Source organism: Tachyglossus aculeatus, chromosome X1 (genome assembly GCF_015852505.1).
Source record: "Tachyglossus aculeatus isolate mTacAcu1 chromosome X1, mTacAcu1.pri, whole genome shotgun sequence".
In the NCBI taxonomy this organism is placed as follows: Eukaryota; Metazoa; Chordata; class Mammalia; order Monotremata; family Tachyglossidae; genus Tachyglossus; species Tachyglossus aculeatus.
Window position 1 is genome coordinate 41,647,494 of NC_052101.1, and position 144,179 is coordinate 41,791,672.

Consider the following 144,179-nt stretch of genomic DNA (forward strand, 5'->3'; position numbering starts at 1 on the left):
ACGGGGAAGACTTTGGCGTGCTATTTGCAATATGTTGCACCCCTCCCTACAACTTGCTACACTTGTGCCCCAGCAGGAATAAGCCTGGCTGGGATGAGGGAGCATGAGGACTTTTGTGCAAATCACTCTGCTATACTATGTTCACATATAAAGAGCTAACAGTCTAGAGCATGAGTTTAGAGTCTAAAGATAGATGCAAATATGTGCCTATACATGCATGTTAGTGGGCATATTTACTGATGAGAAAGGATAACCTTGAGGTGGTGGAAAGTTCGTTGGTCTGGGAAGACTGCCTGGAGGAGGTGGCCCTATGGAAAGGCTTTAAAGGAGAACAGGGATTGAGATACGGTGATGCTGAGGACTCAGGGAATTCCAGTTCACTCCTCCTTGATATTTGAGGATGATGAGATTTTCTCCATGCTTGTGAGTGAGGCAGAAAAGACTGTACGATCAGCACAGTAATCCCTTCCTGGCTGCTTGCAGAGAAAATTGTCCTTGGTTGTCGGTTGTGATGTTTAATTAGTGATTTTCAATGCCAGTTAAATGTTTTCATTCTGTCTCTTCCAGTCTTCCAGGCATCTCTACTCTGAAAGTGCTTCCTTGCTCCTGACAGCTAGCTACCAAATTTGTTCCATTACTGTGTCCCATAAATCTGATTTTGTTTTGTCGTTTGAGGTTTTAACGATAACAATTGTGGCATTTGTTAAGTTCTTACTATGTACCATGCACTGTGGTAGATACTATATAATCTAATCAGAGATTGTCTCTGACCCACACGGGGCTTCTAGTCTAAGAAGGAAAGAGAACAGATATTTAATCCCCATTGTCATTCATTCATTCAATTGTATTTATTGAGCACTTACTGTGAGCAGAGCCCTGTACTTGGAAAGTACAATCCGGCAACAAATAAAGACAATCAATCAATCAATCAATCAATCGTATTTATTGAGTGCTTACTGTGTGCAGAACACTGTACTAAGTGCTTGGGAAGTACAAGTTGGCAACATATAGAGACAGTCACTACCCAACAGTGGGCTCACAGTCTAAAAGGGGGAGACAGAGAACAAAACCAAACATACTAACAAAATAAAATAAATAGAATAGATATGTACAAGTAAAATGAATAAATAAATAGAGTGATAAATATGTACAAACATATATACATATATACAGGTGCTGTGGGGAAGAGAAGGAGGTAAGATGCGGGGATGGAGAGGGGGACGAGGAGGAGAAGAAGGAAGCGACAATCCCTTGTCCAGATGAGGAAAATAAAGCACAGAGAAGCTATGCGACTTGACCAAGGTCATACAGCGGGCAAATGGCAGAGCTGGAATTAGAACTCAGATAAATCGACTTGCAGACTCCTGCTCTTTTCTTTAGGCCACTCTGCAATGTCACTTTATGTCTAAGAGGTTTCTTTTGCCCTCCTTCTGGATGGTGTTTCATTGCTTCATTTCACTGCATTGTAGTCTGCTAATGCCCATTTACAATTTCACCAATGCATCTCACCCCACGATAAACCTCACAATTATTAAACGTGGTGTTCCTAGACCCAACTTCAAAACCACTCTTTTTAGTAGGCTTGGGAGCTGAGGGCTGATACCTTGGTTGGTCAAATAATAATAATAATAACAATAATAATAATAATAATAAGCGCTTACTATGTGCAAAGCACTGTTCTAAGCGCTGGGGAGGTTACAAGATGATCAGGTTGTCCCATGGGTGTTCACAGTCTTAATCCCCATTTTACAGATGGGGTAACTGAGGCACAGAGAAGTTAAGTGACTTGCCCAAAGTCACACAGCTGACAACTGGCCGAGCCAGGGTTTCCTGAACTTCTTGTGACATATCAGGATTAAGATGTAGAAGCTGCTTGCCCGAGTTTCTCATGGCCGTGTTGTAGCGGACGAGGTGATGGGTGGTGGCGAAGAGGAAAATTGGCTCCGGGCAACCTGCCACAGTGAAACTAACATGGCTCAGGGGAAAGAGCCGGGTTTTGGAGTCAGAAATCATGGGTTCAAATCCCGGCTCTGCCAATTGTCAGCTGTGTGACTTTGGGCAAGTCACTTAACTTCTCTATGCCTCAGTTACCTCATCTGTAAAATGGGGATTAAGACTGTGAGCCCCCCGTGGGACAATCTGATCACCTTGTAACCTCCCCAGCACTTAGAACAGTGCTTTGCACATAGTCAGTGCTTAATAAATGCCATTGTTATTATTATTAAACTAGATCAACTCCAAGCAGACTGTAAGCTTGTTGTGGGCAGGAAATGTGTCTGTTTACTGTTGTACTCTCCCAAGCACTTACTACACTGCTCTGCACAAAGTAAGTGCTCAATAAGTACGATTGAATGAACCGGTCCCTGTCACCCCCTGCCCCTTTGTTACCACTGTTCTGTCTGCATCCCAGGACCTCACTGCACCTGATCTTATCCTGTTGTTCCTTATTAAGTGAGAAGCAACATGACATAGTGGATAGCACACGGGCCTGGAAGTTAGAGGGTCATGGGTTCTAATTCCAGCTCCGCCGCTCATCTGCGGCATGACCTTGGGCAAGTCACTTCACTCTTTGTGCCTTAGTTACCTCATCTGTAAAATGGGGATTAAGATTGTGAGCATGATGTGAGTTCCTTTCTGATTTGCTTGTCCTCTCCCAGTCACTTAGTTAAGTGCCTGACACACAGAAAGTGTTTAACAAATACCAGAATTATTATTATTATTAATACATAGGTGCAGCAGGCAGTCAGTCAATCATATCTATTGAGCACTTACTGTGTGCAGACCGCTATGCTAATAATAATAATAATGACAGCATTTATTAAGCACTTACTATGTGCAAAGCACTGGTCTAAGTGCTGGAGAGGTTACAAGGTGATCAGGTTGTCCCACATGGGGCTCACAGTCTTAGTCCCCATTTTACAGATGAGGGAACTGAGGCACAGAGAAGTGAAGTGACTTGCCCAAAGTCACACAGCTGACAATTAGACGAGCCGGGATTTGAACCCATGACCTCTGACTCCAAAGCCTGGGCTCTTTCCACTGAGCCACGCTGCTTCTGGGAGAGTACAATATAACAATGTAACTGACACACTCCCTGTCTACAGTGAGCTTACCATCTAGAGGGAGGCAGGCATTAATAAAAAGCAAATAAAATCAGAAATATGTCCATTAGTGCTGTAGGGGTGGGAGAGGGGATGAATTGACTGTGAACCCACTGTTGGGTAGGGACCGTCTCTATATGTTGCCAACTTGTACTTCCCAAGCGCTTAGTACGGTGGTCTGCACACAGTAAGCGCTCAATAAATACGATTGAATGAATGAATGAATAAAGGGAGCAAGTCAGGGTGATGCAGAGGGGAGTGGGAGAACAGGAAAATGGGACTTGGTCAGGGAAGGCCTCTAGGAAGGAGATGTGCCTTCAGTAAGACTGGGAAGTGGGGAGAGTAATCGGCAGACAGTTATAAAGAGGGAGGACATTACAGGCCAGAGGCAGGACGTGGGCGAGGGGTCATCGGCAAGACGGACAAAATCGAGGTACAGTGAGACGGTTAACAATAGAGTGAAGTGTGAGGGCTGGGTTGTAGTTACAGAGTAGCGAGGTGAAGTAGAAAGGGGCAAGGCGATTGAGAGATTTGAAGCCGACGATAAGAAGTTTCTGTTTGATTCTGAGGTGGAAGCGAAAGCCGTTCCCTGACCGGGAATCGAAGCTGGGTCCTGACAGATCCTTACCCCTAGACCACGAGGGACTTCATTACCAGTAGAGACTAATTACCTACCAGACTGAGTATTTTCGTAGAGCCAGGTCAGCTGCACTCCTGGAAAGCAGTCGCGGACCACCCGCTTCGATCGGGGAATGGAAACTGATCCATTTGAGAGGCAATCTGGTCTGCGGCTTAAGGAGAAAAGTCGGTTACCGTTCTTGCGGCTGGTTCTGGGTTGTGAGTTATCAACAGCATCACATGAAGCTCAGGGAGGGGAAAAAATGTTGTGTTCCTTGGTATTTAAGCAGAGGATAAAACGACTGGTGCAAGCTGGTAAATATGTCAGCATTTCACGGCAAAAACCAACCCGAGATTTACCATTCAACGTTTTATAACGTGGTGGGATGTGAAGTCTAATCCGCTCAGGTAGGCTTTATTGTACCATAATTCTCAAACCAATAATTTGCATTTTCCCTTAGCCTAAGCAACTGTTTCCATCGCTTATTACTTTACAGTTGCTATGGGGGTATCGTTTTGCACAGATGGCTAGCAGGAGGGTGTCTGTTTTGTAGATATTTTCCTTGATTACAATACCCTCTGAATTTTCTCAGCTCTGATTCGCTCTCAGAATGGAGAATTTAGCAGGCCAAATATAGCTTTTTTTCTTCTACTTTTGAAATAGAAGGACATCGATATTTGAAGAGAAACTTCTGTCCCCAGGTGCACTTGGGTGAGAATACCAATGCTCCCTGCTAATTTACTCAGATGGCTAATATAATAGTTAAAATTCTTCTACTCATTGTGTTCACTTTGTGATAAAGGTTGCATCAGAATATTCAGGTGGGACAGAGCCCCTGCCCCAGACGAGGTATCACAATCTGAGAGGAAGGAAGACCAGGCCTCATTCCCCCATTTCAGAGATGAGGAGAGTGAGGCACCGAGTGACTTTTCCAGGGTCACACAGCAAGTCAGTTTGACTTGCAAGAAGCAAGAGAAGAGAAGCAGCATGGTTCAGTGGAAAGAGCACGGGCTTTGGAGTCAGAGGTCATGGGTTCAAATCCCGGCTCTGCCAATTGTCAGCTGTGTGACTTTGGGCAAGTCACTTCACTTCTCTGTGCCTCAGTTACCTCATCTGTAAAATGGGGATTAAAATTGTGAGCCCCCCGTGGGACAACCTGATCACCTTGTAACCTACCCAGAGCTTAGAACAGTGTTTTGCACATAGTAAGTGCTTAATAAATGACATAAAAAAAAGTCAGTAGCCGAGCTGGGACTAGAACCCAGGCCTTCTAACTTCCAGGTCTTGGCTTTTTCCCCACTGGGCCTTGTTGGTTATGCAAAAATCCTAAAATATTGCCAGTGCAATGAACGAAAAGAATGGTTTTGTATCACATTCCTAGAGGAGATATTTGCCTGTTCCTGTCCTTTCATTGGTCTCCTCTGGCCCTACTAAAGCCACTGTCCATCTGGGAGTTCCCTTAATGTGCCAAAAATTGAGAATGGGATTTTGGTCATGCACTGGTCTTTTCAGCTCGCTGAAGGTTGACTCTTACCCCTGGGAAATTTGTTGCTTAAAAGTCAAGGACCACTGTCTGTGTGTGTCTGCTGTAGGCCTAATAATAGGTAGATACACCTCTACCTCTAATCCTGGCTCCGCCATTTGTCTGCTTTGTGACTTCAAGAAAGTTACTTCACTTCTCTGTGCCTCTATTACCTCATCTGTAAAATGGGGATTAAGATCGTAAGCCCCATGCAGAACAGGGACTGTGTCCAACCCGATTATCTCTTATCTACCCCAGTATCTCTTCAGCTCCTTCCTGCATTGGACTCATCTTTGCCTTGGGTTGTGGGCATGCAGTCTGTCTCCAGTTGTTGTTTTTTTAAATTGCAATTGTATTTGCAGTGTACCAAGTGCTGAGGTAGATACAAGCTAATCAGGTTGGACACAGTCCATATCCCACTTGGGCTCATAATCTTAATCTTCATTATGCAGATGATGTAACTGAGGTACGGACAAGTTAAGTGATGTGCCCAAGGTCACACAGCAGACCAGTGGTGGAGCTGGGATTAGAACACAGGTCCTCTTTTTATGGTAGTTTTTAAGTGCTTACTGTGTGCCGGGCTCTGTATTAAATGCTGGGACAGATACAATGTTGGGCACAGTCCATGTCCCACATGGGACTCATACTCTTAATTTCCATTTAGCAGATGAGATAACTGAGGAACAGAGAAGATAAGTAACTTGCCCAAGGTCACACAGCAGACAAGTGGTGGGGCTAGGATTAGAACCCAGGTCCTTATGACTGCCAGGCCTGAGCTCTATCCAATAGGCCATGCTACTTCAGTTGGAGAAACAGCATGGCTCAGTGGAAAGAGCCCGGGCTTTGGAGTCAGAGGTCAGGGGTTCAAATCCCAGCTCTGCCAATTGTCAGCTGTGTGACTTTGGGCACGTCACTTAACTTCTCTGTGCTTCAGTTACCTCATCTGGAAAATGGGGATTAAGACTGTGAGCCCTCCATGGGACAACCTGATCACCTTGTAACCTCCCCAGTGCTTAGTACAGTGCTTTGCACATAGTAAGTGCTTAATAAATGCCATTATTATTATTATTATTATTATTATTATCATTATTATTATTATTATCTGCCCTCTGGTTTCACTTCAGGCTGGACTATATCCATGGCTTGGAGGCACTTCCTGGAAGTGTGGGCAGGGAACATGCCTACAACTCTATTATATTGTACTCTCCTAAGCACTTAGTACAGTAGTGTGGTTACAGTAAGCACTGAATAAATACCACCGATTAATGGATTGATTTCTTCTTTGCCTCTTCCCTGCAAGAGCTCTCCCTCCACACCTGCTCCCTTTCAAATAGGCCGAGCATTGGCCTTCCCTGGTTGCCCGCCGATGATCGGGCAGGGAGATTTGTGGCAACGCTGTAATATACGCTGATGGATTTTACAGCGAGGCTCCCGGTGATGGAGGACATGCGTTTGAGCAGGGAATGGCCTTTATAAATCCTTTCTTTACCAAGAGCCTCCGAAATTTGGCCCTCTCATCGGCTCTCATCGTAGCGTCCTCATATCGATAAACTCAGCGGTTATTTATAACGTGCCTCAGTCTCCCACGAATGGAGCCTGTGGGCCCAGCGTCTGCCTCAGCCAGGGGCTGTGACGTCTCCCCTAGAAGCTCCTTGAGTTATAACTGAAGATCGATGGCCACAGGAATAATTCAACGGGCGCCATTTCCAGAACAAAAAACCCTGCTGAGTTACTGCAGGTTGATCATGTGTCCTGTTCAACACCTTCCCCTCTTTCTATCCAGCAGCTAGAGAACTGGGACTGCTTTTAACCTCATCAGATTTTTTTTATAATTCGTTCCCTATACTCCGCTGTAACCACTCCCATTTTTGTTTCTTTCGTCTGCATTTCCTGTCCATAAAATCAATACTCTGTCCTGCTAGTCCAGTCAAAGGGGTTAGCTCCTCTGAGTAAGTGGTTATTAGCCAAAATGTCCTAATGGATGATAATCATAACAAAAATTGCAATATTTGTTAAGCACTTACGATGAACCAGGGTTGCGGAGTGCAAAATTCAGGTCCTGGATATCAGTTCTGCTCATTTTTCCATCATACTGCTGTAATGGGACCAGCCACTAAGTGCTGACCCTCACCCTTTACAGATGATTTACCTCATCTGTAAAATGGGGATTAAGATTGTAGAACAGGGACTGGGCCCATCCTGATTAACTTGCATTTACCTTAATGAGAACCCTCATCTAGATCTCCTAGAGCTTCACAAAAAAGCAAGACACCCTGTCACCTGTGACCTCTAGGAGCCAAAGATACCAGGTGTTTCTTCCCTATTTTGGTCACTCACAGGCATAGGCAACCCTACCTCATTCAGCTCGCTTCTGCAAAAGCAACAGGGTGGTGGCTGACAATGGGCTGGAGAGAAAGGGAGAATTGTTTAGTGATAAAAAACAATGGATTTTCAGGGACCGTTGGCTGTCCAGGTAATGTCTCCACATTTAAATGGTTTGGTTTTTTAGCATCTGCCCCGTCAGCTAGTCCACAGCCCTTGAAATGCTCCACCGTCCTGTCGGACACAAATCAGGGGAGCCGTCTCACCTAATTCCTAAATCTTTGGGAACAGTTGTTTCTTACTCTCGGTCCCTTGTCCGTAATTTAAAAGGAAGAAGAGTTCATTTCTTAGATAACTGCTTTGGCGATTTAATCCCGGCATGACTTTTCTAACCTTGTGGAGATGGCAGCGATGAAGGATTCATCGGCACTTTTCCATCGCATCTCTTTTGCCGAGTTGTTCCATCGGCGTCCTTTCACAGAGCGATGGAGGAGACCTCACGTTTTGACTACCAACTTCATTGTTCAAGAACTTCATTTGGTCCAGTGAGACACAAAATGGAGGACTCTGGCCCTGCCAAAGCTATATTTTTTCTGGGTCCCATCTTCTTCTGATTCAGCATACACATAGATCGTTAATTCTACCATACTTAATCAATCCATCAATTATATTTATCGAGTGCTTACTTTGTGCAGAGCACTGCACTAAGCACTTGGGCGAGTATGCTATGATAGGGTTGGTAGACATATTCCCTGCCCACAACAAGCTAACCTCCCTGCTTTCAGTTCTAGAGGAATTGGTTGTTATGGTAACCGTCATCCCTCTGCCCCTCCAAGAGAAGACGGCGATGTATTTTAGGAATCCCAAACTCTCTGAGTGCTGAATACTGAGATGCGAGCTCCTTTTCGCTCGGATTCAGAGTTGGAGACGAACCGTTTCGAAGATGGGGATGGAAGATTCCCCCTCCCGAGGTGAAGCTCTGCTCCAGAAGAGAAAATCATTCAGCCAATCAACCAGTGGTGTTAACTGAATGCATACTGTGTACAGAGCACTGTACAAAGTGCTGGGGGAGTACAATCATGCAGAGTTGGTAGACATGTTCCCTGCCCACAAGGAGCTTAGAGTCTAGGTAAAATTACAGCATAGAGATTCACTCACTCATTCGTTCGATTGTATTTATTGAGCGCTTACTGTTTGCAAATCAGTCAATCGCATTTATTGAGTGCTTACTGTGTGCAGAGCACTGTACTAAGCGCTTGGGAAGTAAAAGTTGGCAACATATAGAGACAGTCCCTACCCAACAGTGGACTAACAGTCTAGAAGGGGGAGACAGAGAACAAAACCAAACATATTAACAAAATAAAATAAATAGAATAGATATGTACAAGTAAAATAAATAGAGTAATAAATATGTACAAACATATATACATATATACAGGTGCTGTGGGGAAGGGAAGGAGGTAAGATGGGGGGGACGAGCACTGTGCTAAGCACTTGGAAGAGTACAATATAACAACAATTAGCGATGACAAATCGAATAGGTCACCTGGCCCAACTAGCATGCACAGAGAAGCCGCATGGCTTAATGGAGAGAGCACAGGGCTGGGCGTCAGAAGGACTTGGGTTCTGATTCTGGCTCCACCATATGTCTGCTGTGTAGCCTTGGGCAAGTCACTCAACTTCTCTGGGCCTCAGTTACCTCATCTATAAAATGGGGTTTAAGAGTGTGAACCCCATGTGGGACAGGGACTGATCTACTGATTAACTTTTATCTACCCCAGCACTTAGAAGAGTGCTTCACCCATAGTAAGCACTTAATAAATACCATTATTATTATTATGAGGATGAAAGGTTCCCACTACTGAGATGAAGGGCTACTCTGGAATACAAAATCAGTCAGTCAGTGGTATTTATCGAGGGTTTACTTTGTGCAGAGAACTCACTGTACTAAGCACTTGGGGGAGTACAATAATGCGGCATTGGTAGACATATTGTCTGTCCACAGGGAGCTCAGCGTCTAAAGAAAATTACAGCAATTAGAGATGATAGATGAACTAGATCACCTTGCCCAATGAGCATGCACAATGAGATTTGTCTTGCCCCCGACAGCTGGCCAGAATTGCTCCTGTGAAATTTCCCGGGGGATAAGGAGTTCACCCAATGGTTGCATCCCCTAGCTGGTTCTTCCGACCCTTCCCTTAAAGAGCCAGGGACAAGCCCTGGCTTTGCTAGCAAGTCAAATGCCTGCTACTTCCATCCTTCCTTCCTTCACTGTGCATTTAGAAGAGCTTAATTCCTTGCCAGTGAAGGGAAGAAGTGTCGTCCAGAAGAAGGAGCACAGGTTTGGAAGTCAGAGGACTTGGGTTCTAATCCCGGCTCTACTACTCACCCTCTGTCGGACCTTGGGCAAGTTACATAATGCTCTTTGCCTCAGCTTTGTCGTCTGTAAAATCGGGATTCAATATCTATTCTCCCTCCTACTTAGACTGTGAGCTCTACGTGGGACCTGGACTTTGTCTGACCTGATTATTTTGTATCTACCTCAGCGTGGAGTACCAGATAAGTGACTGACCACTTCCAGATTATGCTACTGTTGTTTCAAGAAAATGCCATTGGATTATAAACTCTTTGAACATAGGCATCCTGTCTTTAACTTTTGTTGTATGCTCCAGAAAGTGCTTACTGCAATATTCTACACACCTTAAGTGCTCAGTAAATGTGATCAAGTGCTTGACTGATTCAATTCCCCAGGGAATTGTCATTGCAAGACTCCCTAGAAGAGAAATGTCACTATCACTGTGTCTTGTATTTCTGGAGGCTTCACAGCGCAGGGAATTGTTGATCCTCTTAATTGGGTAAGATCTTGTCTCTATGCAAACCTACCTACAACATGGCTCCGTGGAAATAGCGTGGGCTTGGGAGTCAGAAGTCATGGGTTCAAATCCCAGCTCCGCCACTTGTCAGCTGTGTGACCTTGGGCAAGCCACTTAATTTCTCTGTGCCTCAGTTACCTCATCTGTAAAGTGGGGATTAAGACTGTGAGCCCCACGTAGGACAACCTGATCACCTTGCATCCCCCGAGTGCTTAGAACAGTGCCTCGCACATAGTAAGTGCTTAACACCACCATTATTATTATTATTATTACAACAGGCTAACTACGGCCTTTCCAAGACCATGTGTCATGTGGATGCCCAGAGGATAGAAACAGAATTTATCTGAGTGCCCGAGAAATGGTTTCCCCTTCTGCTTTTCTAAATTGATTCCCTCAACAATAATTGTGATATTTGTTAATATACCAAACGCTGTACTAAACACTACAGTGTTCTGCACACATTAGGCACTCAATAAATATGATTGAATGAATGAATATAAGCTAATCAGGTCGGACACAGTCCCTGTCCATTGGGAGGCTCACAATCTTAATCCCCATTTTACAGATGAGATAGATGAGACACAGAGAAGTTAAGTGACTTGTCCAAGGTCACAAAGCATACAACTGGTGGAGCTGGGATTGGAACCCAGGTCCTTCTGGCTCCCAAGCCCAGGCTCTTAGCTCTGGTTCACCCTCCACTTACAGCCTCTGCCAGGAGTTGACATCTCCTGTGTGAGGCAGTGGACAGACACTAAAATCATTTTTTTTAGTGCCAACTGACATTTGGACCCAGGAGCACATCATCGACATGAGATGCTAGAAAAAAACTCTCCCATTGATGTCCGGATTTTGGAAAATTTGCCATTCAGTATAATAAAGTATTTCTTCCAAAGGTGATTTCCTGCCAATCCTTCTTATTGGAGAGACACAGAAAATGCCATTCCTGGAAGTTGATAGTAAAGAAGAAACATGTTGGGATTGAGTGGAGTCTCCAGTGCCTTCTCTGCGATAGGTTGGATAATAAGCATGGCATTTGTTAAGTGTTTACTATGTGACAGGCACTGCCAATTGTCAGCTGCGTGACCTTGGGCAAGTCATTTAACTTCTCTGTGCATCAGTTACCTCATCTGTAAAATGGGGATTTAGACTGTGAGCCCCACGTGGGACAACTTGATCACTCAGCGCTTAGTGCTTAACTAATGTCATCATCATTATTATTATTATTATTACTGAGCGCTGGGGAGAGTACAAGCAAATTGGGTTGGACACAGTCCCTGTCCTACGTGGGGCTCACAGTCTCAATGCCCATTTTACAAATGAAGTAACTGAAGCACAGAGAAATGAAGTGACTTGCTTATTAAGGTCACACAGCCGACAAGTGGCAGAGTCGGGATTAGAACCCACAACCTTCTGAGTCTCAGGTCCGTGACTGAGCCAATACACCAGGATGCTCCAGGAAGAGAGAGGAAGAGATACTGTATAACTGTTGGCGGGGGAATAATGATGAATCCCCAGGCCCAAATGAGGTGGTTGGATTATCTGTGGAATTTAATTATCCACTCAGTCCCCTTCCCCCTAGCGTAGCTAATTGTGAGTTAGCTGTAAATTCCTGCCACTTTGGATACTGATTTTGGAGACTTCAGTATAGGTTTGTGAAAACGCGTTGACAAATCCATCATGAAAACAGCCCCGATTATCACTGAACCTTAATTAACTCTGCAATTAAAGCCTCGTGTTTTAACGTTTTCTACGAATCCTTTTTGATGCTAATTGAACAAGGCAGCCCTTGCAATATCCAGTTTGAATCTGCTTCACAATATTTCATTATATATCAAATTAAATTATTAAGCCCTCCTATCAAACGGGAACTTCACCTATGCTCTAATTGGGGTGAGTGGATTTTGGGGGGACTGCTTCTTCCTCTATTTCTCAGGATGGATGATGGAAGAAGCGTTAGGCATCTAACCATAATAATAATACTGATTGTGCATTCCTTAAGTGCTTACTTTATGCCAAGCATTGATTCATTCAGTTGTATTTACTGAGTGCTTACTATGTGAAAAGTGCTTGGGGGAATACAATATAACAATAAATAGACACATTTCCCGTTCAGAGCGAGCTCTGTTCTAAGTGCCGGGATAGACACAAGATGAGCAGATCCGCTAATGTTCCTGCTCCCTAAGGGGCTCACAGTTCAAGGGCAAGAGAGAACCAGCATTGAATCCCCAATTTACAGAAGAGGAAACTGAGGCATGGAGAAATGAAGTGATGCATCCAAGGTCACAGGGCAGGCAAGTGATAGAGCTGGATTAGAACTCAGGTCTCCTGACTTCCAGGGCCTGCTCTATTCACTTGGCCAAGCTGCTTCTCCACAATAATTGCGATATTTGTTAAGCAGTTCTTCTAGACTGTAAGCCCGTTTTGGGTATGGAACATGTCTACCAATTCTGTTATATTGTACACTCCCAAGTGCTTAGTACGGTGTGCTGCACTCAGTAAGCTCTCAATAATGTGATTGATTGCTTACTATTTCATTCATTCATTCATTCAATCGTATTTATTATAATAATAATATAATAATAATGGCATTTATTAAGTGCTTACTATGTGCAAAGCACTGTTCTAAGCACTGGGGAGGTCACCAGGTGATCAGGTTGTCCCACGGGGGGCTCACAGTCTTAACCCTCATTTTACAGATGAGGGAATTGAGGCACAGAGAAGTGAAGTGACTTGCCCAAGGTCCACATAGTTGACAATTTATTGAGTGCTTACTGTGTGCAGAGCACTGGACTGAGCACTTGGGTAGTCCAAGTTGGCAACATAGAGACGGTCCCTACCCAACAGCGGGCTCGCAGTCTAGAAGGGGGAGACAGACAACAAAACAAAACATATTAACAAAATAAAATAAATAGAATAAATATGTACAAATAAAACAGAGTAATAAATATGTACAAAGATATATACAGGTGCTGTGGGGAGGGGAAGGAGGTGAGGCGGGGGGGATGGGGAGAGGGAAGAGGGGGAGAGGAAGGAGGGGGCTCAATCTTGGAAGGCCTCCTGGAGGAGGTGAGCTCTCAGTAGGGCTTTGAAGGGAGGAAGAGAGCTAGCTTGGCGGATGGGCGGAGGGAGGGCATTCCAGGCCAGGGGGATGACGTGGGCCGGGGGTCAACGGCGGGACAGGCGAGAATGAGGCACGGTGAGGAGATTTAGTGGCAGAGGAGCGGAGGGTGCGGGCTGGGCTGGAGAAGGAAAGAGGAGGTGAGGTAGGAGGGGGCGAGGGGATAGACAGCCTTGAAGCCCAGGGTGAGGAGTTTTTGCCCGATGATGCCCAGCACTGTTCCAAGCACTGAAAATAGTTGCATTACATTCAGATTGGGCACAGTCTGAAACTGTAGCATGAAATAAGAGGGAGATGGGAATATATCTGCCAGCTCTGTTGTACTCTCCCATTCATTTTTATCATCATTCATTCATTCATTCAATCGTATTTATTGAGCGCTTACTGTGTGCAGAGCGCTGTACTAAGTGCTTGGTAAGTACAAATTGGTAACATATAGAGACGGTCCCTACCCAATAGCGGGCTTACAGTCTAGAAGGGGGAGACCGACAACAAAACAACATATATTAACAAAATAAATAGAATAGTAAATACGTACAAGTAAAATAGAGTAATAAATCTGTACAGACATATATGCAGGTGCTGTGGGGAGGGGAAGGAGGTAGGGTTGGGGGAGGATGGGGAGGGGGAGGAGGGGGAGAGGAAGGAGCAGTGCTCTGCACATAGAAAGTGCTCCATAAATACCACTGATGATGACAGCCACTGATGAAAAATTCACCCTGACCATGAAAGGATTTTGAGAATTTTTTTTCCTGTTTCTTCCTGTAAATGTGTATTTAGGTTATCTTGGCCACCATGTAGAACAGAACAGGATTTAGAGTCTCTGGAGTTCTCCTCTGCATGCACCCAAGAGCGCTTGACTAGGAACAAATGGAGAGCAATGCATTTTCCTTGTGACATGAGCTTGGTAAGGGTGAAATGAAAAACCCCTAAGAGAACATACCCCTATAATCGCTACAGCCTTCTCTCACTGTTCTGGTGATAGGGAAGGAAATAGGTCCCATGTTAAAGTAATGGCCTTTTGCCTCAATAATAGTTTTCAACAGACGGTCAATCAATCATAACAACAATTTATTAGGCACTTTCTGCGTGTCAAGTCCTGTAATCACTGCTGGGACGTTGCTTCTAAAATAAAAACGGTGATAGTAATAAGAAGAATAGAAATAACAATAATAATAATCTGGGTTATGTTGTATTGTACTCTCCCAAGTGCTTAGTACAGTGCTCTGCACGCAGAAAGTGCTCAATAACTACAAATGCTTGATTTACAATAGCATTTTTTATGGTATTTATTAAGTGCTTACTAAGCAAAAAGCACTGTTCTTTGTACTGGGGTAGGTACAAGTTAAACTGGACACAGAGCACAGGTCTGGGAGTTGGAAGGCCTTGGGTTCTAATCCCGGCTCCTCTACTTAATAATAATAATAATGATGGCATTTATTAATTACTATGTGCAAAGCACTGTTCTAAGCACTGGAGAGGTTACAACGTGATCAGGTTGTCCCACGGGGGGCTCACAGTCTTAATCCCCATTTTACAGATGAGGTAACTGAGGCACAGAAAAGTTAAGTGACTTGCCCACAGTCACACAGCTGACAGTTGGTGGAGCTGGGATTTGAACCCATGACCTCTGATTCCAAAGCCCATGATCTTTCCACTGAGCCATGCTGCTTCTCGTCCGTTGGGTGGCCTTGGGCAAGTCACTTCAATTCTCTGTGCCTCAGTTCCCTCATTGTAAAATCGGGATTGGGACTGTGTCCAACCTGATTAGCTTGCGTCTACCCCAGTGCTTAATGCAGTGTCTGGCACCTAGTGTTGCACATAATTAGTTCCTTCCGCCTCTGAAGCTGGGTCTAGTTAACAACTTCCGACTACGCAGATATTCACACAAAGACAAATACACGCACCCATTCACCCCATAGCACTTTATATACATAGCTTTAAATGATATATTATAAATTTAGTCATATTAATAGCTGTTTCCCCCTCTAGACTGTAAGCACATTGTGAGCAGGGAACATGTCTGCTAAATCCGTTGTGTTCTGCCAAGCGCTTAGTACAGCATGCTGCATGTAATAAGCACTCAATAAATAGCACTGATTAATTGATTCACACATACATACTCACAGACACCGGTCCAGTTCATTCATTTGGTTGTATTTGTTGAGCGCTTACAGCACACAGAGCACTGTACTAAATACTTGGAAATTACAATTCAGTTCTCGGTTTTGTCCTCTCCTCTCCATCTCCCACTCACCCTCTCTCTTGTTTCAAAGTAGGCCTCATTCAACATAAATGAAAAAAGATCATGGACATCAAAGTCAGCCCTATAAAAATGGATTGTAGGGAGAGAGTAGGATTTTAGGGAGCCCCAGAAAGCCTGGGATGTAGAGTAAGAGACCAGTGAATTTTCTACTCTGTTCTGGGCCAGACATTGAGAAACATCTTTTTTAAATCAGAGCAGGTATCAGCTGTTGCTTATTAGCTAGTGCCATTCCAGGCCTGTTTTCATCACAAGGGAAGGGGTGAATGAAATTCAGTTCATCTTACCATCTCTAGATTGGGTTGGAAGAGAAAAGGCAATTGGTCCATGGGTGTTATTTCTTGGGTGTGTTTTTCTGATTGGTGCGGTCTTGATGTCCGGAGGCAGTGAAAGATGGTAATAGAGCACAGGATTAGGAGGTAGTTTCTGTGGAAAGAGCACAGGAGTGGAATCAAAAGAGTTGATTTCTGACCCTAGCTCTGTCACTTACTTATTGTGTGAACTTGGGCAAGTCACTTAACCTTTCAGTGTGTCAGTTTCATCATCTGTAAAATGGGGATTAATTATCCATTCCTCTCTTTCTCTCTGACTGTGAGCCCCATGTGGAACGGGACTGTGTCTGATCTGGTTATATTTTATCTAGTACTGTGCTTGGCACATAGTAAGTGCTTAACACAGAACATTATTATTATTATTTTATCACATCACTAGTATTTCATCAAGTTATGTTGCTTCTACTACACAAAAGGGCAGAGTCAAGAGCCTGAGATGTTGAGTTTTCACTGGACAGATAGACTGATATCAGAGTTCTTGGGGGTAGCAAAGAGGTGGAATTTGAGCTGGGTTACAATAATAATGGCACTTGTAAAGGGCACTTGTTATGTGCCAATCAGTGTGGTAAACTCTAGGTTAAAAGGTAATCAGGTTGGACAGAATAAGTGTTTAACAAATACCATTTTTTTTTTTCCTCTGTCTTAGTTACCTCATCTTTAAAATGGGGATTAAGACTGTGTGTCCCATATGGGGCAGGGACTGTGTCCAACCTGATCAGCTTGTATTTATTCAGTCATTCACTCATTCATATTTATTGAGTGCTTTCTGTGTGTACAGCACTGTACTAAGTGCTTGGAGGAGTACAATATAGCAGATAATAATAATAATAATGATGGTATTTGTTAAGCACTTACTATGTGCAAAGCACTGTTCTAAGTGCTGGGGAGGTTACAACGTGATCAGGTTGTCCCCCGTGGGGCTCACAGTTTTAATCCCCATTTTATGGATGAGGTAACTGAGGCCCAGAGAAGTGAAGTGACTTGCCCAAAGTCACACAGCTGACAGTTGGCGGAGTCAGAATTTGAACCCATGACCTCTGACTCCAAAGCCCATGCTCTTTCCACTGAGCCACGCTGTTTCTCTTTAGATACATTCCTCCTCTAAGAAGCCTTCCATGACTAAGCCCTCTTCTCTTCTTCTCTCACTCCCTCTGTCACCTTGACTTGCCCCTTTCATTCATCCTCCCTTCCATCCCCAAAGCACATATGCATATATCTGTAATTTATTTATTTATTCATTTATATATGTATATTAATGTCTGTCTCCCTCTCTGGACTGTGAGCTCCTTGTGGGCAGGGAATGTGTCTGCTGTTGCACTGTACTCTTCCAAGTGCTTAGAACAGTTTCTGGCACATAGTAAGCACCTAACAGATACCATAAAATAAAAAAAGGCAACGGTGCCGAGGGGGAAATCTTTCCAGTACAAATGTTTTCTAACACTGTGGGCAGGGAATATGTCTACCAACTCTATTATATTGAACTCTTCCAAGCACGTAGTACACTGATGTGCATATAGTAAGTGCTTAATTCATTCATTCAGTCTTTATTGAGCACTTGCTGTGTGCAGAGCACTGTACTAAGTGCTTGGGAAGTACAAACTTAACATATATAATTGATCGATTGATTAAAAACTAAGTAATTAGGAGACCCCCCCCCCCCCCCCACACACACACATACCGGCCAACTGTTTCAAATCCTGACCTGATACTCCAGTTGCTCAGAAACTCTGCAACTTCTTCACTTTCTAGCCCTGATCCGTCTAATAAGCCCAGAGCACAGAGAATAAAATCTCAAGGTGCACGAGCCTGATTTGAAAATATGGAATATACCTTAATGACTTCTACAATCATTTCATTGGCTACATTTCCATTGTAATTTCAGACTAATTCATCAGGGCAGAGGCTAATCTAGTCTCCTGCTTTAGATTTTTTTTTTTTTGGTTAAATAAGAAATAAATCAATCACGGAATGGTTCAGTGCTTCCAATTAATTTTAATGGTCTGCTAGTTCCAACAGCACTGGATCAGAGCTGGAGCATTCAGGAGAACTGTGTTTGAGCTCTATAATAAACCCTTAAGCATCTTGCTTCGGATTGATCAGACATTTGCTGAAGAAGGTTGTTCTCACTTTATTTATCCTGACAGCAGGGGTCTGGAAGACTTCATTTTGTTACAGTCTCCCTGGAATTCAGCCAACCTTTGCTGGCCTGGGGTGGGGATTGAGGGATTTTTTTTTAATGATATTTGCTAAACACTTACTTCATGCCAGTCGCTGTACTCAGCTTAGGGGAAGATACAAACTAATAAAGTTAGACACAGTCCGTGTCCCACGAGGCTCACAGTCTTAACTCATTTTATAGATGAGGTAACTGAGGCCCAGAGAAGTTCAGTGACTCACCCAAGGTCACACAGCAGACAAGTGGCAGAGCAGGGACTAGAACCTAGGTCCTTTAGACTCCCAAGCCTGTGCTCTAACCATTAGGCTATGCTGCTTCGTGCAAATTCAAGGTCCTTCTGAGAGGGCCAGGGGTAATGTCCATCTGGGAGCAGTGAACAAGCCTCATTTGGTGAGCATCTGCAGGGTTCTCCCGCCAGCCAGCCGTTCTTGGAGAACTACCATCCGGCACCATTCAGCCACCAAAAACTGACCCCTCCCTGCCTCCTGGGACTGGCTGGGGCTCCCCAGAAGCATTTATAGCTGTGCCCAAATACAATCAAACACTTGCTGCAGGGAGGGTGCTGGCTAATCTCAGATGAGCGTCAGATTGGCTTCTGGTGGTGGGGAGGGTTGGGCCTTTTCAATCCTGAGGTCTTGCAGCCGTTAGTGCTCTGGGAAGGCTGGCTTCTGATTTGGGGATCCCCAGGGGGGTAAGGTGTGGTCTCAGGGGGCACATCTGCACCTTCCCATGGCCACCTGTGCTCACCGGAGCCCTCTCAGATGCCACAGAACCAACCCAGGTCACCAGCTTAACTTTACCTCCAGGAAAATCAGCAGGTATTCATTTTTTAAAATAGTAATAATAGTAACTGTGGTATTTATTAAGAGCTTATTATATACCTAGTAGGCAATGGGGTAGATACAAGCAAATCAGTTGGACGCAAGCCCTAACCCACTTGGGGCTCACAGTCTTAATCCCCATTTTGCAGATAAGGAAACTGAGGCACAGGGAAGTGAAGTGACTTTCCCAAGGCCACACAGCAGGCAAGTGGTGGCAGGGTCAGGGTCAGCACTCATGATGTTCTGACTTCCTGAAGGCCCGTGCTCTACCCATTATGCCATACTTTTAGACTGTGAGCCCACTGTTGGGTAGGGACTGTCTCTATATGTTGCCAATTTGTACTTCCCAAGCGCTTAGTACAGTGCTCTGCACATAGTAAGCGCTCAATAAATACGATTGATGATGATGATGATACTTCTTCTTTTACAGACATGGTCCATCCCTGCTGTTAAAGGCTAAGGGGACACACTTATATGAACCACTGAGAATGGTGGACATATGCAATGGGGAAAATATCCTTTATAAAACCCAATCCCTTGTTGTTGTTTTTTTGCAACAAGTCTTCCTGGGTCTCTTCCTGAAGATTTGAGGAAGGGGGCATAGGAGCAGAGTGAACAAGAAAGAGGCTAAAGCATGAAGAGGAGGAAGGTCAAGTTTCAGAGGATGAGTTTTGAACAAGAGGTCTTGGGTAGCAGCTAGGGAGGGAGTAAAGGAGGAGACAATTGAGCTGGGGGCTTTCAGGAATGCACAGATTGGGGGAAAGGCAGGCTCACAGGGTACATTTCCATGGCAGCAGGCCCCCTCATCCCCCACCCCGCAGTCTCTAATCCCACCTTCACCTGAGTTTCTTCCTTCTTCTAGAATGTAAATTCACTGTGGGCAGGGAAAGCATCTGTTTATTGTTGTATTGCACTTTCCCAAGCACTTAGTACAGTGCTCTGCACACAGCAGGCACTAAGTACGTATGATGGTCTCATCTCATGTTGTCGAGTCGTCTCCGATCCATAACAAAGCCACGGACACAGCTCTCCCTGAATGCACCACCTCCATCTGCAATAATTCTGGTAGTGCACCCAAAGAGTTTTCTTGGTAAAATTATGGAAGTGGTTTACCATCGCTTCCTTCCATGCAGTCAACTTGAGTCTTCCCCCCAACTCTCTCTCTATGCTGCTGCTGGCCAGGACAGGTGAGTTTTGACTTGTAGCCATTTGTCTTCCTCTCTCTAGCCACTGCCCAAGCTAGGAATGGAGTGGCTATGCTTGACTCTCCCCTCCCGTAGTCGAGACTGGTAGAGTATTGGAAATTCTCCAGGTGCGACTCTGAGAGGGGAAATACAATTGACTGACCTTATTTACCGCTCTTTGTCCTCCTCTAGGTAGAAAATGAACATCTGAGGAGCATGTGGTCCTTTACTGCCAGATTGAACCTCACTGGTGTGGTGATGAGTCTGTGAACTGTATTGTGTATGGAGCCTTTCTTGTTTAAACTTAAAACTGTACTCGGGGGCAGAGTGCGTGTCTACCAACTCAGTTGTATTGTGCTCTCCCAAGCTCTTAGAATGGTGCTCTGAACAAAGTAAGTGCTCAATAATTACCATTGATTGATTGAAACAGTCCATTTCCTGTGATGACCCATTCCTTCCCAGGCCTCGGTTGAAGTCTGGGAACATTTCTTTGTCCAGTTCTAGTTTGCTGCTATTTGAATCGTCTTTAAAAAAAAAAAGTAATCATATTGGGAGCACTGTTTGTTAGGAGTTGTCTGTGATCTCGCCAGCCACACTTCCATATGCAGGTAAAAATATCAGCATCAGAAAAGTCATCTTAGAACCTGTCGCTCACTCTCTTTTTCCCTTCTATAGCTATATATTTTCTTGCATTGTGTGTATATATGTATTATATATACATATGGCACAATAAACCTCACTCGATCCTAAATCTTGGTCAGAAACTACTTCATCTTTGCATATCTGCTTATAAGGATCCTGAATGGTAAATGTGTGAGATTCTGCTAGCTTGCATACATTTTTTTCTCCTCTATTTTTCTAGGCTATTGGGGCATATTTAAACCATATCCTGATAACTCTCCATAGCATCCTAATTGTCATCGTCCAGGGAGGTTGTATGGTAATTTTACTTACAGTATTTAATGACATCTGTTGACAACATGTTAAGTATTTCACTACTGACAGTATGTGTCTTGCTTTTGTAATCTGGATGTTTTAACCAATGGTCCACCTTCTAACTGTAACATTAGAAGCCTGTTTACATTTTCACTGTCATCAGCTCTGCCTTCTTAGAGCTGAACCTTGAAGAGCCAGAAAAATAAGCGATGATATCATTTCTCTAAAGCAGTATGTGCTATTTGCATTTCCTTTTTATGGACATCAGCTATCTGAGAAAGTACATTAACACCTTTCTTTTTCACAATCATGTTTGATTATATTCGCTTGCTGAATTTCTGACTTTTCATGGACTTGAAATCTCTCTATGGCTCACTTCCAATTCCAGAATCTTCTATTGTAAAAACAGAGCTGGCATTCAGAATGAGTTAAGGAGCGTGTATGACAAGTGGAGGATTGCCAAAGATGAAGAGGTCCAGAACCTGTAAGACAAAACCAAACAAGAGCTTCTTTGCATCTTTGAAGATGCAGTATCACAGAAAAGGAGCCCCTGTTGCTATGTATGTAGTATTTGTTAAGCACTAACTATGTGCCAGGTACTGTATTAAGCGTCGGGGTAGATATAGTACACATCCCAAACAGGGATCACAGTCTGAATCTCCATTTTACAGATGAGGTCAGTCAGTCAGTCAATTGCATTTATTCAGTGCTTACTATGTGCAGAGCACTGTACTAAATGTTTGGGAGAGTACACTGCAATAATAGACATATTCTCTGCCTAAAATGAGCTTATGGTCTAGAGGGGATAACAGGTACAGAAAAATAAAGTGACTTTCCCAAGATTATACAGCAAACAATTGATGGAGCTGGGATTAGAAACCAGGTCTCCTGAATTTTAGGCCCCTCCTTTTTCCACTAGGCAACACTGTTTCCTAATCAACCTGATTATCTTGTATCTACTACAGTGCTTAGTACAGTCCCTGGCAAATAGCACTTTACAAGTACCATTAAAAAAAAATCAACTATTCTAGGCAGCTAGGCTTCTGTTCTTGAAGATTCAACAAGGAATTTGAAAGTTGATATCAGAATACAATTCCAATCCTCTGGGAAACTCTTCCTACTTAACAAGTTAAGAACATTGTTGAAAGTCCTTGATCAATTCATTTGGAGGTTATTACACACTGATGACTGTGCTCTTGAAGCCCATACTAGAGAGGTTTCCACAGGGGGTCGATTTTTCATTTAGAATATGAGGGCTGAACATTGAAGGGGTGAGGGATTTGAAAACTTGGCGGAGGAAAAAGGTGCAAGAGGAAAGGGAGAGGGAAATGGGAAGAAAAGAGGAGGAGAGGGAGAAAGAGGAAAAGAAGGGGAGAAGGAAGAGAGAGAAAGCGGTGAGGGAAGGGAGCGGGAAGTAAAGGCAAAGGTTCTCAGTTCCAGGTTGTTTATTTTCTTGCTGCCATTTTTCATGACCTCACCAGGCCTGAGAAAAGAGAAGTTTCTATCTTAATCCAGGAGTCTAGTAAAGGCATGAAAAACAGTAAAAGTTGTGGTCATTTGTCAAAGAAGGCAAGTCTCCAGTCTGTTTCTGGATCCAAGGGGAAAGCAAGCAAGCTAATGCAGCTTGCCCTGCCCAGATAGTTGTGGGCCTAAGGGTCAACCCCATAGGGGGGAGATTTGACCCCCTTGACCGTGTAGAGGTGTAGAGAGTATCCTTGATACTCCCCTCTCTCAGTCAATGTGATTCTTGCATTCAGATGACCACAGGCAAACTCAGATAATAAAAGTCCTGATTCTGCTTTCACAAACAAACATGGCCTGGTGGATAGAGCACGGGCCTGGGTGTCAGAAGGATCTGGGTTCTAACTCTGGCTCCACCACTTGTCGGCTGTGTGATCCTGGTCAATTCACTTCACTTCTCTGGGCCTCAGTTACCTCATCTGTAAAATGGGGATTAAGACTGTGAGCCCTCTATGGGACAGGGACTGGGTCCAACCTGATTAACTTGTATCTACCCCAGTGCTTAGTTCAGTGCCTGGCTCATAGTAAGTGCTTAACAAAAGCCATTAAAAAAAAATGAAGTGTTTCAGAAGAGATATCTTTAATTATTTCACCCCTTCTGGGCCTCGACTTCATTCAGGTGTCTCTGTCAATACACAGTGCCACCAGAGACCTGTGCTTTGATCTTTACTTTCTCCCCGCCTCAGTTTCCCCACTGTGAAAATGTGGAGAGAATTAATAAGATAACATCCACAAAGTGCTGAGCTTCTGGGCAGATAGGCAGACTAACAACATCAGCGACTGCGGGAGTATAATAATACCCATAAAACAGGCTTATTAAAACAGAGCCAGTGAATCAATCCTGCTCCGTTTTCAAAATGTGGCATGTTATTGGAGGTTGGTGGAAAAATCACCATATCACTTAGGATTAATTTACAGACTGCATCCTTACACCTGAGGGACGGCACTGGGGTTTCGGAGGTGAACGCAGGAGAAGCGACTGAAAATCAATCAGCTCAGATAGCTGTAAACAGGCCGTCAGGGAAATGCAGCCTGGCAAATTCTAGCCCCAACTACTTCCACCGTGACAAAAGCAGCCTATTTTTCCACTAATTCAATTGTCTCTGGGGCATTTGTGGTAAGCAGGTCTGGGAAGCAGAATTGTAGCAGTGCCTGTGTGCAGCGAGCTCTCTTTCGCGATTAGACGCTAGGTAATTGCAACACTCGGCAGAGGTTGAACTTACAGACGAGGACTTGAACGTTTCTAAATCCCTGGCAGCTTTATTCAAAACCTCACCAAACCCGCCTTGTCCGGGAAGTCTGCCACTTGTCAGCTCTGTGACTTTGGGCAAGTCACTTAAATTCTCTCTGCCTCAGTTACCTCATCTGCAAAATGGGGATTAAGACTGTGAGCCCCCCCTTGGGACAACCCGATCACCTTGTAACCTCCCCAGTGCTTAGAACAGTGCTTTGCACATAGTAATCACTTATTAAATGCCATTATTATTATTACCCCAATTATTATTAATAATTATAATGATCGTAATTATGGAATTTGTACAGTGCTTACTATGTCAATCTTATGTATTCATTCATTCACTCAGTTATATTTATTGAGCACTTACTGTGTGCAGACCACTGTACTAAGCATTTGGGAAGTATTTAATAGAGTACTAGATTGTGAGCCCGTTTTTGGGTAGGGACCGTCTCTGTATGTTCATTCATTCATTCAGTCGCATTTATTGAGTGCTTACTTGTGCAGATTACTAAGCGCTTGGGAAGTACAAGTCGGCAACATCTAAAGACCATCCCTACCCAACAACGGGCTCACAGTCTAGAAGGGGGAGACAGATAACAAAACAAAACATGTAGACAGGTGTCAAAATTGTCAGAACAAATAGAATTAAAGCTATAAGCACATTAACAGAATAAATAGAACAGTAAATATGTACAAGTAAAATAAATAGAGTAATAAATCTGTACAAATATATGCAAGTTCTGGGGAGGGGAAGGAGATAGGGTGGAGGGGGGGATGGGGAGAAGGACTCCCGACTTGTTGCTGACTTGTACTTCCCAAGTGCTTAGTACAGTGCTCTGCACACAGTAAGCGCTCAATAAATATGATTGAATGAGTGAATAAAGAGCACTGTACTAAGTCAGAGCTTGGGAGAATAGAATATAACAATAAGCAGACACATTCCCTGCCCATATCGAGTTTACAGCCTAAAATGGGAGATAGATATTAATAAAAAATAAATGAAATGACAGATATATACATTAGTGCTATGGGATTGTGGTTTAATGGAGGGAGCAAGTCAGGGTGATACAGAAGGGAGATGGTGAAGAGGAAAGGAGGGCTTAGTCAGGGAAGGCCTCTTGGAGGAGATATATCTCCAATAGGACTTTGAGGGTGGGGAGAATAATTGTCTGTTGGATATGAGGGAACGCGCTCCAAGTCAGAGGAAGGAAGTGAGAGAGAGGTCGGGGGTGAGATAGCATTAGAAAAGGTTACCATTACAGTAATGAAATGTGTGGGCTGGGTTGTAATAGGAGAATAGTGAGGTAAGGTAAGTGGGGGGAAGGTAATGGAGTGTTTTAAAGCCAATGGTGAGGAGTTTTCGTTTGATGCGGATGTGGTTGGACAACCACTGGAGTTTCTTGAGGAGTGGGGAAACATGGCCTGAATGTTTTTGTAGAAAAATGATCCAGGCAACAGAGTGGAATATGGATTGGAGTGGGGCGACAAAGGAGGCAGGAAGGTCAGCTAGGAGGCTGATACAGTAATTAAGGTGGGATAGGATAAGTGACTGGATTAACATGGTAGCAGTTTGGATGGAGAGGAAAGGGCAGATTGACAGGATTTGAAGATGGGTTAAATATGTGTTTTAAATGAGAGAGAGGAGTCAAGGATAAAGCCAAGTTTACGGACTTGTGAGACGGGAAGGATGGTGGTGCCATCTACAGTGATAGGAAAGTCGGGGGGAGGACAGGGTTTGGGTAGCAATTTGCTCTACTACTTATTTAATCCTTTAATCCCACTATTCATAAATAGTTTTGTACGTCTGCCTCCATGGAGAAATTGCAAACTCCCTATGGGCAGGGAACTTGTGGGGATCGGGACTGGGAGCCCCATGTGGGACCTTGATTACCTTGTATCCTCCCAGCTCTTGGAGCGGTGCTTGGCACATAGTAAGTGCTTAAGAAGTACCAACATTATAATTATTATTATTATTCATTCTGATGGTATTGACACCTGTCTACTTGTTTTGTTGTCTGTCTCCCCACTTCTAGACTGTGAGCCTGTCGTTGGGTAGGGGCCGTCTCTATCTGTTGCCGAATTGTACTTCCCAAGCGCTTAGTACAGTGCTCTGCACACAGTAAGTGCTCAATAAATACGATTGAGTGAGTGTTTTGCTATAGGTATACTTTCCTGTTTTCAGGGCTTGGCATGCACAAAGTGCTCAATGAATACCCCTGACTAATGGACTGGGGAGAGCAGGAGCATTCTTTAATCAGCTCCCCAAATGCCCAGCTCTATGTCATGTTAATACGGAGTGAGGTTTAGGGGGGTTATATAACCTCTGCACTCCTGCTGCACCTAAAACAAGGAAATGAAATGGAAGAAATCTAAAACTGTAAAACTGGGAGCCTGGTCCTCTGGGACCTGGGAGGGGTTTCAGGAGGCTGTGGAGGTCAGAGAGGCAGAACTATGAATAGCTGTTTGATGCCACCCTACTCCAAATTCAGGGCTGTCTTCCTGCATAAGCATCAGTCAGCCAGTCAATTGTATTTATTGAGCGCTTCCTGTGTTCGGAGCACAGTACTAAGTGCTTGGGAGAGAACAATATAACAATATAACAGACACACTCTCTGCCCACAAAGAGCTTTCAGTCTAGAGGGGGAGGCAGACATTAATAGAAATAAATAAAATTACAGATATGTACATGAACGCTGTGGGGCTGGAAGAGGGGAATGAATGAAGGGAGCAAGTAAGGGCCACAAAGGAAAGAGTTGAAGAAAAGGAAAAGAGGGTATAATAATAGTAGTGATAATAATAATAATACTAGTGTTTGTTAAGTACTTACTATGCTCCAAGAACTGTGATATATACAGGATAATCAGGTCACATTCGGAGAAGCAGATGGTCTACTGCAGAAAGCATGGATCTGGGTGTTCAAAGGAGCTGAATTCTAAACTCAGCTTTGCCAATTTCTTGCTGTGTGACCTTAGGTAAGTCACTTCACTTCTCTGGGCCTCAGTTTCTTTAACTGTAAAATGGGGGTGCCTGTTCTCCCTTCGACTTAGAATGTGAGCCTCAGGCAGAACAGGGTCTGTATCCAACCTAATTAACTTGTACTTACCCCAAAGCTTAGAAGAGTGTTTGACACACAGTAAACGCCTAACAAATACCATTTTAAAAAAATAAAGGAAAGCGGGAGGGAGAACAGGTGTTGAGTCTCCATTTTGCAGGTGAGGGAACTGAAGCACAGAGAAATTAAATGACTCGACCAAGGTTATACATACAGCCTGCAAGTGGCAGTTAGGACTAGGACTCAGATACGGCTCCCAGGCCATGATCTTTTCATTAGGCCGTGAGGCTTTTCGCAAATGCACTCCATTTTGGCTCCTTCTCCGCCTCCCAGCGAGCAGGGCTTTTGGGGATACTGGGAGGGAAACCTAATCTCTGGGGGAACCTTCCACCCACCTCTGAATGAGCTCCTGAGCCTGAATCTGGAAGCATCTCATCTTCAATGGGCAGGGCTGCTAAATGCTGGAAGCCAGGAAGGGAATTCAAAGTGACCTTGATAAATTAGTAAAATGGCTCAGCGAAAACAGAATGAAATTCAATAGAGACAAGTGTGAAATGGTGCCCTTAGGGTCGAAGAACAAACAACACAAATTGAAGTTGGAGGAAGATCGGCTAGAAGCAAGTACAGAGAAAGAATAACCGGGGATCAGAGTGGATCGGAGGGCAGTGTGGCTACTTGTGGGCGGGGAATGTGTCTATGAACTCTGTACCCATCATCGATCGTATTTATTGAGCGCTTACTGTGTGCAGAGCACTGTACTAAGCGCTTGGGAAGTACAAGTTGGCAACATATAGAGACAGTCCCTACCCAACAGTGGGCTCTGCTTAGTGCAGTGCTCTGCACATAGTAAGTGCTCAATACATACCATTGATTACTAAGACTATTAGCTGCTCTTTGTCCCCACACAATTTTGTATTTCCTTTGAGTGAGTGTAGGGGAAAACAGGAGAGCTGTTTGGCTCGATGAAGCAGCGTGGTTCAGTGGAAAGAGCACGGGCTTGGGAGTGAAAGGTCGTGGGATCAAATCCCAGCTCCGCCACTTGTCAGCTGTGTGACTTTGGGCAAGTCACTTCATTCACTCATTCAATCATATTTATTGAGCACTTACTGTGTGCAGAGCACCATACTAAGTGCTTGGGAAGTACAAGTTGGCAACATATAGAGACGGTCCCTACCCAACAGTGGGCTCACAGTCTAGAAGGGGGCTCCTTCTCTATGCCTCAGTTCCCTCATCTGTATAATGGGGATTAAGACTATGAGCCTCACTTGGGACAACCTGATCACCTTGTATCCTCCCCAGCGCTTAGAACAGTGCTTTGCACATAGTAAGCGCTGAACAAATGCCATTATTATGAAGATGAGCTGCTACAAGCCCCTCCAGACTGTAAGCTTGCTGTGGGCAGGGAATGTATGATTTTTGTTATATTGTACTCTACCAAACACTTAATACAGTGTTCTGCACACATTAGGTGCTCAGTAAATACAATTTACTACTACTACTATCATTATTTAAAGAAAAAATGAACTTGGGCCAGAGATTTATACTATGCAGAAGACAGGCAGTAATCCTCCCCATTGCACTGCCCTGGTCAGATGTTATATCATGTGTTCAGTTTCTGTCACTGCACTTTACAAAGCATGAGGAAAAATGAGAAAAGCATCAAGCAATGTGAGTGGGGGGAAAGAACTGGGCTTGTCTAATAATAATAATAATGGCATTTGTTAAGCGCTTACTATGTGCAAAACACTGTTCTAAGCACTGGATAGCTCAGGTAAGAGCAGGCTGAGAAAACTAAAGTCTTTTCAAGGGATTTTATGAGGAGGAAGCTGACCAGCTTGAGAAGCAGCCTGAACTAGTGAAAAAAGCATGGAACTGGGAGTTTGGAGATCTGAATTTTATAGTCCCAACTCCTTAACTGGCCTGTTTATAGGATCTTGGACAAACCACTTAACATCCCGGTGCCTCAGTTTTCTCATCTCTAAAGTGGGAATAAAACACCTCCTTTCCCCTAAATCTTAAACTGTGGAGCTGGATCTGAGCTGGTTTTATTTATGCCAGCTCTTAGATTGGTACCTATTAGCCCTTAATAAGCAGCATCATAATAATAGCTATTATTGCTGAGGATCAAACAAGGTGAAATGGGTTGGAATAATAATAGGAGATATTTCATTGTGTTACAAGCAGGACTTCCTGATTGTCAATCAATCAATCAAAAAAGTGTTGTTATTGAACACTTACTGTGTGCTGAGCGCTGTATTAAGCACTTAAGGAGGAGATAATACAGCAGAATTAGCACTGGAATGGGCTACCCCTGAGAGGTAGTAAAATCTCACCCTTGGAGATTTTGGGAAAGGGAAGCAGCATGGCCTAGTGGATAGAGCATGGGCCTGGAAGGAAGAAGGACCTGGGTTTCTCTTCTGGCTCTGCCACTCGTCTGCTGTGTGACCTTGGGCAAGTCACTTCACTTCTCTGTGCCTTAGTTACTTCATCTGTAAAAATGGGGATTAAGGCTGTGAACCCCTCATGGGACAGGCACTGTGTCCAACCTGATTATCTCTTTTCTACCCCAGGGCTTAGTACAGTGCCCAGCACATAGTAAGTGCCTAACAAATAGTTGTCAATTGGTCCGCTATAAGCTAGTTACTTTCTTGGCTGGGGACAGGGAGTTTAGCCCCTTATTGGGGTTCCTTTGCAGTTAGAGGATTCTTTAATCCCCATGGCTGGACTGCCCTGGGGTGGAGGAAGGGGGAAGATGGCTATTGCCAACCCAGTCATCCCCAAACCAGGGGGCAGAAGGTATTCACTCAGAGCTGGGACAGGCCTCACAAACTGCTGAGGAGAAGTGATAATAGTTAAGGTATGTATTGAACACCCACTATCCCACACTTGCCGCCTTCTACTTCACCTGGCTTCTCTTCTTCTACAATCTAGCCCAAACATTTCACTCCTCTAGTGCTAACCCTCTCACTGTGCCTCAATCTTGCCTGTCTCACTGCCAACCCCTGGACCACGTCCTACCTCTCTCCAGGAATGCACTCCCTCCTCAAATCGGACAATTATTCTCTCCCGCTTTGAATCCTATTGAAGGCATATCTCCTCCAAGAGACCTTCCCAGTCTACGTCCCACTTTTCCTCATCTCCCACTCCCTTCTGCATCGGCCTGACTTGTTCCCTTTGCACTTCCCCCACCTCCTAGCACCACAGCGCTTATGTCCATATCGCTAATTTCATTTATTTGTGTTGAAATCTGTCTCCCCCACTCTAGACTGTAAGCTCATTTTGGGTAGGAATGCCAATATTGTATTGTACTTTCTCAGGTGTTTAGTAAAGTGCTCAATAAGTGTGCAATAAATACTACTGAATGAATGAACAGTTTTAGTAGACACGTTCCATGCCCCTAAGCAGCTTACAGTCCAGAGGGAGATTCAGAAATTACTACCAATAAATAAATAATTACAGATATGTACATAAGTGCTGTGGGGCTGAGGATGGGGTGAATATCAAGTGCTTAAAGAGTACAGATCTAAGTGTCTAGATGATGCAGATGGGAGAGGAAGTGGGGGAAAAGAAGGCTTAATCAGGGAAGGCCTCTTGAAGGAGGTGTGATTTGAATAAGGTTTGGGAGGGTAGTGGTCTGCCTTATGTGGAGAGGAAGGGAGTTCTCTGTCAGAGGCAGGATGAAAGAAAGGGGTTGCCGGGGAGCAAGCTAATCTATCTCACTGCTGATCTATTTCCCAGTCCTCCCTGTGATCTGGAACTACTTAGAGCACTGTTCTTGGCCCCTACTATGTGCTGAACACCATATTAAGCCCCTACCGTGTGCAAAAGAACATTGTAATGATGATGATGATGGTATTTGTTAAGCGCTTACTATGTGCAAAGCACTGTTCTAAGCATTGGGGAGGTTACAAGGTGATCAGGTTGTCCCACGGGGGGCTCACAGTTTTCACCCCCATTTTACAGATGAGAAACTGAAGCACAGAGAATAATAACAATGACAATGATGGCATTTTTTAAGCACTTACTAGGTGCAAAGCACTGTTCTAAGTGCTGGGGAGGTTACAAGGTGATCAGGTTGTCCCACAGGGGGCTCACAGTTTTCATCCCCATTTTACAGATGAGATAACTGAGGCACAGAGAAGTGAAGTGACTTGCCCAAAGTCACACAGCTGACAGTTGGCAGAGCCGGGATTTGAACCCATAACCTCTGACTCCAAAGCCCGGACTCTTTTCCACTGCCATGCTGCTTCTAGGCCCCAACTGTGTGCAGAGCACTGTATTAGCCCCTACTGTGGGTAAAGCACTCTGCTAAAACCCTGTTGTTTGGAGAACACTGTACTAGGTCCCTACTTCGTACAGGACACTGTTTGAAGCAGCGTGGCTCGGTGGAAAGAGCCCGGGTTTTGGAGTCAGAGGTCACGGGTTCAAATCCTGGATCCGCCAACTGTCAGCTGTGTGACTTTGGGCAAGTCACTTAACTTTTCTGTGCCTCAGTTACCTCATCTGTAAAATGGGGATGAAGACTGTGAGCCCCCCGTGGGACAACCACTCACCTTGTAACCTCCCCAGTGCTTAGAACAGTGCTTTGCACATAGTAAGCACTTAATAAATGCCATCATTATTATTATTATTATAGTAAGCACTTAACAAACACTATTATTATTATTATTATTATTATTATTATTATTATTATTATTATCATTATTCAGGCCCCACTGTGGGTCAGCAGCATGGCCTAGTGGATACAGCACGGGCCTACGAGTCAGACGGTTGTGGGTTCTAATTCCGGCTCCACCGCTTATCAGCTGTGTGACCTTGGGCAAGTCACTTTACTTCTCTGTGCCTCAGTTACCTCATCTGTAAAATGAGGATTGAGACTGTGAGCCCCAAGTAGGACAAGGACTGTGTCCAACCTGATTTGCTTGTATCCACCCAGTGCTTAGTACAGTTCCTGGCACAGAGTAAGCACTCAACAAATGCCATAATTATTATTATTAGATCACTGTAATAGCCCTAATTCTGTGCAGAACACTGTACTAGCCCCTACTGTGTACAGAACACTGTACTAGGTCCCTACTGTGAGCAGAGCACTGTACAGAGAAGCGGCGTGGCTCAATGCAAAGAGCCCGGGCTTTGGAGTCAGAGATCATGGGTTCAAATCCTGGCTCCACCAATTGTCAGCTGTGCAACCTTGGGCAAGTCACTTAACTTCTCTGTGCTTCAGTTACTTCATCTGTAAAATGGGGATTAAGACTGTAAGCCCCCCGTGGAACAACCTGATCACCTAGAGAAGCAGCGTGGCTCAATGGAAAGAGCCCGGGTTTTGGAGTCAGAGGTCACGGGTTCAAACCCCGGCTCCGCCAATTGTCAGCTGTGTGACTTTGGACAAGTCACTTAACTTCTCTGGGCCTCAGTTACCTCATCTGCAAAAGGGGGATTAAGACTGTGAGCCCCACATGGGACAACCTGATCACCTTATATCCCCCCAGTGCTTAGAACAGTGCTTTGCACATAGTAAGCGCTTAACAAATACCATCATTATCATCATCACTGTAATCACCCCAGTGCTTAGAACAGTGCTTTGCACGTAGCAAGCACTTAATAAATGCCATCATTGTTATTATTATTATTATTACTAGGCCTCTACAGTGTGCAGAGAACTGTACTAAGTCCCTGCGTTGAGTAGAGCACTGTACTAGGCCTCTACTGTGTGCAGAGAACCATACCAGGCTCCTACTTTGGACAGAGCATGATTTTAAGCACTTAGGAAAACACCGTAGGAGGAAAAAACACGGTCCTTGCTACAAACGAGCACGTAATGTGGTAAGCACACTGTGCTAGACACCTAACAGTATATGATAAAAGTCAATGACCCGGTCGATCCCCACCCTCGAAGAGCTCACAGGTTAAGGGTGACAAGTTGTCCCTTGACATAAAGGAAGATTGCAGCGTGGTGAGCTGCTGTCGTGGTCTATATTCTTGTCTTTGCCACCCAGCTTTGCCCGGCTCCCCACTCTGAATGCCCAGCCATCCTGTAAAGACTCATTTCACTCACTGCCAGTCATCCTGCCTCTGCTTAAGTCACTGCCAGGGGCAAGGAATTTAAGCCTCATTAAAAAAAAAGCAAGCGAGAACAACAAAAAAATCCAAGTTGGAGCTCATGAATCTTCAAATTTCCTTTCAAGGACAGAGATCAAATCGGGTCCCCCGCTTCTAGTAATCTGACCGACTTTTAGGCAGGGGCAAATTCATTTGAAAGTCCTATTAATAACATTTGCACAGGACACCGTTTAAACTGTTGGGGAACTGGGGTTCCAAAATAATCAGGCCAAGTTAATGCAAAAACATTTGTTCTGTTGCCTGGGGCATTTTAGCACACAACCAGTTGGTGGACAATGAGGTTTTATCCCTTATTAGATGGCACACGGCCATCCTAAAGGTTCATTCTGCCCCGATTTCCAATTTGGATGTTTAGAAGGGGAGGAAGATAATGGGACTCAAGCGGGCCAACTGCCATTCTCCTCCTGGTCCCCGGCTAACCACTCCACAGTTTCCAAGATAACGGTGCAAGCCTACTGCTGTCTGGTAGTGATTTGGGCTTCTAAACAGAGTTAGGATTTCTGGCAAGTCAGTGGAACTTCTCTTTTGGACATCTCCATCCTCCAGGTGGTAGGCCCAAGATTAAAGAGATGCCTTGGGGTCTCGGATTTTTGGGCTTCCAGATCTTGGAGGAATGAAGCCGGTCAAAGACAAGATCGCCACTGTCTAGCAAAAGCACAGAATGGGGAGCGGGTTTCAGGGTCTTTCTGCTATCGCTACTTCAGTGAAGCAGTTGTATTTACTGAGTGCTTACTGTGTGTAGAACACCGTACTGAGCTCATGGGAGAGTACACTATGACAGAGTTGGAGACACTTTCATTCATTCAATCATATTTATTGAGCGCTTACTGTGTGCAGAGCACTGTACTAAGCGTTTGGGAAGTACAAGTTGGCAACATAAGAGATGGTCCCTACCCAACAGTGGGCTCACAGTCTAGAAGGGGGAGACAGAGAACAAAACCAAACATATTAACAAAATAAAATAAACAGAATAAACATGTACAAATAAAATAAATAGAGTAATAAATACATACAAACATATATACAGGTGCTGTGGGGAGGTGACGGAGGTAAGGCAGTGGGGAGGGGGAGGAGGGGGAGAGGAAGGAGGGGGCTCAGACACCTTACTTACAAGTGAAGCAGCGTGGCCTAGTGGGTAGAGCAATGGCTTGGGAATTAGCAGGTCATGGGTTCTGCCACTTGTCTGCTGTGTGACCTTGGGCAAGTCACTTTGCTTCTCTGGGCCTCAGTTCCCTCATATGTAACATGGTAATTGAGATGTTGAGCCCCATGCGGGACAGGGACTGTGTCCAACCCGATTTACTAGTCTCCACCCCAGTGCTTAGTGCAGTGCCTGGCACATAGCGCTTAACAAATATCATTATTATTATTATTATTATTATTATTATTATTATTACCTCATCTGCACAGAGACCTGAGAGACTGATCAGTATAAGCATCTTGCTTTTCCAGCCTTAGCAGGAAACTGGATCGTATGACGGGGGCACAGGGAAAACTAGCGGTAGTGTCAAGATTAAAGCAGGAGAGTCCCTCTTTGAACTGGGCACTAAAACACTGGGGCGTCTGAAATTCCCCCTACTTTGTTCTTGGACCAAGTGCAGATTGCTTTCTGGAGTTCACTTCCCGGGTGCCTGACCTTTGTTTGGTCCTGATGACATATTCACTGCTCCATTTTCTAATGTTGGGTCAGTGGTGTTTGAAAGATATCTTTGGGATTGCTCACTTCAACACCACAGAGTTATGATGACATCGTTAAAAGAATTCCCTGAGAAGGCACTCATGTCCGACAGACACACCTCCTCTATGAAGCCTTCCCTGACTAAGCCCTCTTTTGCTCCCTTCTGCATCTTACTGAGTTGATCACCCTTCCAGCCCCACACCACTTGTGTATGTATTTGTAATTTATAATTTATAGTAATGTCTGTCACCCGCTCTAGACTATATGCTCGCTGTGGGCAGGGAATGTGTCTGTTCATTGTTTTATTGTACTCTGCCAAGCACTCAGTACAGTGTTCTGCAGACAGTAAGCGCTCAATAAATATGACTGAATGACTTTGACTCATCTACTTCACCTGATACCTAACCCATGTCCTGCCTCTGGCCTGGAACTTTCTTCCTCTTCACATCTGCCAGTGCTTAGAACAGCGCTTTGCACATAGTAAGCACTTAATAACTGCCATTATTATTATTATTATTATTATTATTATTATCTGACCTACCCTCATTCTCTCCATCTTCAAAGCCTTATTAAAATAACATCTCCAAGAGGCTTTCCCAAGTAAGCTCTTTAAGCTCTTAAGCAGCAGCATGGCTCAGTGGAAAGAACCCAGGCTTTGGAGTCAGAGGTCATGGGTTCAAATCCTGGCTCCACCGGTTGTCAGCTGTGTGACTTTGGGCCAGTCTCTTAACTTCTCTGGGCCTCAGTTACCACATCTGTAAAATGGGGATTAAGACTGTGAGTCTCCTGCGGGACAACCTGATCATGTTGTAACCTCCCCAGTGCTTAGAACGGTGCTTTGAATAGAATAGTAAGTGCTTAATAAATGCTAAAAAAAAAAAAATGCAACTGATTGACTGACCGACAGGCTCACTGAGTCCTAGCCTCTCTGGGATTGAAGCATCTCCCCAGATTTGAGCCAGACAGTGGCCAGGGTGAGGAGTGGAGCCTGGAATCCCTAGGGGATCACTTGGAGTTGAAGCTATCCATTGGGAGCATAGCGGGTCAGAGATCATGGGTTCTAATCCCACTTCCACCACTTGCCTGTTGTGTGACCTTGGACAAATCACTTCACTTCTCTGGGCCTCAGTTACCTCATCTGTAAAATGGGGATTGAGACTGTGAGCCCCATGTGGGACAGGGACTGTGTCCAACCTGATTTACTTATTTCCACCCCAGCACTTAGTTCAGTGCCTGACACACCCACCCCTCCGAAAAGAAACAAAATTAACATTTGTGTCAAGCCCTGTTCTAAGAATTGAGGTAGATACAAGTTCAACCGGTTGGACACAGGCCCCCATTGGACTCGCAGTCTACGCAAGAGGCAGAACAGTACTGAATCCCCATTTTACAGTTAAGGGAAAATAGGCAGAGATGGGAAAATTTCTCTACTGCCAGGCCATGAGTCAGGATTAGAACCCAAGTCCTTCTGATTCCCAGGCTCATGCTCCCTCCACGAGGCCACTCTACTTATCATAGTAAGTGCTTAATACCATTTAAAAAAAAGGCTGAAGGGGGAATTTTTCACCCCCCAGGATGAATCTATATGGCCTCCCACTTCTGCTCAGCAGCCTTCGGCTGCCTCCCTGGGCTTTTCCTCTGCTTCCTAGGAGCAGAGTGCTACATCCAAATGCAGTTTAGACTATTTCTTCTTCTGTTATGCTGGGAACCTCTGGATGAGTTAGCAGGAAAGATTTAAAGCCCATCCAATCCTAATCCTCTAACGAGGTGTACCCACAAAGCCTCCATCGCTAGAAATAAATCTTCACACCTATTAGTCATTTCTGTTTGCCTGGAGACTGGCTAGTATTCAAGGGAATCTATTCATTCATTCATTCATTCAATAAATTTATTGAGCGCTTACTGTGTGCAGAGCACTGAACTAAGCACTTGGGAAGTACAAGTTGGCAACATATAGAGATGGTCCAGGCTCACAGTCTAGAAGGGGGAGACAGACAACAAAACAAAACATGCGGACAGCTGTCAAGCCATCAGACTAAATAGAAATAAAGCTAGATACACATCATTAACAAAATAACTAGAATAGTAAACATGTACAAGTAAAATAGAGTAATAAATCTATACAAACATATATACAGGTGCTGTGGGGAGGGGAAGGAGGTAGGGTGGGGGGATGGGGAAGAGGAGAGAATAAAGGGGGTTCAGTCTGGGAAGGCTTCCTGGAGGAGTTGAGCTCTTAGTAGGGCTTTGAAGGGAGAAAGAGAGCTAGCTTGGCGGATGTGTGGAGGGAGGGCATTCCAGACCAGGGGGAAGACGTGGGCCGGGGGTCGATGGTGGGACAGGGGAGAACGAGATACAGTGAGGAGGTTAGCAGCAGAGGGTGCGGGCTGGGCTGGAGAAGGAGAGAAGGGAGGTGAGGTATTCCTATTCACCTGGGCCTCACAGATGCACACTATTTAAGGGCCTTTGGTACCCACATTTTTGTCAACCTATTGATTAAAGGGGAGGAATGGGGGATGGTGTTTTTCAGGGAGAACTGTTCTGATGGCAGCTGTTCAGAATAGTCCTTGGCCTCCTAGCCAGCTTAGCCTACCCTTGCTCTGGTGATGAGAATTGTGGTTATTTGTTGAGCACTTACTAAGTGCTAAGAACTCTACTAAGTGTTGGGGTAGATACAAGATAATTGGGGATCATAATTTAAGTAGGAGGGAGAACAGGTATTGAATCCCCATTTTGCAGATGAGGAAACTGAGGCACAGAGGCATTAAGTGACTTGCCCATGGTCATACTGCAAACAGGTGGTGGAGCTGGAATTAGAAACCAAGTCCTCTGATTGCCAGGCCTGTGTTCTTTCCAGTAGGCCCACTCATTCTCTACAAGTTGCAGAGGGCTTGTGCCAATTGTATTCTGCCTGAAGTGCTTTCTAGGGAATTCTGGGAAGTGACTGGGTTAAGCTGGAATCCCCAAACCTGAACAGTTAAAACTAGCGGAGGAGATCTCTAATGGTACTTACTTAGATTGGGCTCCCCATGTCAGGCAGAAACTGTATCCACCCTGTCTAATGTCTTTCCCACTGTTTAGAAGAGTGCTTTGCCACGTAGAAAGCAATTAACAAATACCATAGTAATACCAAGATTGCTGCCAGATGGATGCATCATACGGTATTATGCATAGAGTGTATGCCTAATAATTACTACTACTACAGAGGCACAGCATCAGCTCTCTAGTATGGGACTATAAATGGGCCCTGCACATATAAAACCTAGGAGTGCAAAGTACTTTGACCCTGCCAACCTACTCTACTGTTGCAAACTGAGCCTTATTGGGAATGTGATTAGCAGTGATGAGAGAGCCCATTGTTGGGTAGGGACTGTCTCTACATGTTGCCGACTTGTACTTCCCAAGCGCTTAGTACAGTGCTCCACACACAGTAAGCGCTCTATAAATGCTATTGAATGAATGGCCCTGTGCAAACCATCATCGATATAACCAATTTCTTTGCTCAGGTTCTGAGTCCTGACATCTCACGATCGAGAATCCTGTGATACTCTCCGTGAAAAACTCCATCAGTCTGTTGGAGCAGCAGTGAAATGAAAGGTGGAAGAGATTCACCAGGTATCTTTACTCTTTAAAGTTTTACCCTGACTTGTTTCAAATTCCCCTGAATCTTCACTCCCTCTTGGGAAAATATTTCACGGCAAATCATCCAGATTTCACAGGATGGGAACTTTCCATGACTGCCGACCCAAATTTCCATTTCCTTAATTACATTTTTTCTAATTAGACTTTTCTGCTAAGCTAATTGCTTCCTTGTTCCCTCTAAGGTGTTTAGCCTATTTACAAGCGTGCAACTTATTCCCCCAGATACATCTCTGCCACGCGCCTCTCCCAAGCATGAAGATCCCTTGGTTTTGGGGACTTGTTTACCAGAAGAGACATTAATCCTGGACTCTGCGTCTGGGCAATCTAATGATTACTGGAAGAAAACCCTATCAGGAAACTTTGTTTCGGAGTGTCAGAAAAGCTTGTGACCTTTTCTTGAGGATAGGCTGTTGGGTTGCATTTTGAAGCATTTTGCACCTACACATCAAGCCAAAACTACTCACTCTCGGCTTCCAGGCTGTCCATCACCTCACCCCCTCCTACCTCACCTCCCTTCTCTCCTTCTCCAGCCCAGCCCTCACCCTCCTCTCCTCTGTTGCTGCTAACCTCCTCACTGTACCTTGTTCTCACCCGTCCTGCCGTCGACCCCCGGCCCACATCCTCCCCCTGGCCTGGAATGCCCTCCCTCCACACATCCGCCAAGCTAGTTCTCTTCCTCCCTTCAAAGCCCTACTGAGAGCTCACCTCCTCCAAGAGGCCTTCCCAGACTGAGCCCCCTTTTTCCTCTCCTCCTCCCCATTCCCCCCACCCTACCTCCTCCCCCTCCCCACAGAACATGTATATATGTCTGTACAGATTTATCACTCTATTTGTTTTACTTGTACATATTTACTATTCTATTTATTTTGTTAATGGTGTGCATTTAGCTTTAATTCTATTTGTTCTGACGACTTGACACCTGTCTACATGTTTTGTTTTGTTGTCTGTCTCCCCCTTCTAGACTGTGAGCCCGGACCATCTCTATATGTTGCCGACTTGTACTTCCCAAGCGCTTAGTACAGTGCTCTGCACACAGTAAGCGCTCAATAAATACGATTGAATGAAGGAATGAAGCATAGGTTGTATCCACTTTGCCTGTGTAGATAAGGTTGTTGGGCCTGTGTTTGCAGTGAGGAAGGGTGGGACAAAATTTATTTGACTAGACTGTAAACTCCTTGAGAGCAGTCTACCAATAATGTGCTCTGCACACAGGAAGTGCTTGATGATTAATTGATCGATTGACTTAGTAATAGAGTGAGCTGTGTACAGCTTTGTATTGCCACATTTGCCTTACCCAGGCTTTTGAACTGGTAAACTCAGTTCAAGGCTACCCACCATTCCAACTTGCCCCACATGGGTTGAATGATTAAGAATCCTATGGATCACCTGGCTATTTATTTTTTGGGAGCTCCTTGTGACATCATTACATCATGTTGCACACGTCTTTTATTTAAGGTAATTGTTAAGTACTTATTATGTGTCGGACACTGTACTAAGTGCTGGGATAGATCCAAGTTAATCAGGTGGGACACATTCCCTGTACTACTACTAATAATAATGATGATGGGATTTGTTAAGCGCTTACTATGTGTCAAGCACTGGGGTAGATGCACACAAACCAGGTTGGACACAGTCCATGCCCCACATGGGGCTCACAGTCTTAGTCCCCATTTTACAGATGAGATAACCGAGGCACAGAGAAGCAAAGGGATTTGCCCCAAGTCACACAGCAGACAGGTGTCAGAGCTGGGATTAGGACCCAGGCCACTGCTCTATCCACTAGGCCACACTGCTTCCCTGTTCCACATAGGATTCACAGTCTCAATCCCCATTTTACAGATGAGTACAATATAGCAATATAACAGATACATTCCCTGCCCACAACGAGCTTATGGTCTAGGGGGAGCAAATTAGGTTGGACACAGTTCCTGTCCCACATAGGATTCATAGTCAGAATCCCCCATTTTACAGATGTGGTAAATGACGCACAGAGAAGGTAAGTGATTTACGCCAGGTCACACAGCAGACAAACGGTAGAGCTGGGATTAGACCCTGAGTCCTTCTGATTTCCAGGTCTGTGCTCTATCCACTAGACCATGCTTCATCTGGTGGGCTTTTATACCCACCCTAAAATCCTAATTCCCCGCTGTCATCCCCACCCTGGGAAACTCTGAGAAACAAAGGCCTGGAGAGGGCCTGTCTGCTGTTAATCCCATTCAGAAGATGGGAATTTCTCCCATCAGGGGAGGAAAAATGAGCTCAAATAAGATTTAACAGCATTGCCAAGCCCAGAGGGTTGCAGGCCAATCAGAGCCAGATCTGAGGATGCAAACTCACCCTAAGAGGTGTCTAATAAAAATGATAGCATTTATTAAGCACTTACTATGTGCAAAGCACTGTTCTAAGCACTAGCGAGGTTACAAGTGATCAGGTTGTCCCATGGGGGGCTCACAGTCTTCATCCCCATTTTATAGATGAGGTAACTGAGGCCCAGAGAAGTGAAGTGACTTGCCCAAAGTCACACAGCTAGTGTGTTAGTTTGATGAAACTCCATTTATCCAGTTCACTGCGGGTGCAGGAGAAGCCAGGTATTGAAAAGTTCCAGTTACTGAGGATCACACCTTCACAGAAAGTCTTTTTTTTTCCTTTTTTTTCTTTAAATGGTACTTGTTAAGCCCTTACTATGTGCCAGGAAGTTTTAAGATGCTGTTTTAAGACAGTGTAAACAGGTTGGAAATAGTTCACGTCCCACATGGGGCTCACAGTCATAATCCTCTATTGAGGGTAACTGAGGTAACTGAAGCCCAGAGAAGTGAAGTTCATTCATTCAATTGTATTTATTGAGCGCTTCTGTGTGCAGAGCACTGTACTAAGCGCTTGGGAAGTACAAGTTGGCAACATATAGAAACGGTCCCTACTCAACAGTGGGCTCACAGTCTAGAAGAAGCGACTTGTCCAAGGTCACACAGCAGACCATTGGTGGAGTCAGGACTAGAACCCAGGTTCTTTTGATTCCCAGGCCTACACTTAATCCACTAGACCATGCTGCTTCTCAAGTCGAACAGTGTTTTGCACATAGTAAGCACTTAACAAATGCCATCATTATTAAGTCTTCCATCTGCCTTTTCCACTTGGCTAAGGGGGTAACTTCCATGCTCCTGGGGGCGAGTTAAAGCCGCAAGCTCCAGTTTGGCTGCCTGCAGTTTGATTTTTCTTAAAACTCTCAGGGAAAATTCTCTTAGTCCAGTGCTCTGCACACAGTAAGCGCTCAATAAATACGATTGGATGAATGAATGAACCCTAACCCTTGGCGGAGACTTTCCCAGGCAAATCTCACTTTTCTCATCCTGGGCCTTCATTTCAAACTTGCCACTTGCCTGAGGGAGGCAGTGTGGCCTAGGGAAAAAAAGCAAGGGATTAGGTATTCTCTGGACTGTAATCACCCTTTTTTCAGTGATATTTCTTTGGCTAAGTGGAAAGAGCCAGAGATTCAGAGTCAGAGACCCTTGGGAGTCAGAGGACATGGGTTCTAATCCTGACTCCACCACTTGTCTGCTGTGTGACCTTGGGCAAGCCACTTCGCTTCTCTGTGCCTCAACTACCTCTTCAGTAAAATGAGGATTAAGACCATAAACTCCAGGTGGGACAACCTGATTACCTTGTATCTACCCCAGCACATAGAACAGTGCTTGACACATAGTAAGCACTTAAGAAATACCATAATTATAATTCAGCACTTAGAACAGTGCTTGACACATAGTAAGTGCTTAACAAATACAAACAGTGCTTGACACATAGTAAGTGCTTAACAAATGCAAACAGTGCTTGACACATAGTAAGTGCTTAACAAATACCATGATTACTATTATTATCATTATTATTATTATTAAGTGCTTACTATATGCCAGGCACTGTATTAAGCACTGGGGTAGGTAAAAGCTAATCCTTGGTTCTAATCCTGGTTCCACTACCTGCTTGTAGTATGACCTTGGGCAAATGCCTGTGCCTCAGCTTCCTCAAATGTAAAATGTTTGTTTTTAATGGCATTTATTAACCACTTACTATGTGCAAAGTACTGTTCTAAGCGCTGGGGAGGTTACAGGGTGATCAGGTTGTCCCATGGGGGACTCACAGTCTTAATCCCCATTTTACAGATGAGGGAACTGAGGCCCAGAGAAGTTAAGTGACTTGCCCAAAGTCACACAGCTGACAGTTGGCAGAGCTGGGATTTGAACCCATGACCTCTGACTCCAAAGCCCATGCTCTTTCCACTGAGCAACACTGTTTCTCTGGGGTTCCAATACTGTTCTCTCTCCTTAGACTTTGAGCCCTTATGGGACAGGGTAACGTGTATCTACCCCAGAACTTAGACTAGGGCTTTGTACATATTAAATGTTTAACAAATCCCATAAAAAAGTCTTGTGCACACAAAAGACTGACAGTCGTTGACCTGTCCTGTTTATTGTTTGCAGCACTTAGCACTGTCTTTGTTTCTTCTCCTTTTCTCAAGATCCTTAAGAAGCTTCTGCATGTAAAGAGCGTCTCCTCTCTTGACTGCAGGGCCCCATCTTGGTCTATCTACAACCATTGACTCCCAGTTTTCATCTTAGACGCTGCTAATAATGATCAGTCGATCAACCGTATTTATCGAGTGCTTACTCTGTGCAGAGCACTGTTTTAAGCTCTTGGGAGAGTAAAACATAACAGAATTGGTAGAACATGTTCTCTGCCCTCAAGGAGATTACAGTCCAGAGGATAATAACAATAACTAGTAATGATAAAGGACTATATGAGATGGTCCTTGCTCTCGTCAGTGACTGTAAATTCACCCTCTCACGTTGAGTTTCCTCTCTTATTCCAACTAATCAACTTCTTGCTAATAGTAGGTCCGGGCTTGACCCCTGTGAACCAGCATTAATTCACCTTGCTCCACCTAGTTACGGTCTACCACTTGTCATTAACATTCACAGAGAAGCAGTGTGGCTCAGTGCAAAGAGCACAGGCTTTGGAGTCAGAGGTCATGGGTTCAAATCCCAGCTCCACCATTTATAAGCTGTGTGACTTTGGGCAAGTCACTTAACTTCTCTGGGCCTCATTTACCTCATCTGGAAAATGGGGATTAAGACTGTGAGCCCCTGTGGGATAACCTGATCACCTTGTAACCTCCCCAGCGCTTGGAACAGTGCTTTGCACATAGTAAGCGCTTAATAAATGCCCTTATTATTATTTTTGTTATTATTATTATTATTATCTGGAATTTACCACAGACCTCTCCAGCTTTCAGTCCCCTGGTATAGTTTTAATCCTCTGCCTCTCAAGCCCAAACAGAAACCCTTTTGCTTTCCTCTCAGCTTCAGATTTCACGAGTCCAACTCAACTTTCTGAATTCGTGTTTCAGTTCTACTGGCCTTTGAGATATTTTTCTTCTTTGTCTTTGTAAATTGCTTAAACATTCAGTTCAAGGGAATTCACTGATCATCTACTGCATGAAGAGGGTTGAGTAGGGGCTTCTTCTTAAAATGCCATCGACATTACAGACCCATAGCAACTCCATGGCCAAACCCTCTTCAGAACATCCCATCTTCTGTCATAAAGTCATTCTGGTACGTGTATCCATAGAGTTTTCTTGTAAAGATACAAAAGAGGTTTACCATTGTCTTTTTACATGCAGAAAAAGCTTGAGTCTCGGCTGTTGTCTTTGATAAACGTTTTGATTACTTGATCATCCAACTCTCTTTCCCGTGTCCTGGCTGTCCAGCACAGATGGTAGGGTCTAAAGGGGAGTATAATACAAGAAAAAAAATATAGTTTCTGCCCTCGAGGAACTTACAATAAAATCAGAACTCTGATGTGGTGTACTCATCATAATGCTTGGCACACAGTAAGAGCTTAGTAAATTTGTACTTCCCAAGAGCTTAGTAGAGTGCTCTGCACACAGTAAGTGCTCAATAAATATGATTGAATGAATGAGACAGGCAGGCATGGCATGTATACATACTGTGGAAAAGGAGAAACATCATGGCCTAATGGTTAAAGCAACGGCCTAGGAGTCAAAGGCCCTGGGTTCCAATCCCAGGTCTGCTGCTTGCCTATTGTGTGACTTTGGGAAAGTCAATCTCTTCACCTATATAATGAATCCATCAATCATTTAGTGAGCACTTACTGTGTGCCGAGTATTGTACTAAGTGCTTGAGAGACTACAATATAAGAATTGGTAGACATGTTCCCTGTTTACAAAGAGTTTGTAGTCTAGAAAAGGATTTTATAATCTAGAGGGGATCGAGTTCCTGTTCTCCCTCCTATTTAGAGTGTGACCCTCCTGTGAGACAGGGATTCTGTCCAACGTGATCATCTTGTGTTTATCCCTGCATTTTTTAATACAACGCTTGGCATATAGTAAGTGCTAAGTGTGTCTGTTGGGATGACACAACCAAGAATGATAGGAATTAATCTGGGAATGACCCCTGGGGGGGATGTGTTTAAAGAAGGGGAGGGAGGCTCTGGTCTCACAGATTTGAAGAGGGGGAGAAGTTCCTGGTCAGGAGTGGGACATGGGGAGAGTTGCAGGTTTAAAATTCCAAAAATATACCTGCTTTTGCCTTTTGTTTTTTGTTTTTCTCTTTAACCGTGTCTGTTCTAGGGCTCAAAGTTGTGTTAACTTAGGTCTGTGAAATGCTGGGCCAGTGGACTCACACTTCCAATTAATATTATAGTCAGTCAGTAAATCATATTTATTGAGTGTTTACTGTGTGCCGATCACTGGTACTAAGTGCTTGGGGGAGTACAATATAACAGACACAGCCCCTGCTCACAATGAGTTTACTAGAGGGAATTATAGTACATAGAGAAGATAATCCATATTATCTCACAATGGATATGTACTGGTCTGTCTTGACAAATGAGGATTATGTATAAGGATTTTTTTCTTTTTAACCAAATAGGAGGTTCCCTGAGTCGATTTGGATATGAGTGTTTTCTGGTACCTGAGGGAGATTGATCAGAAATGTTTTTTAATAGATTGGAAACTTGCTATGGGTAAAAATGAAAAAAAAATCAAAACAAAAATCGGAGTTAAAGAGAGCAAGGATAGAAATGAAATTTCTGACAGAAGTGGCTTTATAGACAATGTCAGGCTGGTTTTCCGGTCCAATGTACTAAAAGAGTGGGAATTGTTATAAAAAAGATAAAGATTTCCATTGTATTTGCTGGGAGGCACTTCAGGTGGGACAGCTTGGAGGTGACATTTGAAGACTTCAAACAAATGCTTCACTTAGCGAAGCTATATCAAATTCACATAAAATTAGATTATTGAGTAGCAAGCTTTGATGTCATTGAAAGACTGCACAAAGAGCCTCCTACACAAAGATAGTCAATTAAGATTTTTGATTAAGATGGTCATTTAAAAAAATAGTGCCTTGTAGAGAGATAGGATTAATAGTGATGTGCTCTGTGGAAAGACTTTTTCTAAGATGAAACAGGTCAGTGGATTTCTTCCTGTCATCATAACCTGGTGATGACCAGCCCCGACTATTGACTTTAGTGTTGGGAGGATTTGAAGTGTGTGGATTATTATTATTTCTGTGTTTATTAAGTATTTCTGTGACAAGCACTGTGTAAATCTTTAGTGTAGAAACAAGGATATTCTGATGGCTTCAGTCTGTCTTACCTGAGGTTCTCATTCTCAAAGGTAGAGAGAATAGGGATCATAACCCCCTTTTACAGATGAGAAAACTGAGGCACAAAAAGTTTTAAATAACTATCCCAAGGTCAAAGTCAGCCAGTGGCAGAGCTGTGATAAGACCTCCAGTCTCCTATCCCTCATCCCTGCTGTGTGACCTTGGACAGGTCACTTAACTTCTTTGTCCCTTAGTTTCCGCAGCAAAATGGAGATGAACTACCTGTTTTCCTTCCCCCTTAGACTGAGAACTCTAGTGGGACAGAGACTGCGCTCAACTTGATGATCTTGTATCTACCCCAGCACCTAGTATGACACTTCAGGACATAATAAGGACTTAACAAATACTCCAAATATTATTAGCCTCGATACTTCCATATTAGCAGTGTGATGCAGAGGAAAGTTAATCTCATCGGGACTCTTCAGCTATCTCAGAATCAGTAGCTTTCTTCTCTCCTCATATGACCCACCTCTAAAATTGTTTCTTTTTAATTAAAAAGAATAATAATGTCACATATTAATAATTAATACAAATAATTAAATGTCATATTTAATAATAATTGATATTATTAATAATTACTATACTATTAATATATTATTACTTGTTAATATATAATAATTTTCTCAAATTTGCCCATACCTCTCCATCCTTATCACAGTTGCTTACATCACTAAATTGGAACTCCTCAGGGACAGGGATCATGTCTCCTTATTCTACTCTACTCACCTAAGCCTGCAATACAGTGTTCTGAATATGTGTATTCAGTAAATACTATTAAGTTAATCAGTAATTTAAGGAGGACTATCTCCTCCTCCATGATCTTCTCCACTGTCAAATTTGTCTGGTGCACCATTTAGGAAAATAACTTCTTTGTTGTGTAGCATTTCCCAAAGTGTTTTCCCATCAGCTATTTCATCTTATAGTCACAAAAGCCATGTGAGGTAGAAAGAGGCGGGCATTATCATTCCCATTTTATGGGTGAGAAAGCTGAGGCACAGAGAAATTAAGTGACTTACCCAAGTTCACACAGCCAGCAACTGGTTGAGCGGGGATTAGAACCCAGGTCCTCTGACTCCTAGACCAAGGCTCTTTCTACTAAGGCACTCTGCTTCTCAACTCCTTGTGGGCAGAAAACCTGTCTGCCAACTCTGTTATACTGTACTTGGTACATTGCTCTGCAAACAGTAAGTGCTCAATGAATACTACTGATTGATATTAAGGACTTATTTTATGCCGAAACTTTATGCTAAGCATGGGGATAGGTGCAATATAATTAGATCTTATTAAGGTCCCTACCCCACAAGAGGTAGAGAGAGCAGAATTTATCCCCATTTTACAGATAAGGAAACCTGAGGCACAGAGAGGTTAGGTAACTTGTCTAAAATCACACGGCATTCACTCATTCCTTCAATTGTGTTTCATTCATTCCCCCTCGTCCCCCTCTCCATCCCCCCATCTTACCTCTTTCCCTTCCCCACAGCACCTGTATATATGTATATATGTTTGTACATATTTATTACTCTATTTATTTATTTATTTTACTTGTACATATCTATTCTATTTATTTTATTTTATTAGTATGTTTGGTTTTGTTCTCTGTCTCCCCCTTTTAGACTGTGAGCCCACTGTTGGGTAGGGACTGTCTCTATATGTTGCCAATTTGTACTTCCCAAGCGCTTAGTACAGTGCTCTGCACATATTAAGCGCTCAATAAATACGATTGATGATGATGATGATGATGGTTCATTCAATCATATTTATTGAGCATTTACTGTGTGCAAAGCACTGAACTAAGTGCATGGGAGAGTATATTATAACAACAGTCAGACACATTGCTGATCACAACGAGCTCACAGCCTAGAGGGGGAGACAGACATTATTATAAATAAATAGGTAAATATGACAGATATATACAGATATATTCTTATGTGCTGTGGGGATGTGAGGGAGGATGAAAGAAGGTGCAAGTAAGAGTGGTGCAGAAGGGAGTGGGAGTAGAGAAGAGGGCTTATTTAGGGAAGGCTTCTTGGAAGAGATTTAGAAGTGGGGGAGAGCAATTATCTGCCTGATATGAAGAAGGAGGGCATTCCAGGTCAGAGGTAGGATGTGGGTGAGAGGTTGGCAGTGAGATAAGATCGTGGCAGAGTGAGAAGGTTAGCATTAGAGGAAAAAAGTGTGTGAGCTGGGTTGTAGTAGGAGAGTAGTGAGTTGAGGTTGGAGGGGCAAGGTGATTAAGTGGTTTAAAGCCAGTGGCTAGGAGTTTTTGTTTGATGCGGAAGTGGATGGGCAACCGCTGGAGCTTCTTGAGGAGTGGGGATAAATGGTCTGAACGTTTTTGAAGGAAAATGATTTGGACAGCAGAATGGAGTGTGGACTGGAGTGGGCAGGGAGGAGACAGGGAGGTCAGCAAGGAGGCTGATACAATAATCAAGGCGGGATAGGATAAGGGCTTGCATTATGGCAGGTCAGTGTCAGAGCTGGAACTAGAACTTGGGTCTCCCGACTCTCAGTCCCAAGCTGTTTCCAGTAGGCCAAGCTTCACACAGTCCTGGATGCAAAGGAAAAGGAGCAAGAGTGGAGAAGGAGAAGCAGGAGATCAATTAATCAGTAGTATTTATTGAGCACTTACTGTGTGCAGAGCACTGTACTGAGGGCCGGAGAGTACAATATAACAGAGTTGGCAGACATGTTCTCTGCCCACAGTGACCTTGCAGTCTAGAGGGAGATATGAATATTAATATAAATGAATAAATTATGGCTATGTACATAAGTGTTGTGGGGATGAGGGAGGGATGAATCAAGAGTGCAAATCCAAGTGTAGGGATGACACACAAGGGAGTGGGTGGAGAGGAAAGGAGGGCTTAGTCGGGGAAGGCCCGTTGGAGGAGATGTGCTTTTGATGAGGTTTTGAGAATGGGGGGGAACGATGGTCCGTCGGATATGACGGCAGAGGGGAGAGGCAGGACGTGGGTGAGGGGAGATGGCTATGGAGATTCACTGTAAGCTCACTGTGGGCAGCGTGGCTTAGTGGAAAGAGCACAGGCTTGGGAGTCAGAGGTCGTGGGTTCCAATGCCGGCTCCCCCACTTGTCTGCTGTGTGACTTGGGCAAGTCACTTCACTTCTCTGTGCTTCAGTTACCTCATCTGGAAAATGGCGATTAAGACTGCTAGCCCCACGTGGGACAACCTGATTACCTTGTATCTACCCCAGTGCTTAGAACAGTGCTCAGCACATAGTAAGTGCTTAACAAATACCATCATCATCACCATCAGTGTGTCTGTTTATTGTATGGTACTCTCTCAAGCCCATAGTACAGTGCTCTGCACACAATGTGCTCAATAAATACAAATGAATGAATTCCTGCAGCCATTAGGAGGTGAATCAAAAAGGAACCTCTGAGGCAGTGGCTGCAGAAAGACATGCAGTTAATGCATTCCCCCATTTATTAATGCCCAGGACAGAAGCAGGGGCCAGAGTTGGTGGGTAAAACTCTGAGATTGGCAGATCCTATTCACTCCTCTCCTCCCTGCCTCCTCCACATCTGTCTTCATTTCCCAAACCCAGTCTAAACGCCAAGAGTAAGCTCCCTGTCTCTGGCTCCTCCATCCATGTGTCCTGTGAAGTCTTTCTAAACTGTCTTGTAAGTGGTCAAAGTGCTCTTCCAGGGTAACATTAAAATGCCAACTTCTCGAAGGCAGGAGCTCTGCACATGGTGCTCCATAAAATCATGGATTGATTTGACTAAACTGGGGTTTGAGATCAGGACAAAGCTCTTCCTGGAAAAGTCCCATCCCAGGAACATGTTCTTTCACTGTAAGAGCTGAAGCAAAATATCATTATTGTTTTTCTTGATGGATATTAACAGCTTCTTCGGTCTCTGTGCCAAAAAGTGATTGGAAAGGAGGAATTAGTTTGCCCTGAAAGCTTTCAAATAGCCTCCCTAGTGCTACAATAACATTTAGACCTTAGAGAGGCAGCAAGAGATGGGAAAAGCAGATTATCCTTCCTGGGTCCAGAGCCACTTGGTTACAGGGACAGTGACCTTATCTGCCAATGCTAACCAAAAATGCCAAATCCACCTCTTGGCCCCAGTTAGGGCTGCCATCAATCACCTCCGAAGATACCAGACAGCCAGTCTCACATGACATCATTCATTCAATCGCATTTATTGAGCACTTACTATGTGTAGAGCACTGTACTAAGCACTTGGGAGAGTAGACTATAATAATAATAATAATAATGGGATTTGTTAAGCGCCGACTATGTGCCATCACTGTTCTAAGCGCTGGGGGGGATACAAGGTAATCAGGTTGTCCCACATGGGGCTCACAGTCTTAATCCCCATTTTCCAGATGAGGTAAGTGAGGCACAAAGAAGTGAAGTGACATGCCCAAAGTCACACAATTGACAAGTGTGACACCCAAATGTGTGTTCTTTCCACTAAGCCACGCTGTTTCTCTGGGGTTCTGATGGGGGTGCAATTTGCATAAGAGGTGATTGATTGAATTATGACTGTGTCTGAACATCCTATGAAATCTACGAATCCCTAGTATGAGGGGTTGAACTCTGACCCCAGTATGGAGCTGTGTCCCCCGTGATTGTGTCATATGATGGTAGATGTCAATATGATGCCAGCTGGCATCCTCCTTATCCACCCCAACAAATGGTCCACTCCCCAGCCAGGCATTGGGGAAGGCAGACATTCCTTCAACAGCCTTTCCACACTGCCGCTCCTCTCCAAATCAATCCATCAATGGTATTTATTGAGCACTTGCTGTACTGTACTGTATTGAGCAAAGAGCACCGTACTAAGTGCTTAGGAGGGTACCGTCCAACAGAGTTAGTAGACACATTCCCTGTCCACAGTGAGCTCTCAATCTAGAGGGAGACAGTAGCATTAATAAATTATGGCTATGTACATAAGTGATGTGAGACTGAATAAAGGGAGTAAATTGGGGTGATGCAGAAAGAAGTGGGAAAAGAGGAAGTGAGGGCTTAGTCACTCATTTATTTAATCATTCATTTAGTTAGCTCAGTTAGTGGGAGCTGTCCAAAGGTTGCACTGGCTTCTATCCCAGCCTTCCTGCTATTCTGGATTTTTTTGATTGGTCAGGAACTCCTGACTCATAAGCAGGGTATCTCATAACCAATCACAGTCTCATAGAAGATGATGAAGGTGATCCTGGCTGGGATAGTTTTAAAAAGGAGTTGTCGCGGTTAGTCTCTATTGAGCTTGGGTGAAAAGAGAAAAGAATTTATAAAGGAGTTTGGAAAACTTTTAACTTGGAAGAAAAATATCCAACGAAGTGATCTGTAAGCTTGTTAAGCAGAGAATTAGTCTGCTAATTTTGTTGTATTGCACTCTCCCAAGAGCTTAGTACAATGCTCCGCACAAAGTGAGTGGTCAGTAAATACCAATGATTGGTATGAAAAAGTCACCAATGAATTATGATGATGACCCAGTCAAATTGTAGAAGACATGGACCGATAATTGTTGTTTTTGAAATAGTTAAATAATTCTCTGATTAATATATTTTATTTCTTCCAATAAGTCATTAGATGCTTAGGCAAAGTTGCTCATGCCAGTTTTCCTTTTCATTAAATATTCATATTTCTAATGGAAATGGTTTTGACAAATTGGGCAGATTGAGCAATTTACAAATTTATGCTGCAAAAAGAGGAGTTTTGGAATTCCCAGCCAGCCAAGCTAATGCCTAAATCATTAACACTTCATTGATTTTATAATTAAAAAGCTAGAATGTAACTATAGGATGCATTTTAAATGAGGTGATAGTTGTTTATCTCGAGACTGAAACACAATTTTAATGCAAATATTCATTAGCCACTGAGTGCCACCATTGTTCTTTTTTCGGAGCGGGTCATCGGCTTTTCATTTTGGGGGTGAAAGAGGGGTGAACCTTTCAATAGATGGGCCTTTCAAAGAGGAGAGAGTGGTGAATAAAAGCAGGAAAGAGAAACAGCCCCAGTCATGGTCAGAGTCTGAAGAAGAACCAAGCAAAGCCAAAGAACCAGAGACACTGTCAGAGTAGCAGAGACACAATTAGAGCCCCCGGGAGTAGGACGGTAGCCAGAACAGATGAAGCCCCAAAGTCTCAAGCTAAGTGCCAATAGTGCCAAGAAAAACTACAGGTCCAAGTTCACCAAAACATTTAAGGGACCAGGCCCAGACTGCTGTGTTTTCAGCAGCGGTTTTAGGGCCTTCAGCTCAGGGCATCAGGTTAAGGAGGGCTCTCATAGGTGAAATCCATAATTATATGCCTTTAAAAAGGCAAAGAATAGTAATAGTAAGAATAATAATAATGATTGTTGTGGTTGTCGCTAGTGTCAAGCACTGTTCTAAAACTTGAGGCACTTGCAAGCTAATTTAGTTGGACAAAGTCCTTGTCCCATATGGGGTTCACAGTCTAAGCGTGAGGAAGAACAAATATTTCAATCACCATTTTATAGGTGAGGAAACAGAAGCACTGAGATGTTAACTGATTAGCCCAAGGTCACACAGCAGGAAATGGCTGGCTGGAATTAGAACCCGGGTCCTCTGACTCCTGTGCTCTATCCCCAACTCACCAAAGAGCGTGCTCTCCCATTCTTTGCCTAATTCATTCAGTCGTATTTATTGAGTGCTTACTGTGTGCAGAGCACTGTACTAAGTGCTTGGGAAGTACAAGTTGGCAACATATAGAGACAGTCCCTACCCAACAACGGGCTCACAGCCTAATGATGGAGAGTGCTTGCCTGATGAATAGAAATCGTTCATTCCCTCCCCATCCCTCGCCACTTCTTTCCCCTTCTGGCTCTTCCTACCACTGAAATGCGACGGGTGGCTGCAGAGCTTGGCGCTCTTGGCTCGCCCAGTCCCTCTATGGGAATGCCTCTCAGAACTCATGAATATGTAGTTCTGCCTCAAACTTAATGAGCAAGGAGACAGTGAGTAGAGCCAGAATATGGGAACGCAACAGGGCATTAACCAGAACCCCAGGTCTGATGTTTAAAGAAACAACAGAAATCTGCAGGCTCGTCAATGAGGGAGCGATATATAGCTGTCGTAAATATTCCAGATGGAGGACGCGTCTCTTAAATGTTATTCCTACATTAACGCACTGGCAACGTGTTGTTAAACATGAGGCAGTTTCGGATTAGAAGTGACTATGCAATTGGCTGAATGCCCTTGCTTGTGTGTGTGTGTGTGTATGTGTGTGTTGTGTCGTGTATATACGTGCATGCGTGGAGGAGATTGGTGAGAGATGCTCCAAATTGCAGTGTGACCTAGTGGGCAGAACACTGTTCTGGGACTCAGAAGGACCTGAGTTCTAATTCCGGCTCTGCCACGTGTCTGCCGTGTGACCTTGGGCAAGTCACTTCACTTCTTTGACCTCAGCTCTTTGGCCATCTGTAAAATGGGGATTTAGGGAGTGAGCCTGAGTGTGAGCCTGACTCTGTCCAATATGATTAACTTGTATCCACCCCAGTGCTTGGGATATAGTAAGTGTTTAACAAGTACTATTATTATTATTATTGTCCATGATCTATCCTAGAGTCACTTTCAGTTAAAAAGTGTGTTGCGATCCTGGCTGAGTCACTGCTTAAAGATCTGCTGGCTAAGGGGAGCCCAGGTGATTGCCAATGTACCCTCTCTCATACGAGATAATGAACCCCATGAGAATGTAAGCCATTAGAAGGTAAGCCCCCATCAGAGTCACACCTGGAGAGTTTTCAATCCTCTACAAGCAGAGAAGCAGAGTGGCTCAATGGAATGGCTCAATGGAAAGAGCACGGGCTTTGGAGTCAGAAGTTGTGGTTTCAAACCCCAGCTCTGCCAATTGTCAGTTATGTGACTTTGGGCAAGTCATTAACTTCTCTGGGCCTCAGTTACCTCATCTGTAAAATGGGGATGAAGACTGTGAGCCCCCGTGGGACAACCTGATCACCTTGTAACCTCTCCAGTGCTTAGAACAGTGCTGTGCACATAGTAAGCGCTTAACAAATGCAATTATTATTATTATTATTATTACAAGTCTCGACTACCAGAGAGAGAGTCAAGCAGGGGCCTACCCATTCCATTCCTACCTTGGGCAGTGGCTAGTAAGTGGAAGGTGATTTGCTACAAGTCAAAACTCGCCTGTGCTGGGCTGCAGCCACACGGGAGAGAGTCGAGGGTAGAGACTCAAGTTGACTGCGGGGAAGGAAGCAATGGCAAATCACTTTTGTATTCTGAGAAAACTCTGAGGAGACATTACCAGAATGATTGCAGATGGAGGTGGGGACTTCTGGGAGAGATGTGTCCATGGCATAGCTTAAGGTTGGAGACGACTCGACAGCATCAGACAATAAGGTTTTGGCAATAATGTAAACTCCTTGCGGGCAGGAATCATGTCTACCAACTCTGTTGTATTGTTCTCTCTTAGGGACTTAGTACATACGGTAGTTGTTCAATAAATATCATTGATTGATTGATGGAATAGACTGGACTCCCTGTCCATTCACAGTCCAGGATGTTTGGTATCATCAAACTGCCGAATGGCTGTCGTCTCTCCCAGCCTCAGCCTCCCCTCTGGAGTCACTGACCATCCGTGAGTCCAAGGACTGGCTAGTAAAATGGGTTAAGATTGATCGGGTCGGTAAAGTCTATAAAAGTATTTCACCTTCTGCCAGTTTGGCCAGTTGCCCCAGGGTAAAGGCTACTGAAGCAGCTGCAAGAGGAACACTGGGAGTGCCATCGCCTCAGCTGCTATCTCCTCAGTCACCTTTTCAGAACTTAGTGAAGGATGGGGGTGGGAGACACCTTTGCTCTCTTCCACACTTAGGGTTAGGAGAAGTTTCGGGACATTAGAGTAGCTTCTGCCATGGAAGTCTGTAAATGAGTAATAACAAAAATAATTATCATTATTATTATTAATAACAAAAGACTGTAGCCTAACCGTAATTATTATTAATAAGATACTGACACTTCTTAAACACTTAATATGTGCCAAGCACCGGATTGATACAAGTTAATCACATCAGACACAGTCCTCGTCCCTCGCTGGGCTCACAGTCTCAGCAGGAAGGAACTCAGGTATTTAAGCCCTGTTTTTCCAATGATTCCAATATTTGCTGTGCTTGCTATATGCCAAGATGAGTAAACTGAAGTTTTTTTTCGGTAGGGCATGCTGTTTCTCAACTTCACTTTTCTGTTCTTCCATTTCCTCATCTGTAAAATGGGGATAAAATATCCATTGTAAGTCCCCGCTTAGTCTGTGAGCCCCTTGAAGTATAGGGACTGTGTTTGATCTGATTATTTTGTATCCCCTCCCATGGTTAGCACAACGCTAGGCATATATGAAGCACTTAAAGAAGCACTATGGCCTACTGGAAAGAGGACAGGCGTGGGAGTCAGTGGACCTGGGTTCTAATTCCAAGTCTGCCCCTTACCTGCTGTTTGACCTTGGACAAGTCACTTAACTTCTCTCTGCATGTTTAGTCAACTGTAAAATGGGAACCCAATATCTGTTCTCCCTTTTAGACACTGAGCCCCATGTGGGACAAAGACTGTGTTTGACCTGATACCTCAGTGCTTATAACAGTGCTTTACACAGAGTAAGGGCTTACTAAATACCATAAATGAGTTGTTTTTAAAAGCTGACGTTATTTTTTCTGGAGTGGGATTACAAGATAATTTCACTTCCAGCAAGCAGGCTCAATCAGTAGATTTGGGTCTTAATCTTGGCAGTTTCTGCTGCCTCCTTCCTAAAATAAATCACATTCTGGAAAAGGAAAATATTTAATCCAATTGGAATTAGTGGGCCACAGCTCTAAAGCTGTAATTCCTCTTGCTCTTCAATCAGTAAGTATTATTGATTATGTGCCTACTGTATACAGAGCATTGTGCTAAGTGCTTGGGAGAGTACAATAGAGTTTGAATTCACCATTTCTGCCCTCAAGAAATCTGCCGTGGGAGGCAGACACAGAGTCATTTTAAAGATAGTAGGAAAAGAGAATGGGAAGATTGGTATGTGCATGAGAAAGGTCTTAAATAGTGGCATATATAAGTTGACGTATTCAGAAGTATTGTGGGCGGTTGTGAGTGTATCAGTTTTGAGGTGGTGCAAAAATACTGGGATGGATTTGACTTGGGGAGAAGAAAAATGAATCATCTTGGAGGATTTGAGATTTTAAAGGGCTTTGAAAACAGGTGAAAGTAATTGTCTGGAAGATCTGAGAAGGAAAGGATGTCCAGATTGGAGGAGGGGCATGAGCAACAATGTGGAAAATTGAGAGTGAGTAGGTTGGATTGGGAGGAGGAAAAAGTTCCTCAGTTTCCACAACTCTAAAATGAGGATCAGATAGATCGTGAGCTTTATGAAGGGCAGGGATTGTGTCTGATCTGATAACTTGGTATTTACCCCAGGATTCAGCAAATAGTGATCACTGAATAGATACCAATGCCACAATGAGATGACTCTTGCACTCCTTTCTTCTTAGCCTTTTCAGTCTTAACTGAATAGTATGCTTCTCCAGCCTCCTGGAATGGCCATTCAGTCAATCAATCATATTTATTGAGCGCTTACTGTGTACAATAAAATATTATAACAGACACATTCCCTGCCCACAGAGAGCTTATAGCCTAGAGGGGGACACAGGCATTAGTATAAATGATAAATTACAGATATGTACATAAGTTCTGTGGGGCTGGGAAAGGGGATGAATAAAGGGAGCAAGTCAGGGTGATGCAGGAGGGAATGGGAGAAGAGGAAAGGAGGGCTTAATCAGGGAAGGGCTCTTGGAGAAGTGTCTTCATTAAGGCTTTGAAGTGGGGAGAGTCTGTTGGATATGAGTAGGGAGGGCATTCCAGGCTAGGGGAAGGATGTGGGCGAGAGGTTGGTGGAAAGATAGATGAGATAGAGGTCCAGTGAGTAGGTTGGCAGTAGAGGAGCAAAGTGTGCAGGTTGGGTTGTGTAGCAGGAGAGTAGCAAGGTGAGTTGGATTTGTGGGTGTGGTGGGGTGGTGGGGAGGGGGCACCAAGGTGATTCACAATACAGCTGGTCATCTCTGCACGATTAATCGTGAATTTGGTCTGGGGAAAATCCAAAGAAGCAGAACGGATTGGCGAGTTATCCAGTTCAGTGCAGCGTTACCAAATGAACTGAGTGGACGGCTGGAGGAAGATTACGAGCAAAACCTGGGGCCTGCCAAAGTTATTCAGAAGGTGCAGCTAACGGATGGTTATCCTTGAGAAAGTTTTTTTTATAGTTTCCTTTTGCTGCTGAAAAATTAGGCAGGAACGGGGAGAAGGGGAGGTGGGGAAGGCATGAAAGGCGACAAGGGCTATCAATTTGGATTATTATCAATCTGAAATTGATTAAGCAGATGGTTGCTAGGTGTGTTCTTTCATTCATCACTGAAACATGTAATATGGAGTTGATGGATTTAATAAATAGATTAATTGGATGATCATTTTCTCAGTTTAATCTTCATGACTGCACAAACAGAGCAGTAAATTTGCTTCCCGGGGTTAGGAATCAGTAGCCGTGACACTTGAAACACAAAAACAGACATGGGATACTTGGGGAGAGATTTTGAGTTGATTTATATAAAAGGGAAGATAATGCTCTTAACATGACATTTCCAACCATCCGTTAGCCTCTCCTGCAGAGGCAACTTAAATTGGAAGATCCCTGATGGGTACTTGAAAAGAGTACATGCTAAATGCAAGTGTCTTTATTAAATTTGCTTCTTTAGTCAGTGAAAATTGGACAGGTGTTTCCAGAATCATTAGAAATGCCAGTACGGGGCCAGACTGTCAGCTCCTTTGGGTAGGGAACCTTTCAGTCAACTCTGCTGTATTATACTCTCCCAAACGCTATCATAGTGTAAGTGCTCAATAACCATCTTTCTTTGAATTGATTGATCCAGTCCAGAATTCTGTCTCCAACAGTGGCAATGGATATCCAGCCTCATGGTTAGGGAAGGACCTAACCAGGATGGTTACCCAGGATGGACCTCTTGTCAAGGATTTTTTTCCAAATTCCTCTAGACTGTGAGCTCCTTAATAATAATAATAATAATGGCATTTGTTAAGTACTTACTATGTGCAAAGCACTGTTCTAAGCGCTGGGAAGGATACAAGATGATCAGGTGAGGTTGTCCCACATGGGGTTCACAGTCTTAATCCCCATTTTACAGATGACGGAACTGAGACACAGAGAAGTGAAGTGACTTGCCCAAAGTCACACAGCTGACAAGTGGCAGAGCCGGGATTTGAACCCATGACCTTTGACTCCCAAGCCCGTGCTCTTTCCATTGAGCCACGCTGCTTCTCCTTGTGGGCAGGGAGTGTGCCCACCAATTCTAATGTGTTATATTCTCCTAAGGTCTTAGTACCATGCTCTGTGCACAGTAAATGTTCAATAAATATGATTGATTGCTGATATTTTAGACCTCATTACTAATTAGAGAGGCAGGATGCCATAGTGGATAGAGCACAGGCCTGGGAGCGAGAAGGCCATGGGTTTTACTCCTGACTGTCACTTGTCTGCTTCGTGATCTTGGGCATGTCAATTCATTTCTCTTGCGGCTCAGCTACCTCTTCCATACAATGGGGATTGAGACTGTGAGCCCCAAGTGCATGACAAATACCATCATCACTATTATAACAAATTCTGTATGTTTACCATAATCACTGTGTGTATGTGTATGTGCGTTTCCTTTTGTTTGATTGACTCTACCCCCTTCACACTTCAGCGGATGATCTGTCCTCGTGGCCTTGTGGGATTTCGAATACACATCTGTCCTGTATCTCCCACTTCTATTTGTGTATTTAGTTGTGGTTCAGCACAGAAAGATTTAAAGTATTAGATTGGGGTCATGCTGGAGGAAACTATCTTTCTTCATTTCAGTACTTTTGTGAATCTGGGCTCAGGGTTCCTGTAGACAAAATTTGATTTTCTTCACTCTTCTGTTGATATCAGTGTCAGCCAGCATCAGTAGACTTGATTGAGTGCCAACTGTGTGCAACGCACTTTGGGAAACTCACAAAATAAATAAAAGATGCAGTATCTGTCCTTAGGGAGTTTATAATCTAACAAGGGAGATGGTAGGTGTGGATAGGCAGCTGTATGGCCTGATGGCCTAGCAAGGAGCAGTGTGGCCTAGTGGAAAGATCATGGGCTTGGGAGTCAGAAGGACCTGGGTTCTTATCCTGACTCTGCCACTTGTGTGCTGTGTGACCTTGGGCAAGTCACTTAACTTCTCTGGGCCTCAGTTACCTCATCCTTAAAGTGAAGATTAAGACTTTGAGCCCTATGTGGGACAGGGACTGTGTCCAACCTGATTATTTTGTATCTACCCCAGCACTTAGAACAGTACCTGGCACATAGTAAGTGCTTAACAAATACCATTAAAAATGATAAATGTGCTGAAGTTGAATGAAAGAATTATAAGTAAAAAAATAAATCAATGAGTAGTCAATTAATGAATAGATATGTTCAGTGTGCTAGAGAAGCAGCATGGCTCATTGGAAAGAGCATGGGCTTTGGAGTCAGAGGTCATGGGTTTAAATCCTGGCTCTGCCAGTTGTCAGCTGTGTGACTTTGGGCAAATCACTTAACTTCTCTGGGCTTCAGTTCCCTCATCTGTAAAATGGGGATTAAAACTGTGAGCGCCCCATGGGACAACCTGATCTCCTTGTAATCTCCCCAGTGCTTTTTACAGTACTTTCCACATAGTAAGTGCTTAATAAATGCCATTGTTATTATTATTATTGCCTGGTGGGATGGCATTATTGGGAAATAATAATAATTATGGTACTTGTTAAGCACTTACTATATGCCTAGCACTTAGTACAGTGCCTTCAGCACATAGCACAGTGCCTGGCACATAGTGAGTGCTTAACAAATACCATAATTATTATTATCTACCCCAGCACTTAGAACAGTGCTGTTTATGGACACTAAAGGCATAAAATAGGCAAACATCTACAGACCTGTTCTAGTTCTCACTGCTCCAGAGAAATTTTTGTGTGTGTGTTTTTTTGCTATGGGGCAGTCTTGTTTTTAATAATAATAATGATGGCATTTATTAAGCGCTTAGTATGTGCAAAGCACTGTTCTAAGTGCTGGGGAGGTTACAAGGTGATCAGATTGTCCCACAGAGGGCTCACAGTCTTAATCCCAATTTTACAGATGAGGGAACTGAGGGCCAGAGAAGTTAAGTGACTTGCCCAAAGTCACACGGCTGACAAGTGGCAGAGCTGGGATTTGAACCCATGACCTCTGACTCCAAAGCCCGTGCTCTTTTCACTGAGCCACTGCTTTTTTTTTTTCCATACTCTGTTAGAGACTGGAACTTTGGTTCTAGAATCATGGGGGCAGGGGTTGGTTTCACACACTCAGAAGCAGACTCATTGTCCCGGGCAAAATTTCCCAACACAGGCTTCATCAAAACTAGGTATGGTATGAAACTGTCAGGCCTAATGCCCTCAAATAGAATTTGTGAGCAATTAGCCAGTTTGATGCCAGAGTTACACTCTCTGCCACTGAGGGGAATTAACACTCTACCAGACAACGGTAAATCCTTGGTTTCTGTCCATTACCCAGAGTCCCAAGCTTGGATTCTGTTTCCACCTTTCTGTCTCACATTGGAACCCAAGACTCAGTGGCATGAATAGAATCATTAAACCAAACGATAATTATCCGTTTGGATAATCACATCTGTTGTTCGTAAAATCTCCTTTGTGCTCCAGCAAAGAGAAAAATCATCATTTAACCAGCCGCCATTCCGTTCCTCGCAGCGATAGAGAGGCATTAAGGGAGAAATTAGAGAGTTCAGCAGTGGGACCTAATCACCTTTTCCTCCTCCGGCATCAGGGTGAGAGGGGTTCTACTTACCTGGCAGTTGCAGGATTGGAGCCAGAGGATAAAACAGTGAAAGGATTCCAAGGCCTGCTCTCCGAAAACCGCTGCATAGGAAGTCGCGCAGATTTCAGTAGCTTCAAAGGCATGACAGAGCCTCGCAGATCAATAATCATCATTTTCATAATCAGCAAATGGCTTTGAGTAAGGAGGGCCTGAGGCTAGACACTAGACGAGGCAAATTCAATACATCTTAGCTCTGCCCTCTAGGAACTGACAGATTGAAATAGGCAAGCAGGTGTCCAGAGAACGGAGCCAACTTGGAAAGAGGAGGGACAGGGAGGAAGGAACGAACCTGGAGCTCTTGTCTCTCTTTTAGAGAAGTCTCCGGTATTTGGGGGCTGGAATTTGCATGGAGGGAGAAAATTGAACCAATTGGAAAGGAGCAGATTACAGTTATGACTTCTAGACTGTGAGCCAGTTGTGGGCGGGGATTGTCTCTACTTATTGCTGAATTGTGCTTTCCAAGTACTTAGTACAGTACCCTGCACATAGTAAGCACTCATTAAATACGACTGAATGAATGAAGCTCCTCCACTAGACCATTAACTCCTTAAGACCGCAGATCCTGTTTACTAACTCTATTGTACTTAGTATAGTGCTGTGCATAAAATAAGTTCCCAATAAATGTCACTGACTGACTGGCCGGGCTACGTGTTTCTCCAGGATCTGCACTAGACTGCAAGTGCCTTGTGAGCATGGAACAGGCCTACCAGCTCTGTTCCATTATTATTATTATTATTATTATTATTAATTATTAATTAATAATAATAATAATAATAATAATGACATTTATTGAGCGCTTACTATGTGCAAAGCACTGTTCTAAGCACAGGGGAGGTTACAAGGTGATCAGGTTGTCCCATGGGGGGCTCACAGTCTTACTCCTCATTTTACAGATGAGGTAACTGAGGCCCAGAGAAGTTAAGTGACTTGCCCAAAGTCACACAGCTGGCAATTGGCAGAGCCGGGATTTGAACCCATGACTTCTGACTCCAAAATCTATGCTCTTTCCACTGAACCACGCTGCTTCTATACTCTCTCAGGCACTTAATTCAGTCCTCTGCATATGGCTTAGTGGAAAGAGCACGGGCTTGGGAGTCAGAGGACATGGGCTCTAATCCTGATTCTGCCACTTGTCTGCTGTGTGACCTTGGGCAAGGCACTTAACTTCTCTGTGCCTCAGTTACCTCATCTGCAAAGTGGAGATTAAGACTGTGAGCCCCACGTGGGACAACCTGATTACCATGTATCTACCCCAGTGTTTAGAACAGTGCCTGGCACATAGTAAGCACTTAACAAATACCATCATTATTATTATTATTGTCCCAGTCTTCACTATCGACCCAGGGATCACTTACCATCAGTTGGGGGAAAAATGAATATAGAATGTACCATATCCTTAAGGTACTTTTAGGTTTTGAGTCATCAGCCGACAAACCAAGGAGGATGATTTCAGGATACTGTGTTGCCCTTTACAAGGAAATTAAGGCATCGTCTGTGTAGAGTACTGAACATGCCTCAGTACTGAGACTTCAAGACCTAGAATCTATGCGAAGGAATTGAATCTATGTGTTAATGATTTGCACGGCGCAACTCAAACTCCTTCAACTGTCACTGTCAGTCACGTTTCCTCTCAAACACAGAGAACGGGCCGGGGGGCAATGAGTACGACACCACATGTAAATCTTTGTAGAGAAGCAGCATGGGTTCAAATCCCGGCTCCTCCAGTTGTCAGCTGTGTGACTTTGGGCAAGTCACTTCACTTCTCTGGCCCTGTTACCTCATCTGTAAAATGGAGATTAAGACTGTGAGCCCCCCATGGGTCAACCTGATCACCTTGTAAGCTCCCCAGAGCTTAGAACAGTGCTTTTCACATAATAATCAGTTAATGAATGCCATCATTATTATTATTATTATATAGCAGAGCCATCAGTGGCTACTGAACTACAGTAGCTTGAACTAACCAATAGTAATAGTAGTAGAAATGGGACTTATTGTTGTTATTATTGTTATTATTAATACTTAATTATTAATTAACAATAATACTTGTTATTATTAGGTGCCATTGAGTCATTTCCTATTCATAGTGACTCTACGGATATACTTTCTCCAGAACAACCTGTCCTCTGCCATAATCCACAACCTAATGGTTCTTCCGTTATCATTATTATGGTCTCTCTCCATCCAGCTGCTGGTCTGCCTCTTTCACATTTTCCAGGGACTTTTCCTAGCATTTTTGTCTTCTCCAGAGAATTAGTCCTCCTGATTATGTGTCTGAAATATGCCAATCTCAGATGAGTCATTTGGCTTTCCAAAGACCACTTTGGTTTAATTTATTCTAAAATCCATTTGTTTGTCCTTTGGGCAGTGCACGATATTCACAAGTTACTACTACTACTAATCATAATAGTGGTATTTGTTAAATGCTTACTATCGGCCAAGCACTTGGGTAAGTACATTATAGAGAAGGAGCATGGCTCAGCTGAAAGAGCATGGGCTTTGGAGTCAGGGGTCATGTGTTCGAATCCCGGCTCTGCCAATTGTTAGCTGTGTGACTTTGGGCAAGTCACTTAACTTCTCTGTGCCTCAGTTCCCTCATCTGTAAAATGGTTGCCCCCCATGGGACAACTTGATCTCCTTGTAACCTCCCCAGTGCTTAGAACAGTCCTTTGCACATAGTAAGTGCTTAATAAATGCCATCATTATTATTATTATATTCATTATAAGTGATTGGACTCAGTCCTGGACCCATATGGGTCTAACAGGGAGGGAGAGTAGGTATCTTATCCCCATTTTTACAGATGAGGAAACTGAGACATCAAGAAAAGTAGCTAGTCAAAGCTTTTTTCTCTCATATACGCACATGAAGCACCTACTGAGTGAAGAGCACTGTATTTTAGACTGTAAGTTTGTTGTGGGCAGGAAACATGTCTGCCAACTCTGTTGTACTCCCTCCAATGATTAGTATAGTGCTCGGCACATAGTAAATGTTCAATAAATACCACTGATGATCATGATGCTGTACTACGTTTTTGAAAAAATACAGTAGAAGCAAAACTCACATTCCCTATCCATGAGTAGTTTACACGCTAACCTAATCAAGGAATGTGGACTATTCTTCATTCTTATGTATACAGGTTTGCCCGTGACACCTTTATTACACATACTCAGCAGTAGGTTTCTCAAAGGGAGTTTTGGCTTCTAAGCACAGCCTGCAATGCTCTTTGCAATCAATCAATAGATGGTATATATTGAGTCCTTGCCATATGCAGAAACGAAACCTACTTTAAAGTCTCCTCCAAGCCATTGTCAGGCTCTGGGCCTCCTTGCATCTCACTGGTTCTCCTTTCTTTTTTCTAAATGTGCTGAACATTGCTTTGATTCCATGAATCCAGGGGGATTCCATGTCTCCCCCTTTTAGACTGTGAGCCCACTGTTGGGTAGGGACTGTCTCTATATGTTGCCAGCTTGTACTTCCCAAGTGCTTAGTACAGTGCTCTGCACACAGTAAGCACTCAATAAATACGATTGATTGATTAATTGACAAAATAATTCTACTAATGGCGGGAGAGAGAGGGAAGGAGAGGCGGAGAAGAAAGAGTAGAAAAGAAGAGAAAATCCATCCTTAAGGTCATCCTGATGGATAACATTGGGGCCTTTGCGATTCTGTTGTCTCTTCCTACCTCTGCTCGGGATAGCCTGCTGCAAACGGCTTCCTGAAAGAGAGAGAAAGTCCTCCAGATCAATATAGTCCAACCTCCTGACATTCGATTTTCACTTTGTCAGAGGGAGGCAGAGTGTTTCTCCGAGGAAGCAGAAGTTCCATGTGATAGACAGGAATATAGGGCTGGCACTCAGAGGGGACCAGTGGAGAGAGTTTAGCAGCAAGGCACATAGTCGGGCAGATACGTTTGCAGCTCCCGCGGGAATTGCCGAGATGGTCAGAAAGGGCAGCAGGATTCAGGAGGACAAGGAGAAGCCTCTTAGAGGGTTCCATTAGACAGGGATCTTTGTGGGTTTGGGACGGTGACAGAGACAGGTGTCTCCTTTCCCCCCAAGTTTTTGCTAAGCTTTTGCAGCTTGGTGGTTGAATTCATATGTGCGCACATCATAATTGTGCTAGGTAGAAGGCTGCTCTGACCTACTTTAAAATCAATTTAGATGTACCCCATGGACCCTTTCAGCCTCTTTACAAACACAATTCCATTTTCTGTGAAATAAATCTAATTGTCCCCTGTGTGATAACAGATTACTGTTTCTCCAGCAAAGAGATTACGGATTTGAAGTGTTCTGAGTTACGTTATTTGACTAGAAAGTCCTCTTGCAGTTTTAACACGGTTCAAATGACATAATAATAATAATAGACTGTGAGCCCACTGTTGAGTAGGGACCGTCTCTATATGTTGCCAACTTGTACTTCCCAAGCGCTTAGAACAGTGCTCTGCGCACAGTAAGCACTCAATAAATACGATTGAATGAATGAATGAATAATAATAATGGTATTTGTTAAGCACTTACTATGTGCAAAGCACTGTTCTAAGAGCTGGGGGGGAATACAAGGTGATCAGGTTGTCCCACAGGGGTGCTCACAGTCTTAATCCCCATTTTACAGATAACTGAGGCACAGAGAAGTTAAGTGACTTGCCCAAAGTGACACAGCTGACAATTGGCAGAGCCGTGATTTGATCCTATGATGTCTGACTCCAAAGTCCGGGCTCTTTCCACTGAGCCATACTGATCAGGCCCAGTAACTCTGGCTGTGTAGAAATCCTAATACCTGATTTTAGCAGTCGATCAGTAGTATTTATTGAGCATGTTTTGTGTGCAGAGCCCTTTACTACATACTTGGGTGTCTAATATAGAGGGACTGAGGTCATGATTTCTGCTCTAAAGCCTGTAAGCTCTTGGTGGGCAGGGAATGGGCCTGCCAATTATGCTGTGTTGTACTCTCCCTTGTACTTAGTAAAGTGCTCTGTAAATAGAAAGTACAAGTAGGAAGCAGCAAGGTTTAGAGGATAGAGCATGGGCCTGGGAATGAGGTGGTCATGAGTTCTAATCCCACCTCTACCTCTTGTCTGCTGTGTGGTCTTAGGCAAGTCACTTATATTCTCTTGCGCCTCAGTTACCTCATCTGTAAAATGGGGAATAAGACTGTGAGCTGCATGGGGGATAGGGACTGTAACCACCCCAGTGCTTAAAACAGTGCCTGTGACACAGTAAGTGCTTAACAAATACCATAATTATTATTATTATAAATTCATTCATTAATTCAGTTGTATTTATTGAGCACTTACTCTGTGCTCAATAACACTGATTGATCTCAAGGATTTAACAATCTGATGGAGGAGACAGAAACAAAGTAATTTACAGGTAAATACAAGCAGTGTGGCTCAGTGGAAAGAGCACGGGCTTTGGAGTCAGAGGTCATGGGTTCAAATCCCGGCTCTGCCAATTGTCAGCTGTGTGACTTTGGGCAAGTCACTTAACTTCTCTGGGCCTCAGTTCCCTCATCTGTAAAATGGGGATTAAGACTGTGAGCCCCACGTGGGACAACCTGATCACCTTGTAACCCCCCAGCGCTTAGAACAGTGCTTTGCACATAGTAAGTGCTTAACAAATACTATTATTATTATTATTATTATTATTATCATAAAAGGAATGATAATAAAAATAATAATTGTGGTATTTAAGTGCTTACTATGTGCCAGGCACTGTATTAAACTCTGGGGTGGATATGAGAAAATCGGGTTGGACACAGTCCCTGCCCCACTTGGGGCTCACAGTCTTAATTCCCCTTTTACAGATGAGGGAACTGAGGCCCAGAGAAGTAAAGTAACTTACCCAAGGTCACACGACAGACAGGTGGTGGAGCCGAGATTAGAACCCATAACCTTCTGACCCCCAGGCCCTGGCTCTATCCACTATACCAGAAGAGAGTGGAAAGATGGTTATGTGGATGAGCAAGTGTTTAGATAATAACAATATAAATCATTATGCCATTTGTGAAGCATTTACTATGTGCCAGGCACTGTATACTAAACCCTGGGGTAGATACAAGGTGATTAGGTGGTCCCACATGGGGCTCATAGTATTAATCCCCATTTTACAGATGAGGGAACTGAGGCTCAGAGAAGTGAAGTGACTTCCCCAAAGTCACACAGCTGAGAAGTGGTGGAGCCAGGATTAGAACCCACAACCTCTGACTCCCAAAGCCCGGGCTCTTTCCTCTGAGCCCTGCTGCTGCTCTGTCCCCTTTGCCCCGACTCACTCCCTTAGCTCTACCCCCATCCCCACCACACAGCACTTGTGTATATATGTACATATTTATAATTCTATTTATTTACGTTAATGCCTATTTACTTGTTTTGATGTATATATATCTATAATTCTATTTATTTATATTGAACTTGTACATATTTACTATTCTATTTGTTTTATCAATATTCTACTTATTTTATTTTGTTAATATGTTTTGTTTTGTTGTCTGTCTCCCCCTTCTAGACTGTGAGCCCGCTGTTGGGTAGGGACCATCTCTAGATGTTGCCAATTTGTACTTCCCAAGCGCTTAGTACAGTGCTCTGCACACAGTAAGCGCTCAATAAATACGATTGAATGAATAAATGAATGATGCTATTGATGCCTGTTTACTTGTTTTGATGACCTTCTCCCCCCTTCTAAACTGTGAACCCATTGTGGGCAGGGATTGTCTCTCTTTATTGCTGAATTATACTTTCCAAGCGCTTAGTACAGTGCTCTGCACACAGTAAGCACTCAATAAATGTAATTGAATGAATAAATGAATGATGCTATTGATGCCTGTTTACTTGTTTTGATGACCTTCTCCCCCCTCCTAAACTGTGAACCCATTGTGGGCAGGGATTGTCTCTCTTTATTGCTGAATTATACTTTCCAAGTGCTTAGTACAGTGCTCTGCACACAGTAAGTGCTTAATAAATATGATTGAGTGAATTAATAAATAAACATTCAAATATGATTGACTGATTGACTGCAAGGTGGTCTGTCATGCTGTCTGCTTATTGAACTGTCCACCATAAAATAACAGAAAATAATGGAACTTTCAAACTTCCCTTGAGTTAAAAATGGAATTCTTATCTGCTTTTGAATTATTTTGTTAGTTTAAAGCCTATTCCTGAGGTATATTTTGAGAGAAACACCCTCTGTCAGTTTTGCACAGCTTCATTTAAAGTTTCCTTTCCATTTTTCCACAAGGTCTAAATTGTTGTTTTGAATAGTCACTAATTATCCTTTCCTTTGGCTCTTTGGGCTTTCCCAGTTGAGGATTATCAGTAATCATCCCCCCAGAGCTTCCAGAAACGCTTTGAATTTGGAGGGCTTAAGTCTTCTGATTTCAGCAGCCCAGGCAACCAGCAGGGAGATGCTCATTAATAAAGAAATCCTAAATTGTTTCAGAAAGCTCGGGGCCGGGGGACTACGTACCTGCAATAACTCCGATAACTCCCGCTTAAACCAAGTCTCAATATTTATCGTTGGCAGAGGTCCATGACTGCCCAGGGACAAATAGTCAGGCACCAGATCCTCCGGATTCATGCGCGCCCCAAGCAGCGTGGCTCAATGGAAAGAGCCTGGGCTTGGGAGTCAGAGGTCACGGGTTCAAATTCCAGCTCCTCCAATTGTCAGCTTTGTGACTTGGGGCAAGTCACTTCACTTCTCTGCTCCTCAGTTACCTTATCTGTAAAATGGGGATTAAGAATGTGAGCCCCACACGGGACAACCTGATCACCTTGTATCCTCCCCAGTGCTCAGAAAAGTGCTTTGCACATAGTAAGCACTTAAATGCTATCATCATTATTATTATTATCAAGGAAATGAGGCAGCGTGGCCTAGAACAATATGGGCTTGGACTTGGTTCTAATCCTGGCTTTATTCATTCAATCCTATTAATCGAGGGCATTATAATAAATTTATCAAATTTATTAGAGACTGTAAAGCTTGTTTCCAGACTGTAAGCTCATTGTGGGCAGGGAATGGGTCTGTTTATTGTTGTATTGTACACTCCCAAGCATTTAGTACAGTGCTCTACACAGAGTAAGCGCTCAATAAATACGATTGAATGAATGAATGTGTGCAAAGGACTGTAATAAGTGCTTGGGGGAGTATAACAATAAACAGACACATTCCCTGTCCACAGCTAGCTAACTTACTGTCTAGAGGGGGAGACAGACATTAATAGAAATAAAATAAATAAATAAATACCGGCTCTGTCCCTTCCTTGCTTGCTGGCTAACCTGAGGGAAATCAGTTAATTTCTCTGTGACTCAGTTTCCCAGTCTGTATAATGGAAGTTTAAATACCCATACTTCTCTCCTCCCTAGACTTTGAGCGCCATGTAGGATAAAGACCAGTCTATCTGATTGTATATATGCCACAGCTCAGCACTGTTCTTGACACAGAGTAAATGCTTAACAAATATCACAGTAATTATAATTAGAAGGATGGCAACTTTACTTCATAAGTGTTATCCATTTGGGTGGCATACTTATTTTTGAAGTTTTAGGTGTGAAAAACAATTTAAAGAGCTATCTTTCTGCTTGCTGCGGTAACAAGCTTTTAAATGGGCCACAGAAACTTCCTAACGGGGAAAGAAAGCAACCTCAACTCAGATTATTCGGAATTGATCAGATCAACTATCCAAGATCGGGGGTTGATTAACAAGTCCCATCTAAGCGAACCAACTGCACATCCCAGTTCTCTACAAATTGCCATCTTGGCTAGTTGGGGAGGACAGGAAAGGGGTAAGTTCTGTATGTTCAGAGATAGGAACCCACTGTCTGCATGGTGAGTTCCACAGAGACGTTTCTGCCAACTATTTGAATATTCGTATAACTCACTGTCAATAGAGAGAAGGCCTGACAACTTCCTGAAGGGCAGGGGGCTTTGATCAGTTTGGGAGGGGAGGATTATAGAAGGGAGTCTCAGCAGCAATTGACCAAAAATCAGTGGCAGCTCCTGCAGTTTCCAATTCTTTGGGCGGTAGCGTGGCAACCTCATTATGGGCTGGGAACGTGTCTGCTAATTCTATTGTATTGCATTCTCCCAAATGCTTAGTACAGTGCTCTGCACATAATAAATGCTCAATGAATAAAATTGATTGATTGATTGACTGGGAGTCTGGAAATCTGGGTTCTAACCCTGGCTCTTTTCCTGGCCTGCTGCATGATTTTGGAGAGGTCTTTTTACTTCTCTCTGCCTCAGTTTCTTCAGCTGTAAAATGGAGACTGACTGTCTGTTCTCCCTCCTTCTTAGACTGAGAGCCCCAGATAGGACAGAGGCAGCGTCTGATCTGGTCATCTTGGGTCGACTTCAGTGCTGAACACAGGGCTGGGCACATAGCAAGCGTTTAACAAATGCCACAATTACTGTTATTCTTATTATTTCTAGGCCCCCCCCACCTTTGATACCTCCGGGGAGCAAGAGTTGAGCAGGAGAATCCTGACGATCTTCATAATCACATTCACATATGGTTACCTTATGACTGGGGACACCATCTTTAAATACAAAGACTATGTCTTAGCATTTTACTGAATTTACCTTATTTCTTTTTCCCGTATATCTGTCCCCATGATACATGGGGACAAGCACGTGTATCTGTGCTTGTTTCCACCCCAGCACTTAGTATAGAGCCTGGCACGTAGTAAGCGCTTAACAAATACCATTATTATTATTACCCCAACATTTAAGACTGTGAGCCCCTTGAGGGCTAGAGACTGGGACAAATTCAACACACTAAGGATTTGCCCCAGAGTTGAATACAGTGGCACAAAAGCATAGGCCTAACTAAAGCCCAGATATGGTCATTAAAATCAAAATCAGGCACCCTTCTGGGTTAGATTAAGTCACCCTTCCGCAGACCTGCGGGAGTTCTAGAATGACTTGTCCAGATTTTCCAGCCCCGTGACTTCAAACTGAGATAGAGCTTCTTTCGTTCCAACTGTATCATTGCTGCAGGGAGAGAGCTCCTTGCTGCTTCAAGGATGGATTTAGCTAAAGTGCTCTCTGGGAACTCCTGGAGAAAAGACTTTTCATGTCGGGCCAATATGCTTCACGTAAGGAAAAGATATCCTTCACCAGACTCTGAGGCAACTGTTTCTGCCTTGCAGATTGATTTACCTTTATTCCGTTGCGCTACAGCAGGCGGGTGTAATACTTATGTGAGGATGAATGCTTCACCGAATTCAGATCCCACCGTTGTTCTTCAAGTTTTCCACTCCTGCGGTCCGGGCCCTCGTTCTGCCCACAGGAATAAGGTGTCAGGAATCCCCTGCAATTGAGATGGGGAGAAGTGGACTAGATCACTTACTCTGTTAAGCCCAAGAGAGGAGAATTATATATATATATATATTGTGTATATATATATTCACACACAGGTAGGACTGGTTTCAGGGGTTGAGCAGGGGAAGTCATTCAGCAGGCAAGTGGCAGAATCAGGATTAGACCCAGATTTTCTTACACCCAGGCCTGGGCTTTTTCCATTAGGCCTCTCTACTATTCAATTCTTTTGCTCTCTAGTACTGAATCACCAGCCTGCCTTGCAATTGGATTTTTAGTTGAGGAGGTGAGACTTCTCTCTTAATCCACAAGGTCTATTATTTCCCCAGTGAACTGAGATCAGCTGCACAGTCCTGAGAAACAGAATGATAAAAATGCCAGCAACAATGTTACTGAGTCAGAACAATGGTGCATCCAGTCCAGAATTCTGTCTTTCAGAGAATCTCTGGGACTGTTGAAGAAACAAGATGATCGGCTTCTGCCTGAACACCCTTATGATTAGAGATGTACCATCTTTAATTTTTCTTCTCTACATGGCAAATACCAGTGTGACTCTGTGGAAAGAGCATGGGCTCGGGAGTCAGAGGACATGGGTTCTGATCCCAGCTTTGCCACCTGTGTGCTGTGTGACCTTGGGCAAGTCATTTCACTTTTCTGTGCCTCAGTCATTTCATCTGTAAAACGGAGATTAAAAGTGTGAGCCCCATGTGGGACAACCTGATTACCCTGTAACTACCCCAGTGCATAGAACAGTGCTTTTGGCACATAGTAAGTGCTTAACAAATACCATTATTATTATTATTATTATTATTAATATCTCTAGTAACCCTAAAAGTAAATCTCCTTCAGGCATTTTATAGATCTTTTTCTTAAAGCTTAGATATTTTCTGTCTGCATCAGGCTAGTGAAGGAGCCTTTCCTTTTGTTTGAAAATCGAACATTCAAAACCATGGAGGGTTTTTATGGTACTTGTTAAGCACTTACTATGTGCCAGGCGCTGTTCTAAACACTGGGGTAGATACAAGCTAATCAGTTTGGACACAGTGTCCCATATTCATTCAATTGTATTTCATTCAATTGTATTTATTGAGCACTTACTCTGTGCCGAGCACTGTACTAAGCGCTGGGGTACACAGACTTAATCCCCATTTTACAGATGAGGTGGCTGAGGCCCAGAGAAATGAAGTGACTTGCCCAAGATCACACAGCAGACAAGTGGCAGGGCCGGGATTAGAATTTAAATCTTTCTGACTCTCAGGACTGGGTTCTATCCACTAGGCCATGCTGGTTCTCACCATGGTGAGGGTGTCCCCTCATCCAGGTTGGTGGGATTTCATGAAGAACTGCACCTGTACCGTGATTACATCCTTCATAATTTCATACACTTTGATCATGCTGCATCTTTCTAAACTACAGATTCCTAATGCTTTCATTCTGTCTTCCTAAGAAAACTTTGTAACAATAGTAACAGCAGCAGCCTGTATTAAGCACCCAGTTGATACTGTGCACCGTAATGAGTGTTTGGAAAGTTCAGAAATGCTGGCCAACATTCTCATTCCAACAGAAAGGAGAAAACAATGCAGGAGATAGAACTTACAGTCATTTTTGGGAAAACTGTGCATTTTTCTCTCACATTCTCTTGGGTCAGCCCCAAAGCAGTTCAAGGTGCTTTACAAGCTGAGCCCAGATAAGTACCGAGACATTTCATGGGGTATCATATATTTTCCATCCCCTCCACAATGCAAGATATGGAGCTCAATCTATCATTGCCCATGTATGCAGACCACCAGACCAAACCACCATTCTCACCCTCTTCAAAGCCTTATAAAGGTCACTTCTCTTCTAAGGGGCCTTCTATGATTAAACCCTCTTTTCCCTGGCTCCCTCTACTTTCTGTATTGTTTCTGCACTTGAATCCTTGAAGTCACAGACTTCAAGTCACAGACTTAAGTCGCAGACTTCTGGGCATTTTAAGTCTTCCCTGATTAAACCTTCTTTCCTTTTTCTTCTACTCCCTTCTTCATCACCCTAACTTGCTCCTTTTATTCATTGCCCCTGACCCCAGACCCACAGCAGTAATGTACATATCCATAATTTATTCATATTAATTCTTTCTCCCCCTCTAGACTGTATTCACTCAATTGTATTTGAGTGCTTACTGTGTGCAAAGCACTGTACTAAGTGCTTGGGAGAGTACAATATAACAACAGGCACATTCCTGCCCGCAACTAGTTCACAGTCTAAAGGGGGAGACCAACAGAATATAAAAAAAATACACAAATAAATGAACTGTAAGATTGCTGTGGGCAGGGAATGTGTCTGTTACATTGTACTCTCCCAAGCCTCCCTTCTCAGGATGACACCTGGAGAGTTTTCAGTCCTCTACCAGTCTCAGCTATGGGAGGGAGAGCCAAGCAGAGGGATACCTATTCCATTCCTAGCTTGGGCAGTGGGCAGCAAGTGGAAGACAATCTGCTACAAGTCAAAACTCAACTGTGCAGGGCAGCAGCAGCATGGTGGAGTGTCGAAGGTGGAGACCCCAAGTTTTCTGCGTGCAAGAAGGCAATGGTAAGCCACTTCCATATTTTTAGTAAGAAAACTCTGTGGTTACGTTACTATAATGAATGCAGACAGAGGTGGGATGTTTTGGAAGAGATGTGCCCATGAAGTCACTATGGTTCAGAAACAACTCAACAGCATAAGACAAAACAGTGCTCTGCACACAGTGAGCACGCAAAAAATACCAGTGATTGATTGATTTTGCAGGGCAAGATGGAATTGTGTGGAAGATTCCAATTTGGAGCTATTTAAATGAGACTTTTACATGGATGTGGAGCATCGATAGAAACTAATTTAAAGAAAGTGATTGGTACCAATTCAGCCTGCAGACATAGTTTTCCTCATTCCACCAAACAAATCTGTCCTCATTCGTTTTTAATGTTAGCAATTTAGCAAATCAAATAAAACGTAGTGCGTGCTATGCTGCAAATCGTCCTGGCCCACACTCAGAAAGGCTAGTTGCAAGCAGCTTATTATTATTATTATTATTTGAGATTTGGTATTTATTAAGCACTTGCTCTAAGCCAAGCACTGTCCTAAATTCTGGTGGATGCAGTTTAATCAGATTGGATACAGTCCCCATCCTACAAGGAGCTCACGGTGTAAGGAAAGGGGAGAATAGGAATTGAATCCTCATTTTGCAAATGAAGCCTAAATAAGTGATTTGCTCAAGGTGGACCAACCAGGCAATTGGTAGAGCCAGGATTAGAACCCATGTCTTCTGAGTCCCAAGGCCCTTGTTCTTTCCACTGCAGATGGAGGTGGCTATAGTGGGAACTGATTTAAAAATAAATGTCATGTAGAGTAGGTTCAGGATTAGAGTGTGTGGAGCCAGGATTGGCTGGGGTGACAGGCAGGGAAAACATGGCATGGGAAATGGGGCAGTTTTGAGGTGCGGGTCACATATAGAGGAATTGCAGTGGAGATGTGGGGAGGGGATTTTAAGAGAAACAGGGTATACCGAGAAACAGTGTGATCTATTGATTAGAGCACAGGTCTGGTTGTCAGAAGGACCTGGATTCTAATCCTGACTCCTTCACTTGACTGCTGTGTGACCTTAGACAAGTCCCTTAATTCTCTGGACTTCAATTCCCTCATCTGTAAAATACGGATTAAGACTGTGAGCCCCATGTGGAACATGGACTAGGTTCAACCTAATTAGCTTGCATCTACCCCGGAACTTAGAACAGTGCCTGGCACATAGTAAGCGCTTAACACGTACCCTAAAAAAAGGGGTAGGGAAGTGGGAATGCTGGTTAGGAAGAAGTGAGCATTGAAGTGGGAGGAAAGTGGGTGATTAAAGAGATATAAATAGATGAAATGTCTCATCACACTGTAAAAGGTGGGACAGAGGTGGGAATGATACTTCAGACTTATGCCCAACTTGCTGACAAGCAATCAACAGCTTTCCTCTAATGCACACCTCCCCTTTCCTCAAGGGTAGAAGCATGGCTTTTCTCACTTTGGATAGATTTGTCCTTAAACAGGGTCTGATTTCTCAAAAACTACTGATTGCAAGTTTGGAAGCTGAAGTGATTTTAAGCAGTCACATTGTGAGGGCTCTTCTGGGACAGTAAAACAGAAGCTAGACACTCGCTCCATGCCCCATCCTTGAGTCTCTTACAATTTAATGGAAGGTGAAAAGATTACTTTCCAAGGTGAACGACTGATCCTTTCACTTTCCATTAGATTGTAAACCCTCTGAAGTGAGGAACATAGTGTCTGGCTACTGGTGGAGTCTTTCACACCCTCAGTATAGTGCTTGGGACTCATTGGAGCTCACTAAATAGTACTAGCTGACTTTAGCTTGCAAAACTGAATTACTGATTTCTATTCTTGGCCCATTCTTCTGTTGTTCAAATGGCTTTATGCCAATGACAGTATATTAATTTTCTGGTGGGGGTGGGGAGAGAATGTACCAGAAAATGGTCATCAACTGTTGAGACTATACAAGAATTCTGAATAAAAACGAATGACTGTCACTACCATCCTTCCCATCTCACAAGCCCGCAACCTTGGTGTCATCCTCGACGCCGCTCTCTTGTTCACCCCACATGTCCAGTCCATCACCAAAACCTGCCAGTCTCACCTCCACAACATCGCCAAGATCCACCCTTTCCTCTCCATCCAAACCACTACCTTGCTGGTTCAAGCTCCCATCCTATCCCGACTGGATTACTGCATCAACCTCCTCTCTGATCTCCCATCCTCCTGTCTCTCCCTACTTCCATTTATACTTCATGCTGCTGCCCAGATCATCTTTGTGTAGAAACGCTCTGGGCATGTTACTCCCCTTCTCAAAAATCTCCAGTGGCTGCCAGTCAACTTACGCATCAAGCAAAAACTCCTCATTCTCGGCTTCAGGGCTGTCCATCCCCTCGCCCCCTCCTACCTCACCTCCCTTCTCTCCTTCTCCAGCCCAGCCCGCACCTTCCGATCCTCTGCTGCTAACCTTCTCACTGTGCCTCGTTCTCACTTGTCCCGCCATCCACCCCCGGCCCACATCCTCCCCCTGGCCTGGAATGCCCTCCCTCCACACATCCACCAAGCTGGCTCTCTTCCTCCCTTCAAAGCCCTACTGAAAGCTCACCTCCTCCAAGAGGCCTTCCCAGACTGAGGCTCCTTTTTCCTCTCCTCCTCCCCATCCCCCTTACCCTACCTCCTTCCCCTCCCCACAGCACTTGTATATATATTTGAGCAGATTTATTATTCTATTTATTTTACTTGTACATATTTACTATTCTATTTTGTTAATGATGTGCATATAGCTTTAATTCTATTTGTTCTGACGACTTTGACACCTGTCTACATGTTTTGTTTTGTTGTCTGTCTCCCCCTTCTAGACTGTGAGCCCGTTGTTGGGTAGGGGCCATCTTTGTATGTTGCCAACTTGTACTTCCCAAGCGCTTAGTACAGTGCTCTGCACACAGTAAGCGCTCAATAAATATGATTGAATGAATGACTGTCAAACATTTTTCATTCATTCATTCATTCATTCAATTGGATTTATTGAGCACTTACTGTGTGCAGAGCACTGTACTAAGCGCTTGGGAAGTACAAGTTGGCAACATAGAGAGACGGTCCCTACCCATAGTGGGCTCACAGTCTAGAAGAGGGAGACAGACAACAAAGCAAAACATGTTAACAAAATAAAATAAACAGAATAAATATGTACAAGTAAAATAGAGTAATAAATATGTACAAACATATATACAGGTGCTGTGGGGAGGGGAAGGAGGTAAGGCAGGGGAGATGGGGAGGGGGAGGAGGGGGAGAGGAAGGAGGGGGCTTAGTCTGTCAATCAATCGTATTTATTGAGCGCCTACTGTGTGCAGAGCACTGTACTAAGCAGCTAATCGTCAGCTGTGTGACTTTGGGCAAGTCACTTAACTTCTCTATGCCTCAGTTCCCTCATCTGTAAAATGGGGATGAGGACTGTGAGCCCCACATGGGGCAACCTGATCACCTTTGTAACCTCCCCAGCGTTTAGAACAGTGCTTTGCACATAGTAAGTGCTTAATAAATGCTATTATTATTATTATTATTATTATTTTATTATTACTAAGTGCTTGGGAAGTACAAGATGGCAACATATAGAGACTCTCCATTTATATTAATGTCCGTTCCCCCTCTAGACTGTAAGCTCCTTGCGTGCAGGGAATGTCTGTTATACTGTACTCTCCCAAGAGCTCAGTACAGTGGTCTGCACACAGTGAGTTATCCATTTATATTATTCATTCATTCATTCATCCAATCGTATTTATTGAGCGCTTACCGTGTGCAGAGCACTGTATTAAGCGCTTGGGAAGTACAAGTTGGCAACGTACAGAGACGGTCCCCACCCATAGTGGGCTCATAGTCTAGAAGGGGGAGACAGAGAACAAAACACAACATATTAACAAATTAAGACAGAATAAATATGTACAAATAAAATAAATAAGTAAATAAATAATTAGAGTAATATTAATGTTCGTAATTCTAAAGGGGCAGAGAGCAGGTACTCAGTGGGTGGAGGGACATGAAGGGAGCAAGGCACTGGTTACATGGGAGCAACAGGCATAATACTAATAATAATTGTGGTATTTGTTAAATGCTTACTCTGGCCCGGGCACTGTGCTAAACACTGGGGCGGATACAAACAAATCAGGTTGGACACAGTCCCAGTCCCACATTCATTCGATCGTATTTATTGAGTACTTACTGCTTGCAAATCACTGTAATACCATTATTATTATTATTGTTATTATTACTTGGAGCCAACATGGGGCTCAGTCTCAATCCCCATTTTAGAGATGAGGTAACTGAGGTCCAGAGACGTGAAGTGATTTGCCCAAGGTCACACAGCAGACAAGTGGCAGAGCAACTCCACATTTGGGCACCTGATATTTTAAGCAAGGGGGTGGGGGTGTTTGTGGCAGTCATGGGGATCACGGGGCCCCCAGGATTCTTAGCATTGCTGCCTCACTGTGATGGTTACTTCTATTTATGGACGTCAAAATATTTTTACACACTTTGGAGACCGGAACAATTTTAGTATGATTTGTACAACCTGTTCATGAATCCAAGGAGGGTTGATCCTTCCCCTTGAGGGATTGAAAAGCAATGAATGAGCATATTAATGATCTATGCATTTATGACGTACTCAATGGGTGATCCATTCTCTTTCCATTAGGCTGGGATTTACTGCAGACACCTTGGATGAATTTGGGGTGAAGTGAGAGGGACAGAGGAAGAAATGATTTGTTTCCCACTGGGATGCCCACCCCTCCCAGTTAAAGTGATTTCCACTCCCTCCCACCCCAGAACTTGGCCCCCAGGAAATGGCTCTGGGAGAAGACTTTGGCTCATCAGGAAGCAGCTGGGAGTCCTCATGCATTTCTCATTTTGTTCTTCTCTAGTGCACTTAAATACTATGAAAATCTCTCTACTCTCAATTCTCTGGTGTTTCCCTCCAAGCTCTGTATGTTTTATTGCCACCTGGGGGAAGAACCTGAGGGATGGAGTATATGTAGCCTATTAGAAAGAGCACAAAATTGGGAATTATGACACCTGGGCTCTAATTCTTTTTTTATGGTATTTAAGTGCTTACTATGTGTCAAACACTGTTCTAAGCGCTGTCATGGGTACAAGTTAAGTCAGACACAGTCCCTGTCCCATATGGGGTTCACAGTCTTGAGAAGCAGTGTGGCTTCCTGGAAAGAGCACGGGCTTGAGAGTCAGGGGTTGTGTGTTTTTATCTCAGCTCTACCACTTGTCAGCTGTGTGACTTTGGGCAAGTCACTTAACATCTCTGTGCCTCAGTTAATTCATCTGCAAACTGGGGATTAAGACTGTGAGCCCCACATGGGACAACCTGATTATCTGGTATATACACCAGGATTTAGAACAGTGCTTGGCACGTAGTAAGCCCTTAACAAGTACCACTGTTTTGATTTTATTTTGTCTATGTGACCGTGGTCAAGTCACTTAAGCTTTCTGGGCTGGGGTTTTCTCATTTGTAAATTGGGGATAAATAATCTGTTATCGCTACCTCTTTGATTGTGAGACCATGTGGGATGGGGCAGGGAAGATAAGGTAATCTTGTATCTGTCCCAGCTTTTGACAGCTAATAAACAATTAATAAATGCCCCAGTTATTACTGCAGCTCTGAGGCAGGATTTTCAGCAGTGTTTTAGGTCTTGAAACCTGAACACTTGTCGTGGGCAGGGAATGTGACTGTTTATTGTTGTATTTTACTCTCTCAATTGCTTAGTACAGTGCTCTGCACACAGTAAGAGCTCAGTAAATGTGGTGGAATGAATGAATGAATTTCCACTCTGAGACCGAGACCTTAGTCATCAGCGTACAGAGGGGAAATTGGGCAAACCCTCAAACTCTCACAAAACTCTTAACGGAATAAATCTTCTCATCTCCACTCATCAAGCTGACTGTTTCCTCATTGGGGAAGCAATGATAAGGAAAGGGGAATGAAACAGCAACTTTCAAATAAGGGGAGAATGAAAGGAGACAGGATTGAAGCCGACTAAATTATGGAATGTGTGGACCAGGCAAACCTGGGATTTTTGTACACTGGTGTTTTTCATGCGCTGATTAGAGAATGGAAGAACAGAGCTAGGCGTTAGAACTGCAGGTTGTATGGAAACTCTCTCATGGTAGAAGGCTGCTGTGGTATTTTATATAAAATAATGAATCCCACAGCATCAAGTTGATGAGAGCACCAAAGGAGAGAGGCTCAACACAGAATTGTTGAATTGCTACGGTCAACAGCACATGGAAGATTCATTCCCACAGGAAGTTAGACAGATTTAAAACATCTGCAGGTTCAAGACAGGTTTGGAAACTACCAGTTTATAATGGGTTACCCAAGTGGGCATGTGGGGCTCAGTGGAAAGAGCCTGGGCTTTGGTGTCAAAGGTCATGGGTTCAAATCCCAGCTCCACCACTTAGCTGTGTGACTTTGGGCAAGTCACTTAACTTCTCTGTGCCTCAGTTCCCTTATCGGTAAAATGGGGATTAAGATTGTGAGCCCCCCATGGGACAACCTGATTGTCTTGCATCTCCCCCAGTGCTTAGAACAGTGCTTTGCACATAGTAAGTGCTTAATAAAGGCCATTATTATTATTATTAGGCTGAAAGTAGGGGGTGTTAGGTGATGCAACCCAAACCATGAAGATAGATGTCCAAGCCCACCAAATCTCCAAGCAACCTGTGCTACCGTTGGGGACAAAACTCTCTGCTGAACAGAAAAAGAGTGGGCCTGGAAGCCAAAGAAGCTGGGTTCTAATCCTGGCTCTGCCCCTTGCTACTTGTGTAACCTTGGGCAAGTCAATTATTTTCTCTGGGCTTTAGTTTTCTCATCTGTAAAATGGGTATTAAATACCTATTTAGAATGTGAGCCCTATGTAGGACAGAGAGGGTACCTGACCTGATTAACTTATATCTACCACAGCGCTTAGAAAAATGCCTGACCCAGATTAAGTGCTTAACAAATATTGCTTGTTTTACGTACTTCTTAAATACTTACTATGTGTCAAACACTGTTCTAAGCACTGGGGAAGGTACAAATCAATAATAATAATTATTATTATTATTATTAACCCTCTAGACGTAAGCTCATTATGGGCAGGAAATGTGTCTGCCAAATCTACCATACTGTACTCTCAATCATTCAATCGTATTTATTGAGTGCTTACTGTGCGCAGAGCACTGTACTAAGCGCTTACCCAAGTGCTTAATACAGTGTTCTGCACACAGTAAGTGCTCAATAAATATGATCACTGATTGATTCTTATTATTAGTTTGTCCTAGTAGTGATATCCCTGATGTTCCTATGAGTCTTTCTGAAAATCTCTGTCCATTTCATAGAATGTTGGGAGAACAAAAAAAGCTAAAGGATCTAGGAATTGACAGACTTGATATCAAGCTTGCAGTAAAAATCAGGGAGGCCTGTATAATAATAATTATGATATTTGTTAAGCGCTTACTGTGTGCCAAACACTGTTCTAAGCACTGGGGTAGATACAAGGTATTCAAGTTGTCCCATGTGGGGCTCACAGTCGCAAGCCCCATTTTACAGATGAGGGAACTGAGGCACAGAGAAGTTAAGTGACTTGCCCAAAGTCACACAGCAGACAAGTGGTGGAGCCGGGATTAGAACCCACATCCTCTGACTCCCTAACCTGTGCTCTGGCCACTAGGCCATGCTGCTTCTCTTGAAATGCAAAGCTAAAATGTGAGGATGAACTACCAATAGGAATTCCTGGGGAATCCTCCAGGAAAACATTCACAGGTTTGATAATGGAACAACAGAGCTTATCTAGAGCTTATCTTTTAGACTGTGAGCCCACTGTTGGGTAGGGACTGTCTCTATATGTTGCCAACTTGTACTTCCCAAGCGCTTAGTACAGTGCTCTGCACACAGTAAGCGCTCAATAATTATGATTGATTGATTGATCTGGAGGGTTAGAATATTAGATTTTAGAGGAACTCCTTCAAGGTAGAAGGATGCCGCAGTATTTTATATAAAACAATGAATTTAATGAATTGAGAGCACCTTATTAACTGAGGCAGGAGCTTGATGTCTGTCAGCAGCATAACTGATTAGTGCCTTTCATGTCCTTTTGGGAAGTATATGTTGTATATCCTGCAGTATTGATACCCTCTATGTAATAAACTTGACATTTCAGATATCAACAAATAGCTAGAAAATTGGCCTCTCGACAGTCATAACCAGCAGCATTTACATGTAATTATTCTGCCCAAGAATTTCATCTGTTGGTCATAAAAGTTATGCTGACTGAAAGAACACTGAATGGAGATATGTAAGCTGGAGAAAAATAAATTAGACTGGAGCCGGCCTCTCCGCGGATAAAGAGAAGTTCCAACTTGGACTTCTACAACAAATTCAGCCAGTGTTTCACTCTGGATAGAGCCAAGTGTCCTCACCAATTTCTCTGCCATACTAAGTTTGTGTCCAACAGTGTCCTTCTGCTATAAAGACATCTAATAACCCAGCAGTCAAGGGAGATCTTACAGGACAGGAAGATCTTACAGAGAAGCAGCGTGGCTCAATGGAAAAAGCCCGGGCTTGGGAGTCAAAGGTCATGGGTTCTAATCCCAACTCCACCGCTTGTCAACTGCGTGACTTTGGGCAAGTCACTTAACTTCTCTGTGCCTTAGTTACCTCATCTGTAAAATGGGGATTAAGATCGTGAGCCCCACGTGGGACAACCCCATCACCTACAGTGCTTTGCACATAGTAAGCACTTAAGAAATACCATTATTATCGTTATTAGAACGGGCCTGGATCTCACTCTTTCCTGAAGCTCAGAGGACTCGATGAGCAATTAATCACTCCTACCCTTGCTATTTGATTGAGCAGGAAAAGGGGTCACCAGCTCTTTTGCTCACGATCCTCATGGCTGCAAAGTCCAAGGAGAGCCGGAGAAGAAGATGCTACTCAAGATTTGTTTATTAGGAACTATAGTTGTTTCTTTTTGTGCTTTAGAGCCAGAAGTTCTCGAGCTGCCTCATTCTGTCTCCCCCGCTTCTAGACTGTCAGCCTACTGTGGACAGGGATTGTCTTTCTTTGTTGCTGAATTGTACATAGTAAGCGCTCAATAAATATGATTGAATAAATTAATTAATCCAAAACTCTCCTCTATAGACCCCGCAACCAACCCACAATTAACTATGCCCTAAATGACCTTCCATTAAATTCCTAAGGTCCCACAGTCTGACTCTCTCCTGAAAGATCTTAAACGCTGGGAGGGGAGTCTGGTGAGAAGGGTAATGCTACCATATGTGAGGCCTCGTCCTCCTCTCATTTAATTAGGATACTCATTGTAATGGATCTGCATAACTTCTCAACATCAGCTAGTCTTTCGCCTTTGTCCTTGATGTACTTGGGCAAGATCAAGAGTGCCTACCCTTACCCCTTCCCAGTTTCTCTTTCTCTTGGGTAATTTTGGATGTTCCCTCATGAAAACAGTTTTCTAAATAATGGTACATGTCCAAAACAGAGCTCCTTATCTTCCCACCCAAAACCTGTCCTCCTTGTGACTTTCCCATCGCTATAGACGGCACCACCATCCTTTCCGTCTCACACATCCTTAACTTTGTTGTTATCCTTGACTCCTCTCTCTCACCAGCACTTAGAACAGTGCTCCAGCACTTTGAACACTGTTTCCAGTGCTTAGAACAGTGCTTTGCACATAGTAAGCACTTAATAAATGCCGCCGTCATCTCAGTAGGAAAGAGCATGGGTTTTGGAGTCAGAGGTCATGGGTTCAAATCCCAGTGCCACAAATTGTCAGCTGTGTGACTTTGGGCAAGTCACTTAACTTCTCTGTGCCTCAGTTCCCTCATCTGTAAAATGGGGATGAAGACTGTGAGCCCCTGTGGGACAACCTGATCACCTTGTAACCTCCCCAGCGCTTAGAACAGTGGTTTGCACATAGTAAGCGCTTAATAAATGCTATTATTATTATTATTATTATCATCATTCAGCCTACATATTTAATTAATTGTTCAATACAATACAATTCAACCAATTGTCATATGTAGGTATGACAGCCTACATATTTGTCACCAAATCCTGTCAGTCCCACCTTCACAACATTGCTAAAATCCACTCTTTCCTCACCATCCAAACTGCTACCACATTAATACAATCACTCATCTTCCCTCACCTGGATAACTGCATCAGTCTCCTTGCTGACCCCCCAGCATCCTGTCTCTCCCCACTCCAGCCCATACTTCACTCTGCTGCCCAGATGATTTTTCTACAAAAACATTCTGGACATCTCATCCTCCTCCTCAAACAACTCCAGTGGTTGCCCATCCACCTCTGTATCAAACAAAAACTCCTCACCACTGGCTTTAAGGCACTCCACCACCTTGCCCCCTCCTACAACTCAGCCTACACGCTTTGCTCTTCTAGTGCTAACCTTCTCACTGTGCCTAGATCTCGCCTGTCTCACTCCTGATCCCTAGCCCACATCCTGCCTCTGTCCAGAATCTCCCTCCTTCCTCTAATCTGACAAATAACCACTATTCCCCACTTTAAAGCCTTATTGAAGGCCCATCTCCTCCAAGAGGCCTTCCCAGAATAAGCCCCAATTTTCCTCATCTCCCACTCCTTTCTGCATCACCCTGACTTGCTCCCTTTGCTCTTCCCCGCTCCCAGCCCCCAAGCACTTATATACATATCTGAAATTTTATTTATCCCTTTGCTCTTCCCCGCTCTCAGCCTTAAAGCACTTACGTACATATTTGTAATTTTATTTATATTGATGTCTGTCTTCCCCACTCTAGACTGTGAGATCGCTGTGGGCAGGGAATGTCACTGTTGTTGTATTGTACTTTGCCAAGTGCTTAGTACAGTGCTCTGCACACAGTAAATGTTCAGTAAATACAAGTGAATGAATGAGCATAGAATGATCCCTCAACAATGGGCTGAGAAACTCAACTCTTGGCATCGTTTTAGAATCAATCTAGTCCCGTCCACCCACCCAAACTCTATTCCTCACCACGCAGCCTCTTCAAATTTTAAAACTTTGGGATTCTCTGAATGCAACTGGACTCTCATTGACCTGGTGGCAGTAGCCTGAGGCCCCTACAGTGTTCCTTTACCACCGGATTTGCTGTCCTTTGAACCTTGTCTTCTATATCTTTTTGTATTTCTCCACTTTATTTTTAGATTGTGAGCCTCTGGCGGACCGGGGACATATCTAACTCTCACCTATGTATTTTTCCCCCCAGCTTTTTGTATATTGCTCTCCACATAGAAAGAACTTATTAAATATTACTAGTAGTAGTAGTAGTACTACTGCTGCTGCTACTAGTGGTAACTTCGTTCTGAGGGTTGCCAGTCGAAGTGGTACAAGTTTCCTAAATCAGAAACACTGGATACTATTCTTTTGTTGGGCTAGTTTTCTCACCTGGGAATAGAAAAATGAAATGAAAACAACATGTTCCCTGTCAGGCTGAAGCCACATTGGATGAATAGTGGAAAGCCAAGGGACAGTGAAACTAATGTTTCCCAAACAGCTATCTAAATACAGCCATCAATCCAAAGCCCTGTCTTCCCCATCTGCATTTTCGAAAGAAACTTAATGATAAATAGACATTTCCATTCAAAGGACACACAAAGTACTACATTGTAAATAAATGGCTGAAACTAACCACCAAGAAAATCTACACAAGCCCTGAAAATCACGGCACTATTTTCCAAGGGGCTGCAAACCCTCTAAATCAGGCAACACACTGCCCTTATATCCAAGGCCTTTGCAAAACATTTTTCAAAAAGGAGCAAACCGTGCTCAGTGCTTAGAACAGCGCTTGGCACGTAGTAAGCACTTGACAAATACCACCATTGTTATTATTATAATTCTTGCCTTCCAGGAGTTTACCAAGACAAGCACATCAAGATATTTGGTTGATGGAGGCGGGGGGGGAATGGGGAGGGAGGGCTAGGCAAGGCAGGGAGGATAGTAGTAGTAATAATAGTAGCCCTCCTGGTATCTATTAAGTGTCTGTTGTGTGCAAAGCACTATGCTAAACCCTTGGAAAGAATACATGGGTAAGATTCAGATAGGGTCTCTGGACCTCAATCAATCAGTTGTATTTATTAAATAAAGCAGCCTGGCACAGTGAATAGAGCAGGGACCTAGGAGTCTGAATGACCTGAGTTCTAATCCTGGCTCCTCCACTTGTCTGCTGTGTGACCTTGGGCAAGTCACTTCACTTCTCTGCAAAATGGGGATTGAGACTTTGAACTCCACTTGGGACAGGGACTGTGTGTCCAACCTGATTTGCTTGTCTGCACCCCAGCGCTTAGCACAGTGCCTAGCACAGAATAAGTGCTTAACAAATACCATAATAATTATTATTATTATATGGCCCCTGGCCCTCAATCAATCAATGGTATTTATTAAATGGCCTCTAAGGGTCACTCCTGGAGAGTTTCCAGAACTCTACCAGTCTCTACTATAGGACCAGCACAGCCCAAGTGCCCAAGGCTTTTGGATGGAGAATGCAAAATCGTGGAATCCTCTGTTTATATAAAACTACTTTGCTGTCCTTTCTTTTCTCAGCTCTATTTCCCTCCTTTCACTTCCCTTCCGAAGAAACTGCTAAAAGCTGCATGTGATTTATTATGCAGAATTCTTCCTTGTGTAACCCAGATAAGTAGTTCATATCTCAAAATTGCATATACTGCCTTTGGCTGTGATGGTATTTCTATTTTCATGCTTCCAGCACCAAATGCTAATATAATGACGTTATTTTGATACATGTTTATCTTTAATCAAAATCAGGTTTCTTTGCGCACTACCAGATTTTTTGGGGGGGAGAAGGGGGTTTTCCTAGATTGAGTTGACCATGCCCATGGAACTTCAGTCATGATCAGAATAATAATACTCATAATAACAATAATAATCATAGTATTTCCTAAGCACTTAGAATGTGCCAGCAATGTACTAAGCACTGGGATAGATACTAGATGATCAGAACCTTGTGAACTGGGACATCACTGCTGAGAAGCAGCTTTACTTAATGGAAAGAGCCCAGGCTTGGGAGTCAGAGGTCATGGATTCTAATCCCGGCTCCACCACTTATCACCTGTGTGACTTTGGGCAAGCCACTTAACTTCTCTGTGCCTTAGTTTACTCACCTGGATAATGGGGATTAAGTCTGTGAGCCTCACGTGGGACAACCTGATTACCTTGTATCTACCCCAACGCTTAAAACAGTGCTTGGCACATAGTAAGTGCTTTATGAATATCATCATTACATGAAAAGCAGCGTGTCAGTGCCAAGAGGACAGGCTTAATAATAATAATAGTAATGTTGGTATTAAGCACTTACTATGTGCCAAGCACTGTTCTAAGCGCTGGGGTAGATACAAGGTAATCAGATTGTCCCACATGGGGCTCACAGTCCTAATTCCCATTTTACAGATGAGGTAAACTGAGGTTCAGAGAAGTAACTTGCCTAAGGTCACACGGCAGACTTGTGGTTCCTGCTCCAGCCACAGACATATACATAACCTTTTTATAGGCGTGACCTCAAATAGGCTTGGAAGTCAAAGGACATGGGCTCTAATCCCGGCTCCGCCACTTGAACGCTGTGTGACCTCGGGCAAGCCACGTAACTTCTCTGTGCCTCAGTTACTTCATCTGTAAAATGGGGATTAAGACTGTGAGCCCCCCAGGTGGGACAACCTGATTACCTTGAATCTACCCTGGTACTTAGAACGGGGCTTGGCACATGGTGCTTAACAAATGCCATTATTATTAAGTAGCATGGTCTAGTGGAAAGAGAAAAAGCCCGGGAGTCAGAGGCCCTGGGTTCTAATCATAGTTATGCCAGTTGCTTGCCATGTGACCTTGGTCAAGTCACTTAACTTTTCTGTGCCTGAGTTTTCTCATCTGTAAAATAGGGATTAAATACCTATTCTCCCTCTAACTTAAACTGTGAACCCAAAGTGGGGTAAGGGACTGTGTTCAGCCTGATAAACCTCTCTCTACCCCAGTATCTACACCACTTAAAACAGTGCATGACACATAGTAAGCGCTTAATGATATTATTATCATTATTATTAAGCAGTTTGGATCATGTGATCTCACTCATATCTGTCTGATGCATTTGATTAGGTTGCGCCTTGAAAATTTGAAGGGAACAGGAGCGCTGTGTTGGAAAATACTTGTCTGGTGCAAATATAGCCATTGGTTTTGGAGTTTGCCAAAGGAATAAAGCATGTTTGAAATAAAATCTCTTGTGCTGTGTAAATGTTTTACCTGTATCTCTTTAGAGAGCTCCTGGAGATGCTGATCACTCTCAATTTTCCATGCAGATATCCCCGTGGATAAATGGTAGAGACAGAAAGTCCAAAAATGCCATTTTGGATAATCGTTTTGCACTCCACACACAGGCCTCTTTTACCTGAGCTGAAGCAAGCCACAAAATAGGATAATACAGATTTTACTTTTGAGTTCTTTCTCCAGCCTCAGTTGGAAAAATGATCTCTCTGCTGGATAATTAGGCAAGGGTCATCTGGGCACAGTAGACATGTGGCTAGAATCAACCCCCTCCTAGAAAACAAGGAGCGTTGTCTTCCTGACTCTAATCATCTGAGTTGTCCCTTTTGTGACCTCCTTGTTTGGAGAGTGCTGGCCTTGGGGCCAGCCTATGCTGTCATTTGTGGTGGCAGAAAAGGTTGCCATCAGAAATCTCAATGTAATCTTTCATTCATGTATTCAATCATATTTATTGAGCGCTTACTGTGTGCAAAGCACTGTACTAAGTGCTTGGGAGAGTACAACAGTAAACTGAACATATTCCCTGCCCACACTGAATTTACAGTCTAGTTTTTCAGCAAGCATATGACTCTAGGAGTCCCGAGACCTGCATTCTGGTTCTGGCTCTGCCCTTCACCTGCTGTGTGACCTCAGTCAAATCACTTAACTTCTCTGAGCCTATCTCATCTGTAAAATGGGGTAAACTACCCTGCTCTCCCTAATTCTGAGACATCAGAAGTGGTAGACACCGTCTGATTACCTTATGCCTAACCCTTCATTTAGTACAGGGCTTGATACCTCAGTAAATACATTAAGTGGAAGTGGTATTCATTCAATTGTATTTATTGAGCACTTACTGTGTGCAGAGTACTGTATTGAGCACTTAGCTTAATGGAAAGAGCACAGGCTTGGGAGTCAGAGGACATGGGTTCTAATCCTGGCTCCACCACTTGTCTGCTGTGTGATCTTGGGCAAATTACTTCTCTGTGACTCAGTTACCTCAGCTGTAAAATGGCGATTAAAACTGTGAGCCCTACGTGGGACAACCTGATTACCTTGTATCTTTCCCGGCACTTCGAACAGCGTAAGCACTTAACAAATACCATTATTACTATTTCTCAAAAATTATGATAACAATAATAGTGATGCTGACAATGGTAATGATAATACCATGCCAAAACCGGAAAAAACCTGGGAAGGGGTGGTAAATTATCCAGCTCACAGAGAATGAACCAAAGCATTTCCATTTAACATCCAGAGCTGAAGCTGGGAGTTTGAAGTGATTTAGGATTGAGAAGTTGTGGAAATGGATCTTTTAAAATGATTTGGATCTCATCTGTACTTCTGAGAAATGACAAAGAGATCAAATCATTGAACCTGTCAGAATTCTCCAGTGGCCAGATTCTGGGATGAATTTTGACAGATTGGAGATTTTGAGAAATGGCCCAACCTAGACGTGAGCTCTGGGTGAAGGTGAGGACTTAGTTACGGGTGGGTAGTGAGCTGAGGCCCAGTTTTCCACTCTGTGGTTTAATAGTATCGTACATGTCATTGAGCAACTCTGATGAACAATTAAAGGCCAACCTGTGCCAGCTGTGGGAACCAGAATCACAGGAATAGTGTGGATTAAATAGTTCTTCATGCCCAGGTGGACCATGCCTATGCCAATCAAATTAACATCAGGTTGAAAAAACTTTAGCAGAAATCACATTTCTCAACAACCCTAATGAAACACATCTCATTTGCCAGGGAAAGATACCACAATTTTTTTTACTTGTATTTTTACCTCAATTGAGAGCAGAAAGACTAAATGGCAATAAAATAGAGGTCTCATAGATTGAGGGTTTTTTCTATAAGTTTTAATCTGTGTGTGACTCATTTTTGGTCACGAAATCTGTCTGATTGATAGCTGCTGCCCAGGTCTATTCAAGGTTTTGCTTCTGCACTGCCAGTTTTCCTGTCTCTGATGATTAGCTTGAAGTCTCCCAGGGTGGCAATGTGTGGAGGGGGATGCAGCTGGGGGCTGGGAAGAAGCCAAAATGGCCTTTATTGGGTCTGCACAGTCCTATCTTCAGCTTGATGTTTGATATTAAGGCTGCCCTATGCAAGTCCATTCTAAATGGAATTTTCCACTTGAAAAATCCTTTACAAAACTACTCCTGGTCACACATGGACACATGCCTGAAAGAAGCCAGGATGGGCAGACTGGGAAATCAAGCATTTGGCCTAGAGAAAATTGTCAAAGTTTGCCAAGGCAAAACAAATGTCTCTTTGGAAAAAAAAAAAAATTCCCAAATCAGTATGTTCCTAATGGTCCTGTGGAAATCCACCCCTATCAATGTCAAAAATCTAGTAGTTTTTCTTTTGCAATTTAGCCCAGAAAATCTGGGCCAAATTGGGTTGTGGTCCACTTGGGGCAAGTGAACTTGTAGGACTGGTCTCTTTTCAGAAGGAATTGCATCCTGCTGGCAGGGTGAGTGTTTATACACTCAGACCGTTAGCCAGTCCTAATAATAATGATAATAATAATAATAATAATAATAATGATACCAGTTAAGTGCTTGTCTTTTCTTATGCTGTTGAGTCATTTCCGAACCATAGTGACTCCATGGATACATCTCTCCCAGAATGTCCCACCTCCATTTGCAATCGTTCTGGTAGTGTATTCATAGAGTTTTCTTGGTAAAAATCTGGAAGTGGTTTAACATTGCCTTCTTCAGCACAGTGAACTTGAGTCTCCACCCTCGATTCTTTTCCATGCTGCTGCTGCCCAGCACAGGTGAGTTTTGACTTGTAGCAGATTGCCTTCCATTTGCTAGCCACTGCCCAAGCTAGGAATGGAATGGGTAGGCCTCTTGACTCTCCTTCCCATAACCAAGACTGGTAGGTTACTAGAAACTCTCCAGGTGTGATCCTGAGAGGGGGGTTAAGTACTTACTCTCTGCTAAACACCACGGTAGAGGGGGTTCAGTACTTACTGTCTGCTAAACACCATACTAGTTACAATTCAAATTTAAGAGCCAGTCCATCAGTTAATCCTATTTACTGAGCGCTTACTGTATGCAGGGCACTGTACTAAGAGCTTGGGAAAGTACACTATAACAATGAACTGACGTATTCCCTACCTACCACGAGCTAACAGGAACCTGACTGAAATCTCTTCCCATCTTTCACGGTGCTCAACCTCGAGTTTCTATCCAAGGGTTAAACACTAATATAACCCTTGGTCACTCTCTAGTGTTATTTGAAGTCAAGAGTAATTGATGATCATCATCATCATCATCAATCGTATTTATTGAGCGCTTACTATGTGCAGAGCACTGTACTAAGCGCTTGGGAACTACAAACTGGCAACATATAGAGACAGTCCCTACCCAACAGTGGGCTCACAGTCTTAAAGGGGGAGACAGAGAACAAAACCAAACATACTAACAAAATAAAATAAATAGAATAGATATGTGCAAGTAAAATAACTAAATAAATAGAGTAATAAATATGTACAAAGGTATATACATATATACAGGTTCTGTGGGGAAGAGAAGGAGGTAAGATGGGGAGATGATGATGGTGCTTATTAAGCGCTTACTATGTGCAAAACACTGTTCTAAGCGCTGGGGAGGTTACAGGTGATCAGGTTGTCCCATGGGGGGGGTGGGCTCACAGTCTTCATCCCCATTTTACAGATGAGGTAACTGAGGCACAGAGAAGCTAAGTGACTTGCCCAAAGTCACACAGCTGACAATTGGCGGAGCTGGGATTTGAACCCCTGCCCTCTGACTCCAAAGCCCATGCTCTTTCCACTGAGCCACACTGCTTCCCCAAGAACCTTGACAAAGGGCAGCACATCAAGCATCCCTCTACACTGTAAGCTCCTTATTGGCAGAGAATTTGTTCACCAACGCTGCTGTATTGTACTCTCCCAAGTGCTCTATTTATTTTACTTGCACATGTTTATTCTATTTATTTTATTCTGTTAATATGTTTTGTTTTGTTCTCTGTCTCCCCCTTCTAGACTGTGAGCCCACTGTTGGGTAGGGACCATCTGTATATTTTGCCAACTTGTACTTCCCAAGGGCTTACTGGGAAGCTCTGCACACAGTAAGCACTCAATAAATATGATTGAATGAATGAATGAATGGATGAAAGTGCTTAGTATAGTGCTCTGCACACAGTAAATGCTCAGTAAATGCCATTGATTGACTGCTCCCAGACTCCCCTTTTCATCTCACCTGAATGCTGCAGTATATCAGTTTGTATAGATCTGCCTTCTCCCTACAATACTTTACACTTCCTAAACAAGTCTAATTTCTTACTGGGCAAGGCTGTAACTTCCAAGTTATTGGAATCAAATGCAAAATCCAGGAGGAGGGTAAGCCAAACCTGATCATCTCTATGCCCCAAGACGAGTGTTGCACAGCTATGGCAATATGAGGTAGTAATTTTTTTCAATCAGACTCTACAGTTGGCTTAACGAGAGCATTATGTTGACTGTTATTATTAATTAAGGTGCAATATGGTGTTTCACGAGCGGCCTGGAAACTGCTGGCCTGATGGGAGGAATCCAGCTGAAGAATTTCTCATTTCAGGACCACAGCCTGCCTGTCCCTCCTCGGTAGAGCTGGTTCTTGGCTGGATTTGAATACGGAACGTTGTCAGGGGAGTCTCTTTGGAGCATAGAGATAAACAGGCATGGTGGATCTTTAAAAGACTATCACTGGCATAGGCAAACCCCACTAGAATGGGAGGTATGTCCGTCTGCGAACCCAAAAAAAGTTTCCAAGAGTGTGTTCAGCAGCTCACTGGATGAATAAATTTCTCATCTGTTTATCATGATAAATAATCCCATCCTCCCAGCAGCCTCTCCCTGAGACCTTCGTTCCTCTGGGCTCTAAAGCCTTCTGTGTCATCAATCACTGGAGGACAGCAGAGGGATCTATGTCCTGCTAACCTGCAGTTGCCTAGAGGATGGGAAGCAACATGGCCTAATGGATAGAGCAGGGGTTTGGGAGTTAGAAGGACATGGGTTCTAATCCCAGCTCTGCCACTTGTCTGCTGGGTGACCTTGGGCAAGTCACATCACTTCTCTGTGCCTCAGTTACCTCATCTGTAAAATGGGAAGGAAGACTGTGATATGGAAGAGGGTTGTGCTCTCCTGAGAGCTTAGAAAAGTGCTCTGCAAGACTTAGAAGGACGTGGGTTCAAATCCCGGCTCTGCCAATTGTCAGCTGGGTGACTTTGGGCAAAGCACTTCACTTCTCTGTGCCTCAGTTACCTCAACTCTAAAATGGGGATTAATACTGTGAGCCTCCTGTGGGACAACTTAATCACCTTGTAACCTCCCCAGCACTTAGAACAGTGCTTTGCACATAGTAAGCGCTTACTAAATGCCATTATTATCAGAGCTTAGTACAGTGCTTTGCACATAATAAGCACTTAATAAATGCCATCATTATTATTATTGTTAATCAGTGCTCAATAAATAATAATAATAATAATAATAATAATTGTAGTATTTAAGTACCTACTGGGTGCCATACACTGCACTAAGCTCTGGGGTGGATACAAGCAGTTTGTGTTCTATAGTCTCCTTGTCCCACATGGGGATCACAGTCTCAATTGTGTCCAACCTAACTGGTTTGCATCTACCCAGAGCTTAGAACAGTGCTCGACACATAGTAAGTGCTTAACAAATACCATCATTATTATTATTATTTCTAAGTCCAGCCGCAGGGGCTGAACCTGGTAAGAATAGATCTTTTCTTCCTGTACATCCAAGAGAATTTGAACCTCCATTCTCTCCGGCTGCCAGTCAAAAGCTGCATCTACCGGGGACATACTTAGCAGCAGGTGGGAAAATTTCCCCACATCTGCCCGGATCTTAAAGTCACTTACCGAGCTGGTTGAGTCTCGTCCGCAGCAGGCGGGGGGGGAGATGGTTGGCTTCTGGTGCTTTTTGTCGCAATTTAGCCTGGTTGAGCCAAACAGTATTAAGGAGGGCCGTGGAAAATTCTGCAGACAGGGCAAATTAGCCTTGATGGATTCGTGTTTTTCGCCCATTCCCTTTGCTCCTATTTCAAAGCCCTGTTAGAGACACAGGGAACAGCACATGCTAATAGACTCTGGAGTCAAAACAGGCTCTTTTCAAATTGTACTTAATTGCCAAGTTTTTAATCTCTTCTTCTGAAAGGAAGGAAAAATTCAGAGGACTCCCTTCAGGAAAGGGGGATGGATGAGTCTAGTTTAAGGCACTTGACAACCTTTCAGATATCTGGCCAGGAACATGCTAGGGCCTAGCTCTGTCCCATCAATCAATCAATCAATCATTCGTATTTAAAGGCGTTTGTATAGAGAAGCAGCATAGCCTGATGGATAGAGCAAGGGCTGGGAGTCAGAAGGGCATGGGTTCTAATCCCAGCTCTGCCACCTGTCTGCTGTGTGACCTTGGGCAAGTCACTTCACTTCTCTGGGCCTCAGTTAATCTCATCTGTAAAATGAGGTTTGAGACTGTGAGCCCCATGTGGAACAGGGACTGTGTCCTATCCGATTTTCTTGTACCCACCGCAGAGTTTAGAACAGTGCCTGGCACACATTAAGCTCTTAAAAATTTCCACAATTATTATTATTATTAATTATTGAGCACTAAATGTATGCAGAGCACTGTACTAAAATCTTGGGAGAGTACAATATAAAAATATAACAGACACATTCCCTGCCCACAACAACTTTATTAGAGGCTAGTCTACAGTCCTAGCCACCCTATTCAGACTGGAAGGGGCCAGTCCAAAGCAGCGTGCCTTAGTGGAAAGAGCACAGGCTTGGGAGTCAGAGGTCATGGGTTCTAATCACAGCTCCACCACTTATCAGCTGTGTGACTTTGGGCAAGTCACAACTTCTCTGTGCCCTCAGTTACCTCATCTGTAAAATGGGGATTAGGACTGTAAGCCCCACGTGGGACAACCTGATTTTTCTCTCCTCCTTCCCATCCCCCACCCTACTCCTTCCCCTCCCCACAGCACTTGTATATATATATATTTGTACAGATTACTCTATTTTACTTGTACATATTTACTATTCTATTTATTTTGTTGATAATGTGCATAAAGCTTTAATTCTGTTTGTTCTGATAACTTTGATACCTGTCCACATGTTTTGTTTTGTTGTCTGTCTCCCTCTTCTAGACTGTGAGCCCATTGTTGGGTAGAGACCATCTCTATATGTTGCCAACTTGTACTTCCCAATCGTTTAGTACAGTGCTCTGCACACAGTAAGTGCTCAATAAATATGATTGAATGAATGAATGAATAACTTTCTATCTACCCCAGTGCTTAGAACAGTGCTTGGCATATATTAAGCACATAACAAATACCATTATCATTATTATTATTATATCCTAGGATTCTCTTTAGGTATAATCATTGTATTATACCTTAAATGAGGGGCATGCTTTGAGAGGAGTTTAGTAGTGGATTTTTTTCAGCATTTGTTAAGTGTTCGTTATGTGTCAAGCACTGGGGTATGTACAAGAAAATCGGATCAGAGACCGTTCCTATGCCACAAAGGGCTAACAGTCTAAGTAGAAGGGAAAATGGATATTTCAGCCCCAGTTTATGGTTGAGGAAACTGAGGCACAGAGAAGTTAAATGACTTGCCCAAGGTCACACAACAGGCAAGTGATAGAACTGGGATTAGAACTCAAGTCTTCAGACTCCCAAGCCCATGCTCTTTCCACTAGGTCATGCTGCTTTTCACACTGCTTATTCTGGGCCTTGAGTATATTCAGGGTAAATTTTAGCCAGTACTCAAGGGGGAAAACATCATATGGATAGGTTGGGGCAAGGGACACTCCGATGCGGGAAATGTGATCTAGTGAAAAGAAAATGGGACGGAGTGAAGAGGCCTGGATTCTACCTCCGCAATACCATAATAATAATACTACTACTACTAATAATGATGGCATTTATTAAGCATTTATTAAGCATTTATTAAGCATTTATTACATGCAAAGCACTGTTCTAAGCACTGGGGAGGTTACAAGGTGATCAGGTTGTCCCACAGGGGGCTCACAGTACTAATCCCCATTTTTTCAGATGAGGTAACTGAGGCCCAGAGAAGTTAAGTGACTTGCCCAAAGTCACACAGTCGACAAGTGGCGGAGCCAGGATTTGAACTCATGACCCCTGACTCCAAAGCCCATGTTCTTTCCACTGAGCCACCATTTGCCCACGGGGTGGACCCTGACAGGGGGACAGGTCCTGTGACCAATCTGACTGCATTTTATCTACCCCCATGCTTACCACGGGGCTTGATGCACAGTAACCACTTAATACCACAATGATTATTTTTATTTCCTTTTAGACAGCAAATCCCTTTTGGGACAGGTACTGTGTCTGATCTGATCATCTTGTATTGACTACAGAGCTTGACACCTAATGAACATCTAATTAATACCGTGATTATGACTAAGTGGTTCTAGTTCCTTCCAGGCACCTCATGGATGAGCATAATATGTTTCAGGCCGTCCGATTTCTTCTTGGCCTTTGAGGAGTGTGGAACCATTTCCACTTTAAAATGGTGTTGTGTGGGCTCCATTTACTCTTCAGGGATGCATAGATATCTTTGGGTTGGTTTTAGCTAGTTCAGTTTTTTTTTTAAATAGTATTTGTTAAGCACTTACCATGTGCGAAGCACGGTACTAAGTGCCGGGGTGGAAACGGTATGATCAGGTTGGACTCAGTCCCTGCCCACATGGACTCACAATCTAAGTAAGATTTTATCCCCATTATATAGGTGAGGAAACTTCAGCACTGTTAGGTGATTTACCCAAGGTCACACAGCAGACAAGTTGGGTTATAATACAGGTCCTTTGATTCCCAGGCCTATGCTCTTTCCACTTGGCCACACTACCTCCCATCTCCTATCTTTGCTAGGTTTTAAACTCCCTGAGGGCAAGATTTATGTCTACTCACTCTATTGCACTTTCCAAGTTCTTAGAATAGCACTCCGGTTTATTCTACTTTTCACACCAGGGCTTGGCTAAGCCTCCTGCGGTTATGGTACTTATTAAATGCTTACTATGTGCTGACCACTGTGCTAAGATGCAATATAATGAGATGCAATATAGATTAGATTAATCCCAGATGGGATGGACAATCTATTTAGGAGTAGACAGTTACAAAAAACGGTTACAGTTGATTACTAAAGAACAGTAAGTATCAGAGTCAACAAATCAAGATAGCGGTGTTAAAAATAAGCAAATAAATGGTTCTTATAGGGGGAATTACTCTGACTTCTCAAATGATAGCTTGTTTTAGAGTTGCTTCTCTCCATGGGGAAGTTGCTTGACCCAGAGGAAGGAATTTGGGTCTGGGAATCAAGAAATTCATGTTATATGGGGAAAAGATAGATTGTGTGTCCCATGTGTTGCAGACTCCAAGTCTGATCTTATAACCTTTAACGTTTACCAGATAGGTACCACAATAATATATTATTATTACTGATATTATTACTATTACTATTACAGCCATAGAAGCAAAATCCATGTTCCTTGCTCCCAAAGACCATACCAGCCTCTACAGATGTCCCCGATGTTTCCTTGGGATCCAACATGATGATGATGATATTTGTTAAGCGCTTACTATGTGCACTGTTCTAAGCACTGGGGAGGTTACAAGGTGATCAGGTTGTCCCACGGGGAATTCACAGTTTTCATCCCCATTTTACAGATGAGGTAACTGAGCCACAGAGAAGTTGTGACTTGCCCAAAGTCACAAAGCTGACAGTTGGAGGAGCCGGGATTTGAACTCATGACCTCTGACTCCAAAGCCTGTGCTCTTTCCACTGAGCCAAGCTGTGAAGGTCCGACACTTTCCCCGACAGGCGGATGGGGACCATCCACGGCGACAGTTATCCCCGAGCCCCGGGGAGAGGGCCGATCCAACATCTAATTTAACAAGCACACATGAATGAGACTGATAGAAAATATCTTGGAGAGGAAGTCAATCAATTCATATTTATGGAGCACTTACTGAGAGCAGAGCACTATACTAAGCACTTGGGAGAGTTCAAAATAACAGAGTTGGTAGGCACATTTCCTGCCCACATCAAGCTTACATTCTATTCATTCATTCAATTGTATTTATTGAGTGCTTACTCTGTGCAGAGCACTGTACTAAGCACTTGGAAAGTACAAGGGATGAAAAGCCCATGGAGAACATGAATAAGTTAATTGTGCTTATGGAAAGGTTCAGTGTGGGGAGGAGTTAGAGATTATTGGGATTGTCTAGAGATTTCAATTATGCTTTCCCTACCCACATAGAATCCTATATAACAACTTAAATAACAATGTTATTTATAAAGCACTCACTAGGGGCTAGGACACAGTGCTAAGTGCTGGGCTAGATACAAGATAATCAGTTCAGACACAGTCTGTCTTTCATGAGCATGTCTTTCGTGCCTTGTCTGTCTCCCCCTTCTAGACTGTGAGCCCATTGTTGGGTAGGTACCATCTCATATGTTGCCAACTTGTACTTCCCAAGCACTTAGTACAGTGTTCTGCCCACAGTAAGCACTCAGTAAATACAAATGAATGAAAGAATGAATGGGCTTCGCAGCTCAAAAAGGATCGGGAAAGTGGGTACCGTCCATTTATTGGTGAAGGAACTGAGGGATGAAATGACTGACCCAAGATCACAAAGCAGACAAGTTGTAGAGCTGGACCTCGGAGCTGTGTCTCTTGAATCCCACTTCACTGTTTTTTTCCACTAGGTCACAGGTCCTCCACATGGAACTAGTTAATGGAGAGAGGCTAAGGACAAAGTTTCAAGGATGAAGTAGCTTGAAGATAAAATATTAACTGAGAAGCCTGCTGTTGGAGTCAGGGCCCAAGACTGTCCAGTTCTCAGCTGAGCAATCTCATGAATTCCCAACCAAGAAACTTCTTGTCTAGAGGCAGGAAGGGAACCATTAGGATCTAGAGAAGGCAGAAATGAATGGAAAAGGCTCTAAACAGAGTAGTTAAGCCCACTGAAAAATGAAGCCGAAATGGCATTTGATTCTCAGTTGGTGGCCAGAGATGAGGATGCAGTTATAATGATCATTATTATTACTACTACTAATAATAATGATAATAATAATGGCAACAACACCAACTGTGGTATATGTTAACTGCTTACTGTGCACCAAGTACTGGGGAAAATACAATCAGAACAGATGCAGTTTCTGTATTATTTGGAGCTCACAGTCTAAAGGGGAGGGAGAACAGCTGTTTAATCCATTTTCTACAGATGAGGAGGTTGAGGCACAGAGAAGTGAAGTTACCTCCCTAAGGTCACACAGTAGACAAGTGACAGAGTTGGAAATAGAACCCAGGTCTTAATTAATCAATCATATTTATTTAGAGCATTGTACTAAGTGCTTAGAAAAGTATAACAGAATTAGCAGATATGTTTCCTGTCCATAACAAATTTATAGTCTAGGGGGGTGAGATTAATATGAATTAATTAATTATGGTACTTGTTATGCACTCACTATTTGTCAAAAGCTGTTCTAAGTTCTGAAGTGATACAAGTTAATCAGGTAGGAAACAGTTCCTGACCCACTTGGGATTCACAGTCTAAGTAGGAGGGAGTGGGATTTAATCTGCATTTTACAGATGGGACAACTGAGGCACAGAGAAGTTAAGTGACTTGCTCAGGGTCACACAGCACACAAATGGCAGAGCGGGAATAAAACCAAGGTCTCTGATTCACAGGCCCAGGTTCTTTCCATAAGGGAGTGGAGTTGAAAATCAGTCCCCTTTGGCTTGGGTAAAGGGTCATTAACATGGCAACTGGGCTCCGTTCAATCATCTGGAGAAGCTATAGGTGGAGTTTTAAGGGGAAATCAAGGGAATTAGCCTCCTGCACAGAATCTACAGATCCATGGATTCTGACTCTAATGATTCAACAAGACTCAATCCTGAATCTGGGTTTAAACCCAAATTGGATAGAAAATAAAATTGTGCTCGGATGCCCATCCTCTTGGGAAAAGGTAAATGGCACCAACGTTCCAACCCAAATTACACATTTGTTTACTGTCAAAGAGATGTTACAATATTATTCATTACAGAGCTAGACAGCAGTCATTACTTAGCTTTACTCTGATCCAGTAGGAAAAAAAATCCATATGACAACAAACCTTCCCATCAAAATAATCCACCTCCCTGCATTGTGTTTTCTCTCTCAGTCCTTCAGAGTTAATGCTTGTTTTGACGACACATCCAAAACAAACCTTCAACCCAAATGTTGTTCCTCCTTAAAGACAACCAGTCTCTGGGGGCTCATTCAGCAATAGGTCAGTGACTTCAGACCCTGGAAACACAGAGGAGGAGAAAGGGGGGGTTACCCTATTCACCCCACTCCCACCTGCACTCTTTCACGGCTTCTAGATAATCAGGATGATGGTCTCTGAAACACATACCGCTCACATCGATCCCAACCTACCCTCATTTGAGGGGGCATTGCAACATTCATTCTATTTCTCCTCTAATTTTCGCCGGCCCTGGGAAGCTTCAGAACAAGGTGGGACCTGCTAATAGACCCATAACCAGAAAATTCTGTATCGTAAGCTACTTCAGCTGAGCTGGGAGTTGTCAAAGTTAGGAGAGATGCCTGATCTCTAGGTTGCTTATTTTTATCGCCCTATTAACCTAATTCTGTTTACCTCCACTTATGTCCAGTAAGACGAGGGTGATGGTAGAACCCAGGCAAGAGAGAGCAATTTGGTTGCGAGATGACTCGGAAGATGAATGTGGTTATAAACTTTCAGAAACAAATCACCACCATCGGGCTCCCAATCAATCCGTCAGTGGTATTTATTAAGCTCTTACTGTGTTCAGAGCAAGGCGAGGTGGATAGACCATGGGCCCAGGAACTAGAAGGTCATGGATTCTAATCCCACCTCTAACGCTTTTCTGCTGTGTGGCCTTGGGCAAATCACTTCACTTCTCAATGTTTCAGTTACTTCATCTGTAGAATGGGGCTTGAGACCATAAGTCCCACCTGGGACGAAGACTGTAACCAACCTGATATGCTTGTATCCACACCAGTGTTTAGTACAGTGCCTGGCACATAGTAAAACTTAAATACCACAATTATTATTATTATTATTGCCATACTAAGTTATTGGGAGCGGATAATACACAATAGTTGTCACCTCGTAGTGTGGTGGGGATTTCAATAGAAGACAATAACGACTGCATTTTGCCTGCCCAAGTCCCTCTTGATGCAATGGAAACTGATTTTCATGAGTTCTGAGCCAGTGACTACCCCCGTTTAATAATTCCCTGTGCAGGCAGAGAGGACAGCAAATAAAATGCAACATAAAAATGTTCCTCCTCTCCCATTTTGGGAGTTTTTCCTACCTATTTTTTAAAAATGTTAATTCTCCTCTGTTGTTCTTGGCAGAAACATTTGTCATTTGTCAGTTTGATGAAGCTGTGTGCTTAGTGTGAAGGTAGGAGGGTGCATTCTCACAGTTTAAAATGGAGCACTCGAAGAGGGAGACCAAACACTCGGTTAAGGGGTGAACTCAGAGAAATAGGCCTAGAGGAAAAAGCACAGGCTGAGGAGTTAGAGGCCCCACGTTCTAAACCCAGCACTTTCCTGCCGCGTGACCTTGGACAAGTCACTTAATTTCTCTAGTCCTTAGTTACCTCATCTGTAAAATGGGGATTCAGACTGTGAGCCCTACTGTAGGATAGGGCCTGTGTCCAACCTGATGATCTTGTACTGACCCCAGGGCTAAGAACAGTCCCTGGTGCAAAGAAATAGCTTAACAACTAGCACTAAAAAAAACAAAAACAACAACAAATATATCAAAAAAAACCTCTGAGGCTTGGAGAGCATTCATCAATCAAGCTCAGTGTCAGGTTCCTAAAAGAACAGGCCACTTTCTTTCATTGAACTCAGCCAGAACAGAGTGCCAGGAGGGGAGATAATTTTTCCTCTCCTGCTGTGATTAGATGGTCCTATCTGGGACTGCTTTAAGAATCACAAAGCTCAGTGGAGCACAAACAGCGAATGGAGAGACCAAGGGTTCCTCTTGTACTCACTGGACGATTCACATGGCAAGGATGGCAGGGGAGAATTGAGCAGATAATAATAACAATCGTGGCATTTAAGTATTTTACTATGTGCCAGGCACTGTTCTAAGCAGTAGATATGACCTAATTGGGGTGGACCTCTGTCCCACACAGGGCTCACAGTCTTCATCCCCATTTTACAGATGAGGGAACTGAAGCACAGAAAAGTTAAGTGAGTTGCCCAAGGTCACACAGCAGGGATTACTTTTCTGTGCTTCAATTCCCTCATCTGTAAAATGGGGATGAAGCCTGTGAGCCCCCCGTGGGACAACCTGATTACCTTGTACCCCCACAGCGCTTAGTAAGCCACTTAGTAAGCACTTAATAAATGCCATTATTATTATCATTATTATTATTAGAACCCATGACCTTCTGACTCTCAGGCCTGGGCTCTAAGCCTGTGTGGGAATGCTCATGCGACCGTGGCTTTTTCTTTGAGCCTATATACTGGGTAACTTCTGCCCTCACCTTAGCTACTGCCCCTAAGAGCGGAATCTGTCCCCTCAACATCTATTTAGCATCAACCAGGATTATGCTGGAAGCGAAATGGTTGGATGGAAGAAGCAGGAAATTGGTTGAGAGATGGTAAGTACTGGACAGTCACAGATATTCAGATAGATGACCCAGAGGTCTTGCACATGACCCTTCAGAGTGGCAGTGTGGTCAAGATTCAGAAAACCTTCAGCCCACCATGTATCAGATTGAAAAATATCAAAATGATTATTACTATTATTGTGCTTAATAATATGAAATAAGTAGCATGGTGCAAAGGCTTGGGAGAAAGGAGGTCATGGGTTCTAATCCCCGCTCTGCCACTTCTCTGCTGTGTGACCTTGGGTGAGTCACTTCACTTCTCTGTGGCTCTTTTACCTCATCTGTAAAGCGAGGATTGAGATTGAGCCCCACCATGGGTCAGGGACTGTAATCCAACTAGATTTACTTACATCCACTCCAGCGCTTAGTACAGTTGAAGAAGCAGCGTGGCTCAGTGGAAAGAGCCCGGGCTTTGGAGTCAGAGGTCATGGGTTCAAATCCCGGCTCCACCACTTGTCAGCTGGGTGACTTTGGGCAAGTCATTTCACTTCTCTGTGCCTCAGTTACCTCATCTGTAAAATGGGGATTAAGACTGTGAGCCCCCCGTGGGACAACCTGATCACCTTGTATCCTCCCCAGTGCTTAGAACAGTGCTTTGCACATAGCAAGCGCTTAACAAATGCCATCATTACTCAGTGGAAAGAGCCCTGGCTTTGGAGTCAGAGGTCATGGGTTCAAATCCCGGCTCCACCACTTGTCAGCTGTGTGACTTTGGGCAAGTCACTTCACTTCTCTGGGCCTCAGTTCCCTCACCTGTAAAATGGGGGTGAAGACTGTGAGCCCCCCGTGGGACAACCTGATCACCTTGTAACCTCCCTAGCACTTAGAACAGTGCTTTGCACATAGTAAGTGCTTAATAAATGCTATCACTAATTAATTAATTACAGTGCCTGGCATATAGTAAGTGCTTAACAAATGACATCATCATCATCATATTTGTTAAATGCATACTATGTGCTACACAATATTCTAAGTTCTGCGTTAGATACAAGTTAATCAGGTTAAACACAGTCCCTATTCCACATGGAGCTCATAGGCTAAGTAGGAGGGAGAATAGGAAATGATTCCCCATTTTACAGATGAGGAAATCGAGGCACAGAGATGTTAAGTGACTTACCCATGGGTGCACAGCAGGCAATTGGAAGACTGATAATAATGAAACCCAAGTCCTCTGAATCCTAGGCCTGTGTTCTTTCCACTAGGCCACAGGGCTACTCAAACTGCCTTTGTTATCTGGACACCAGAGTTATTTCTAAAGGAAATACCTTCTAAACTGCTAACTCCCCTGAGCTCACCAACCCACCCTTCAGAGTGTTGCACAAGAAGATCACAAGAAATGTACAATCAGACAAGGTTCTAATTAGGAAAGAATGTAGTCATTCACTGGTGAGAATGTGATCAATAATAATAATTGTGGTATTTAATAAGTGCTTACTATGTGCCAAGCATATATCTCCTTATACTGTATCTCTAAGAGGACTAAACCCAGTCCCTATCCCACAGCCTAATAATAATAATAATGGCATTTGTTAAGCACTTACTATGTGTAAAGCACTGTTCTAAGCGCTGGGGAGGATACAAGGTGATCAGATTGTCCCACATGGGGCTCACGGTCTTCATCCCCATTTTACAGATGAGGTAACTGAGGCACAGAGAAGCTAAGTGACTTGCCCAAGGTCACACAGCTGACAACTGACAGAGCTGGGATTTGAACCCATGTCCTCTGACTCCAAAGCCCGGGCTCTTTCCATTGAGCCACGCTGCTTGGAGAGGGAATCTAAGGAGTCTATATTTCAGTGTGAACAGCCCTAGTCAAGAGAAATATTTCTCTAGCCCCAAAGAAATATTTCAAAGTAGATTTTTTTGTTTGCCGACTCAATCTCTCATTATTATCACTGTAATTATTAAACATTTACTATGTGTTAAGCACTGTTCTAAGGAGTGGATACAATTTAATCAGATAAAACACTCTGTCCCCGGCCCACAATGAGTTCATTGTTTAGGTAGAGGGGAGGACAGGTACTGAATCCCCAATTTGCAGATGAGGGAACTGAGGCACAGAAAAGTTAAGTGATGTGCCCAAGGTCACATAGCAGGCAAGTGGCAGAACGGGGTTTGGAATCAAAGTCCTCGGACTCCTAGGCCCTTGGCCTTTCTAATAGGCAACGCTGCTACTCTACTGGAACAAATCGATCAGATCATTGACCTACTCTGACCATCACCTGGGCTGCATTCACTCAGTCTTTGTCTACTCAGCCTCAATTATATGCCACCTTCTTACCCACCTCCCTGGCTGTTTTGATCTTCCACGTGGTATGAAAATTGTTGCTTCACTGTTATCACTCTCTGCTTGCCACCTGTCAAAAATTTCATCTAGGCTTTATGCATCTCTTTTCTACTCTGTGCATCGGTGGATAGTGCACTACCCAGGTAGCAGAATTTTATGAAAACCTCAAATCCTTTGTTGCTGTTGAAAATGGTTAGTTGTGTATGAGGTTCCCCAGATGGGCTGGTAACCATGGGAACATAAGCCTTGCTTCTGTAGTAGTCTTCCCAAGGTACTGGTGCAGTAAGTGCTCAAGAAATAATAATAATAATAATAATGATGGCATTTATTAAGCACTATGTGCAAAGCACTGCTCTAAGTGCTGGGGAGGTTACAAGGTGATCAGGTCGTCCCACGGTGGGTTCACAGTCTTAATCCCCATTTTCCAGACGAGGTAACTGAGGTCCAAAGAAGTTAGGTGACTTGCCCAAAGTCAAACAGCTGACAATTGGCAGAGGCAGGATTTGAACCCATGATCTCTGACTCCAAAGCCCAGGCTCTTTCCACTGAGCCACGCTACTTTTCTAAAAAAAAATAAATACTATTTATAAATACCATCTAAATAAATACCATTTATTGATCAATTGATTGATCGACACACGGTCTCAGTTTCCTTGAAACTTGTCTGTCTAAATCTACTGCACTAATTCTGCCAAGGATTCATAATTATTCACATGTCTGTATGTGTATGTGCCTCAGGAGTACAGTTTCCAGGCTACGGCAGTTCCTGGATGATGATCTCAGAGACTGTTGATAATGCTCTTTGCCCATTGACCTGGAAAAATTTCCTGAAGGACTAATGGAAGTGTGTTCTTACTCCAGCTCCCAGATCCCTCATTGCATACTCAAGCATAATGGCATAAAATAGGTTGAAAAGGACGAGGCATACCGAACAGCTCTGGTTTAAGCCGGTGATGATGAGGAAAAAAGCCTAACTGGACTCCATCTGCTCTAACTCCGACTTACCAAATGGAGAAGTCTAACAAATTTATTTGTATTGCTTAAGAAGGTCAAATTTCCTAGCGCTTGCCAGATCTCTCGTCTTGAGAGTGTCAAATGTTTTGCCAAGGTTAAGGAGGACCTCCCTTCTCTAGTCCTTTATCTGTGACCGCAAAGACCGCATCTGTTGTGCTGCATTTGGGTCTGTGGCCCCTTTGGGATTCAGGCAGTGTACCATTAATTATGTTCTTCAGTAGTCTACTTACAATAATTCTGGCTAAAATGTTGCCTGTGATAGAAAGCAGGGACATGCACCAGTAGTTTCAACTAAACCTGGGTAGAAAAGTCTTCGCCGAGTTCACAGGATAATGGCCTTAATGAAATGTGCCTCATTGGATGGCTAATGGTCAAGGGATTTGCTATGAACACCTAATGTAGCAACTCAGAGATGAAGGACTGATAAAATAATAGGTTGAGGTTGGATGCGTGGACATTTTCTGCAAGATTGCACTCCGGGATGCCTCCTGATTGATCAAAAACTCAGCTTGATGGTTGGCTGCTATCTGCAGTTGCTCATGGCTTTGTGCTGCTACTGCTTTCAACCTCTCTTGGGGTTCAATCTTGAATCCTGGGGACTCGCTGGAAGCCCATCAGGGCTTTCTTGGGCACTGGGGTTCCAGCAGTTTGGGGGCATACACTGCAGCTGGGTCAATCTGGTCTTACTAATTTGTGTCCTCTAGCTCATCTCACAGTCAATAGTTATTTACTGCCATTGCCCAGCTGTCCACGCCACTCTTTCCATCTTGAAAGTCTTCATAATAATAATCATAATGATAACTGGTATTTGTTAAGACCTTCCTCTGTGCCAAACACTGTTCTTAGCACTAGAGTAGATACAAGGTATTCAGGTTGTCCCACGTGGGCTCACGGTCTTCATCCCCATTTTACAGATGAGGTAACTGAGGCATAGAGAAGTTAAGCAGCTTGCCCAAGGACAAGTGGCGGAGTTGGGATTAGAACCCATGTCCTCTAACTCCCAAGCCCAGGCTTTTGCCACTAAGCCACACTGCCACATCTCCCCATGAAGGTCTTCCTCAACTTAGTCCTCATTTCCCCTACTCTGTCTCCTTTCTGCATCCCTTATGCACTTGAATCTATACTCCATAATCACTTGAAATTCACCACGCCCTCAGCTCAACACCACTTAGGTACTTTTTTATTATTCATTTTAAAATCTTTCTACCTCTATACTGCCAGCTCCTTGGGGGCAGGGAATGTGTCTGCCAGCAAACACAGGAGAAAGCTGTCAATCATGCAGATTACGTATGGCCTAGTGGGAATTAATCAATCTTATTAAGCGCTTACTTATCTGTAGAGCAGTGTATTGAGCACTGGGGAGAGTACAATATAACAGTAGCATCATGCCTTACCTCCTTCCCCTCCCCATAGCACCTGTATATATGTTTGTACATATTTATTACTCAATTTATTTTACTTGTACATATTTATTCTACTTATTTTATTTTGTTAATACGTTTTGTTGTCTGTCTCCCCCTTCTAGACTGTGAGCCCGCTGTTGGGTAGGGATTGTCTCTATATGATGCCAACTTGTACTTCCCAAGCGCTCAATAAATACAGTGTTCTGCACACAGTAAGCGCTCAATAAATACAATTGAATGAATGAATGAATCATGGTCTAGTGGATACAGCATGGGCCTGGGAATCACAAGGACCTGGTTCAAATCCAGGCTCTCCCACTTGTCTGCTGGGTGACTTTGGGCAAGTCACTTACCTTCAGTTACTGCATCTGTAAAATGGGGATTAAGAATGTGAGCCCCATTTGGGACATGGACTGTGTCCAACCTGCTTACTTTGTGTCTACCCCAGCACTTAGAACAGTGTCTGGCACATAGTAAGCACTTTACAAATACTATTAAAACACCAAGTCTTCAGCGTGGCTCAGTGGAAAGAGCCCGGGCTTTGGAGTCGGAGGTCATGGGTTTAAATCCCGCCTCCGCCAATTATCAGCTATATGATTTTGGGCAAGTCACTTACCTTCTCAGTTCCCTCATCTGTAAAATGGGGATGAAGGCTGTGAACCCCCCCGGGGGACAACCTGATCACCTTGTAACCTCCCCAGCGCTTAGAACAGTGCTTTACACATAGTAAGCGCTTAATAAATGCCATTATTACCAGCGTTTAGAACAGTGCTTGCACATAGTAAGCACTTAATAAATGCCATTATTATTATTATCACTTGCCTGCTGTGTGTCTTTGGTCAAATCACATAATTTCCCTGTATTTCAGTTTCCTTATCTGTACAATGGGGATTAAATACCTGTCCTTCCTCCTCAGACAGAGAGCCCCATGTAAGAGAACTTGTGTTCTAATCCTGGCACAACCACTTGCCTGTTGCGTGACTTTGGGCAAGTCATTTAACTTCTCTATGACTCAGTTTCCTCAACTGCACCGTGGAGATTCAATACCTATTCTCCCTCCTACTTTGAGTGTGAGCCCCATGTAGGACAGGGACTGTTTCAGACAACTTGTATCTAGCCCAAAGCATAGAACAATCAATCAATCAATCAATCGTATTTATTGAGCGCTTACTATGTGCAGAGCACTATACTAAGCACTACCTGACACATAGAAAGCGGCTAACACCATAAAAAGTCACCATTCTATTCCTGCTAGATGTGTGGGTGTCTCTCAAGGATCTTTTCCACCGTGTCAATCAATCGATGATATTTATTGATCACTTGCTGAGTGTAGAGCACTCTATTAAGAGCTTGGAAGAGGACAATAAGACAGAGTTGGCAGACATAATTTCTTCCCGCAAGAGAGCAGTTTCCAGCCCAAATCCTGCCTGGATCCTGCTTTTGCCCAGCAAAGATTCAATCACTCAATTTTATTTAGTGAGCATTTACTGTGTGTGAGGCAATGTACTAAGCGCTTAGGAGAGTACATTCCCTGACCGAAGGATCTCAAGAGCACCAGAGTGCCCAGCCTACTGTTCTTCTCTGACGCCATCTCAATTCGGCCCCGTCTCCAGATTTAATTTTACATTTTGATGAACATTCCCAATTTATCCCCAGAGGAGCTTAGTTCTGGTGTGCATGCTGCACAACGAGGACGAATTCCCATGAGGTTTAATTTCAGTTCATTTACACTGTGGGCGACAGATACTGTATTTCATGCTAAATAGAGTTGTTACCACTTATTTGAGCTCCTCGGAAGAAAGACGCGCCCTAAATACAAAGCAGCAGGCTGAGGAGAATTTGAATTTTAATGCCTTGCATCATTCCGCCGGCACAGGAGAGCGCACGACCCATGAAGGTAACTGGTATTGACATTTGGATGGGATTGAACGGAGGTTTTTATTGCCAACCGGTTATTTGAAGGGCCCGCCTCACTGTCATTCTAGTAGGACAACTGCTGCTTAGTTAGGCTGCTCAATAAGTAATGTCCGAGAGACCCACTTCACACCCTGTGGTTATGTGGCAGAGGGCATGGGGCCCAAGGAATGTAATCTAACGCTTCAAACATGACCCGGTGGGAATCGCAGCACTTAGCAGGTTTTCAAGCTAAAAATAAAAGCCTCTTAGAGCCGCTCCTGAGTGACCACTGCCGTCTGGACCCCCGCATTTGGGGCCAGAGACCGCGTAGAAGACATCATGCAGAACTGGTTGGCAAAGACAAAGTAGTTGGAAAGAACCTGCAAGTTGGAGAAGCAGTGTGGCCTAGTGGAAAGAGCATGGGCCTGGGAATCAGAAGGACCCGAGTTATAGTCGAGGCTCCGCCGCTTGCCAGCTGTGTGACCTTGGGCAAATTACTTAATATGAGACTGTGAGCCCCATGTGGGACATGGGCTGTGTCCAACCTGATTAGCTTATAATAATAATAATGGCATTTATTAAGCACTTACTATGTGCAAAGCACTGTTCTAAGCGCTGGGGAGGATACAAGGTAATCAGGTTGTCCCACAGGGGGCTCACAGTCTTAATCCCCATTTTACAGATGAGGTAACTGAGGCGCAGAGAAGTGAAGTGACTTGTCCAAAGTCACACAGCTGACAAGTGGCGGAGCCAGGATACGAACCCATGACCTCCGACTCCAAAGCCCTGGCTCTTTCCACTGAGCCACGCTGCTTCTCCAGCTTGTATCTGTCCCCGTGCTTAGTACAGTGCCTGGCACACAGTAAGGACTTAAATACCAGAATTATCATTATTATTCTCTGTGCCTTAGTTACCTCATCTGTAAAATGGGGATTAAGACTCTGAACCCCATGAGGGACAGGGATTGTGTCCAACCTGATTTGTTTGTATTCACCCCAGGGCTTAGTACAGTGCCTGGCACATAAGAAGAGCTTAAATACCACAATTATTATTATTATTGTCATGATTATTGAGAATCTGAGCCATACTGCTTGCTGAATGCATGCTGCTAGGAGTAGCTCAATGGTACAGGGGTGGGAATTTTGGCATTTTGTCACTCAGGTGAGCCCTGTTGACTTTGAGTCTGGCAAGACATGACCTGAGGTCGGGAGGTTTCCTGCTGATAGCCAGGGGTTCAAGTCCCCTGCCATCAGCCTCCTGGGAACTGTGCAGAGCGTCCTGGGCTGGCAGTTTCATGGGGGAATCAGGATGGAGGGCAGAAAAGCCGAGTGCTCTGCCCATCAAGACCGTAGAGAAGCAACGTGGCTTAGTGGAAATAGGATGGGCTTTGGAGTCAGAGGACGTGGGTTCTAATTCCGGCTCCGCCACTGTCCACTATGAGACTTTGGACTAGCCACTTAACTTCTCTATGCCTCAGTTACCTCATCTGTAAAAGGGGGATTAAGACTGTGAGCCCCAAGTAGGACAACCTGATTACCTTGTATCTACCCCAGAGCTTAGAACAGTGCTTGGCAAATAGTAAGTACTTATAATACCATAATTATTATTCAGCGCTTAGAACAGTGCTTGGCACATAGTAAAAGCTTAACAAATACCATTATTATTATAAAATGGTGATACCAGCAAGGCTGAATTAATGCAGGGCTCACAGGGCTTGGAAATGTCAAGAGGGACCAAAATGGGGGATTGATTGAGGTCCCCCCACCCGAAACCTTGAAGCCTCTGGCCTGAATAAAGCCCTGTGAGCTTTATTCAGGCCAGAAGCTTCAAGGTTTCGGGTGGGGGGACCTCAGTCAATCCCCCGTTTTGTCCTCCTTGACTTTTCCAACATAGGAGCTACTTGGTTCATTATGAAGATGGTGTCCTAAATAGATTTCCCCAAAATGGCTGTCATGAGGCAGGTCATGCCAGTGGGCCTGGTTCTTCAGGGGCCCCTGCCCTTAGAGTCCCAGGAAAGGGGAAACATGAGAGATGAACTAGGATGGTGCATATTTCTGAGGTTGTGTACTGTTCTTTTAAATATCCTCTACCTCCTTCACCTTCTCAGTTAGCCCCCTCTCATCATTCTTTTCTCTCTGGCTTAGGGCATTGTTATGACATCATCAGGCAACACTTCACATGATGTCACCTGCATCATAGGTCAGGTAAAGGATCTCTCTAGATGAACCAGCCAAGGGCCCAAGCTTTAATGCGGCCCTAGATATTGGGGTTCCAGAGGTGCAGTGTACTACCTGTGTATTTGTCTTCCTGCTTCAGTTTTCCCCAAAAGACTGTGAATGAGGGTTTAGAATTGTGCACCCACCTTTCTCTGGATGAAATTGTGGCAAAAATGAAAATTTCTACTAGAAATTATTTAAAATAATGCCAGCTTCCACTGAAAATCTTACCCGGAAGATAATTTTGTATCACAGAATGTCTCCCTGCTCTTTCAAACAGAGGCAGCTTGTTGAATGGCAAGGTCTTCTCAATAACGCCTCCCAAGCAGACTGTTCTGTCTTGGTGGCTCCCTAGGGGACTATGACTTCCAGGAGTTTCTGTGTAATCAAACAATCCATCTGGAATCCAATTTAATGATCCCAAGTGTCAGGAGCCTGGTTTTCTCTTCCAGAGAAGCCCTGTTTCCCAAGGCAAATTAGAGAAATGAAAATACAAAGTTGAGAGATTTCAACCAGACATATATATATTGAGAGAGAGAGAGAGAGAGAGAGAGAGAGAGAGAGAGAGAGAGAGAGAGAGAGAGGGAGAGGGAGAGGGAGAGGGAGAGAGAGAGAGAAAGAAAGAGAGCACGCACCCATGTGAGACTTCGTCATTTCTGGAAAAACAACATAAAAATAGACATCTCATGAAAGATGAAGTCAAACTATAATGTATCTTCAGATCCTGATGTACATTTAGGTCAAATGCTGTCACTGAATAAGAAATAAAGAACGGGGCAGGGGGTCACACTAGAATAAAGAAAAGAGTCTCTCTGAGAAAGGAAAAATGCACACTGTTGAGGCTAAATGAATGTCAACAGCCAGAGTAGGAGAGTTACAACCTCGGCTAGATAATGGTCAAGGGAGGAAAGAGGATTTTAAAGAGCCTTCCTACCCAGGCCTCCACAAAAGCACTGATTAGAACTCCAGAGGTCCTTCTCCAGAACCAAAAATATTGAGGGATTTTTACCTGGCTTCTTCCCTAATCTCTCCTTCCTGCCTACCTTACTTCCTCTTTCCCAAAGTATTCTTTCCCTGGTCTCTCTGCTAGATTCAGACCAGTTCTAGGACTTTTTTTTTTTTTTTGGTTGCAACCAAAACCCTTTCTGTGACCACCTTTTAAAAGCAGCTGCAGTGTTTGAGCTGTTAAAACTTAAGCGCCTAAGGCATCTGACCCAGAAAAGTTATTTCACTGCAGGTGTTTACTTTTTCTAGGAGCTTCGTTGCTTTGCCTTTGGTTTTCCAATGGTTTTCTTCTCCCTTCGATAGGGAATATCTGATGGAGTGTTATCAAGTTCAGTGAGCCATCCGTCCATCCACTCTCCAGAATTGATTCTGGGTAGTCTGACTTCCTAGTTTCAATTTTCCACTAGAACACCCTTGGAAGCAGGGGACCAGGGTGGGAATAGGCTCATGGAAGGGTGGAGCTTGCATGGCAGCAGTGCAGCCTAGTCAAAAGACCATGGGGCTGGGAGTCGGAGGACCTGGATTCTAATCCAGATTTTCGAGTTGCCTGCTACGTGACCTTGGGCAAACCACTTAAATTCTCTGCTCCCCATCTGTAAAATGGGGATGAAATATCTCTTCTCCCTCCTTCTGGGACTGTGAGCCCCTTGTAGGACAGGGAGTCTGACATGATTAACTTGGATCTACCCAGCACTTGGAATAATGCTTGGCATATAGCAAGCACTTAGCATTTGGGATATAGGCAAGCATATAGCAAGCACAAATGTCACAATTATTATCCATGGCTCTGGCCTCCCTAAGTCTTCCTGGGCTAATTTGGGGTCCTGGTGAGACCCATGTCCTCTGACTCCCAAATAAATGCTCTTGCCACTAAGCCATGCTGCAATCATAATTATTAAGCACTTACAGTGTGCAGAGCACTGTAATAATAATAATAATACTGAGGGCATTTGTTAAGCGCTTACTATGTGCAAAGCACTGTTCTAAGAGCGGGGGGGTATACAAGGTGATCAAGTTGCCCCACGTGGGGCTCCCAGTCTTAATTTCCATTTTACAGATGAGTTAAACTGAGGTTCAGAGAAGTAACTTGCCTAAGGTCACACAGCAGACTTGTGGTGGAGCCAGGATTTGAACCCATGACCTCTGACTCCAAAGCCCGTGCTCTTTCCACTGATCCATGCTGCTTCTCTGTACCAAGCACTGAGCTTACAATATACAGCAGAGTTGGTAGACCTGATCCCTGCCCTGAAGAACCTGACAGTCTCATGGAGAATCTTAATATAATAATAATAATGATAATAATGGTATTTATTCAGCACTTACTATGTGCAAAGCACTGTTCTAAGCTCTGGGGAGGTTATAAGGTGATCAGGTTGTCCCACAGGAGGCTCACGGTCTTAATCCCCATTTTAGAGATGAGATAACTGAGGCACAGAGAAGTGAAATGACTTGCCCAAAGTCACACAGCTGACAATTGGCGGAGCCGAGATTTGAACCCATGACCTCTGACTCCAAAGCCCATGCTTTTTTCCACTGTCACGTATTTGTTAAGCACTTACTATATGTCAAGCACTGTAATAAGTGCTTGGGCAGATATAACCACATTGGGTTGGACACAGTCCCTATCCCACATGGGGCTCATATTTTCAATTCCCGCTTTACAGATGAGGGAACTGAGGCACAAAGAAGTGAAGTAACTTGCACAAGTTCTCTAAGTAGGCAAGTAGCAGAACAATATTAGAACCCACGTCCTATCCACTAGGCCATGCTGCTTCTCAACTGTATCTTTTAGTCTACGTATCCCACTCCATCTCTCAGCCCATGCTTCTTACTATGTACTTGAACTGGGATTTTGCCTGAAACCAACAGTCAGAGTTTATTGTATATTTCCACATTAATAATAATAATTCTTGTATTTATTAAACACTTACTATGTGCCAGGCACTGTACCAACCTCTTGGGTAGATTCAAGGTAATTAGGTTGGACACAGTTCCTGTCCCACAAAGGGCTCACGGTCTAAATCTCGATTTTACAGATGAGGTAACTGAACCCCAGAAAAGTGAAGTGACTTGCCTAAGGTCACACAGCAGACAAGTGGTGGAGCCAGGATTAGAATCCATGACCTTCTGACTCCCAGGGTCAAACTCCATCCACTAAGCCAGACTGTGGGCATGTTTCTCAGTGACAACCCCTGAAAGTTATTTAGATAGCCGAATAAACAGCCAAAGTTATCAGCTGGGGGTTCTGATGTTACATTTCACATATTCCATGGTCAGTAGTGCATGGACAGAGAGGCGGTTAACCCTACAAAGCCTGGCCAGGCCACGTCAGTGAAATAGGGTGCAGGCTACAGCTTGTAAATACCAACTGACATCTAGATATTGCTCAGTTCTGGGTGCCCCCCTCCCCCCCGGAGTGGGATGCCCTAAATTGTCTTAACTCTGTCGTGGTTGCTAAGCGGGGGCTAACTCTGAGCATTTTGTTTAATTTTGAAGCACCAGATAGCTGTAATATTGCCAAAGAAAGCCTTCCCTATTTTGATGAAGATAGGACAAATTCACCCAGAATAATAACAGTAATAGTTGGGGGTATCAATTAAATGTTTTTTTTGTTGTTGTTGGTTTTTTTGTTGGTTTTTTTGGCATTTGTTAAGCACTATGTGCAAAGCACTGTTCTAAGCGCTTGGGGGGGGGAGACAAGGTGATCAGGTTGTCCCACGCAGGGCTCACAGTCTTAATCCCCATTTTACAGATGAGGGAACTGAGGCTCAGAGAAGTTAAGTGACTTGCCCAAGGTCACACAGCTGACAAGTGGCGGAGCCGGGATTCGAACCCATGACCTCTGGCTCCCAAGCCCGGGCTCTTCCCACTGAGCCACGCTGCTTCTCTGTGCTATGTTTGCTATGTGCCAAGCACAAGATAATCGAGTTAGACACAGGCCCTTTCTATATGGGGCCCACAGTCTAAGGGAGAACTGAAAACTTCCCATTTTAAAGGTGTGAAAACTGAGACACAGAAAAGTTAAGTGACTTTTTCAAGGTCACACAGCAGACAAGTATAGAGCTGGGACTGGAACCAGGTCTCCTGACCCTCAGGCCCAAGCTCTTTCTACTGGGCTGTTTCTATCATCATCATAATCATTAGTATTTATTAAATTTAATTGTATTTATTGAGCACTTACTGTGTAGAGCACTGTACAAAGTGCTTGATTTATTAAATCAGTGTTTACTAAATGCATCTGCATGCAGAGCACAATACTGACTGTCTATATGTGCACTGCACTTGATGCTCAGAACATACAACCATCACTGTCCTCAAGAACTTTACAATCCATGTCACTTTCCTGACTGAGGTTTTGTAGCACTTTTTCCAAAGTCTGACAGGTTTTCTATGATGTGGATGATTCATGTTTCATCATATTCCTTGATGGATAGCTTAAAAATAGTCAGATGTCATCAAATGTGGATTTCTCTACTTTATTCCTTGTGGAAAACAATGATGAGTTTTGGTTTGAGAGAAGTTAGACAATTTTAACTGGAATAGCACAGAGTGTGCCAACAATGTAATGACTGTGAAAAACAAAAGAGATGAGAAAATAGCTGATATTAAAGTGATGGAATGATCTCCTTCCCCATAATATTACTTTGGTAGGTTTAAAGAAGTGTGTTCACCCTGGATCTGTCAAAATCCTCACCACACTGTGAGTTGACATGTGGGATTTCACAGTTACATTTCCCTGTCATTTGGCTGATTTGAGAGATTTGATAAATTACATGTTTGTAAAAGTCAGTGATGTTTGGAATTCCTGAGACTTTTCTTCCCCCTGTTCTTTACAAGTGTCAAAATCCTGTCCTGTCAGCACTACTTGTCTTCAGCATGGGTTAGCATGGACCACTCCAATAAGGCTACTGAGTTAAACCAGGAAGCTAGCCTTTAATGACATTTTTTAGGCACAATGTTTCTCCTCAGAATTGGGACTTAACTGGAAGCTAGAACACAAAGGATGATTATGCCGATTGTCCCTTCAAGTTTGGGATAATATGAACAGATTGAGGGGGGAAGGATAATAATGATAATAATGATAAGATTTAAGCTCTTACCACATTGAACCTTGCATGAGCCACTGAGCTAGATACAATATAATCAGATTGGAGTCAGTCCCTGCCCAACACGGTCTCACAGTCTAAGTAGGTGGGAGAACAGGCATTGAATCTCCATTTTACAGATGGGCACATTGAAGTACAGAGAAGGTAAGAGACTTTCCCAAGGTCACATAGCAGGCAAGGGGCTTAGCTAGCGTTAGAATTCACGTCTTCTGGCACTTTCCCCTCTCTTCCTCCTCCTTGATTCTCCTCTTCAGCCACACCTGTGCCCAAACAAAAGGGGAGTTTGGATCTCAAAGTGCCGACAGTCCAACTGGTCACAGCCAGAAAAATCTCTGCTGCAGTCTGGTGGGTAGGATTGGGACTCCCAGGACTGGATTTGCTCCTCTCATGTTCGGTCTTTTTCTCTCTCCCTCCATCCCCTGCTCTCAGAGTGCTTTGGACTTCCCCATGGTATGCACAGAGCCAGTCCTTGCCCACTGTCCCCGCCATGCTCTAGCCCTCTCTTTGGTCCAATTTAGGGCCTGCTGCTTCTTACCCCTTCCTCAAGCAGTCCTCTTAGACTGTAAGTTCGTTGTGGACAGGGAATGTACCTGCTATACTGTACTCTTCCAAGGACTCGGTACAGCGCTCTGCACACAGTAAGCGCTCAATAAGTATGATTGACTGACTGACAAGCCAGACTTGCCCGGGATGCATCCTGACTCCATCCTTGCTTCTGTCCTAGCCATGCCCCATTATGGTTGGATCTGGGTGGTCACTCAGTGACCAAGGAGAGCGGGAGTTGGCACTCAGAGGGCCTGCCAACTCTTTGTCATCACCAACAGCATTGACTGTGTGCAGAGCACTGTGCTGAGCCTTACTGTATACCATAATAATAATAATAATAATAATAATAATGGCATTTATTAAGCACTTACTATGATGCAAAGTACTGTTCTAAGTGCTGGGGAGGTTACAAGGTAATCAGGTTGTCCCACAGGGGGCTCACAGAATTAATCCCCATTTTACAGTTGAGGTAACAGGCACAGAGAAGTTAAGCGGCTTGCCCGAAGTCACGCAGCTGACAACTGGCGGAGCTGGGATTTGAACCCATGACCTCTGACTCCAAAGCCCGGGCTCTTTCCACTAAGCCACGCTGCTCCTCCACTGAGCCACGCTGCTTCATGTGCAGAGCCCTGCTTTAGGCAAAGAAGAAAGGGAGTGACATTTCTGCCTTTGAAGGACTCACAGTCTCATGGTAGAGATAAGCAGACACAGCAAGCCAAGTATAAATCTGGTAAAAGAGTGAAATAATTATACACATACATACACATGTGTGTAGGGTATGTGGGGACTATGGTGGCTAAGGGGATGGATAACCAGAAGCAGCATGGTGTAGTGAATAGAGAATGGGCCTGAGGGTCAGAAGGTTGTGGGTTCTAATCCCAGCTCCATCACTTGTCTGCTGTGTGACCTTGGACAAGTCACTTTACTTCTCTGGGCCTCAGTTCCACTGTAAAGGGGGGATTGAAACTGTGAGCTCCATGTGGGACAGAGACTTTGTCCAACTTGATTTGCTTGTATTTACCCCAGTGCTTAGTACAGTGCCTGGCTCAGAGTGAGCATTTAACAAATGCCACATCTATTATTATAATAACTGGGAAAATAAAAATAGTGATAGTGGCATTTATCAAAGCACCTACTGTGATCCAAGCACCTATTGTGATCCAAGCACTGTGGCAGATACAAGATAATTTGATTGGATTGCATTGGATTAAGCGCTTAGTACAGTGCTCTGCACACAGTAAGCACTCAATAAATACGATTGATGATGATTGGACGCAGTCCCCATCCCATATGAGGTTCACAGTCTAAGGGGGAGGGAGAAAAGATACTGAATCCCCCATTTTACAGATGAGGAAACTGAGGCACATAGAGGTTAAGGAACTTTCCCAAAGATTCACAGCCGGCAATTGACCCGGCTGGGATTAGAACCCAGATTCCATGACTTGAAGGACTATGCTCTTTCCATTAGGCCCCACTGCCAGACACCGAGGAAACAAGTCTACCAACTTGTTGTATTGTACTTTCCCAAGCAATTAGTACAGTGCTCTGCACAGAGTAAGCACTCATTGATTGATTTGAGGGGTTGATTTTTTAGGAGACTTGGGAGGGAAAAGAGAAGTAGCTTGGTGGAGTTAGTAATATAAAACTATGTGTAACACTTCACAAATATGTGTATCTCCTTTGTGCAGGGATCATATCCTTATACTTCTTTTTCCTGGACCCCCTTCCCAGGTCTCTGATCCTTCCCCTATCTCTGGGAAGTTTTAAAATGGGGCAGAGAGGCATGGGTGATGTTGGGTGGGGAGTTTGGGGACATAGTTGGAGCTGTGGCTAAATCCAGGGCTGAGTGGGAAGGTTTGACCTGAGGATAATAGCTGGGTTGAGTCAGAGGTGAGATTAACACCAGTTGTGGGCAGGGAATGTGTCTGTTTACTGTTATAAGGAACTTTCCCATGTGCTTAGTACAGTGCTCTACACACAGTAAGTGCTCAATAAATACTATTGAATGAAATGATTGGGGGATAGAGTTAGAGGTGACGTCAGAAATAGGCCTAAGCATGGCCTCGTAGGGAGCTGGAATGGAGGTAGGACCCAATCATTATATTGTAATCTCTCAAACTCTCAGTACAGTGCTTTGCACACAGTAAGCGCCCAATACAATTGACTGAATTAATACTAATGTCTATCTCCCCCTTTAGACTGTGAGGTCATTGTGGGCAGGGATCATGTCTACCAACTCTCCCAAGTGCTTAATACAACTCTCTGCACACTTTGGGTCTGGGTCTAGTCTCTGGTTCTCAAGGCTGTCGACCGCCTTGCTCTATTCAGTGGCTCTTGATAGACATGTCGCTCAATGAACATATGCGGAAAGTGGGGTAGACAACCAGGCACAAAGTAAGCACTTAATAAAAGTCATTGATTAATTGATCCATTCCCAGAGACCAGCAGATAAATGCAGGGTGGCACTCAGTCAAACTTGAGCAGTGTCTTCTAATGAAATCTTCCCCCTCCAATCTAGTAAAAACCTGAGAAGACATTCAGGCACTATCCCTACTTTTGTTCCCTTAGAATCTATCCTAGTGAACCCGTGAAGTGCCCCAGAGAATAAGAATGGTATTACAATAATTGTCCGGTAAATTGTAGAGTAAAACCTCATTAAGACAATATTACTTTATTCAGAGCAGCACACAATTCACGGAAACTGCTATTTCCCAGCTGATGAGCTATTCAGTTGTTCTCTAATAATGATATCTTTGAAACTGGGGAATTCCAAGACTGTTTTCTCCTGGTCCTATGGGTTGGGTATTAATAAGGCTGTATACTATTCTGGTGAACCTAATCATAACAGATTTTTATAGCTTTCTTTAAAGATGTGCCTTTCCCATCCTCTGGCCTAATTTCTTTTGTGCTTTGTGTTTGATTTAAACTTTGTCCAAAGGCAATATCAACTTTGCTTCAATATTCTGCACTGTTCAAAAAACACACACAGATCACTGTCCCAGTGGCACATAGTCCTGATGAAAAAAGTAGGGAGAATCAAATCTATAGAAATAGTGTGGCTTAGTGGGTAGATTATTGGCCTGGAAGTCAAAAGGACCTGGGTTCTAATCCCAGCTCCATCATCTGTCTGCTGTGTGACTTTGGGCAAGTCACTTCACTTCTCTGTGTCTCGGTTACCTCACCTGTAAATTGGGGGTTAAGACTGGGAGGGAATGTGTCTGACCTGATTAATTTATACCTAATCCCAGTGCTTAACTCATAATGCCTCAGTTACCTCATCGGTAAAATGGGGATTAAGACTGTGAGCCCCCTGTGGGACAACCTGATCATCTTGTAACCTCCCCAGCACTTAGAACGGTGCTTTGCACATAGTATGTGCTTAATAAATGCCATTATTATTATTATTATTATTATTATTAAATCACTTAACAAAATACAATAATAATTGTATTTATTAAGCAATTACTTGCCAGGTACTATACTAAGCACTGGGGTAGATACAAGCAAATTGGATTGGATCCAGTCCCTGTCCCACATGGGGCTCTTGGTCTTAATCCCCATTTTACACATGAGGTAACTGAGGCACAGTGAAGTGATTTGCCCAAGGTCACATGGAAGGAAGGTGGCGGAGCCGGAATTGAGGCCCTTCTGACTCTCAGGCCTGTGCTCTATCTATTAGTCCACACTGCTTGTATCTGACTCACAAATATAGCAACAATGATCTAGCTAATAATGGTTCTAATTGAGCACTTACAGTGTGCAGAGAGCACTGTTCTAAGTGTTTGAGAGAATGCGGTACGATGCTTCGCGAAGCATGGTGACCTAGAGGATAACGGACTGCCCGGGGAGCCAGTGAACCTCGATTCTAACCACGGCTCCATCACCTGTCTTACGTGACCTTGGGCGAGTCTCTTGACTTCTCTGTGTCTCCGTCTCCTCATCTTCAAACGGGGATTCGATACCTGTTCTCTCTCCTCCCGAGACTGTGAGTCCAATGCGGGACAGGGACCGAATCCAGCCTGATGAACTTGAATCAATCCAGAACAGTGCTTGACACACAGTAAGCACTTCAAAAATACCATTAAAAATATAGGGTTCATAGACATGATCCCTGCCTTCAAGGAGCTTAGAGTCTAGCGGGCCCTGCAGTGGACAGGTCACAGAAACTGGCAGTCACTGGGTAGGGAGCAGGGGTTCCCACGGTGCCATCTGCAAACATTAGATGTTTGCTCAACCCAAATGGCAAGGAGCCAGAAGAGTATACTGCTGGATTTCCATGGGCCCAGTATGCAAAAGATTCTAGGTATGACACATAATCCACAAATACAATTTCACCATCTGCAGTGTCATCTCAGAACCAAGGGACAACTCTACAGGCTTTTACTCACATTATCTACAGACACCCAGGAACTAAGGAAACAGTTTGGCCTAGTGGAAACAGCACAGGCCTGAAAGTCAGAGGACCATGGGCAAATCACTTCACTTCTCTGTATCTCAGTTATCTCTTCTATAAAATGGGGATTAAGACCGTGATCTCTATGTGGGCCAAAGACTGGGTCCAACCTAATTATCTTGTATCTACTCCAGTGTTTTGTAGAGTGCCTGGCACACAATAAGCACTTAAATACCGCTATAAAAACCAAAAAAAACCCAAAAACTCAGCCCGCATTAGGATAGACTCTCTTTAAGAGAGGGAAAGTTCTAGACCCAGGAAGAGTGAGCAGAAGAAGTAGACCAGAGCAGGAGAGACATCTATTTTTAAGAAGCAAATATTACAAATATCTGGAGGTGGTAAGCTAGAGACAGAGGTGGCCTGAAAGACCATTTCACCTCTGGGAAGCATATAAATTAGGTTTGGGTTAGAATCCCCAAAATATTATTGTTTATTTTTATAGGACTATTTAGACCCATCTCCCTTCGGAAGAGAGAAACCTCCATACTGAGAGAGGCTGTGCAAAATGAGCTCAGCCAGAGGAACGAGGATGAAAACTCCTTCCCAGGAACATAGTCAAATCCCATAAATAATCAAGGCATTTTGCTGCTTCAGAAAGCACACGGTGAATATCCAAAACAGCAAAGTTAGTGGCAGGGTGTCTAAACTAACATATTTCGAGTGGCAATTTTTCTCATTTTGTTTACATTTCATGCTTATATCAAGCTCTTGTTTCCTTCTGATATCCCATTAACTTAAAAATAGCTCTTATGAAGTAATAGTGACTTTCCCATTATTGAATATCTGTTTCAAAGTCATTTAATCTTCTGAGCAGAATTTGTCGTGCAAAGTTTTATGCAGCCAGGAATAATTTATTTGTAAATGTGGCACTGCCATCCAATCAGTCCAACACGAACGCCTCTCAGCAAATAACATTGCACTGCAGGTTAAAATGCTTCTGCTCAATGTTGCCTTAGAACGTGAATGAGCCTCGGCAACCATTTGAAATCGCCCGACGCTGTTAGGTAGGCAAATATTATTCTAGGAATTTCTGCCAATGGAGTACAGTGGGACCCGTTTTCCAGAATATCAAGATTGATGAGTGGCATATGCAAGAGGAATATTATTTTGAAAGAAGCACTGCTTGCAGGAGCCTCAGGTGGGAATTGGAACGCTGTGTTCTAATTGCAAGAAAACGGTACTTATGCAAGGGTAATAAAGAGACTTGACTAAATTCTCCATTCTCCCAGGGACACTGATGGAAACATTTTCCTCATTCACTTTTAATCATTAATAATTTCCCAATCACCACATGAAAACACTGCTATTCACAGCTGCCTGGAGGGAACCAAAAAGTTCGAGTGGATTGTTTAATGATTTATCAGGGTGCATTCTCTGCTTCGATAGTGGCAAGATGGATTTTTAAAAAGGGGACTTAGGGGGTAAGTTCTTTGAAATTGTATTTTCACTGCCTCTTCCGCCACCCAGTTGTGTGAGATTTTCCTTAGGAACACCAGTGCCATTACGATGGAAAATAAATCAGCGAGGGATTGAGTCCGACCTGATTTCCTTGTGTTTACTCCACCGCTTAGTCATAATAATTATGGTATTTAAGTACTTACTAATTGCAAGGAACTGTACTAAGTGCTGGGGTGGATGCAAGATAATCAGGTTGGACACTGTGCTTGGCACGTAAGTGCTTAGAAGCAATGTGGACTAGAGGAAAGAGCATGCATCTGGATCCCAGCTCTGCTGCTTGTCTGCTGTGTGACCTTGGACAAGTCTCTTAACTTCTCTGTGCCTCAGTTACCTCATCTGTGAAATGGGGATCAAGACTGTGAGCCCCACTTGGGACAGGGACTGTGTCCAACCTGATTACCTTGTACATACCCCAGTGTTTAGAACAGTGCTTTGGCACATAGTAAGCACTTAACATATACCATACTACTACTAATAATAATAATAACCAAGGGGACCCAAGTTCTACTCCCTGCTCTGCCACATCTGCTGTGTGACCTTGGGCAAATCACTTAAATTCTCTGTGCCTCAGTTACCCCATAGGTAATGAGGGTTAAGTCCTACTCCCTCCTACTTAGACTGTGAGTCCCATGTGGGACAGGAAGTGTGTCCAACCTGATTAACTTGTATATCCCCCAATGCATTGAACAGTGTTTGGCACATAAGAGCTTAATAAGTACCAGAAAATGATGATGATTATTATTAATAATAATAATAATGAGGGATGGAAGCTCTTTCACCTGACAGTTTTCAACCAACTGGTTTGATGGAGACTGCTTGAGGAGTGCTAGTCTGTGCATCTGGAGAACTCGCATATATCACAGTTTTAGATGCCCACTTTGGTCCCTGGATATGTTATTAATCACTCCATCAAATCACCAGTGACATTTGAGTGCCCACTCTGTGCAGAAAACTGTACCAAACACATGTATAAGTTTACCAGGGGCAAAATGCTTGGTCCCTGCCTTTAGGGGGGCTTACTCTAATTGGGGAAGCAAGGAGACCCAAATTGTGTACAAGTAATAATAATAATGGCATTTCTTAAGTGCTTACTATGTGCAAAGCACTGTTCTAAGCACTGGGGAGGTTACAACGTGATCAGGTTGTTCCATGTGGGGCTCTCAGTCTTAATCCCCATTTTCCAAATGAGCTTACTGAGGCACAGAGAAGTTAAGTGACTTGCCTAAAGTCACACAACCGACAATTGGCAGAGCCGGGATTTGAACACATGACCTCTGACTCCAAAGCCCATGCTCTTTCCACTGAAACACACTGCTTCTCATAGAAAAGGTAGTAGGAAGGACACAGATATCATAGGTAGTAGAAGGAGTGTTTCAGGATGAAATAACTCCAGAAGTCTGAAAGAGCCAGGATTGTTCCATCTAAATTTTTTTTTTTCATGTCTCTCTCCCACAAGATTGTAAGCTCCTGGAGGTCAGAAATCAGCTTATTCTACTTTCCCAAACATTTAATATAGTTCTCCGCTCACTGTGTTGTCTTATGCTGTCTCGAGTCACCACCGACCCATAGACACCTCTCTCCCAGAACGCCCCACCTCCATCTGCAATCTTTCTGGTAGTGTATCCATAGCGTTTTCTTGGTAAAAATATGGCAGTGGTTTACCATTGCCTCCTTTGCCAGTAAACTTTAATATCCACCCTCGAACCTCTCCCATGCCGCTGCTGCCCAGCACAGGTGAGTTTTGACTTGTAGCAGATAAAAATGATGATGGCATTTATTAAGCGCTTACTATGTGCAAAGCACTGTTCTAAGAGCTGGGGAGGTTACAAGGTGATCAAGTTGTCCCACGGGGGGCTCACAGTCTTCATCCCCATTTTCCAGATGAGGGAACTGAGGCACAGAGAAGTGAAGTGACTTGCCCAAAGTCACACAGCTGACAAGTGGTGGAGCTGGGATTTGAACCCATGACCTCTGACTCCAAAGCCCAGGCTCTTTCCACTGAGCCACTCTTCTCCACTCGCTTGGGATGGAAATGCCTCTGCTTGAATCTCCCTCCCATAGCCGAGACTGGTAGAAAACTGGAAACTCTTCAGATGCGACCCTGAGAGGGGTCTCTGCTCATAGCAAATGCTCAGTATATGGCTTAGCGGAAAGAGCATGGACTTGGGAGTTAGAAGTCATGGGTTCTGATTCTGCTCCGCCACTAGTCAGCTGTGTGACTTTGGGTGAGTCATTTAACTTCTCTGTGCCTCAGTTACCTCCTCTGTAAAATGGGGATTAAGAGTATGAGCCCTGCATGGGATAGCCTGATTACTTTATATCTACCCCAGTGCTTAGAACAGTGTTTGGCACATAGTAAGTGCCTAACAAAAACTATTATTATTATTATTATTATTACCATTGGCTGATAGGTTGATTGAATGGGACTCATGTCCCACACACTGACACTGTGAGCTTTGGGAGCCTTTTACACTCAAAGCAGCCTCCCCTCTACTGTCAATCAGTAGTATTTACTGAGCACTTAATGTGTGTTTGGGAGAATACAACACCACAGAGCTGGTAGACATATTCCCTGCCCGCAGTGAATTTACAGTTTAGAGGATAAGTTTACAGTCTGTAATCCATCCTGGTGGTACGCTAGACCATTTGCTCATTTCTAAATCATAAGCTTGTTGTGGGCAGGGAATGCATAGAGAAGCAGCATGGCTTGGAAGTCAGAGGTCATGGGTTCTAATCCCAGCTCTGCCACTTGTCTGTTGTGTGATCTTGGGCAAGTCACTTAACTTCTCTGAGCCTCAGTTACCTCTTCTGTAAAATGGGGATTAAGACTGTGAGCCCCATGTGGAACAATCTGATCACCTTGTATCCCCCCCAGCACTTAGAACAGTGCTTTGCACATAGTAAGCACTTCAGAAATGCCATTACTATTATTATTATTATCTGTTATATTGTACTCTCCTAGGCACTTAGTACGGTGCTTTGCCCACAGTAAGCACTCAATACAATTGAATGAATGGATTCCAGTCCCACCATTGTACCCCTCGCCCCCACACATCCATGAACAGTTTTCCAGAAACATCTGGCCTTCCCCAAAGGACTGGGGAATGTAGTACTGACTCTTCTAGTATTGTTCATCCTTCTGTTAAGTGGACTCTTCATCGGACTTTTCTTTATCTTTTCCATGTTTCCTCTTCCCTCATAAAAGTTGGGAGCTCCACACAGGACAGGTCAATTTCTCAACTGCTTATCTCAAATCCACCCCAGCCCTTAGCAGAATTTGTACAATACAACTAATTAACTTCCCAGCCCACGTGATATGGAAAGTGTATAGGTTTGGGAGTCAGGGCACCTGTGTTCTAATTCAGGCTCCGCTACATGTCTGTTGTATGACGATGAGCAAGTCACTTCACTTCCCCGGGCCTCAGTTACCTCATCTGGAAAATGAGGATTAAGACTGTGAGCTCCACATGGGACATGGATTGTGTCCAATCTGATTAACGTGCATCTACTCGGGCGCTAAATACAGTGCCTGGCACAAATATGTGCTTAACAAATACCATCAGAAAAGAAGTGCCCCTTCCCCCAGAATGTAACATTCTGAGGCTCTCTTAAATCCTAGTCCCTCAAAACTTCACTCACTGATGTCTGGTTCAATCAATCAATCATTTGTTGAATGCTTACTGTATGCACAGCACTGTATTTAGCACTTGGGAGAGTACAATATAACAGAATCGGTGGACATGTTCTCTGACCATAGCGAGCTTACATTTTAGAGGGGTGTAGACAGACATTAATATAAATAAAATTACTGGTATCTACATAAGCGCTGAGGGGCTGGGTGGAGGGGAGAAAATAAAAGAGAAAAATCAAGGTGATCTAGAAGGGGATGGGACAATGAGGGCTTAGGGAAGGCCTATTGGAGATGTGCCTTAAATAAGGCTTTGAAGATGGGGAGAGTAACTCTGCCGGATTTGAAGAGGGGAGGCTTTTGAGGCCAAAGGCAGGAGGTGGGAGAGAGGTCGGCGGCGAGATAGAAGAGATCTAGTTACAGTTTTTAGGTTGGTATTAGTGGAGGCACCAACTTATTCCACATCCTGGCCCCACCAAAGTGCCTACCACCTTCAAAAGCAAAGTCTAACATGCTCCAGCAATGAGACCCGGTTCGCTCTTCGCCCGGCCTGTCACAATGCTGTTTGAACTAGACCAGGTGGATCAAGCCCTGCAACCATTAAACGGGCAGCAAAGAACATCGGGGAGCCCCTGAGGACAGCTGGGTGAGTGCCATGCTTATATTTGTCCCTTAATTTGTTGTTTATCCCTCTGCTGCAATGAGCAGCAACATTCATCCTGAGAGCACTTCCAGTGGTTGTCCAGGAAAGGGAACCAAACTCCTCCACCCCTCCCTGGAACAAATAGAAATGGATGCTATTCACTGTCGGGAGAGTTCTCCCCTGAGGAGAATTCCCCAGACAATAAATTGGTAATTGAGTGCAGAGACACAGAGAACAGTGCTCTAGCCCCTCAGTCAACTCCCACTCAGCTTCTTTTCATTCGTTAAGACAGCTCTGTCCTCAGGCCTGAGGCCCATTGTCAAAATGTAGATTGCACACAGAGAGCCATAGAACCTTTTCAGATGATAATAACAACTGTGATATTTGTTAGGCAATTACTATGGGCCAAACATTCTGTTAAATCTGGGATAGATACAAGATAATCAGGCCAGAGAATGACCCTGTTCCACACGTGGCTCACAGGGGGAGGGAGAACAGGTACTGATTCGATATTTTATAGTTTAGGAAACTGAGGCACAGAGATGTTAAATAATTGTGGTATTTTAGTGCCTTCTGTGTCACTCCATGAGTTGACACCTTATCCTGGCAGGAGAGTTTGCATATGCTGATGAAGCTTTGAACTATGCCATGGGGGAAGCAGTGTTGCTCAGTGGAAAGAGCACAGGCTTGGGAGTCAGAGGAAGTGGGTTCAAATCCTGGCTCTGCCACTTGTTAGCTGTGTGACTTTGGACAAGTCAATTAACTTCTCTGGGCCTCAGTTACCTCATCTGGAAAATGGGGTTGGGTTCAGCTCAGCATGGCTCAGCTCGTCTTGGCTGTCCCGAGCCTGGGCTGCCCCAGCAGGACCATGCTCGACTCCAACGGGCCTCAACTCTACTTGGCTTGGCTCAGTCCAGCTGGGCTGGACTGTATCGTCCTCGGGTCATTCATTCATTCAGTCGTATTTATTGAATGCTTACTGTGTGCAGAGCACTGTACTGAGCGCTTGGGAAGTACATGTCAGCAAGAGAGAGAGACTGTCCCTAACCAACAATGGGCTCACAGCTGGCCCAGCTGCCGGCCTGGCTCGGCTCAGTTGGGTCCGGCCGGGGTCAGTTTTTTTTTTTTTATGGCATTCATTAAGTGCTGACTATGTGCAAAGCACTGTTCTAAGCGCTGGGAAGGTTACAAGGTGATCAGGTTGTCCCATGGGGGGCTCACAGTCTTAATCCCCATTTTACAGATGAGGGAACTGAGGCCCAGAGAAGTGAAGTGACTTGTCCAAAGTCACAGCTGGCAATTGGCGGAGTTGGGATTTGAGCCCATGACCTCTGACTCCAAAGCCCAGGCTCTTTCAACTGAGCCACGTTTCTTCTCAGTTCTGCTCCACTGGGGGTGGGCAGGGGGAGATGGGGGTCTGGGGGATGCCTGGAAAGTTTGCAAGGGAGGCCGGAAGGACAGCCCCCTCCCCATCCCACAGCCCCGGGACCCCGACCAGAGGAGGAGCTGGCAGGTGGGGGGGGGGGGGGTCGCACTACCTATTTGGTTTTGTTGACCATCTCCCCTTTGTAGACCGTGAGCTCATTGTGGAGAAGGGATTGTCTCTGTTACTGAATTGTACTTTCCAAGCACTTAGTACATTGCTCTGCACACAGTAAGTACTCAATAAATACGATTGAATGAATAAATACGATTGAATTGAATGAATGAATGAAGTGCCGGGGTAGGTGTAAGGAAATTGGGTTGAGCACAGTCTGTGTCCCACGTGGGGCTCACAGTCTAAGGCTCACAGTCTAAATCCCCATTTTACAGAGGAGGTCACTGAGGCCCAGAGAAATGAAGTGACTTGCCCATGACCACAAAGTAGACAAGTTCTGGATCTGGGAATGAGAGGCAGAGAAGTTAAGGGACTTGCCCAAGATCCAAGAGCAGGCAGATAGCCAAGCTGGGATTAGAACTCATATCTCCTGATTAGCGTGGCTCAATGGAAAGAGCACTGGCTTGGGAGTCAGAGGTTATGGGTTCTAATTCCGGCTCCACCACGTGTCAGCTGTGTGACTTTGGGCAAGTCACTTAACTTCTCTGTGCCTCAGTTACCTCATCTGTAAATTGGGGATGAAGACAGAGCCCCAAGTGGGACAACCTGATTACCTTGTATCCCCCCATCACTTAGAATGGTGCTTTGCACACAATAAGTGCTTAACAAATACGGTCCTTATTATTATTTCCACTAAGCCATGCTGCTTCCCTGAGGATTTCTGGGTCCAACTCTGTCTAGGAGATTATAGGGGGAACAGAATAGGTTGGAGAAAATAAGTAGCCCTCCTCAATACTGCTGATTTTGGAGTCTGGATTTCAGATGTAGATGGGCTGCTACTTCGTGGTAGCTAGGGTTCACCTCCCTCCCTCCATCCCCTCACCCACACACATCCTTCATATTTGAACTTTACAGGGAGGCTAAGAAAACTGATACACGATGAACAATTATGGGAATCAGAGGACATGGATTCTGATCCTGGCTCCTCCACTTGTCTGCGGTGTGACATTGGACATTCTCCTCACCTGTCAAATGGGGATTAAGACTGTGAACCCCATGTGAGAGATAGGCTGTGTCCAATCCAATTATCTTGTCCCTGTTCTCCCTCCTACTTAAGACTGTGAGCCCCATTTGGGACATGACCATCTTGTACCTACCCGGATGTCTATGACATGATATGAGTTTAACAAATCCCACAGTTATTATTGGACTCAATATGTCCAAGACTGAACTCCTTATCTTCCCTCCCAAACCCTGCCCTCTCCCTGACTTTCCCGTCACTATAGATGACACTACCATCCTTCCAGTCTCACAAGCCCACAACCTTGGTGTCATCCTTGACTCTGCTCTCTCGTTCACCCCACACATCCAATCCATCACCAAAACCTGCCAATCTCACCTCCACAACACGGCCAAGATCCCTCCTTTCCTTTACATCCAAACCGCTACCTTGCTGGTTCAATCTCTCATCCTATCCCTACTGGATTACTGCATCAGCCTCCTCTCTGATCTCCCATCCTCCTGTCTCTCCCCACTTCAGTCTATACTTCACACTGCTGCCCAGATCATCTTTGTGCAGAAACGCTCTGGGCATGTTGCTCCCCTCTTCAAAAATCTCCAGTGGCTGCCAGTCAACTTATGCATCAAGCAAAAACTCCTCACTCTTGGCTTCAAGGCTGTCCATCACCTAACCCCCTCCTACCTCACCTTCCTTCTCTCCTTCTCCAGCCCAGCCCACACCCTCCGCTCCTCTGCCGCCGCTAACCTCCTCACTGGGCCTCGTTCTCGCTCATCCCGCCATCGACCCCCAGCCCACGTCCTCCCCCTGGCCTGGAATACCCTCCCTCCGCACATCCGTCAAGCTTGCTCTCTTCCTCCTTTCAAAGCCCTACTGAGAGCTCACCTCCTCCAGGAGGCCTTCCCAGACTGAGCCCCCATTTTCCTCTCCTCCTCCTCATCCCTCTCCACAGCACCTGTATGTTTGTGCAGATTTATTACTCTATTTGACTTGTACATATTTACTATTCCATTTATTTTAATGATGTGCATCAAGCTTTATTTCTATTTATTCTGATGACTTGACACCTGTCCACGTTTTGTTTCATCATCTGTCTGCCCCTTCTAGACTGTGAGCACGTTGTTGGGTAGGGACTGTTTCTATATGTTGCCAACTTGTAATTCCCAAGTGCTTAGTACAGTGCTCTGCACCCAGTAAGTGCTCAAAAAATATGATTGAATGAATGAATCATTCTTTATCTACCCCAGTGCATGGCACAAAGTGCTTAAAAAGTACAATTTAAAAAACAACACATACACAAACTCCAAATAACTCCCTGCTGGGTTGTGCGCTCTGTTGCCATGAAGTGTTTACTCATTATACAATCTGCCTCTGTCTCCTAAACGGCCCCTCCATACTTGGATCTTGTTGAAAACTTTGCTCAAGGAGAATGACTCCTCTCCCAGTTGCCTCTATCTGCTATAGGGCCCTTCCAACAAACCCTGCTGGGTCACTTTGATTGACAGTGTTTTTATCTCATTGATTTTGCTTTGCCTCCTTGAGTGAAATCTTTTTCTCTCTCCCCTTCTTTTTTTAGATGGTGTTAAGCACTGGAGAAGATACAAGCTAATCAATTTGGACACAGTCTTTGTCTCATATGGGGCTCACATTCTTAATCCCCATCTTACAGATGAGGCAACTGAGGCACGGAGAAGTCAAGTGACTTGCCCAAGGCCACAAAAAAGACAAGTGGTGGAGCTGGAATTAGAACCCAAGTCCTTTTGGCTCCCAGACGCTATACATTAGGTGGATAGATGAGATGGCTTACAGGTAACAGTCAAAACTGCTTATGTATCTGTTGTGTCTTCTAAGGGAAGTGCAGGTTTTATGGCCATCTAAGCACCTGGATATTTTGCTCTACAGATAATTCAGGTATGAATCAATCAATGGTATTTATTGAGTATTTACTGTATGCAGAGCACTAAGTGCTAGGGAAAGTGCAATACAATAGAGTTGGTAAACACATTCCCTGCCCCCTGATTCCTAACAATAATAATAATAATGTTGGTATTTGTTAAGCATTTACTATGCACCAAGCACTGTTCTAAGCACTGGGATAGATACAAGGTTAGCAGGGTGTCCCACTTGGGGTCCATAGCCTTGATCCCCATTTTACAGATAAGGTAACTGAGGCCCAGAGAAGTGAAGTGACTTGCCCAAAGTCACACAGCTGACAAGTGATGGAGTCAGGATTAGAACCCATGACCTAGCCCATGCTCTTTCCACTAAGCCATGCTGCTTATTATAAATTAAGTTTTGTCTCCCAAAATTCAAGATGCCTTTTCATTGTTTTCTACTTGGCATTGGATGATGTACCACCTAGGTAATAGAATTCAGGGACAACACCGAATTCTGTGTTATCAATAAAACTGTTTTATTTATAAAGGGCTTGGCTCTGGAGGCTTATTGCCAATCCATAGCCCAGTGATTTCTCTGGAAAGCAATTCATCTGCATGTTTTCTTGTGTATATGCTTTAAGAGCCCAGCCATCAACATATAGTAATTTTAGGACTCAAAAACCTTTCAATATTACTTCTAGGCCATTGAGTTGACAGGGTTTCTTAGTGGACTGCAGAATATTTTAACTTCATCTTTTAAGCCCCTCAAGCTTCGTGTCATAGAATAGGTTAAAGAAGCATAGACCCAGCTGTGCTTTACTCCATAGGTGCTGGGAAAGATCAAACTGGGGTACCTTCAGTTTCGACTTGACGATGATGATGATGGTATTTGTTTAGCAGTTATGTGCCAAGCACTGTTCTAAGTGTTGGGGTAGATACAATGTTATTAGTTTGGGTGCAGTCCCTGTCTCACACAGGGCTCACAGTCTAAATCCTCATTTTACAGATGAGGTGACAGGCACAGAGATCTGAAGTGATTTGCCCAAGGTCACACAGTAGAGAAGTGGTTTAGCCGAGATTAGAATCCAGGTCCTTCTGGATCCCAGGCCCTTGCTTTATCGACTATGTTATGCTGCTTCTCAACTTGGGTAACTGTACTCTGAATTACTGCTTTCCCACCATAGTCTCCTAATCTGGCTCTTCACTTCTTCTTTGTTATAGTATTTGTTAAGAGTTTACTATGTGCCAGGCACTGTACTATTCACCGAGGTAGATACAAGCTAATCAGGTTAGATCCAGTCAATGTCCCACGTAAGGCTCTCAGACTTAATCCCTATTTTTCAGATGAGGTAATTGAGTCAGTCAATCATTTACTGAGTGTTTACTGTGTACAGAGCTCTGTACTAAGTACTTAGGAGAATAGGATATAACATTAAACAGACACATTCCCTACCCACAGCAAGCTTACAGGCTAGAGGCAGAGATAGACATTAATGTAAATAAATAAATTAGAGATACATACACAGGTATGTTCTCTGAGGCACAGAAAAAGGAAGTAATTTGACCAAGGTCACAGATCAGACAAGTGTAGGAACCAGAATAAGAACCCAGGTCTTTCTGACACCCTGGCCTGTGCTGTATCCACTAGGTAATACTGCTTCTCTCTCCTCACAATTAAAATTGATCTCTGAACTTTGGAGTTTCTTTCCTGACTGAAGTGATCTCTACTCCGGGGGCCTCACCATTAGTACTCACCTTCAGAGATGCAAAGACCCTCAATGCCTCTTGCACCCTCATCTCCTTGTCATTTTTTCCCTGAAAACCCTCAGCACTATATTATTATTATGGAATTTTTTAAGCGCTTAATTATGCTCCAAGCACTAAGTGCTGGGGTGGATACAAGCAAATTGGGTTGGACACAGTTCCTGTCCCAAATGGGGCTCCCAGTCTCAGTCTTCATTTTACAGATTGGGAAACTGACGCACAGAGAAATGAAGTGACTTGCCCAAGGTCACACAGCATACGAGTGGTGGAGGCCGAATTAGGACCCATAGCCTTCTGACTCTCAGGTTCGTGCCCTATTCACTACGCCACGCTGCTTCTAGATCACGCTCGCAATCTACTTCCACCACTCCTTGTCTTCATGAGGTTGATTAGTCAATATTGACGGAAATAATAAATTAAAAAAAAGCATGCTGATCCTTGTCACTCTCAATTTACCATCTCAGGATGTAACTTGGCCCTTTCATTTGCACAACAATAATCAATAGATGGTAGTGGTCTTTGGAGAACTTATCAAATAACATTACCGTTCCACCTTCAGATCCTTTGCTTATTCCAATCAAATTGATCATATTTTCTTGAGTGATTACTATGTGCAGAACACTGTACTAAGCACTTGGAAGACCACAAGGGAGTTGGTAGATATTCCCTGCACACAACGATCTTATGGTCTACAAGAAGACATGGACATTACAATAAACATATACATAAGTGATATGGGGCTAAGGGTGGGTTGATGCAGAAGGGGAGACCGAGTAGGGAAAATGAGGATTTATTCGGAGAAGGCCTCATGGAGATGTGATTTTTAATAAGGCTTTGAAGGTGCAGGACATGGTGTACTATTGGAGATGAAGCGGAAAGCCAGAGGAAGGATCCAGGTAAGGGGTTGACAGTTAGAAACATTTAATGACATCCTGTAGCTCTCAGTCCTCCCACTCTTCCTTCTCTACCCCCTAGTAAACTTGCTAACTTTGGTTTATAAAACAGAGCCCATCAAGGGAAGTGAAGCGTACTAGTAGAAAGAGCATAGGGCTGAGAGTCAGAGAATCTGGGTTCCAATCCTGGCTCTGTCAATTGCCTATGTGACTTTGCCAAGTCACTTCACTTCTCAGAGCCTCAGTTACCTCATCTGTAAAACCTTCCTCAGCCCCATATCACTTATGTACATATTTATTGTAATGTCTGTGTCTTCCTGTAGATCGTAAGATCGTTGTGGGCAGGGAATGTCTACCAACTCCCTTGTGGTCTTCCAAGTGCTTAGTACAGTGTTCTGCACATAGTAATCACTCAAGAAAATGTGATCAAATACCTGTTTATTTATTGTAATGTCTGTGTCTTTCTATAGATCGGAAGATCATTGTGGGCAGGGAATGTCTAGCAACTCCCTTGTGGTCTTCCAAGTGCTTAGTACAGTGTTCTGCACATAGTAATCACTCAAGAAAATATGATCAAATACCTGTTTTCCCTCCTACTTGGACTAGGAGCCCCATTCATTCATTCAATCACATTTATTGAGTGCTTACTGTGTGCAGAGCACTGTACTAAGCGCTTGGGAAGTACAAGTTGGTAACATATAGAGACGGTCCCTACCCAACAATGGGCTCACAGTCTAGAAGGGGGAGATAAACAACAAAACAACGCATATTAACAAAATAAATAGAATAATAAATATGTACAAGTAAAATAAATAGAGTAATAAATCTGTACGAACATATATACAGGTGCTGTGGGGAGGGGAAAGAGAGAGGGTGGGGGAGATGGGGAGGGGGAGAGGAATGTGTGACAGGAACTGTGTTGAACTTGATTAGCTTGTGTCTACCCCAGTATTTAGAATGTTGTTTGACACATAGCAATCACTTAACAAATATCACAATAAAAATGTTCTCTAGTGCCTCATTATCCTCCTTCCAAGCCATTTTTTCCAGGAGGAACTTTCCTGCCTGCTCTCAAAAATCAATCATTCATTCAGTCGTATTTATTGAGAGCTTACTGTGTGCACAAAACTATACTAAGTGCTTGGAAAGTACAATTCAGCAATAAAAAGAGACAATCCCACACCGGGCTTACAGTCTAGAAAGGGGAAGACAGACATCAAAACAAGTAAACAGGCATCAGTAGAATTATAGATAGGAACTTATATACACAAGTGCCATGGTTCGGGAGAGGGGAGTAGAGCAAAGGGAATGAGTCAAGGCGGAGGGGAGGGGAAACTAAGGAAAAGGGGGGCTTAGTTTGGGAAGGCCTGTTGGAGGAGGTGAACAAAGGCAAAGGCCTTTACCTGCGTAGGGTGACTGTAGAATACAAACAGCTGCTATATGGTGAGCTGAAATTAGGCCAGATAAAAGGCCCAGGATAGAGGAAATATTAAGGATTCACTCACTGCGTGTTTTGGATAGACTTTTACTGGGAAATCGGGGAGGGATTTGACTGATGACATGCACCTGTCTGGATACCGGCAATGTGGTGTTGGGAGAAATTGTGTCTGATGTGTATGTGGTGTAATAATAATAATAATGACGATGGTATTTATTAAGCGCTTACTATGGGCAAAGCACTGCTCTAAGTGCTGGGGAGGATATAAGGTGATCAGGTTGTTCCACGTGGGGCTCAGTCTTAATTCCCATTTTACAGATGAGGTAACTGAGGCACAGAGAAGTTAAGTGATTTGCCCAAACTCACACAGCTGACAATTGGCAGAGCCAGGATTCTAACCCATGACCTCTGGCTCCCAAGCGCATGCTCTTTCCACTGAGCCACACTGCTGAATGAATTACTCTCCCCCTCTTTGAAGCCTTATTGACCGCACATCTCCTCCAAGAGGCCTTCCCTGATTAAGTCCTCCTTTCCTCTTCTCCCACTCCCTTGTGTCACCCTGACCTGCTCCTTTTATTCACCCTTCCCAGCCCCACAACACTTATTTCCAAATCTTTAATTTATTTATTTATATTAGTGTTTGTCTCCCCCTCTAGTTTGTAAGCTCACTGAGGGCAGGGAATGTGACCACTTATTGTTATACTGTACTCTCTCAGGTGCTAAGTGCTCTGCACACAGTACGCTCTCAATAAATATGATGGACTGACGACAATGTGAATTTTCTGTAGCCCAGCATTTTGCAAGTATCTGTATTATAAGGAGGACTAGGTACACGTAAGCAGTGTCAAGTGAGACAGCATCACGCCCCCAAACTGTGAGACAACTTCCTCAAGCACACTGAGAAGCAGTGTGGACTAGTGGAAAGAGCACAGGCCTGGAAATCAGGTTATAATCTCAGCTCCACTACCTATCTGCTTTGTGACCTTGGGAAAGTCTCTTAACTTCTCTGTGCTTCAGTTTACTCCATCTGTAAAATGGGGATTTAGCCTGTGAGCCCCATATGAGCCAGGAACCGTATCCAACTTGATTATCTTGAATCTACCCAGCGCTTTGTGCAGTGCCTGGCACATAGTAAGCACTTACCAAATACCATAAAAAAAAGGCAAACTCCCATGGCACACTGCCTCAGGAAAGGAAAGGTTCTTTTGGAATAGAAATTCCGAAAGGATCAGAAGACAAGGGGCCAAAAGGAAAACAGTGCCAGAATGTGAGAGTTGGATTGTGACCAACCTGTTTAGCTTGTATCTACTCCAAGTGCTTAGTATATGTAGTGCCTGGCACATAGCAAACACTTACCAAATACCATGAAAAAAAAATAATCTGCGAACAATTGACATCTCAGTCCAACAAAGCACAATTTTTGCATGCGTACAAGATGGGACCAGGATAGTTGATCTTACATTGGCCTTTCCAGACACATGTAGGTGAATTTCTCTATCTGCAGATAGAAAAACCTGGAGCATGGTGAACATTGTGTAAGATTTTATTTGCTGTCAGGAACTGATTTCTGCACCCTGATTGACGTGAACATATGGCGTGGTTTGATGAATGGAAGCCAGGGGAGTCCGCCGAACCACTCAGTGCTAGTATTTCAAAAGAAATAGCAGCAGCAGGAAGGAGAAGAGGAGAGGAGAGAAGGGGAGGAGGATTTTCAAGTGGACTCAAGGCCACTTAGCTTCAGGATGTGGGGAATATTACACTAGTTGAGGAAGCCTGCAGGAAAGGCTATGCGCAGTGCACCTCACCCTAGGCAATTTCTGACCACCCTTCCAAGACCCTAACCCTTGATACTTATAATAATAATAATAATGATAATTATGATACTTGTTAAGCCAGTACTATGTGCCAAATTCTGTTCTAAGTGCTGGGTTGATACAAGTTAATTTTGTTGGACACAGTCCATGTCCCACATGGGGCACACACCCTTGATGCCCACTTTACAGATGAGGCAACGGAGGCCCACTGAAGTGACTTGCCCAACCTCACACATGTGGCAGATCTGGAATTGGAACGCAGGTCCTTCCAACTCCCACGCCCATGCTCTATCCACTAAGCCACGCTGTTTCCACCCCTCTCCCCACATCCCCTTTTTCCCCCTTCTGCAATAATAATAATAATAATTTTGGTATTTGTTAAGCGCTTACTATGTGCAAAGCACCGTTCTAAGTGCTGGAGAGGATACAAGGTGATCAGGTTGTCCCACAGGGGGCTCACAGTCTCCATCCCCATTTTCCAGATGAGGTAACAGGCACAGAGAAGTTAAGTGACTTGCCCAAAGTCACACAGCTGACAAGTGGTGGAGCCGGGATTTGAACCCATGACCTCTGACTCTCAAGCCCGGGCTCTTTAATAATAATAATGTCATTTACTAGGCACTTACTATGTGCAAAGCACTGTTCTAAGCACTGGGGAGGATACAAGGTGATCAGGTTGTCCCACGGGGGGCTCACAGTCTCCATCCCCCTTTTCCAGATGAGGTAACAGGCACAGAGAAGTTAAGTGACTTGCCCAAATTTACACAGCTGACAAGTGGCAGAGCCGGGACTCGAACCCATGGCCTCTGACTCCCAAGCCCGGACTCTTTCCACTGAGCCACGCTGCGTATTGCTCTTCACCCAAATCTCTCCTCAAAGGCTCCACTTTTCCTGTTCCTGGTTTTCATGGTATCATGAGCAGGAAGGAGCCTCTGCTTGACTGTGCTTACTTGGGAGTGTATTGTGCATGTAAGTGTTTGCACTCACATGCATGTGCACCTGTGAACCTGTATCAGTAAGCATGTAAGCTTATGGGTGGATATATTAGCAGGTCTTTCCTCTAATGTTAACTTACTTACTGTCCCTTGATCTCATTTATCTTGCTGCCAAACCCTCGCCATGCCGTCCCTCTTCATGCCACCAGACAGTTAGTCTCCCCACCTTAAAAGCAGATGGCCTCCAAGAGGCCGCCCTTGACTAAGCCCTCATTTCCACTTTTTCCTCTCCCTTCTGCAATACCCCTGCACTTAGATTTTCACCCTTTATTCTCCCCTCCCTCAATCAGTGGTATTTATTGAGCACTTACTATGTACAGAGCACTGTACCAAGTGCTTGGGAGAGTACCGCAGAATTAGACTCATCTTCTGCCCATAACAAGATTACAGTCTAGATTTAATGAGTTTACAGCCCCTCAGTGCCATAGTAATAATAATAATGATGGTAGTGCTTTGCACACAGTAAGCGCTTAATAAATGCCATTATTACTATTATTATTATTTTTAAGCACTATGTGCAAAATACTGTTCTAAGCACTGGGGTAGATACAAGGTAATCAGGTTATCCCACGTGGGGCTCACAGTTTTAGTCCCCATTTTACATATGAGGTAACAAGCACAGAGAAGTTAAGTGACTTGCCCAAAGTGATAGTACTTAAGTACATACCCATAATTTATTTATATTAATGTCTATCTCTCCTTCTAGGCTGTAAGCTTGTTGTGAGCAGGGAATGTGTCTGTTTATTGTTGCATTGTATTCTCCCAAGAGATCAATACAGTGCTCCACAAACAGTAAGCACTCAATAACATTGATTGATTTGATTAATCAATGGTATTTGAGTTCTTACTGTGTGCAGAGCCACGTACTAAATGCTTAGCACTGTCCTATTGTATTGGGTGTCCTAAACAGGTGTGTGAGTTTTGTGTCCTCCCCATTTGGTGGCATCTTTGCACAACTCCCAGCTTGCTGCACCCAATGATCCAGTGGGAACATGACAAAGAAATGAGCTCAAGTGGATTCTTCGCCAACCACTAGCCCTAGAATCAAATTCCTTTGTGTAGGTTCTCCATCTTTAAGCTTCAGGCTCATCTATCATTTGCAAAAGGGGACTCCATCTTTCTTAGTAAAATTAGAAGAGACGGACCCTTCCCTTACACTCTATTCTGGTAGCGGGAACAGTCTTGGGGAACGCCAAACCAACCCAGATACGTAACACACATGACCTATGCAGTCCGTGATCAACATGAGGCAAGTCTTCTCAGTCACTCGTTCTTGCCTCTCCCAACATTTGACCCCTCACTCACACCCACACTTGGGTTTGGAATCCCCTTGCCCTACATCTCTCCCCCATCTTCAAAACCCTGCTGAAGTCATATCTCCTCCAGGAAGCCTTCCCAGATTAAAGTTCACCCCCTCCACCCATCCTATTTCCCCTTGTTCTGTCTTTCTCATGCCCTTAATCCCTAAATCCTAAAGATTTAATCCCCACCTCATCCTAACATTCAGTTGGTTCCCCTACCTGTAATTTAGTTTTAATGTCCATCTATGTTAGACTGGAAGTTCTTTGAAAGCAGGTATCATTTCCACCCACTCTGCCAAGCCCTAGTCCAGTGCTCTGCACAAAGTGAGCACTCAAATATCACTGACTGATTGGGTATGTCAAGTTACCATCCTTAGAAAGCCTCTCTGACATCTACTCGGTACCCAGGGCTACTCAGTCTTTCCTTCAAAAGCGGAAGGGGAGATTAATGAGAGGTGACTGAGGTTTACGTCTTGAAGGTTTCTTTGATGGATTATGTGCCGTGGGCTGAGTTGCACAAACTTTTTTGGCAAATCCTGTTTCTGACAAAACTCTGTCCCAGCTATTGATTATCCTAACCGCCTGTTGTAAATTTATGTCTGGAATGAAGGCTTGAAGCAGGCTGCTTGTCAAGCTCAGGATTAATCAAAGACCATAATTGGTATTAATGAGTCCTTAGGAGGAAAATCGGATTTGATCAGCACTTCAAAGCTGGCCCCAGTCAGTAAGGCCTCCATCTGGAATCAAACCTGACAGCTGGGTTCTGAATGTGAGGCGGGGGCTGTTGGTATCTTTCCATGCTGAGTGGACAGATGTCTTTATTAGTCTAAAACAATTAGGTCTGGCTTGAGCTGATGACCTGCCCAGCAGTGGTCAGTTCTACCAGTCCTGCAGCCATCCCCTTAAAAACTTCAGAGGCAATGGGCATCAGAAATTCCATGCTCTGCTGATGGCCCTGGCAAATTTCTGGTGAGGAAATACGAATATGCAGTGTATCAGCATGATGTCATCCTGCTAAAAAAGGCAGCACGCTGAGATGTCATCTTTTGTGTCATATGGGGCCAATTTTGTCAGATCTAGGAGTATTTTTCCTCAAATAGGATTCCTGACTTTCCAACTTGCTCCTGGGTCATGGACGTTTCCTCTGAGTCCTGGGAACACAAATGCCAGGATTGGAGCCACAAATCCAGGCAGCAACAACCCTGGAGAGGATCAGTGCTGGAAATTTTAGAAACAGATATGAAAGCATTTGGTTCCACATCAGGGGTCAGTCTACCTGATAACCAGGCTAAAAGAGGAAAAAACCAGGCCATAATGCAACCTAGTGGATACAGCACAAGCCTGGGAGTCAGAAGGACCTGGGTTCTAATCTCAACAATTTGTGTGACCTTGGGCAAGTCACAACTTTTCTGGGCCTCTCTTACTGCATCTGTAAAATGAGGAATAAGATTGTGAACCAACCTGATTAACCTGTATCTTCCCCAGAGCTTAGAACAGTGCTTGGCTTGTAGTAAGTTGCTTAAAAAACACAAACACACACAAACCCCTCGCTCACAACACACAAATCCCCCAACCGCCCCCCCCCCCACCTCCGCCCTCCCCCACCAAACTGGATGGTTGATTACCCAATCGGCTGGTAAAGCGCAATTTTACACCATTAAATCCGAATGTGTAATTTTGGTTTCTGTTTTCGAAGTGGGTTGAAATGCTCTGGAATGAGATATTGATTCTAGAGTACCTTAGGAATATTGGTGTGTGAGAAAAGTGTCTGCCACAGGTTTAAGGATCTCTCTATCTTGATTTCATGATTCTTAGTAGTTTTGTATGGCAGATGGATTATCTACTTTTACAGCTGATAAAATTCAGTTTATTCAAAAGAAATGACTAAATTTGAGGTCAACGCAGGTCAGAACTCAAGTCATTGGGGTTCCCCCCCTCCCCCGCCACAGACGCAAAGTAGCATGGCCTAGTAGATAAAGCACGGGCATGTGAGTCGAGGACCTGGGTTCTAAACCCGCCTTCAACATTTACGTGCTGCGTGATCCTGGGCAAGTTAAACTTCTCTATACCTCAGTTATCTCATCTGTAAAATGAGGAATAAGACTGAGTCCCATGTGGGACATGGACTGTATCCAACCTAATTATCTCATATCTACCCCAGTGCTTAGTACAGTGTCGGGCAAACAGTACCTGCTTAAATACCACAAAAAATGCATCTTCTTCATTTTCCCATACAGCTGTGGATAGGGCTGGTGGGAAGTGGAGTCTGCTAGAAGAAACAATTGATCGGTGTCAGTTTCAATGAATGAGGTTCTAATCTTGGCTCTGCCACATGTCTACTTTGTGACCTTGGGCAAGTCACTTAACTTCTCTGGGTCTCACTTACCTCAACTGTAAAATGGGAATTACGAGGGTGAACCCCATGTGGGATGAGGACTGTGTCCAACCTGATTAACTTGTACCCCCATGCTAAGAACAGTGCGTGGCACATAGTAAGAGCTTAACAAGTACCATAACTATTCTAGACTGTGAGCCCATTGATGGGTAGGGACCGTCTCTATATGTTGCCAATTTGTACTTCCCAAGTGCTTAGTACTGTGCTCTGCACACAGCAAGCACTCAATACATACAATTGAATGAATGAACTATTATTATTAATAATAATAATGGCATTTATTAAGCATTTACTATGTGCAAAGCACTGTTTTAAGCACTGGGAAGGTTACAAGGTGATCAGGTTGTCCCACAGGAGGCTCACGGTCTTAATTCTCATTTTCCAGACGAGGTAACTGAGGCCCAGAGAAGTTAAGCGACTTGCCCAAAGTTACACAGCTGACAATTGGCAGAGCTGGGATTTGAACCCATGACCTCTGACTCCAAAGCCCGGGATCTTTCGACTGAGCCACGCTGCTTATGAAAAGTGCTTCCAATTCATGCTTAACTGATGCTAACCATCTTGCTCATTGTGATGCTGGGCTGCCAGGGCAGTGGAGAGAGTGAGGCTTTTGGAAAGCCAATCATCAGTACCAGCAGAAAATATAAAACATTCAGAAATGATGCCATCATCACTGACCCACAGCCCACCAATGCCTTAGTAAAATCAATTATGAATATGTACAATCTGCCTTTCCCTCAAGCCTGTAAGCTTTCTGTGGGCAGGGAATGTGTCTACCAACTCTGTTATATCGTACTTACACAAGGACTTTAGTAAAGTGCTCCACACACAGTAAGCGTTCAATAAATACAACTGGTTGATCATCAGGAGCAATCCCACGTATAAAAATACCACCGTGGCATATAATTGCAGTATACATTTAGAGGGAAGGAAAAAAAAAAAGATCAACCTGAGCATATTTTCTCTCTCTTTTTTTGGGAAAATACAACAGAAGGAAGAGACCTGTTCCTTACCCACAGGGAGTTTACACTTTTGTGTACATGTAGAGCCAGGAGGAAGAAGAGGAAATGGTACTTTCATTCATTCATTCAATCGTATTTATTGAGTGCTTACTGTGTGCAGAGCACTGTACTAAGCACTTGGGAAGTACAAGTTGGCAACATAGAGACAGTCCCTACCCAACAGCGGGCTCACAGTCTAGAAGGGGGAGACAGACAACAAAACATGTGGACAGGTGTCAAGTCATTACAGTAAATAGAAATATAGCTAGATGCACATCATTAACAAAATAAATAGAAGAGTAAATATGTATAAGTAAAATAGAGTAATAAATCTGTACAAACATATACTTGTTAAGCACTTCTTATGTGCAAAACACCCTTCTACATGCTGGAGTAGATACAAGTAAATCAGACTGGACATAGTCTCTTTCTCACATGGGACTCACACTCAATCCCCATTTTACAGATGAGATAACTGAGGTCCAGAGAAGTTAAGTGACTTGCCCAA